General features: G+C 38.3%; 5 protein-coding genes and 3 pseudogenes across 34 annotated transcripts in view; 5 read left to right on the top strand and 3 right to left on the bottom strand.

Annotated features, from left to right (window-relative positions):
* The window catches only part of LOC146461175 (uncharacterized), a 24,631-nt gene extending 6,203 nt beyond the window's left edge, over nt 1-18,428 (top strand). The window contains exons 5-6 of the mRNA XM_085087148.1: nt 9,412-9,699; nt 16,442-18,428. Coding sequence (XP_084943274.1) covers nt 9,412-9,699; nt 16,442-17,469 — 1,316 coding nt within the window. The 3' untranslated portion in view covers nt 17,470-18,428. The remainder of the gene's footprint in view (nt 1-9,411; nt 9,700-16,441) is intronic.
* Nucleotides 1,646-3,249, top strand: LOC146461178 (uncharacterized; annotated as a pseudogene).
* On the top strand, nt 4,685-6,289 carry LOC146461177 (uncharacterized; annotated as a pseudogene).
* LOC146461176 (uncharacterized) lies at nt 10,233-12,631 on the bottom strand (annotated as a pseudogene). Its single transcript, XR_014857477.1, has 3 exons — nt 12,586-12,631; nt 10,808-11,819; nt 10,233-10,717 (listed from the first exon to the last, which is right to left on the bottom strand). The product of XR_014857477.1 is annotated as an uncharacterized LOC146461176 (transcript).
* Nucleotides 18,429-35,634: 17,206 nt separating the features above from the next.
* LOC146461174 (uncharacterized) lies at nt 35,635-54,320 on the top strand. Of its 3 annotated transcripts, none has more exons than XM_085087237.1 (19): nt 35,635-35,807; nt 39,752-39,828; nt 40,097-40,492; nt 40,974-41,170; nt 42,637-42,757; nt 43,728-43,943; nt 44,734-44,961; nt 45,699-45,923; nt 46,371-46,536; nt 46,843-47,060; nt 47,688-47,872; nt 48,528-48,584; nt 48,800-48,925; nt 49,039-49,164; nt 49,386-49,565; nt 50,421-50,632; nt 51,206-51,246; nt 51,929-52,025; nt 52,672-54,320. In XM_085087237.1, the coding sequence occupies exons 2-19, from the start codon at nt 39,771-39,773 to the stop codon at nt 52,859-52,861; spliced, it is 3,039 nt and encodes a 1,012-aa protein (XP_084943363.1). In that variant the 5' UTR covers nt 35,635-35,807; nt 39,752-39,770; the 3' UTR covers nt 52,862-54,320. The 3 variants fall into 3 exon arrangements, with proteins under 3 accessions (XP_084943363.1, XP_084943364.1, XP_084943362.1); XM_085087238.1 differs by lacking the exon at nt 35,635-35,807 and adding an exon at nt 37,548-37,719 and having other exon boundaries at nt 46,371-46,527; XM_085087236.1 differs by lacking the exon at nt 35,635-35,807 and adding an exon at nt 37,548-37,719.
* A 510-nt stretch (nt 54,321-54,830) lies between these two features.
* LOC146461173 (uncharacterized) lies at nt 54,831-104,055 on the bottom strand. Of its 27 annotated transcripts, XM_085087206.1 has the most exons (45): nt 103,860-104,055; nt 99,507-99,617; nt 97,715-98,071; nt 96,414-96,647; nt 94,665-94,782; nt 94,165-94,233; nt 93,580-93,651; nt 92,639-92,710; nt 91,579-91,650; nt 90,718-90,789; nt 89,739-89,810; nt 89,045-89,116; nt 88,300-88,371; nt 87,492-87,563; nt 87,064-87,135; nt 86,050-86,121; nt 85,578-85,649; nt 84,626-84,697; nt 84,197-84,268; nt 83,555-83,626; nt 81,722-81,793; nt 80,790-80,861; nt 80,303-80,374; nt 79,662-79,733; nt 79,188-79,259; nt 78,472-78,543; nt 77,295-77,366; nt 76,576-76,647; nt 76,002-76,073; nt 74,178-74,249; nt 73,225-73,296; nt 71,973-72,044; nt 71,052-71,123; nt 69,757-69,828; nt 69,417-69,488; nt 68,095-68,166; nt 67,560-67,631; nt 67,050-67,121; nt 66,373-66,444; nt 65,628-65,702; nt 65,220-65,294; nt 64,192-64,421; nt 63,054-63,179; nt 58,970-60,577; nt 54,831-58,229 (listed from the first exon to the last, which is right to left on the bottom strand). In XM_085087206.1, exons 2-45 carry the CDS (start codon nt 99,565-99,567, stop codon nt 57,742-57,744), a joined length of 5,817 nt encoding a protein of 1,938 aa, XP_084943332.1. In that variant the 5' UTR covers nt 99,568-99,617; nt 103,860-104,055; the 3' UTR covers nt 54,831-57,741. The 27 variants fall into 27 exon arrangements, with proteins under 27 accessions (XP_084943332.1, XP_084943337.1, XP_084943333.1 ...); XM_085087211.1 differs by lacking the exon at nt 76,576-76,647; XM_085087207.1 differs by lacking the exon at nt 79,662-79,733.
* Nucleotides 104,056-108,109: 4,054 nt separating this feature from the next.
* Nucleotides 108,110-118,234, bottom strand: LOC146461172 (TM2 domain-containing protein 3-like). The gene is made up of 5 exons (XM_085087060.1): nt 117,852-118,234; nt 117,586-117,678; nt 113,570-113,636; nt 111,143-111,218; nt 108,110-109,965 (listed from the first exon to the last, which is right to left on the bottom strand). Exons 1-5 carry the CDS (start codon nt 118,197-118,199, stop codon nt 109,797-109,799), a joined length of 753 nt encoding a protein of 250 aa, XP_084943186.1. The 5' UTR covers nt 118,200-118,234; the 3' UTR covers nt 108,110-109,796.
* A 49-nt stretch (nt 118,235-118,283) lies between these two features.
* Nucleotides 118,284-141,065, top strand: LOC146461171 (V-type proton ATPase catalytic subunit A). Its single transcript, XM_085087040.1, has 18 exons — nt 118,284-118,301; nt 118,398-118,491; nt 118,602-118,645; nt 120,613-120,697; nt 122,250-122,315; nt 123,706-123,749; nt 124,843-124,944; nt 125,918-126,055; nt 126,939-126,995; nt 128,600-128,694; nt 128,967-129,129; nt 130,887-130,995; nt 132,107-132,229; nt 133,385-133,563; nt 134,599-134,742; nt 136,176-136,235; nt 137,150-137,416; nt 138,181-141,065. Exons 1-18 carry the CDS (start codon nt 118,299-118,301, stop codon nt 138,271-138,273), a joined length of 1,866 nt encoding a protein of 621 aa, XP_084943166.1. The 5' UTR covers nt 118,284-118,298; the 3' UTR covers nt 138,274-141,065.
* Nucleotides 141,066-144,179: the final 3,114 nt, after the last annotated feature.

Here is a 144,179-nt window from a genome sequence, read left to right as displayed (position 1 = left end):
ATCTTCTTCTTCCTCTTCTTCTTCTTCATCCTCATCATCATCATCATCATCATCATCATCATCATCATCATCTTCTTCTTCTTCCTCTTCTTCTTCTTCATCCTCATCATCATCATCATCATCATCATCATCATCATCATCATCTTCTTCTTCTTCTTCTTCTTCTTCATCATCATCATCATCATCTTCTTCTTCTTCTTCTTCTTCTTCTTCTTCTTCTTCTTCTTCTTCTTCTTCTTCATCTTCATCATCATCATCTTCTTCTTCTTCTTCTTCTTCTTCTTCTTCTTCTTCTTCTTCTTCTTCTTCTTCTTCTTCTTCTTCTTCTTCTTCATCATGTAAGAGAATTACTAGACCACAGCAAAGAAAAACGAATAGCGAGCTATTTCAGCTGCATAAATGCTGTTCCTATAATACTTCATTATACAAGAATGAGACCTCACAACTCCAAAAAAAAGCAAAAAAAACCTTCAAAGGAAACACAACTCTGTGTGGATCAAAGTGTCATACTAGCTATTGGTCAACCAAAAGAACAAATAGCAAGCCAGAATTTTCGATCCTCACAACGCCTATAAAAACGGCCAGAACAAGATCAACCACGGAAGGGCACCAGTTGAAATACTGTCATTCCACAGACACTAACAAAGCAACAACGGAAGAGATTCGCTTTAGAATCGAAACTGCAGTATTGTTTTAAAACGTGAAAATGAGCAACCACAGACTAACTGAAGAGGGCATGCTTGAATCCGGCCCATCAACATCAGGCGAGGCCGAGCTACCTGACACTAACGACATAAACGCCGAAGAGGAAAAGTCGCTGTTAGCCGACTCCGATGAAGATTCTAAGAGCGGACAAAGTTGGCCGACTGTCAAGCGTCGCCACGAAGAACAGCAAGGAAGCGAACGAAGAAAACGGCCAAGACAAGATGACAGCGCTAAAGCTTTGGAAAGCAAATTAAAAAAAGAATCGAAAGAATCTATCACCAAATTGGAGGCGCACGCCGAGAAGTGAACATGTCCCTAGTCGCTACGCTACAACGTTCGCGCGAACTTCACGCCGGACGAAGATTTTAAAATGGAAGTGAGGCGCATCCGAAGGGACGCAGAACAAGGGCGCGTCCACCAACGAAGAGTAGAACGTAATACGATTAAGCTTAGAAAAACAGAGCAGAGAGCAAACGTTTCCAAAGGCAGAAAGACAAACGATTCCAGACTCATCAAGAATTATTCACGTCCGGCCAGGGACACCAAGAAGGCACATGAGAACATTAAAAAGCTTACCAAGACGTTAACCCAAAAACTAGAGAAAGTAAATGGAACGATAAAAGCATTAGAGAGCAGTTCTAATAAAGAATATGAATCTTACACTTGCCTCTTCTCTGACTCAGGTAAGGGGAGTGATATAAAAAACTGAAAATTTAGAAACAAAAAACATAGCGAGAGAAGAAAACACGTTAGACGAGATCAAATTAGAAAATCAACAGACGCTAATCAGAAGCACATCAAAAACTTTTCAGAGTACAAAATGACAACTGATCAGACAAATCTACTAGCAAAGGGACTGAAATTCATCTCTACGCCGATTATAGAAGAAAAACGCGTAAAGCAACAACTGCTACTAGATTTTAAGCAATTCGCGAGAAGAATGCGTCTTCAGTACATATTTCACGGCAGAGATAGTGAACCACATCTGTTCTACGTTCAATCCAACTGGGAACCGTCAGTTTAAAGATCAATTGCCCTAGAAACTTTCCTATAAGAAGTTAAAACAGAACTCGCTGAGATTAAACTTATAAAGCCAAGCCTAACCTGTCGTACAACGAGCGTAAAGATATTAGAGAGTTGAGAACGAACTCTGAAATAAACATTAAGAAGGCAGACAAAGGCACAACAACGGTCATTATGAACAAACAAGATAAGATACAACAGGGACTTATACAACTCGATGACAGAAATACCTATTTGCCACTAGAAGCACCAATGGTCAAAGACACATTCCAAAGACTACAAAATATTATCAAAGACCTACATCGTGGAGATCATATAGACCAAATGACCACAAAATGGCTTTCTCAGACACCTTACCAACCTCGCATACCAGTGTTTTACACACTAACAAAGATTCACAAGAAAAACCCGGTCGGTAGACCGATAATCTCGGGATGTGATGGCCCTAAAGAACGATTATCATCATTTATAGACAACATTCTTCAGCCTATAGCAAAAACACAGAAATCGCACATTAAAGATACGACAGACTTCATTAATTTTATAGAGAGGACTAAAGTCCCAGAGATTACAATTCTAGTGTCAATGGATGTCACTAGGCTGTACACCAACATCCCACAGGAAGAAGGAATAGACACTGTATGTAAGGCATACGAAACATTCTATAAAAAAGACACCCCGATACCAACACACTCTCTTAGAGAACTACTTAGACTTATACTTCAGGAGAACTCCTTCCAATTTAATGGGAGGAACTATCTCCAAACACATGGAGCCGCAATGGGCACGAAAATGGCGGTTGCCTTCGCAAACATCTTTATGTCTGCAGTAGAGACAGAAATAATCAACAAGAGCAGTAAGAAACCACTCGAGTGGAAAAGATACATCGATGACGTGTTCTCTTTGTGGGACACTAAAAGAGAGGAGATAGATCTTTTCATTTTAGACGCAAACAGGCACCAAACAACCATCAAGTTCACAGCTGAAGTATCATAGAAATAAATAAACTTTCTAGACACAACAGTATTCAAAGGCGAAAGATTCAACAAAGACTACGTCTTTGACATTAAAACGCATTTCAAACCAACTGAGACGTTCCAATACACGCATTTTTCTTCCTGCCACGCCCTTAGCATCAGGAAAGGTTTTATCAAGCGCGAAGCCCTCAGACTTTTAAAAAACAACTCTTCTAAAAGTCTTTTTGAAGAAAATATAAAAGATTTTAAATCACGTTTGCGTGCACGAGGCTACCTAGATCTTTTGGTCAATAAAGTCCTCGCATATGTTCAATTTAAAGACAGAAAATCGGCTCTTCGTCAGAAACCGAAAATGCGCAAGAAAATATTGCCCTTTGTCACACAATACAATCCATCAGTGCCAAACTTAAAAAAAATCTTAATGAGCAAATGGCATTTAATCGAGAATCAACCTCTGCTGAAAGAAATTTATCAGAATCCACCGATTGTATCCTACAAGAGAGGAAAATCTTTAAAACGCATTCTCGTAAGAGCCAAACTCTAAAGGTCAAGTACTCAACATGGGCGACACCAGCAGGAGTGGTGTTAGGCCTGTCAACAATTTAAAACATCTTTGCGATATATTTAGGCAGAGCTCCGTTCTGCTTCGTCCTATAGCACCAATTATCAACATGTACAAGAATTACTAGATCACAGCAAAGAAAAAGGAATAGCGAGCTATTTCAGCTGCATGAATGCTGTTCCTATAATACTTCATTATACGAGACTGAGACCTCACAACTCCAAAAAACAGCAAAAAGAACTTCAGAAGAAACACAACTCTGTGTGGATCAAAGCGTCATACTAGCTATTGGTCAACCAAAAGAACCAATAGCAAGCGAGAATTTTCGATCCTCACAACGCCTATAGAAACGGCAAGAACAAGATCAACCACGGAATGGTACCAGTTGAAATACTGTCATTCCACAGACACTAACAAAGCAACAACGGAAGAGATTCGCTTTAGAATCGAAACTGCAGTATTGTTTTAGAACGTGAAAATGAGCAACCTCAGACTAACTGAAGAAGGCATGCTTGAATCCGGCCCATCAACATCAGGCGAGGCCGAGCTACCTGACACTAACGACATAAACGCCGAAGAGGAAAAGTCGCTGTTAGCCGACTCCGATGAAGATTCTAAGAGCGGACAAAGTCTGCCGATTGTCAAGCGTCGCCACGAAGAACAGCAAGGAAGCGAACGAAGAAAACGGCCAAGACAAGATGACAGCGCTAAAGCTTTGGAAAGCAAATTAAAAAAAGAATCGAAAGAATCTATCACCAAATTGGAGGTGCACGCCGAGAAGTGAACATGTCCCTAGTCGCTACGCTACAACGTTCGCGCAGACATCGCGCCGGATGAAGATTTTAAAATGGAAGTGAGCCGCATCCGAAGGGACGCAGAACAAGGGCGCGTCCACCAACGAAGAGTAGAACGTAATACGATTAAGCTCAGAAAAACAGAGCAGAGAGCAACCATTTCCAAAGGCAGAAAGACAAACGATTCCAGACTCATCAAGAATTATTCACGTCCGGCCAAGGATACCAAGAAGGCACATGAGAACATTAAAAAGCTTACCGAGACGTTAACCCAAAAACTAGAGAAAGTAAATGGAATGATAAAAGCATTAGAGAGCAGTTCTAATAAAGAATATGAATCTTACACTTTTCTCTTCTCTGACTCAGGTAAGGGGAGTGATATAAAAAACTGAAAATTTAGAAACAAAAAACATAGCGAGAGAAGAAAACACGTTAGACGAGATCAAATTAGAAAATCAACAGACGCTAATCAGAAGCACATCAAAAACTTTTCAGAGTACAAAATGACAACTGATCAGACAAATCTACTAGCAAAGGGACTGAAATTCATCTCTACGCCGATTATAGAAGAAAAACGCGTAAAGCAACAACTGCTACTAGATTTTAAGCAATTCGCGAGAAGAATGCGTCTCCAGTACATATTTCACGGCAGAGTAGTGAACCACATCTGTTCTACGTTCAATCCAACTGGGAACCGTCAGTTCAAAGATCAGTTGCCCTAGAAACTTTCCTAGAAGAAGTTAAAACAGAACTCGCTAAGATTAAACTTATAAAGCCAAAGCCTAACCTGTCGTACAACGAGCGTAAAGCTATTAGAGAGTCGAGAACAAACTCTGAAATAAACATTAAGAAGGCAGACAAAGGCACAACAACGGTCATTATCAACAAACAAGATAAGATACAAGAGGGCCTTATAAAACTCGATGGCAGAAATAACTATTTGCCCCTAGAAGCACCAATGGTCAAAGACACATTCCAAAGACTACAAAATATTATCAAAGACCTACAAGGTGGACATCATATAGACGAAATGACCACAAAATGGCTTCCTCAGACACCTTACCAACCTCGCATACCAGTGTTTTACACACTAACAAAGATTCACAAGAAAAACCCGGTCGGTAGACCGATAATCTCGGGATGTGATAGCCCTAAAGAACGAATATCATCATTTATAGACAACATTCTTCAGCCTATAGCAAAAACACAGAAATCGCACATTAAAGATACGACAGACTTCATTAATTTTATAGAGAGGACTAAAGTCCCAGAGAATACAATTCTAGTGTCAATGGATGTCACTAGGCTGTACACCAACATCCCACAGGAAGAAGGAATAGACACTGTATGTAAGGCATACGAAACATTCTATAAAAAAGACACTCCGATACCAACACACTCTCTTAGAGAACTACTTAGACTTATACTTCAGGAGAACTCCTTCCAATTTAATGGGAGGAACTATCTCCAAACACATGGAGCCGCAATGGGCACGAAAATGGCGGTTGCCTTCGCAAACATCTTTATGTCTGCAGTAGAGACAGAAATAATCAACAAGAGCAGTAAGAAACCACTCGAGTGGAAAAGATACATCGATGACGTGTTCTCTTTGTGGGACACTAAAAGAGAGGAGATAGATCTTTTCATTTTAGACGCAAACAGGCACCAAACAACCATCAAGTTCACAGCTGAAGTATCATAGAAATAAATAAACTTTCTAGACACAACAGTATTCAAAGGCGAAAGATTCAACAAAGACTACGTCTTTGACATTAAAACGCATTTCAAACCAACTGAGACGTTCCAATACACGCATTTTTCTTCCTGCCACGCCCTTAGCATCAGGAAAGGTTTTATCAAGCGCGAAGCCCTCAGACTTTTAAGAACCAGTTCTTCCAAAAGTCTTTTTGAAGAAAATATAAAAGATTTTAAATCACGTTTGCGTGTACGAGGCTACGCAGATCTTCTGGTCAATAAAGTCCTCGCAGATGTTCAATTTAAAGACAGGAAATCGGCTCTTCGTCAGAAACAGAAAATGCGCAAGAAAATATTTTCCCTTTGCCACACAATACAATCCATCAGTGCCAAACTTAAAAAAAAACTTAATGAGCAAATGACATTTAATCGAGAATCAACCTCTGCTGAAAGAAATTTATCAGGATCCACCGATTGTATCCTACCAGAGAGGAAAATGTTTAAAAGGCATACTTGTAAGAGCCAAACTCTAAGGGTCAAGTACTCAACATGGGCGACACCAGCAGGAGTGGTGTTAGGCCTGTCAACACTTTAAAACATCTCTGCGATATATTTAGGCAGAGCTCCGTGCTGCTTCGTCCTATAGCACCACTTATCAACATGTACAAGAATTACTAGACCACAGCAAAGAAAAAGGAATAGCGAGCTATTTCAGCTGCATGAATGCTGTTCCTATAATACTTCATTATACGAGACTGAGACCTCACAACTCCAAAAAACAGCAAAAAGAACTTCAGAAGAAACACAACTCTGTGTGGATCAAAGCATCATACTAGCTATTGGTCAACCAAAAGAACCAATAGCAAGCGAGAATTTTCGATCCTCACAACGCCTATAAAAACGGCAAGAACAAGATCAAGCACGGAATGGTACCAGTTGAAATACTGTCATTCCAGAGACACTAACAAAGAGATTCGCTTTAGAATCGAAACTGCAGTATTGTTTTAGAACGTGAAAATGAGCAACCTCAGACTAACTGAAGAAGGCATGCTTGAATCCGGCCCATCAACATTAGCATCACCGACTCCGATGAAGATTCTAAGAGCGGACAAAGTCTGCCGATTGTCAAGCGTCGCCACGAAGAACAGCAAGGAAGCGAACGAAGAAAACGGCCAAGACAAGATGACGGCGCTAAAGCTTTGAAAAGCAAATTATAAAAATAGAATCTATCACCAAATTGGAGGCGCACGCCGCCGCGAAGAGAACATGTCCCAAATCGCTACGCTACAACGTTCGCGCGAACATCACGCCGGACGAAGATTTTAAAATGGATGTGAGCCGCATCCGAAGGGACGCAGAACAAAAACTAGTCGGCGCATTAACGCGCTTCCACCAACGAAGAGTAGAACGTAGCAAACATTTCCAAAGGCAGGAAGACGAACGATTCCAGACTCATCAAGAATTATTCACGTCCGGCCAAGGACACCAAAAAGGCACATGAGAACATTAAAAAAGCTTACCGAGACGTTAACCAAAAAACTAGAGAAAGTAAAAGGAATGATAAAAGCATTAGAGAACAGTTCTAATAAAGAATGTGAATCTTACACTTGCCTCTTCTCTGACTCAGATAAGGGGAGGGATATAAAAAAGCCAATCTCTAAAGGTCAAGTACTCAACATGGGCGACACTAGCAGGAGTCGTGTCAACACTTTAAAACATCTTCTTCTTCGACAAAGAGATTCGATCACGAGGGCGTTTCAGCAAACCTGAAATTTAAGGTAGTCAAGAAAGTACGGAGACTGCAGTCACTAAAGAAAGGTCATTAGACTGATGCTTAGAACCTCGTCGATTTTGGAGGTGGATGCGACTCGCAAGGGAACATGCGTTTGTTTAACGCTTCCTGCATAACTGCTGTTTACCCAAAGCAGAACGAACAGCCGGATAAATTTCTCTAGAAGAAATCAAAGCTGCTCAATCTGAAATTTTACGCATTGTCGGACGCCTCAAATACGCAGAGTTCATTCCGCCACACGAAACACCTTTCCCAATAATTCATCCTTGGGTACATTAATTTACCACTTTGATTGTCAAAAACTATCATTTGAAAGTCCATCGCATTAACGGAACAAATCAAAAGTTAGCCGATTTGACTTCAAGCTTGGCAATTGATGACGCCTCTACCAAGGATAATAGTGAAGGAACCTCTAAAAGCAGCCCGTCGTTACTGAAGATTTTGCTGGCTCATTATTTACGATTCTGGAAAGAGGGAAACCCAGAAAATATTCACCTGCTTATTGTCAAGAGTATGCATTTAGATGTCGCATTTGAGATGGATACTGATTCGTTTCTCAACGCATTTTAATTTGTCGGATGATAAATCGCAAAGGCCTTCCGCAAAGAGCTCTCTCCGACAACGGAGGAAATTTTGTTGGAGCAGACAAAGAGTTGCGCGAACTGACAATATAAATCTGTAAAGGACAAAATTCAGAAGTCAGCGGCGAATCAGCATACGAAATGGAATTTCAACCCCCTTTAGTACCTCATTTCGGGGGAGTATATGAAATAATGATAAAAGAAGCCAAACGAGTGATCTACGCCATCCATCAGCTGACATCAACGATGAAGAACTAATGACGGCTCTTACTGGAGCAGAGGCTTTAATGAACTTAATTTTAGACCATAAACTTATCAAACCATGGATCCAAATGATGATGTGCCGCTGACACTGAATAATTTTCTCCATGGACAGAGGGGAAGGACAGCTCGCTCCAGAGAGCAGCACTGGATTAGAGAATGGTTATTCTCGCCTAACTCAAGAAACAAATAGCTCGACTCTTAGAAAGACCTTAGTTAGTGAAGTTTATCCAGGAGAACGCGGACGTGAATGAGTAGCAAAAGTTCAAGTGCAACCGACCGTTTTATATCGAAACGTGTCGAAAGTGTGCCCTTTAGAACTGGACAAAACAATGAATTAGGGAAACTGTCAGTTAATTAATTATTTGCAAAGAGACTTATTCTTAGCTTACCGACATGCAACTTCGTGCATATCGAGGGAGAGGAGAATGTTCACGAGGGGGTTAAAGCAAGAAGCAAACACCTTTCGGAACAAGCAAGCAAACATTCTCAACTAATTGTCTATTGTTCAATTATTATTCATATCGTTTTTTTTTTTTACGTGTACTTAAATTTATAAGCGGGTCTAAATATTAGTTGCATTTTAGGGTGTGTGGGCATTCGTCTTTTCCGCGTTTCGTTTCGTCTTTATCTTACGAAGTTTTTTGTAATGAAGTTTTTGCCCTTCGCTTTTTCTAGTTTTGTTTCGTACAATATATGTTTAAAGAAGTTTCGATATTCGCTATTTTCACTTTCACTGTTTCATGACGTCGAAATACAGTGTAGAGTTTGAAAGTTCGCGATCAACACCTTTGAAATACAATCGTTACACAAACGATAAATTTGAGCTATCAAAGTATAAATTGAATTAAAGAATTTAAGGATAATGTACAAGTAATTCACAAGTTCAATTGCAATTTGTTTGGAAGTATTCCATAAAAGTATCTTTTTTTATGTTTTAAAGGATCACCAAAATGATCCAGGCATGACTTCATAAAAATTTCCAAACCGCATTAACCATTTATACATTCATTCATCGTAGATTATCGTCCAATCAACACACGTCTGTCGAGTATATCGAACTGTGTTTGTGCGAATGCATCCTTCAGCATCACGTGCAGCAGCATCACGTGCAGTGCACAGGCCAACCCACCTGCAAAATATCGATTCTACAAAGAGCAGGAGAGTATATTTAACACTACAACTGGCAGTAATGCTGAAACGTATACAACGTCAATTGGTGAAAGAGTCAATCAGGTCAGCTACAGATGTACCCCGTTCAATTATTATGGAGATGGACCCACAGAAAGGCTCACTTTAACAGTGAAAGGTGATTACAATACGTATTCATTTGAATGTGAGGCTGTTTCGCTATAGTTTATTCATAATGAGGATTTGTCGTTGGTGGCTTTAGCAGAAAGAAAAATTCTAAGAATTCTACATAACTCAATTGTTTTAAAGTTGTATATAAAGATATCTTTTTGATTAATTAGGTCTTAAGGTCCTTGCATTAACGGCAATGGTATTTAGAAAAATTGAATAATGTACTAATATTGCAACATTTTTATTTACCACAGTGTCTAAGTTTAGCCACAAATTTTCACTTCTCGTGTGTCCGTCTCCTCCTGGCTAGAACCAAGTTAATGGATCTCGGATACCATCACCTGAAATTCGTAATTTTGTCATTTATAATTAAATATTGTAGCAATACGCAGTTGGGGAAGCATAGTTTACATCCTATGACTTTTAATATACTCACATTGTCATGGGATGTGTCCGGCAGGTATGCCTTGCCTTCCACCACTGCCACAGCTGTCCGACATTTCTCGATCCCTTGTTACCCCAGACCCGTAGTAGCAGTTGTCGGAGCCGGTAGCTTATTCTCCTCATTTGAAACGAATAGCTTGAAGTTATGTTGCCTGACCCTTTATGATATACCGCTGGGAGAAGCCACGACAAAGCCTTTCCTGGGCGTTGATGGAGTCAGCATGGTATGAATCAGTCGAGAAGACAAAATTCTTCTTAGCCACCGTCTCATCTAGAACCTTGAGGCATATCGCACCAAAGGTCGGTGGGAGGTTCTTCAGGGCGTGGAAAAGCGCGTTTCCCTCCTGGATGTAGAAGCTATCAGTTGGGTAAGGCACTTTGTCGGGGGCATCTTCCATGAAATAATGAAGCATTGCAGTCTTGTTTGTTTAATTGAAGAAACAGTCAGCTGTGCCAAGGCTGTGAGGGACAGGAGAAAGCGAATACCGAATTAGCTCGTCAAAGTCAATGGGCTCATCAAGGTGTTGAGACTTGATGAGTAGCATGAAAGCAAGGTCACTTTGCTCACGGTACTGGATAACCTGAAAAATTAAGGGAACAGTGGTTTACCCCTCACGTAAGTTCGAAGATCATACAACAGTTCGTTATAGTACCAAGGCAGGGTCACATACCTTTCCCTGTGAGGCAGTGAGCTTGACTGTCTTGTTAGATCCTCCATGGTGTTTAGTTTCTGCCTCATACTTGTCTCTGGACCCCAGCTTATATACGTAGGCTACCACAACTGCAGCGGAGATACTGGCACTGTAGACCAGATTATGGGTAATAGGACTTTAGTGACCTGGAGTGACATTGGCAAAGGCAGTCAATTCATGAATATCATTGTTCTCAAGTCGTGCTCTCAATTGCACACTTCTATACTCTGGATTGGCGAAGCCATTTTTCTGTAACTCTTGAATGTAGAGAAGACGCAGAGATGCGAGTAACACGACTTCGTTCTGCCCAATAACACAGTCTTGAATGAAATCAAGCACAACAGTGAATGCCTTCAGATGCGTATGTGCCTTACGATCCTGAGTTGTATCAGTTTTGTCACAGTTAGTGGCTCTGGCTGTAGCATGCAGGTAATTGATGTACTTCAGATTAAATGATTTGCGACAAGACTGGGGAAACTGGGCCTCTCTTGCAAACAAGTCTTCGCCTTGCACCTTGCGATGTAGACGGCTATTACCTAGTTCAAGGGCTTGAGGCTCAATCTGTTTCGAAGTAGGCCCCTTTAGAGCTCTATCCTCGGTCTTGAACATTGGAAACTTGATGCATCGCTCTGTTTTCCCGACAATTTCAGTTCAAGCTTTCCACAGATAATGCACTCTGCAGGAAACGGCCGAATGGCAGATGACGATGATGATTTACGGGAAGAGCGTATTGTCGAGCCTCTATCACTTGGTATTACGCTACACTTCAACCGATCCTGGTTTGTCGTAAACTTTTGGTAGCAGCCCCGGTGATAGCCAATATCTTCCAAATTTGCACCAGTAAGAATATCTGGAATCTGGTTTCACACATCTTCCATGTGATTGGGTGAATCTCTAGTTTCCATGAGTCGCGTGAACGTGAACGTCTTTGGCGAACTTGAGAAAAACACTCTTCTGAACTGCTTTAAACACTTAACGCAACTTTCACTACCTTATGATTTAAATAGTCTTTGCAAACCTAGAGAACTAATCAATTTAGCACACGACTTGAGAAAATAAGTTTTACAAAATCAACCTAATTAAGATGCTACACGTATACACAAGGCAACTCAAATTCATTGTAGCTAAAACAAAATTTTCACTACACCAGGTTGATTCCATTCTCTTTCCTTTCCTTTAGGTGAATGGTGAGAGTTTACCAAACATATTAGAGCGTTTTATCCCAGAACAACGAGAAAATCGAAGAAAAGATTGCATTGTTGCTCGGGATACTTTCGATGCCAAGCGGACGGGAAACGGGTAATCCCGAACTAGCAAGATAGCTCCGAGAGGGGGGTACACCCTATAGTGGCCTATACAGGGAGGCTCCGCCCGAAAGGGGTACCATTTTCATGCTTCGGGGATATGAAAGAGTAGAGATTTCAAGAGTCGAAGTATATGAAAGGGTAGGGAAATCTGTCATTTAGGTATTAATATTTTGTGCTTTCGGTAATGTTGCATTACTAACGGAAAGGCCGTTTACATAGTGTTACAATATGCACCTGATTTCTATCAATGATCAACTAGACTAAGATCAAGTTGACTCCTCATGTTGGACTGCGCTGTATGCTAATTAATGGTGGATTAAAGGATCTTGAAACATGGTGGCAGCGAAATAGGACAACGAATCCCTCGGCTACCGCTTACGGAGCCGCGCTACAGCTACAATAATCCTGTCAACATTTCTGCGACGGAAACAGCGCCTGAAGCACCGTCACCTGGCACAACAGCCACAACCACAACAAGGACTTGTGCAACACTCATTTGTCGGCGCGATGGCTGAAATAATGCCTCCTGGCAAATTGGTTATAGCATGTGAACAGGCTGCCAATTGGGGTATAGTGCAAAGACAAAAATCGCCAGTTTTTCTCTTTTTCCCCTAAAACCCCACTTGGGAGCCTGTTCACAGGCTAATTAGTTACGACAGGGAACGTGGCAGACAACCAGAAAGTATGGAAACAAATATGGAGCAACTACGTGTTCATTGCTCAAATCGAAATGCAACCGCCACCGTACATGGTGTCCCTAGGTTGTTTCTCCACCGTATTGGTGCCGATGCATTTTTAACGGTTTTTAATACGGCCGCCGTGACGATAGAAATGACCTGGCGAAGATAATACAAAAGTTCGAAGAATTCACCATCGGAGAACTGAACGAAACCTTTTTAGAGATACACTTTGAACTCCAGAAATCAACAGGAAAATTAAAGTACTGATGTTTGTGTCACCGCCCTTCGGGGATGCACAATCTGCAAGCCAGCGAGGCATGCGAGGCATGCGAGGCAGACGTGTGAGGCACTCAGGTTAGCCTAAAAAACACTCCGGTTAGCCTCGCCTCGCACGTCTGCCTCGCATGCCTCTCTGGCTCGCATATTGTATACACTCCCCGCACAACCGCGAAAACATGTAATGTTTGTGACTGCATGAGTGATTCGATCATCCGTAAGGGGATCGTCGTGGGCATTCAAGATCACCGTACTCGCAAACGGCTTCTACAAGAACTGAATCTCCCTCTGTCGAAGTTTATCTATCTTTGCAAGAGCTCTAGAGTAACGAATTTGCAACTGGTGCCTCCAACGAAGATGTAAACGTCGTGAAAGATAAACACCCGCCTTCACACCGCCGCGATGACAATTCCAAGAAGAGCCGCGCGGGGAAACCGAAAACTAGCATGTAAAATCTGTGGTAAAGTGCATCCTTTCGAAAATGGCAAGTGTCCAGCGTGGGGAGCGAAATGCATAAAGTGCGGTGGCAGAAATCGTAGGTTGGCGGAGCACCGTAGAGATGTCATCAATGGGAGAAATGACCTTCCTGTGCCTGCACATTTTAACCAAGCGGATCATACACACGAAGATTTGAAGGTTACGGTTTTGAAGGCTGGTCTACGCAAGCAAGAATACCAGAAAAAGCAGGAGATGCGGTTGATTTTTAAATATGGAATTGTTAGGTTCTAGTGGCCTTAATCAGGCCCCATTTGTTCAAAGGCTGGATAACTTTATCCACTGGATAAGGCAATATATATTTAGGGCCGTCTTAAATATATTTCAAGTTAAACGTTGTGGAAGGTTTTCGTACACTCCCAAACTTAACTGCAGATAGAGTGTGCATATTCAGCCAGAACTTTAGTTTTACGTTTATTTGTTTGCTTGTTTTTCACTTGCCCGCGCGGGCTGCTACGTGCGTTGCGCGCACGCGTGCGATTATGTATTTGGGCATGTGAGCTAATTTAACGAACTTTTTAACGGCAGAGTTTTGTACCCTGAAGAAGGCAGCATTGCCGAAACGTCGGTTGAAATTCTCTTGGCAGCGTCGATTTCATAATCTTTAAATTTTTGTTGATTAACGACGCTGTGCAGTAATTTCAATCTTTATTACACAAACCTTACCAGGTAATCGAATTTCTAATGATCTATGCCCAGATGACTTTAGGAACTCGGCGTTATTAGTCCATTTTTATCCTGTGCACCTCTGTCGTGCCATTTTACTGTTGCAGTTTCGTAACCGAGTCGGTGATTTTTGTGTGAGTGTTCCTTCCACTGATTGTACACTAAGAGGTCACTAAGTCATCAATTGTCATATAAAATGGCGTTTCAGTTATCGTGTTTGGCGTGTATTCTGTTCAACTTGTATTGAACGGTCACTTAGCCATTTCCCGAGGGTGACCTCGTCTGTATTTTGATTTGAAATTGGGTATGATGCCCTTCTCGTCCTCCCCCTACACCCTTTGGAATAGACACACGGGTCACCAACTTTCTACATTTATTGCGAACTGATGTCTACACTTGTTGGCTCAGTGGCTTTTGCCGTTGAAAATTTGATGACTAATTTAAAGCATGTTGGCTATCGCCAGCCTGCGAGAGAAGACGTCATTTACTGATCCTGTTTCACCTCCTGATATATTGAGGACCATGGTCAACCTGTGTCCCTTGCTGTCCTTTGTTATCGTCGTTATCTTTCAATATGATTCGCATGTCGAACTTTCGCACTGGGAAAAATCAATTCCGATTACCTGTTAGAAAGAAGAATGAGGTTTGAACGCCTACACAACTCCTACTACATGTTTGCCGCTTCTATCTCGGTTTTTCGGCCGATTTAGCTTCTGTTATACTTGCAGCGGGTTAACATAATCATTTTGGACGATTTGAATAAAAGTCACCGACCGGAATGGAGCTACGTGCTAACTGTCGCATATTTTTTTTTTTTTTGCGGGGGGGGGGGGGGGGGGGATCGCATGAGGTGGAGTGCGGACTCAACCTCCATGGTGGAAGCTACTTGAACAAAATTAGTAAAGGAGGCCCTTTGAAAAACTTAACCTCTATATATTAGAGCCCGAAAATTGAAACTTGGTACGAAACTGTTTCCTTTAGGATATTTTACATAACAATAGCCGAAACATACGCCTGACAGTCATACAGACTGATTCGACCCCAGCCATTACGATACACTAATTGAAATATAGAGACAGACAGGGGATCAACATGTACTCGTGCAAGAAAGTTCTATCCGGTTAATTTTCGAGACTTCCCAACCCCCCCCCCCCCCCCCCCGCAAAGTCTCCTTAATATAGTATAGATGAAATTATACCAGCGTTATTAGATCACTGTTTTAAGGTACTTGTTTTCTTTGTCTGACAAAGAATGCCTGACAACAATCGTCTCTTACCATTAGATTCACGGATTACACTGCATAACACTTTGATTGGTCCTCTTTTGACTATGCTGATGTTATCTGGGGTGACAAAGATAACACTACACTTACGGGCGATTTGCAGATTCTGCAAAATAAGACAGAAAAGGTATCCTTTATTTGCCTAGCTATGCCGATGCAACCGATGCACTCAAGTCACTTGGCAGGCCAACCTTGTCCCGACGTCGCCTTGTAAACAGATACATGATCACTTTTAAGTATATTCATGGACTCGTAGATTATAATTTTAATATTCTTAAGAACAGCGACATCCATTCCTATAATACCCGGAGAAAGAATGATTTCCGTCTTCCACGCGTACGAACAAACTACGGAAAGAAGAGACTCCTTTACCAGGGTATTAAGGAATGGAACCTTTTAGAACAGTCTTTCAAAGACATAAAATTAATTTTTTTTTAATTTTTAAGCAACGTATCAAAGAGCGTGTTTTTAGCTAGTTTTTAATTCTTGTTTCTAATTTTTACTTCTTATTGATGTCTTTGTATTTCCTACTTTTAAATAATTGCAATTTTTAAATCATTTGTAAGTTTTTAAAACATAACGTAGTTGTTTTTACCTCAATCTACAGGGCCCCACTGAATATCACTTTCGTGATGTGGGCTCCCTGTGTAAAGATTACTATTATTATTATTATTATTATTATTATTATTATTATTATTATTATTATTATTACTGACTAATTGCAAATTGTGCTGAACATGAAGTAAAAAGCTAATGTAGAAAAACGAGGTTCAGAACGTCAACAGAAGAGTTTTTGCTGTCTAGTCCACATTAATATTACATTACGATCACAGTCACTTTGTTGTATTCTTTCGAGGATACATTAATAGTTTTGAAAGTTTAATGATGTGTTTGTTTCTTTACTAAGATTGTTCCAGTAGTCTACACTGGAAACAATATCAGGATCTGTCAACCGGACGTGTTCACGCTGTTGAACAGTTCAGCATTAATGGAAGTCTGTTTCTCGCCTTCGTTAGCTTTCACTACAATTACCTTATTATCTACAAACTGAACGACACAACGGGAAAATTTTCTGTCTATCAAACCATAAACACTACTGGAGGATTGGACATTGAATATTTTATGATTGCTGATAGACATTATCTTGCTCTTGCTAATCGTTATTACGGATCTACAAGCATATTGAATTCCGTCATTTATCAGTGGAATGGACACCAGTTTGCAGTTTGCAGTTTCCAAAAGATTCCGACAAATGGAGGAAGCAGCTTCACTTTCTTCAAGGTATTACAGGAACAGTATCTTGCGGTTGCGAATTATCGCCATGATACCTCGGGGTACAGAATCAATTCAGTGATCTACAAATGGAAGAACAATCAGTTTGAAAAGTTTCAAGAGATAGGAACTGTGGGAGCCGAGGGATGCACTGCATTTGTAATCGACAGTGAAACTTTTATTGCCTTTGCAAACCATTACGATTTCAGCTACAGAATTGATTCCACTGTGTTCAAGTGGTCAGGGGGTAGTTTCGTCAAAATACAAGATCTTCAGACGACTGGCGCCTACGATGTGAAGTCGTTCAATATCAATGATGACACATTCCTGGCCTTTGCAAACTTTCGCAATGGAGAACATGCATTTAACGTCAATTCGTCCATTTACAAGTGGGATGGAAGCAAGTTCATTCTCTACCAGTCTATTCTCACCAATGGAGCCTTCGCCTGGCATCCATTTGTGATCTGTGGTGAAACTTTCCTGGGTGTGGCCAATTGGCGTGGCAACTCAGTTGTGTACCAAACCTCAGGACAAACATTCATCAAATACCGAGAGATTTCAACTCAAGCAGCTTGTGATATGACATCGTTTGAGTACAAGGGTCACACCTACCTTGTAATTGCATACGATGGAAACAACAGCCCCCTGTATAAATGGGTCTAAATTGAACAAAATAGTATCAAATGGACAACGAAGTTATAACGGACATGGCGAAAAAGTTGGAGTCTTTTGTTTGTTAGTTAAAAATTTTAAACAGAGCTTAACAGAATCACACTAAGACATACAGTATTTATAAGGGTCGCAAAACTTAATTATGTACCGAAAAAAGGGTAGAGAGAAGTCAAAGAATAAGAAAAGTAAGCATAAATTGAACAGGAACTTTGACAGAAATTACAGCACAAAAATTTCATTTGTGAATTCTCCTACTGTGGCGTCAACATAGAGGATGTTATTTTACTTCAGGTTGAAGAGCAGTGCACAATGGTTTGTGTTATACATCTCAAGAGACACTTTTTTGATGGTACTTTAAAGGGTAAAATATCGAATTGAGTCTATGGTCAGTGTCTTTCCCTAGAAACTCTATTGTGGCTTAGATTATGCAATGTGGTGACCCCAACTAAGGTAAAATGAAGCAAAAGTTGTAGCATGGGATATGTGTAGTTTTGAGTCAAAGGCTTGTGTGCACAAGCTGAAGGTGACTTAGCAAAAATCGTAAACTGAGATCGGGAACACCTTTAAATCCTTTGTAACATGTTCTGACCGATCGCAATACTAGCATTAGTATTCCTTAATACTCTTGTACTATAAGGCTATGTCAACACTATGCTGGATAGCATTTGATGCCGATGTGAAAAATACTCCGGCCTGGTGTGAACAGAAGTGGTCCAAAACCGCGGCCATCTTTCCACTAGAATCCAATCCACGCTCCTCCTTGCGTGATTTCTGTTTTGGTTCTATTCTCTGTCCACACTACTCAAGAAAGTGCCACGAAAACCTATCCGATGTGTGACGATTCGTTTTCAAGACCAAAGCAGCGCAGCATCGTTCCGGCACAAAAATCGATCCGTAATTGGCGTTTTGTGTGTGAAAGCTTAAGCTCTATCCGATACGTTTTAGTGCTGGCACAAGATCTATCCGTCATAGTGTAGACAAAGCCAAAACATCAGTTGCCACGCCAAACCGTATTTATGTACATAATTTCCGGTGTTAAAAGATTTGCAAGTAATAGAGGCTGAATCCAGCAACCTGTTTGAAACGTTTCTAAATCTTTGTCGGAAATCTTCGGAAATGACAGTCAGCATTTGGGAAGAAAATGTTCAACTGATTAAAGGGGATCAGTAGAGAGCTCTATTCTGGTTTCAACTTAGGGAGCCTTGACAGGATAATAGTAAAAAGAAGAGCTAATTGCTGGCAGCTAAATGATATTTTAGGTTGTATATTGTAGTTATCGCTGCCATAATTAATTGTAATCATGCCCGGCTTATGTCCGAACCCAGTTCACATGTAATAGTGGCGAGTTTAACCAATAGCACTATTCATCGTTTCTCATGGGGTGGTTCACTTTCCATCTTTTGCAAAGTCAAAACCTTTTTAAGGATTAAAAGCCTCACCAGTAGTCAGCATTAAATTTCTTAATTTCATACCAACGCCTATTCAACCCCTGAGGTCATGAGACTTAAAGGGGAAGTATCACGAACATTTGATGTCATTTCAAAACCCAAAAACGTTTGTCTGACAACAGAAGCAAAAACTAATTGTCTAGTTTTGTTATAAATTATCGCTCCAGCACAATAAAACTGTCGATTAGTGCCTCTGGCCAGACACAGAGTAGGCCGGTATGGATTGAAACTTGAAAAATGTTAGGCTAATGTTTTTCAAGTTGTCGCACTTTTGTTTTCAAAATGCGCTAGAACGGAGTACGAGTTGTCCCTGTCAAGAATTGAGTTGATTTCTCTTCTCTTGTGTTCTAGAATTCTTTTGTAGCAAAGTGAAGGTCTTATTTCACCATTTTTAACAAAAAAGGTCAAAAACCCCATGATACTGTCCCTTTAAGTATATGATCACCCAAAGTGAATTTTCTTGATATTTTAATCACTTCTCCCCAGTACTTTTAAGAGAAAAGTATGAGGACAAGATAGGATAATTTGCTTTTCGATATTAGGGATTAAAAAGTTCAATTAACTTTGCGTGCGCTTTCATTTTGAGGTTGCGTTTGCGTACGATTTTCTGACGCTTAGTGCCATTTGAGAGAATGATACGATTGTTAGATTTTACAGGAAAAAAAGTTCTTTTCTCTGGTACGGCCCGGCAACGAGATTGGTGTTCAATTTTATGTAATTTTTATTTTATAAACATGCAAAAGTTGTTTGTAGACTGTTTTATTTTGTAAAAAATACATTTTTCTTTGGGTACTAGGATGGTGATGATCAGTCTACTGATGGAATAGCGTCTGTCTTTTTTTAAGACATTAAGATGCAGCGCAATTTTCTAAAGGCCAGTTAGAATTATGGTACTGTGTTAACCCGTCAATACGACTACCCCCGCACTGTGAAAATGTGGTTGTAATAAGGGGGTGGTCAGATAAAGGAAGTTGCAAAAATAAGGACTGGCATGAGAGACACAAAAAAGTGGTCTTAATAACGAGGTGGTCGTAAAGCGGGGGTTCCACTCAAAGATAATAGGGAGCTTAAGCACAGAAGTTCGTGACCCACGGAAAGCATTCGTAAGTCGAATGTTTCCTTTTCAGTGATGGGGTTTTGGTATTTACCATAAACAAGAAAACCTCCTTCTAGTGACTGTGCCTTGACGTGGCTTGACAAACGCGATGGCGTGAAAACGTTCAAAAAAGGGAAAAATTGGTTGCCGCCCGTGGCTCAAAAACGTCTGTCCCTAATGATGGTAGTATGTGATACTTTTGACGTCTGTCTCACAAAATACTCTTCTTCAAAATGCATGTATCTTATTTATAAAATCGTGATGACGTAGAGTGTATGTATGATTTGCGTATTAACCGTAATATCAATACTTGTATTTGTAGCTTCATACAATTTTACAAATTTGCCTGTAATTATTCAAGTTATTAGTAGTTCCAGATCAGACGTAGGCCATTTTACACATGCTTTGTTAAATTGTAGATATGAGTGATGTTTGCAATGTATATGAAAATGCTTCTTAATTAATGCTCGATGCTACATTGGTTGAAATTATGTTGTGAAACAAATTCCAGTATTATCCCGAAGCGCTCAAGTATACACTGATGCTAGAACTTCAACCAAAATGAACCAGAAAGGATATATAACATCCGCCTTGGTTTATGATGTTTGACTTAAAGATTATATTGTTTATGTTATATATCCCAAAGCACTCAAGCATACAGTAATGCTAGGACTCTAACCTGGATGAACCAGATAGGATATATAACATCCGCCTAGGTTTATAATGTTCAACGAAAAAATTTGATTGTTTATGTTATATATCCCAGAGCACTCAAGTATCCAGTAATGCTAGAACTCTAACCCTGATGAACCAGAAAGGATATGTAACATCCGCCTTGGTTTATATTGTTCGCCTAAAATAAATTCATTGTTTATGTTATATATCCCAGAGCACTCAAGCATACAGTGATGCTAGGACTCTAACCTGGATGAACCAGAAAGGAGATATAACATCCGCCTAGGTTTATAATGCTCACCTAAAAAATTATATTGTTTATGTTATATATCCCACAGCACTCAAGCATACAGTGATGCTAGGACTCAAACCTGGATGAACCAGAAAGGATATACAACATCCGCCTAGGTTTATAATGTTCACCGAAAAAATTATATTGTTTATGTTATACATATCCCAGAGCACTCAAGCATACAGTGATGCTAGGACTCTAACCTGGATGAACTAGAAAGGATATACAACACTCTCCTAGGTTTATAATGTTCACCGAAAAAAAAATATGTTGTTTATGTAATATATTCCAGAGCATTCAAGCATACAGTGATGCTAGGACATCAACCTGGATGAACCAGAAAAGATGTATAACATCCGCCTAGGTTTATAATGTTGGGCTAAAAATATTATATTTTCTGTGTTAATTATATATCTCAGAGCACTCAAGCATACAGTCATACTAGGACTTCAGCTTGGCTGAACCAGAAAGGTTATATTTGACATTTGTCTAAGTTTATAATGTGCTCTAAAAATCAAATCATTTATGTTATTAAGAGTCATTGTCTGAGAAAACCAGGCAGAGGTGAAAGATGGGGGTCGGCTGATTTCCTTCAAACTTTCACCATTTAATGTCTGTCCAAAATGATAATGAATGATGCTATTTAGCAATTCTCTTGCTGTTGCGTTTCGTAGTTTGACCACCCCCCCTGGTTTTGACCCTCACTGACCCTGATGTCACGCAAAATATATGCAGAATTTGAAGCTCAATAAAATATATTTCGCGTTATTTCTGGGGACTCATATCGATTGCTTGTATTGTTTATTGTCTAAAAAACGTTGTTAAAGGAAAATATCCCGACTTAACATAAAATTTAATTTTTTATAGAATTTTGCAATTTCCTTGCGATCGCGAAAATGTCTTGGGCCAAATGTGAGGCAATTTCGAAACTGTTTTTCTCAGAGGTGCGGCGTTCCTTTCCAAAAATTTCTTGATTTTTTTAAAGCCAAACATCTGTTCTTCCAAAATCAACAAACTCTAACTTGAGCCATTAAAATGCGTTTGCATGAGCCACGCTCGAAGTCAAAGATGACTCGGTATTTTTGCTAATAAAGTTCCACAGCGGGTTTATCTTTATTTCATCTTCTTCTTTTTCGTTTTTTTGTTTTTTGTTTTTGGATAAGCTCGATGAAACTATCCTAACTCTTTGAGGTAGAACTTCCCTGGAAGATTTAGTTGAGTGACGCTTTGGGCAGGAATAACATCAAATTGTTGTTAGCTCACACTTGATTTGATTATGCGTGACATGTCACGGTATTTGACAATTGTCAAACGTGATCACAAACAGAACACATTTTCCACTTTTTTTTTACATTTGCATTTTAAACTTGGTAAAAACAGAAACAAAAACAAAACAGATGTGCTAAACTTCGCGTTCGATTCCCACGGCCGGAAAATGGTATGTTGTTTATATTTTTTAAATGAGTCTAGTATGCTGTCAGTCAGTTAAAATAAAACAAACCTGAACCGATGGGAACAACAGCTTTATGCAGCTCAAAAAATGCCTTGTGACATCTTGCCATTTACTCGTCGGGTTTGTGTTTTACCCTTTCGTTGTCCCTTATAACTTGGGTGGAACAAGTCTGTTTTCGGCCGGTCCAGTCTGTTGTAAGGTTCTTGTGATGTCTGGGGCAAACAGTCATTCCTCTCTTCTCATCTTCAGGGACATCAAATTTACCTGCTCTGTTGAGAATCAAATCGGCTTCGGAGATCTTTGAAATCGTCGCGCCACGCTTTCTTCCCAAACCAAGACTGACGAGCCAGTGCGATTCAATATCTCGTGTACAGGATAGCAAGGGACAAATCTTCAAACCAACACCTTCAGCGCCACAAGGCGAACCCATAGACCAGAAAGAGCACTTGAACTTCAGATCGATGGCGGAACCCAACGCATTTAATACAGAAGAAAGATTTGTTGTTCTTTCAATTGTCTGTTATGTAACGAACATACCGGAGGTTCTTTTGCCGTGGCAAGTTTGACAGGTATTTGATGCTGTTTTTATTTTAATTAACAATAATCAACAACAGACTGACTCCAAGACTTAATATAGTACCAGGGAAATGCTTGTTGTTACCAAGTTTAAAATGCAAATGTAAAAAAAAAGTGGAAAATGTGTTCTGTTTGTGATCACGTTTGACAATTGTCAAATACCGTGACATGTCACGCATAATCAAATCAAGTGTGAGCTAACAACAATTTGATGTTATTCCTGCCCAAAGCGTCACTCAACTAAATCTTCCAGGGAAGTTCTACCTCGAAGAGTTAGGATAGTTTCATCGAGCTTATCCAAAAACAAAAAACAAAAAAACGAAAAAGAAGAAGATGAAAGAAAGATAAACCCGCTGTGGAACTTTATTAGCAAAAATACCGAGTCATCTTTGACTTCGAGCGTGGCTCATGCAAACGCATTTTAATGGCTCAAGTTAGAGTTTGTTGATTTTGGAAGAACAGATGTTTGGCTTTAAAAAAATCAAGAAATTTATGGAAAGGAACGCCGCACCTCTGAGAAAAACAGTTTCGAAATTGCCTCACATTTGGCCCAAGACATTTTCGCGATCGCAAGGAAATTGCAAAATTCTATAAAAAATTAAATTTTATGTTAAGTCGGGATATTTTCCTTTAACAACGTTTTTTAGACAATAAACAATACAAGCAATCGATATGAGTCCCCAGAAATAACGCGAAATATATTTTATTGAGCTTCAAATTCTGCATATATTTTGCGTGACATCAGGGTCAGTGAGGGTCAAAACCAGGGGGGGTGGTCAAACTACGAAACGCAACAGCAAGAGAATTGCTAAATAGCATCATTCATTATCATTTTGGACAGACATTAAATGGTGAAAGTTTGAAGGAAATCAGCCGACCCCCATCTTTCACCTCTGCCTGGTTTTCACAGACAATGACTCTTAATCTCAGATGAAGCCCCAGAGCATAGAGCTGAAATTTGCTGGGTGAAACCTACGTCTACATTTGCATGATCGAAGAACAACAAACTCCCTCAAGGGCCCACTTTAACACAATTCAATTCCAAGAAAGTCGAAAGTTGTCATATAGCTACTTTTTCCGAAACAAATTATACGTTATTTACTGTCAGAACAACAAATGAACTAATTTTCTTTTATGCTGACCTCATAACATAAGTTAACATTTTACAATTAATAAGTTCTTCCTTCCTTTTGCTTTTTCATTATTTTTTCTTTTCTGCCTTTTTGCCTTTTTTGCCTGCTATCTAGAGCCTAAATTAGCCAGGGAGCTAACAAGATAACCAAATGGTTTATTTAGCTTCCTTGCTTGCACATTATTTTAACTAATAATTAATTTAATTCTATGTATTACCACTACAAGATTTTAACAATCAATTATGTACATTGGAAAAAAAAGCACAAATAAAGTTTATCATTGTTTTTTTCCGCTCTGCCACTGTGCTTTTGGTAAGATTTATTTCAATATAAAACAATAATTCCATCCTGCTATGTCTTCGTAACCGCAAGCTCCAACAGTGCAGCCGCAAATCGAATACGATGACAGCTGCTAAGCAGATTTGTGACGTCACCCCTTAAAACCAGAATTGGCCATTTTTTTTTTTCACATCCGGTTAACTCTGGCTTGTGATGCCTTCTTTTCAACCTGCTTTTTGGTTTTTGTGGTCACTCAGCAAGGTCCATTAAGTTTAAAGATCGGGCAAAGGCCACCACTCACAATATGCAACAAATTAAGATCTCACAATTAAAGTGTTCATGTAATTGCTGAATTAATTTTGGTGACAAATACTACCTGCAATTTGGTTCAATAATATTAATTGCAGTCACTCAGCATGTTCCATAAAGCTTACAGATCGGGCAAAGGCCGCCACTCACAATATGCACCAAATTAAGATCTCACGATTAATTAGTGTTTAAGTACACTGTAAGTGCTAAATTTTTTTTGTGAAAACTATTAAATCTGGTCACTCAGCATGGTACATTAAGTTTGAAGATCAGGCAAACGTCATCACCCACAAGATAAATGAAATTATTATCACAGCATTGCACATTGCAAAAAAAAAAAAAACATAAGATATAAACATTTAATTTTGTATAACCAATTATAGCCACATCCGGATTCAACAAAAGTGTTAACTGACCATATGTACAGGTATCAGACCATTTAAAAGCTGTCAGTAATACAAAGTAAAAGCTGAACAAGACATGTGCCAACGTAATGTGGCAGGAAATTGTCAAAATAGCCTAAAAAGTGGCAAGCAAAGCTTACACGTACTTGCAAGATCAATGGTCAATCGCGCACAGAATGAACAACAGTACATCGGTTAAATTAAACACAGGTAAATTAATGCCCCAGTGTATCGGTGATAAATTAAAAACAAGCAAATTAATGTCCCAGTGTATCCTTTAAATTAAAGACAGGCAAATTAATGCCCCAGTGTATTGCTTAAATTAAAAACAAGCAAATAAATGTCTCAGTGTATTGGTTTAATAAATTAAATACAGGCAAATTAATTTCCCCGTGTATCGGTTAAATTAAATACAGGCAAATTTATGCCTCAGTGTATCGGTTAAATTAAACGCAGGCAAATTAATTCCCTAATGTATGCATGAAGAGTCGAAGACACAACTTCGACACAAAGTCGACTGGCACAACTTCTACAGATCATGCATGTATCCCTGCTTTGCTTTCGTATATTGTAGGCGTGCACATGTTGGTGTTTATATTTCGTTACTATAATAACGGTAGCGATACCCATGTGTATGTATTTTTGCATATATATGTAGAAACAGAAAAGAACGAACTCACCCAGGAATCATATGAATGACCATACATGTAACACATTGAAGCTTACCTTGCATTGAACAACGACGCTTTAAGACTTGACTGGCTTAAACCTGCACCAATGCTTTGGGAATAAAGTAGGCTTTATGGGAAGGAAACTTTCCTTTTGGCGAGCAGAATATCTCTCGAGCCAGCTTCATAACCGTTTATAAGACGAGCGCCAAAAGTTTCCTGAACCAAATAAAACGCCGGGAAGAACTTCTGTTGCCCATGTGTTCAGACCCAGTGCCACTCAGCCAGACAAGTCAGCCGAAATAATTAGTATAAAGGGCCAAGGCGCGAAGTCGAATCGTTGAACCCCAGACTTTTGCTTTTTTGTAATAGTTCAGGTATTCTGTTTTTAACGATGATAAAATTTATCATTTTTTTGGTCGTAACAGTTGCTAAAAAATAATTTGATTTATAGTTCAACCCCTTAACGCTCTTGGCTTATATGGTCTTAAATGGATATATTTGTCCCTAAGCAAATCTGTGTAAAATCGATGCAACCTCTTAATTTGTGTTTGACACTTCAGTAAATTCACAGCAAATTTGGAGTTTTCCTTCGTTGGCAAATCGAAATAAATTTAACGCAAAGGTACATATTGCTACTATAAGTAAACGTTGTCAAGCATTCGTGCAAACTTGTTATTTTTCACTATTTTTTCCTGAATTTACGCTACAAGTAAATATCTAATTTTGAATGATAAAAAAAAACTTGGCAAATCTACATCAAACGTACAGATTTACCATAGTTACAAAAACGAGATAAACTTAAAGCAAATGTAATATTTGCTATACATTTGCAAATAAATTGTTGAGGAGAAAATATATGTGTTTACATTATCTTTGCCAACCAACGCAAATTCAGTTCAAATTTCGAGCCCAAGATTTGCTACACATTTGCTCTACTGGCAAACCTAAGAAAATCCATTTTTTCCTCCAGTGAAACTGATAATCAAAATTGTAGTTGAATCAAAATGTGCCACTTATTTTGCAAGGGAGTTCACTGGGATTTATTTCCAAGGACTTTGGTGGTCCAAACACAAACGCTTACCTAAAAGTATCTTTTCTGTGGATTTGTAAATTTAACTTTACATTCAAACTTCAATAATTCAAACTCCCTCCCCGTTATCATTATGTTTCCGGATATTACATTACAAATTACAGGATAGATTGTGCATATTTACTGAACCGAAGTACTATTTTAAATGACCAGTTTTCCGAATTCCTAACACTTTTGGAGACTAGTTTTGCAAAAACCTGCTTTGTTTCGGTCAATAGACACGCGCAGTTCTTTCGCATCGCTTTGCGTGTTACTTTCCTGTGAAATTTGTACACGTTCGGGATTTTAATCGCGTTCGGGAAAGGCTCATCTGAGAACAGTGGTTATAAGGTTATTTCCAAATTTGACACCCTTTAAATTTTGAAATATTTTATTCTTTCACGCTCACAAATTGCTCTCATGTATATTCCATTTGACTAAGTAAATGATAATGTGACCTCGTCTTTTCTATTCTAACTTGAATTAATTAAAATAAACGCAGTTATGCACAAATGGGTGACACAAGTTCAACATGTTTGCAAGCATTCTATAAGAGCACTTATTAAACGCTCAGCATGCAAATAACTTCAACGAATGAATTCACAAAAACTACCTAACCGCAGAAACCAAACGTTCATTCATTCATTGTCCAATCAACACACGCCTGTCCAGTGAATTGAACTGTATTGTTGTGAATGCAACCTTTAGCCTAACGTGCAGTGCACAGGCCAACCCACCTGCAAAGTATTGATTCTACAAAGAGCAGGAGAGTTTATTTAACACTACAACTGGCAGTAATGCTGGTACTTATACAACCTCAGTTGGTGAAAGAGTAAGTCAGTTGAACTACAGTTGTACACCATTCAATGAACATGGAGTTGGACCAAAGGAAATGATACAATAACAGTGAGAGGTAACTAAACAACTTGATTGGCTCCCAATCCCCTCTACATCTGTAGTTGTTTTAGGTACGGTTTGTAATGATACTTGGAATTTTTTTCTGAGTGAAACAGGCAAGAAGAAGGAGGTTCCTACTTTCAGCAAACACCCTTCACGGTTTGAGCTAAGTTGAATAGCCTCTGACTCTTACAACTCTCCTATATCTCAGTAATAGAAATAGTAATCGGAAGGTTACAGGTCAGGAAGAACTCGGATTTCTTTCCGCTAAGTACGCTTTATGCTGAACAAAGTGATTAATTTATTCTTGGACAAAAATATTCGCTCCACATTATCTCTATTAATCTAGGTGTAAAAGTGGCCTCTGGCGACAAACTTTAAGGGTCACTTGCGTGTGATGTATTGGCATGCCAACTCAAGCAACTCAAATTGGAGAAGAATCTTCAAAGTTTCTGACTTTTGTTTAGCAGGGGCCTTACGCAACCACGACGGAAACGCTAACTAAAGCGTCAATTAGACAAAACAATTTATTCTAACCTGTTTTACTGGTAAAATGTGGCCAAATTTGCCAGCGGCGTTACAATTAGTAACAACTGGTCACAATTAATAACCAAACGCCGCCCCTAATACGCTTAGCCTAACGCAAAAAAACTGAATCTACCGTTGAGAAATTATTAGTATTATGTTGATACGTTTTCAATGTTTTTAAACATTAAAATGCCACGTTTTTGTTCTATTCCAAGATTTTGACTGTAGGTTACCTACCCTGCAGAAATATCAAGATCTGCTAACGAAAGGTGCTATCGCTGTTGACCAGTTCAATATCAATGGATGCCTGCTTCTCGCCTTCGCTAACTATCATGCTGATGACGTTGGCTACAACACAAAATCTCCTATCTACAAACTGAACGATACAACTGGAAAGTTAACTCTGCATCAGACCATTAACAGGGCTGGTGTACCCGACATCGAATATTTTACAATCGCCGACAAACATTATTTCGCTGTTGCTAATCGCTATAATGGAGGTTCATTTTACATGAATTCTGCTGTTTATCTGTGGAATGGACAACAGTTTGTCGTCTGGCAAGATATTGCCACAGTTGGAGCAACCTCTTTCAACTTCTTTCAAACATTTCCCGACCTGTTTCTTACCGTCACGAACACGAGACATTTAAACTCAGTCATCTACAAGTGGAAGGACAACCAGTTTAAAAAAATTCCAGGAGATAGGAACTGACAACCTTATGGCAAGCACGATGTTTGTTACAAACAATGAAACTTTCATTGTTTTTGCAGACCACGAAAGCTCCAGTAAGGGATTTTCTGTCCATTCCTCTGTATACAAGTGGTCAGTGAACAGGTTTGTCAAGCTGCAGTCTGTCCAGACTTCTGGCGCCTAAGATGAGACGTCCCTCAAACACAATGGTAAAACATTCCTCGCTATTGCTAATTACCACGAGTATAACAAGTATAAAAACGAGTATAAATACAACCTCGACTCACCCATTTACAAATGGGATGGCAGCAACTTGGTTCAGTTCCAGACCATTCCCACTCGTGGAGCCTCAGATTGGTATCGATTTCACATATGCGGTCAAGCGTCCCTTAGTTTTGCTAATGCTCATGCCGACTCTCAAGGTTACGCCACTTCTTCAGCTCTTTATCGGTTCTCTGGATCCCAGTTCATCAAAGACATAGAGTTTTCAACCTATGGAGCGACTGAACTCGTGTCATTTGAGTACAAAGGTCAGACGTACCTGGCAGTTGCAAGTTTCAACGATGGAAATACACACAACATCAACAGTGAGCTGTTTAAATTGCTCCAAATTGGCCTAAGGGTCAATTGGACCTTTTCTGGAATAATTTAAAATACTGTGTGAAGGACTTTCCCAGACTCCTTTTTACTATATTCAATATTAATATAAGCTATGAACTTGAATTCACCTAATGTAAATGTGAATTTGAGATAGAGACAATAGCAATGGCTCGCTAAGCGGGAGAATACACATGCGTCTTTCTCCCGTACCATGAAAAAAATTGAAATGTCCGAAGAGTCCATTGAGCCTCAAAAAACGGTAAACTTGGCACAGTAAACGAAAAACAATAAGAAAAGTCGCAGCAGTGCAGATAAATAAGGCTGTTGCCTTCAAATAAATGGCACTGATCTTCTTGGAAGTCGAACGCATCCATGCGCGAGATCTCTACCACTCGACGGCTGAGAGCACATGGGCCAGAACGAGAACTGCTTCCGTGATGCTTTGCGAACTGCTGTCCAACCTCCTCTGAGTAGTATTGTAATACAAAAACTGTACAGTGATACTTTACAAAGAAAAAGACAAAAAAAGTAGCGCTTTGGGTTTTGTTCAATAGCTTCTCCAAGAGAGTTATACAAGTAAGTATCTCTGGCCGATTTAAGGCTGTGGTGAATACATTTCGTGTTGACCCGAAACTGTTGCCAGTGTATTAGATTTCAGATCTTTTGGCTTTGTTGTTATTTTTAGGGTGAAGTGGACATCTTATGTGGGATGTTAGTGTCCATAATGCCACGTACACCAAGTTCAAATTCATTCCACTTCTCATCAACTTTTTTACTCTCAGAATTCGAAGTGACATTATCAGCCAGATCTTTTAATTCCTCTCTGATTCGGTCAGCATTAGCTTTTTTTTTTTTTTTTTTTTTGCTAAAGTAAAACTTGTGACAAGTTTAGAGCACATTCCACACAGGAAATTATCTTCAATATCACCACTGAGGAATTAGTTCGATATCCCCTCCAAGTAGCAATAGGAAGTAAAATAATGACGGGTAACTAGGAGCGTAGTTGCATCCCGCCTGAGTTGTTCTCCATCAGATGCAATGGGTATATAATTTCGCTACCAATAGCTGTGACTGCTTCCTGGCCAAAACGAGCACAAAATTTGAACTCCTTAACTCATTGACATCCTAAAAAGTGAAATCCAACACTGTTCGTCCATTTCTAGCTGAAAATGAAGACTAAAAGCGCCAGCGGAAGCTGGAGTAAAAGCCGCGTGGCCGCCATATGCTAAAATTATAATGCATTTAAAACCTGACTGCCCACTCAAGGTTCAGTTTTAAATCGCGTGTGTCAATTCGCGGTGATTTTAACTTGATTTGTCGTCGTGATGTCAATTTTGATGATGTATGAGCTTCGAACGTGATCGAAACCTGAAACAAGCCTGAAGAGTTTTTCAGAAAGCGTACAGCGATATCGCGTTTAAATCGCACTGAAAATCGTTAATGGTTTACAGTGGGCGATTTGACTCAGTCGAAGCCTCCCACGCAGTCGTTTTAGGGGACTCTGTATTATCTCAATACGAGTCCCCTAAAAACGACTGGGAGGGAGGCTAACTGAGTCGCGGCCTTGTCTGAGAAAAATGTTATGGTGCAGTGTGACAAAAGTTGCTCCGAACATCAAGTGTGTAAATTGGCCTTTAAGGGGATACAGCTATGAGAATAAATTGACTCTAATAAGTCATGCCATTACTGAGTCAAAGACCAAGTTTATGTTGATTGGATCTAGGTAAAGATTATATTAAATAGAAGCCTATTTCTAGTCACAAATGACAGCTCTGTAAAGCATGTCGCGTCTACTAATCTCTTGGCGTTTATATAGATGAAAATTTACCTTGGCCGGAGTACACGTGCTGATAAGATAGTTGTAACAGCTGTCACACTAGATACCAAACTACAAAAACTGAAAAATTAAAATAAAAAAACAAAAACAAAAACAAAAAAACGTGCTGCACGAATATGGAACTTCTCTAACGATGATATCAATGGGGGTACCAATTATGACGATCTTTTTATCTCTTGCCTGGAAAAACTCGAAACTAGACGAAAAATTCATCCTGCTACCACGTTGTTCAAATCTGCTTTAAATTGTCTTACCACTTGCCTTTTAGCAGTTCACCGACCTTGATATAATCCATGGCGAACCGTGAGCTGTTTCAATGCCCCTGCACCCGCTTTCTTAAAAAAAAAATCTTGTTTCAAATCCACCCACCGCTCTATTTAAACACTGATGTACAGCATTCATGGGAAACACGCATTTTTATTTATTCATTTTTTTTTATATCACACATGGGCATTCAAATCCTGGCAGAAAGTAGGAGGTTCGTCATATGAACCTAGTTCAATGGCCTTAACTCTCATCCGATTCTCACTTGGGGCTATCAAGCACAAACGTTCCCGATTCCTTTCGTGGCGTGAGACAGAAAACGTGAGGTCACAACCGTGTTTACATTATCTTGTCCAAGCACACCTATCGACCAATGAAAGCGCTCGTACTATCACAAATATTGTATAATCCTCGATCAAGGAGTCCTGACACGAGAAAGTTTTCCTTCCTTTTCTTTTGTGCTTGTTTGTGTCTTTATTGTATAAACCCAGTACAAACTGACCGTTTACAAAACTAATTTCTCGTGTTACAGCAAACCGAAGGTAATCGCGTTTTATCCTATGCCACATGGAATACAACCAATCAGAAGCTAGAAACCCGTTGCATATTCTGCGGTGTACAACGGGTATTATTCCACAAGAAATCCTGGCGTTCCTCGCGGCCTACAAATTTTTCCCTCTGAAAAGAAGAACCTGCGACAGGTCAAAATTTTTATTCAGAAAAAAATACTGTCAACAACTAAAACATGGAAGAAGAATACCTCAGTTTTGACCTTAATTTTTAATTCCAGGAACCAGACGTCGAACAGGAAAGGTAATTCAATGTGGGATATATTAGTTATGCAGTGCTTTCTCGTGGTATACTGTGAATATCCCACGGTATACCACTCGAAAGCATTGCATAACTAGTATATACTTAGCCCTTCGTAGGAACCGCCAATACCATTACCAGAGACACTCAAGCAATGTCATAGCAGTGTTCTCCGAGCTCTAATTAACAAGAAGTTAGTATTTGCTGTGAAGAATGGATGACCCTCAGCAGAAGAGGAAATCTCGGGAAGGAAATCTCCTAATGAGCTAGGGTGTAGGCATTCCCTTATTATCCACCCTCAATACTTCCTGGGATGAGATCTCAGATGCCCAACAACTGAGGCAAGAACTACATGCTTTCCATAATCTGTCCTTGAGAAGAAAACGAGATATGGAACGTTTTGGGGAGTCCTCTGAACAAAAATATTCGATTAGAACTCTGACATCATCGATGCGTTGGTTAAAGCTCATAACGATACTGAATCGTGGTGGAAAAAGCGCTATATTTTGTCGCTCTTTGTAAACGATTTTACTCGTGCCTAGCTCCAGAAAGTGATTTCCGGGCTTTCAAAATGGCTTGCTGACCAGGCACGGCAACACTTGATCCACACGGCCCATCCCAGATCAGCCCATCTTCCGCACAATAATTGACGCTGAAAAAGTTTACCCGGGACTTCCTCGATTTTATTGCCCGCCCAGACCTTCTCCAGGATGTGGCATTACGATCGAACCAAGAATCTAAAACTAGATTCTGGTGAGCATATCAACATACCAGCAGTAATAAGAACGCTGATTCCCTGTCTTGTTATTGAGGGGTTGGCTGCTTGCAAACAACAATCTCTCCAGTCGGCTAGTTATAGTTCACTTTTCAGAATACTCGATGTTTGCTCTGCGTCAAAGCAAAAATTAATTACTTCAAGGTCTCAAAAACGTCACTTCAGCCGTTTCCCAGGATTCTAAAATCTGTTAGGTGTGGTTCAAACTCTGGAGGAAGATAGATCGCGAGAAGGATGGGTAGAAAATAAACTCAAGAAGCAAAGAGGAATCTAAAAACGGATTAAAAGTGGACCATCGAGTGTCACGAAGACTGCCGGCATCGCTGCACGCTCTTGGTGATCCTTACCGACAATTAAAACAAACACTATTTTAACTGCATCTAATATGCTAGTATGGCGGTAAAAGTCTTTCCATTTGGCTTAAAGTTACCGTGTACGTTCAGAGAGAAAATTTTTGGATTTTTATTTTTCTAGATAAATTTAAACTTTCCAGTAAGTTCTTACAAACAAAAAAAGAATTTTAGAAAAAAGAGTGAGTATTTGCCGAGAAATTGGGATGTAAGCGATTTCCACCGGAAGGTAAATTTTACTCTGATTGACAGCATATTACTGCAGGTGTAACCACCCGTTGTGATAATCGCGCGAACGGTCTTTCTATAGTCTTAAACCCCTCACGTTACCGCACTTCGAATATCCTGTATTTAGTGAAAGAACTTGCATTTGTTTGAGTACGAAACTGAGATAAAAGAAGACAATAGCTTTAAGCGACACTTTAAAGTAGGTAAAGGTCTTAAAATATTCCAGCCAAGCGAATATTTGGAGATGCGCTTCATGCAATTCGCGAGTCCGTGAATCGCGCTTCACGAGCTGCCTTTTTTTATTATTATTATTGTTATTTGCGGCTGAACGTTATCAGATCACTAAATCGTGTGTTCGGGCACGTAAAACTTACAAGTCTCGGCAAGCGGAAACAGAACGAAAAACAATTGAAAAATAACGCTAAGAATCAAGAGGCATAATTATTCCTATGTCTTGATCTTTTCTCACGTCGGCCGTCTCTATAAGATAACTAGTAAAGAGAAAGTCGCCGCTTTTCCTTGTAGTGTTTTCACAAAGACTTACCGTATTAGTGTAATTTCAAAGCGTTAAATGGAGTAAAACGTTTTCTTCCAAGCGACAAACGGATACTTGTTTCCTGTTTGCAGCATTAACCGTTGGAACGTTTATTTAAGAGCGATTTTCAGCCGAACTTTCGATAAGCAATCTCGAAACTGCGCTATTCTCAACAATATTTCGCTCGAATAGATGTATTCGCTGGCTTTTCGAAGAGTAACAAGAATTTTCGTTTTGACTGAGATCAATACATGCGGTTACGGTGGTTCCCCGATATTTCCGTAGCGCTTTGTGCTAATAATTTTGCCCGCCTCTGCCGCTTCTGCTTCGGCCCAAGAGCTTTGCTTCATGAGGACGGCTTCAGTCCTCGTTTTGTTTTTCTCATAACGATTACGGATTACAAAATCGACGTACAACAAACACCGCAGATATCCAACAAAATGGTGAAGGAGTTGATTACCCTGGAACGCGAGTACGTGTAAAACTACAAGAAAATTTTCACGGGAGGTGACCGGAAGAAAAAGTAGCTTGCAAAATGATTGGCTGATTTTCCATAAAGGCGTTAGGGGGCGGTACTTGTTTGTGTAGCGAATTTTTTTTTCAAGTCCTGTTTTCTCGAACTTTAATTTTCGCTTGGAGCGGACACTTTTAAGAGTTACAACGATTTGGCCGATTTCAGTGAAATTTGGCCAGATTCTAGAAAAATATATAATCAACAAAAGACGCGTCGGGGAATTCGATAATTCTGAAAATTCTTTCCTTGAGAGGCATTCATGTGCGTTCACTCCGCATGGTTTTAAAAATGTTCTGTAACTTTTGAACACAATCAAATTAAGGAAAACCTTGACACGCGTGTTTTAAGCTTTTGGGATTCTGACCTGAAAAAAAAAAACTTCCAAAATATAAAAATCGCATTGAGTTGGAACTCTTGAACGACGATCTGGACGTTCAAGTTTCGACTTCACGGAAAACCTGGAAATTTATTTTCTTGGAAAAGTAATGAAATATTTGAATACCCAGTTCTATAAGCTTTAATTTGATATAGGATTTTGGGTATCTGTGATGTAACTGAGAGGCGCTATATCCGTTTAACTGAAGCCACCCCTGAAAGGTACACGGTAATCTTAAGCGGAAAACCCTAATATTTCAACTGTCAACTTGAAATGACGGTCTAAGTGAAGTTATCCAGGTGGACACGATTGACTTAAAAGATAACCTGTCACAGAAACACAGCAGTTATCAATTAACTTAATGTAAATTCAGAAAAACATCGAGAGAGATGACGAAAAACCTTTAGCTAATTTCTTTTTTTAAGAAGTACTCTGGCTGTGTTTGGAACTTCAGTGCTGTCTAACAAGGCAACCAAGACAAAGCAGATGTTCTTACGCCTAGCCGTTTACGCAATGCAGGTTAGCTTAAATCTTTAACGTGTTATGATAATATTTTTTCAAAGAAATTTCTCAGAGAAAACCTATGTCTCTGCTGTATGAACTATTTCACCTTTTTAATCTAGAATTTGAGTCTGTTTAATATAAATTTAATGTCTGCATTATCTTTTCTCTTCGTGAAATTAGTCTTTTTTTTTATAGCTACGTCGCTTCTTGTAAATGTTAGACCTCGACAACTTAAGCAGTGGCAAAACGAAAGCCTGAAAAAAACAAAAAACAAAAAAACAAAAACAGGCTTGAACGGGATTCGAACCCAAGACCTCTGCGATACCGGCGCAGTGCTTTACCAGAGCTATCAAACCGACTTAGGGCTGATCATATTGGCTTTGTTATTTTCCCATGCAGGGTGAATAAATTAATATGAACATATGAAACATATGTTTGAACTGCGGGTAAAAGAATAAATAAAAGAACGTTTCTTGCTGTTATTAACGTAACTAAAGGAGTTGCGAAAATAAAACCTGAGGAAATTTTTTTTCGAAGGCTTTGTTTTCGAAACAGCCGTCGCAAGTTATTAAGTTATGCTGTTTCTTCTATTTCATGATTGCTTTCTATTGGGCAACATAAATTGTGAGCAAAAAACGCACGCATTAAAAGGCAAAGAATCGACAGCAAGATTTGCGGCTAGTTAAAAAAAATGTACATGGCAGCTTTCGTTTTCCTGATATCAAAAATAACTCATGAGTAACATCATGAAATCTTAATCAGTAGACATTCCGCGGTAGAAGGAATTTTCGCGATATAAAGACATTGCTGTATAACTTCGTTGGAAGTAATAAATAGTCATAAATAGTCAAGAATAATATTAATAATAAGAGAAAGAAATTTAAATACATAATAGTAAAAAATATAACAAAAAATAAACAAAGCGAGCATAAATCATTTGTGTCAAAGTTTATACTTTGGTGTTGAACGCATTCTCGTCTAATTTTTATTCATTTACTTGTTTGATTCCGTCCTTCTCGTTAAAATAAACTGTTTGAATTATTTATCAGCTACCGTCTGATATCTTGTTGGGCACGTTTCTTGTTAGAAGCAAACCTGTTCTTCGAGTGAAGTTTTAAGTGTTATTGTGTTAGGCGGAGAAAAAACAGCATTGTGAGGAAAAAATGGAAGTAACGGCACCAACCTTCCTTAGCTTTTTATTAAATGAACAAGCTGAAAAAATAATCCAAAAAAAAAAATGAAGAAGCTGGAACTGGCTATCAAATTGCGTGATTACTCGACGAAGATGAATTCAACTTCTGGAAACCCTTATCTACCGATTGCCTTCAACGGGGGAAAGTTGTTAGAACGAGGATGAGAGACACATCCTTAAATGAAGCTGAAATTCAGTCTAAAAGTACACTCTGAAAAGTTAAAATATAAGGACGTGTTCATTCTCTATAAATAGAAATCATTTTTTCCGTATATTCTGCTGTTTCATTGCTATTTTTGTCTTTTAAAATATCATTTTAATTAAAATTCGAAAACGCATAATCGTCGAGTGCAGAACCTTTGCAATTAGAAGTCACGGGAGAGCTTATTTCCATACGTTAAGATAATGATAACCTGTCATATTATAATGATGCGTCATGCATCGCTAAGAATACAAGAATGATTGCTTTATCAGGCGAACTATTGGCAGTCGCTATTAGAGACCTAATTAGAAAAGAAACAATCAAAACGAAAACAGGCCATTTGTCCGTCTGATCATACATGCATACGACAATTAACCTGGAAGAACATTGCTGGCATACTTAAATATTCCATTTCTGTCCTTTAATACCGGCTGGCGTGCACCGTGTTTACCAGTGATAAGAAAGCTACGGACAACGAGGGAACTATTTTAGCGCCCTAAATATCATGGCTTAGCATGAAATTTCACTTGAAGGTATGTTGAAGAGTATCAAATTGTGATAGTTTTTATTTTGGATAGGTCGTTTTTGAGAAGCAAACTGGGTTGACAGTAGCTTGAAAATAGAGACTTGGTGAAAAACGTTAATTAATACACCATTTTCGATCGCTTTATCAGTTGTAAAATAAACCGATGATAGCGATAACTTTTTAGCACACATTATTGTGGACGTACCCTACTAAACAGTAGTCGGTTGAAGTATGTTAGCAAGTTACAAGAAAAGTTTTAAAAGCTGAGAAAAATGCTTGGCAGAAAACGTCTGCCGTTTATCCAGCTGTATTCAACGTGAATTATGGACATTATTAGCTTGGTAGGTTTTACTCCTTTCGATGACGCTGATGAATAGATAAGAATTGACCGTTATCCTTTAAATTACGTGATGCTTTCTAAGCTAAGCAAATGCAATGTCCTTGCGTCGTTCTGTACGCTTGAGTTCAAGAATATCATGCAGCCGGCAAAGACTTAACGAAATTTGCTTCTTTTAGAGTAAAAAATGGGTGAATTGTAGTTACAATATTTCTTTAATTTGTTTTTATTTTTACTCCCCGTGTACATGTATTTTCCGCCAAAAGTTGTTCACAGGGACTAAGGAGATCTCCTCTGATCAGAAACAATGATAAAGAGGAGCCAATCGTATTGAATTCATAAAATTTGAAGGGGGCGAAATACCACATAAAAATCATATCATGCAGCTGGATGGGCCCGTGATTGTTCGCTTTGCTGTATTTAGCTTTTTAACGGCCAGAAAAGAAAGAACTCGTTAAAACTGTTGTAATTTCTTTTATTCACTGTTGAATTGTTTTGGGATGGCTATTCGCCCAGGTTTCAAGGTGTATAGTATTTTAAAATGTTCCCAAATGTAAACGATTCTAAATTTCTTTTCGGTTAGGAGTTATTTATTTAATTGCATCTATAGCTGGAGGGGAAGACGCCTATTACACTGATCAAACAGTCAGCCGATGTAATAAGCAACGCAAAACAAATTATGGTTTTAACTTAACCTCGATCGTTTTGCAGTTTTCAAAAAAAAAAAAAAACTTTTACTAAACCAGTCTTCGTACCTATGATGCTGTAAGTGAGATCGCTCAGGTTTGTTTATGAGGAAGCAGTCATGTTGTATTACCAGATGGTAAAAACATATCGATAATGCGAAATTAACCTTAAGGAAGAAGCAGACAGCTTTGGCTCACCAATTATCACAGAGCCACCTACTGAAGGAAAATATTCACTTTCATTTTCTGGCAGATTGTGAGGACTGTAGGCCAATTTGAAAAATGCGTTTTTCTATCCTAAAACACATTTCAAGTCAGTCATTTTTGTCAGGAAACAAATTAAAGATCACATTTTTCGTCCGCTTTAAATTCGAACCTTCTTCATCTCGTCCGCAAGTACATTGAATCCTGTTTTGCCGTCTTCAACAAATTCCCAATCGTATGATTAGTTCTTATTATCCTAGGCCTCTTTCATCAGTATGCTGCATACAACAAAGTCCTCCCGTTCACTGAAACTGTAGTGAACATTTCGCATTTACTACGAGTACACATGCTCGAAAGTCGACCGATACCATTTTTCAAATCTAACTTGAATGGGATGACATTTGGCATTATATCTACCTATCATAGTTGAGGCATCATTTTCTTAACTGAACGGTTAAGGTAAAGGTGTCGAGATCAGTTGAACTCTGGTAAGCTAAGAGCTCTTTGAAGTACCTCTCCCCTGTGCTCCCCTGAATAATGCGCATTAAAACAATGGCTTTTGAAAATATAGTTAAGTTTAGCCAGAACTACAGGAAGTTTTTCTTACTAGAGGTCCATGATTATGTACAGCCGGGAAGGAGTACGCAAGATGTACATTATTTGCTTCATTGTAGTAAATGAGAATATTCATGCATCCCCAACAGAAATTTACATAACTTACCTAAAACCTAACATTTAGGTTGGAATTTTAAAAATTATATATTTCATTTGTTATTTTATTTTTATTATTGTTATCCTTCTTGTGTTTCTAGGTTCATTTTCATTGACACAATGGTCAAGATGCATTCACTTGTTATACTTCTTCTGTGCGTATCAATGGCTGAAGCTGGTAAATAATTATTGTGTGATAAAATGAGCCAGAACTCTTGAATCCCTTTTGTAGATTAAGCTTAAGACTTGGTTGAGAAAAATTTTGCTGTTTTCTATATGTGCATGTATTTTTGGTTATTGCATTGACTATCTTAAATTGTCAACCCGTTTATGGGCTTATTGTTTGGTCAAAAACGTTTCTGCAGCTTGAGTTTCATTTTTTTCATAACAGATATAAAAAAAAAAATTGACACAGAGATATTATCGATTCTTCGTCTATTTCGTAGCCTTAGTTTGCCCAGATGCTTGGAAAGAGTTTAATAACTCTTGCTACAAGGTGGAGAATAATTACGTACACTCAAGCAGATTTGACTGGCTGAAAGCTTTAAGAGTGTGTCTTGGGTTAGGAGCAAATCTCGTCAGCATAGCGAATGAAAAGGAAATGGAATTTGTGAAGGACCTGTCTTCACAGCATAACGCCTGGATTGGCTTGGTTTACTGGTCTCAGGGAGGATATCTATGGAGTGATGGTTCACCTTTCAATAGTTCAGTTTTCGCTGACTGGATCGACGGCAATTCAAGTTACAGAAAAATCCATTGCGCTGAACTGTCAAGAAATGGTTGGAATTTTACTAAATGCAGTTGCAAGGAAAACGAGCATTTCATCTGTGAAAGACCTAAAGGTATACTGCTCTAAAGAAAGCATTAGAAAAAGATAGGCAGTTTAAACGTGATAACCTGATCAAAACTTATTTCATAAAACAAAGCAAACACCTGCAGGACATAAATTTTTGCAGAAGATACATACATACAATGCATGTAGGGGGAGCAACCTTTCGTTTTCTTGAAGGCGAGATGCGGTTTTAAACCTAAAATATAATTAGCCATTAAACAGTTTCAAAGTTCAGTATCAAATGGAAAGGCTATTTTCTGGTTCGTTCTAAATTAAAGTTACGATATCATTGGTAGATCCAAAAACTTAAGTGTTGGCGCAATGATGGCACAAGATGACAACAAAGTGGAAATAAAACGTTGGGGCAAAAATTACAGTAATCGTCGTCCATTTGTTTTAGGAAATTTCTGTTTGAACCAAACATTTTGGAAAGTAACCTTTAATATTGACTGAGGTGCCTCGGAAGTTAACTGCGTCCACTTTCCATTTAGGTCCAATAGCTTGTCCCGATAAATGGTTTCTAAATGGTTCGTCCTGCTACAAATCAAGTGAAGAAGTGAAAAAATGGGATGTAGCACGGGAGCAGTGCATTAAATCTAACAGCAGCATGGTGAAAATAGATGACGCAAACGAGAAGCGTTTTCTGGAGGTGTACATGGGTGTTACAGACATTAAGAAAACAACAACAGTAAGTGAGAATAGCTGACAGATATCAATTATAAGAAGCTTACAAGGAATTAGCAGTTCATACGTATTAAAATTGATAGGGAAACGACCGACAAAGACACCTAAGAAGGTAACAAAATATTCACCGATTTCAAACAACGTCATTTCTACATTTATTGCATCACTAAAGACCATTGGTGGACGGGAAATCATTCAGTTTTGGTATTTTGACAATCGCTCTTCTGTGTACAATTTGTTTGCCCATTTCGCCACCAGACTTGGCTTAGTTAATGGGCTTTTTAGTGAGGGGACGTTGATAAACTTTAAGATAAAGATATTTCGGGGAGAGTTAACGACCATAGAGTTGAGAATACCTCTTCGGCCCGACACAGGCTTATTTTAAGATGAGTTTTGAGAAGGGCCAAAAATACATTTACTCGAAAGAACATCAACTGTATTACTATTATAATAATTTCAGAGGCCATTCTGAAAAGGAATCAAATACAGTATAGTAAGCGATATCTTTAACGCTGCCGGCGTCGCGTCGGAGTTTATTTTATTCAGTACAAAAGGTTTCACTGTCACATAAGCTTAAAACTTTGGCAGAACACCACATAATTTGTCAAAAGAATCCTTGCTTCCAAGTTTCCAAAAGGAAAATAACAAAATTTAGCAAATAGCAAGGAAATAGTCACTTACAAGTGTTAAAATTAATTGTGCAATTGCTAAACTGAGAGCGTTTCGCTCGACGAAAAGAAATTTACATTCACTTTGCCTCCGGCCATGGAACTACAACTGGAATTATTTCCACCATCGTCTCCAAGTTTCTGTAAGGCTTCTGCATCTAGATGAGACGAATTAGAATTTGCCTCTTCGTTTGGTTTTTCAGCCATTTTGTAGCTCAAAACAATTTCCTTGTAGATCGCAGCACTTCCAGTTAAACAAGCAAGAAAACGGCACGAACAGTTGAATGGTTTTCAGTTCTGATTGGTTGGCTACTTTATTTCCTTCTTTGTTATTGGCTTAGAGCAGGTGGCTAAGTATATTTTAGCCCTCTAAATTCTCCATTTCAGAAAGTTAACGGCTACTGTTACTTACGTGTCACAAACATACATTAAGAGCAATGTTTTTAATTTCACTTTCAGAATCACTGAAGTGACTGCAATTGGACTAGAACATAACTAGCGATTATGGTGACAAATTTCTGTAGTAATTTAAAGCTATCCAAGAACATTACTTTGGGCGACCTGCACCGTTTGCAACGTCTCGCATTATTGGTTGAGAGAACAAAAGAAACTCACCGTGATAGCATTAAGAAGTTAATTTCACTGTTTGAGCTCAAATAAATTTTATTAAAAATGGTGTGCCTTTACCTAGGTAATGAACGAGTTGAAGATTGCTTTAAGGTTTGAAAACTTGAATTTAAGTTTGAATCAATGACAATATTATCCAGGTTCCTTAAATAATAAACTTTTTCTCTGTTAATAGCATGTGTGGATCGACGAAAAAAACAATGGTAACTGTATGAAAATGAAAACTGGTGATGGTCAGACGGATAAAGAGAGCTGCACAACACGAAGTTTTTATATATGTGAAAAGCAAGCTCCAGGTACTAGTTCGTAACATTACTAAATATCCTCGCAATTACACTTTAATAGAGGAAATGTTACCGGAATCTAGACTGAGTATTTGAATTAATGATGCCTTCACTTTCATAAAACCCATATAACGTGATCGGCCGCCATTTCACTGAGTAGACAAAACACTATGGTGTAATAGTAATTGAACTACTAATAGTAACAAAGGTTCTTTGCTAACTTTCAGCCTTGGTAACGCCATGCAAAACTGGCAAATTTCCAACACCTAAAATTCGGAGCTTCATACTTCCAGGATATAGATGTCCACCCAAGTCGATTTTGGTGGTGAAGAACGCCTCGTCCACAGAAACCGGGTTGCACACAATCTCATGTAAAAGAACTAGAGAGTGCCTCCTTGATTGAATTCAAATAGACGACTCTCAATCAACTCTCAGCCCGGAAACAAGGGATATTTTTTTTTCAGTAGATAGCAGCCTCAGGCCCAGGTAGAGGCATTATGTAAACAAATAGATGCGTCTTTGCCAAACAAAAGACATGAGAACGTGACGTCGTTTGGTTATTGATTAACCAGTTCTACCAAGCTAGGTTGTTCGAAAGTCGATTAACGCCTATCTCCGATTAACAGTTAACCGAGGTTTTCATCTTGCTTGTCAAAAACTATTTTTTTAAGCTGTCCAAGCTCATGGAAGTTAAAAATGAGGAACATAAATCTTTTTGACCAATCATTGATAATTTGTAGTTAAACTCGAATCAAACTTCACATTAACTCTGGATTACCTCAATCGGGAGTTGAACGACTGGGTCAAGGTTCAAAACCTCTTTCAACATCACGAAGTGCCCCTAGAAAAGCGTTTTGATTTTGTTCTTATTGCCAATAACTAAAACATAACCCTTATTTACATTTTGGTAACGTGTTTGTCCTTCCTTGACATGTGCTATTGAATTTAAAGAAATAACCGTACGTCTGCCTGTTCTTTTCAGATAACTACTGTTATCAACGGCCAAGCAATGTGTCTTCCAATGCGTCATCTTCTGACTGGTCAGTCAACTGTCCATTTCCAGAAAATATTTGTTTCAAACACAGTCACAAAACAGAGAATGGCACAGTCACAGTTCAAGGCTGTATGTCAGCTTACCAGTGCAGACGGAATGAAAACAATAATTTGAAATGTTGTGAGGGTAAACTGTGCAATAAAGGTAAGTTTAACAAAGTACACGATAGCACAAACAGGCAAGAATGATGTAGGTTCTCATAACCCAACGTGGCTTCCATTGAGTTCAGTTATCTTACAAATCTGGCAAATGAATTGCAGAACATATTGAAACGTGAGTGCAGCATTTTGCTTAAGTACCTGTAGTTCAAAACGTCTTTAAGGCCCACATTTACAAACCTATCAGAAGTTTGTTGATGAGGGTCGAGAAGTTATGGTTTTAGAAATGGCGTTATTGTTAACGCCAGGCGCGCTTTGAAAGCCCTTCATTTTCCCCTTGGAAATTTGATGTTCTTAAAACTAGCATATGCGCTCTCGAAGCTTCGCTTCTCGGGCTTATATTTGTTTTAAGAACATCAATTTCCGCGGGTAACTGTTTGGCAAATAGTCTCTCGAAAGAAGCACTCCAGCATTAAACTAGTAAGCACGTCCAGGTTTAAGGGCAATATCAAACAAGTGGTATTGTGTGGCAGAGGAAGTTTCCTTCCCATCTCATTGTGGATGTTTTTGTGTTTGCTTTCAAGAGCCTTGCTTCTCTAAAAAGTCCTTCACTGTACCTGAGAAACTACTTTATTTTGTAATGCAGTATGAACTGAATACACTATACCTGTTTGCTGATGTAAAGTGGTATCGAGAAGACATATTTTCATGTCATGTCACCATTACCTCAGTCAGTGACTTTTTTTTCAGATTTGTTTTTTTTTTTGTTTTGTTTTGTTTTGTTTTTGTTTTCTCAGTTAGTATTCCACTTCTTAATGAATACCTTTTTTCTTTAGAAATCTCCTGTTATCAGTGTTCAAGCAACATATCGTTTGATGACTGCATTGAAAAACAAACAACAGTTAACTGCCCAATACCCGTGCACCAATGTGCCAAAATGGAACATAAAAAAATAACCCGTGGAACTCCGTCAACTTATTACAAAGGATGCACTACAAGTGACAAGTGCAAGCAAACCAATGAAAGGACTGTAGACTGCTGTAGTGATGACCTATGCAATACAGGTAACAAACATTTCCTTTTCCTTATATTACGGTAAACATCCCTAAATCCTAAGGATGTTTAATATATTTTAATGCCTAAAATGCAAAAGCAATTAAAAACGAAGTTTTCTTGTTTTGGCCTTGTATCTTAATTTTTATTTATTATTATTATTATTATTATTTTTATTTTAACCAATATTTGGACATTTGCTCTGAGAGCAAAAAGGTGCTCATCAAGAAAACTAGCGCCGTTTACGAATTTTTATTTAGAGTTTGCTCAAATTTTTTGAATAAACGAAGATTATCACCTGTCCGATTTCAGGGTTTTCCATCTTAAACCCCGTATTCGGCTTTGTTTATTCCATTCCGTTTTTTTTTTTTCTTTTCTTTTCTTTCTTTTTTTAACCATGAGAATTTGGCTCAAATAATTGACAGTCAAAATAATTAGTCCACAGGCTGACACTAGCTGGAAACTTGCTGCAGCACGATGACCCTGTCACAAATTATGTAAGCTATTGTTATGGGAACCAATGATCAGACGACGAAATCTCACGTTCAGGACAGCGGCTTTCATCCGTGGACAAGTGACTGGCGTTTTACTCGATGTCGATCGGTATATTTTGCTGAAAACGACCCTCTTCATATGGATACATTGTTTACATAATCACTTTACCTTTTTCTATTTCCAAATGGTGTCCCTAAAAGCGCATTTTGACTACAAACTGTTTACCTTTATCTTGATTTCCTTATTCATTTAGATTCAGGACTCAGATGTTACGAATGTGACAATCCCAAGACCTCTGCAGAATGCTCAGACCGTCGGTGTATTTTCAACGATGGCCAATGCTATTATGGGTGGAAACAACAAAGTTCAAACGCTGAAAAACTTTTCAAATATGGATGCACAAAACAAAATCTCTGCAATAGGACTGACACGGACGGTTATTTGAGGCACTGCTGTGATGGGAAGTTGTGTAATAAAGGTTCGTCAGAGTAATATTACAATTTTATCTTCCCTAATAATATTCTATTATTTTTAAGGCCCAGTTTGGACATCGACCTTTATTTCACGGGCGTTGAATAAGTAGATGAAGCGTTCGAAATCGAATGAATCAGGAACCTTTTTTAAAGTAGCAATTTCACTTGTTATTAATGCATCTTTCAAAAGACAGAAAACCGATATTTGTATGAATTCAAATATTGAAATAATTGTCGAGTTTTGTTAACAGTTACCAGCTGAGAGTGCTCAGATTAAAAATGTAATTAACTTTGACTGCGGATGGCTAATACGCGGATGGATTGAAACTTGAAAAATAGGGGCAAATGAAATTCCAACCTATCATCGGTGACTTTTGAATGATTTTCCTAACATTAACGGTGTGGTCACTTTCTGTTAATAACCCATCATTTTTATTCCATTCCGGGAACAGCACAGAGCAACAATGACGTCCCTCCACAAACAGACTTGCCTTTCATGAATACAGTCGCCTACATATCGATTGGTGTTGCCTCCACAGTTCTGCTGTCGGCTTCTGTTGTTGTTGGCATCTGGTGCTACAGGAAATCTCATCCCAAGAATATTGAAAGGTTTAAATTGTTTGTCCTGCGTAATCTCTGTTTTGCACGAAACTTGATTAATTGCACTAAATGGAGCATTACACACAGACGATGCAAGGGATAGACCTGAAATAGCTAATGGAACAGCCAGCCGGTTATTCTATGGAACGAGGATTTGCATTATCAGCATCCAATAGGCAGAAAAACTCTCGTATCCGGTATCGGAGTGTTCAAGGGTTTGAAAGAAGTAACCAAATACAGCACAGAAAAATACGTTTATAGTCATCGCATTGTTTGCTTGACCTTGTTCGAATCAATCAATTATTTGCTGCTTTTTTTCTTCAGATTACCTAGTTCCCTGGGTGAAATCGTTCCCCTTGACAAGTGGGAGATTCTTGCTGAGCAAATTGAGTACGACGAAGAGCTCGGGAGAGGGGCGTTCGGCGTGGTTTACAAAGCAACTCTCAAAAGAAGAGTAGGAATTGAGTTGTTTCAAAATGGAAAGCAGAAGGCTGAGGACCCGAAGAAAGCATGCCGGGTAGTTGCTGTCAAAGTTTTGAAAGGTAATTTGAAATTAATATTGAAAACAAATAAAGAACAACAACAACGGAGAAAAATAAAAGAAAGACAGTTTCAGATAACGCCCTGACATCGCCGCATATGAGTGTGAAGATTTAAACGAATTTCTTGGAAAGGGAACAAGTGATTATATACGAAAAGTTCTATTTAAAAAGGGGATTTAATGGTAATTCATTTGTATGGATCAGATCGGTGTGTGAGAGTTTGGTTAGGTTCGTCATTATCCTTTTGGTGTAGGAGCGATAAACTGTTTATTTGATACTTTGCCCATCTTCGCGATAACGGTTTGTGCAGGGTACCTTTGGGCAATCCCTCTCCTGGTTTAAGGGAAAAAACTGTACAGTTAGTGTCTTTAAGAAAACGCTTCGCCAAACTGGAATGGCCATTGACGTTCAGGTTAATTAATTAGCTTTCTCTATGTCAGTGTAATAAGTTTTAAAGTCGATTTTGATCGCATGCACATCGCTTGCAATCAACATGCAAAATTAAATTTATACTGCGCATTTTTATTGCCTTTCTTTTGTGCAAGCAGGGAAGGGGGAAGGTAATAAGAGAATATGATCCCGCCTTGGACAGGGATACGTCAAGTTGTGATATTTACTTGTATTTAGATGATGCAACTGAAGCGCAGAAGGAAGAGTTCAAGGCTGAGATTGACCAGATGAAGCTGTTGGGCTTTCACCAGAATATTGTGTCCCTTGTTGGCTGCTGTACTCATCAGGAACATATGTTCCTGGTGATAGAGTACGTTCCTTTTGGTGACATGTTGCAGTGGTTGCGTCGTCGGAGAAGAATGGTAGGAAATATCGAAAATTAGTGACAGTTTTCCTTGACTTTTTTTTAAATTTATTTTAATTGTTTATTTTTTTCTGGGAGGGGGGGGGGGGGTGTTCTCAAGACCATCTTGAAATTGGAGATCAGTTGTCTAACAATTTGGTTCTTTTCGCGGCTTCCACACTTGATTGGACATATCATGTAAATTCGTTTTTATTTTTCCTAACAGATAGAAAGTTCTGTAAACATATGTAAATCAAATGAGATATTTATTTATTTATCAATTGATTAATTGATTGATTGATCGATTGATTGATTGATTGATTGATTGATTGCTCGATTGATCGATTGATTGATTGATTGCTTGATTGTTTGATTGATTGATTGATTGATTGATTGATTGATTGCTCGATTGATCGATTGATTGATTGATTGATTGATTGATTGTTTGATTAATTGATTGATTGATTGATTGATTGATTGATTGATTGATTGATTGATTGATTGATTTCTCTCATTTAATTTAGTATGCCATTTGCTTTGATTATTGTGTTTAGATTACGGCTCAACCTTTTCTCAAAACACTTGACATTGATGAATCCCACATGATATCTCGTTACAACACAATTGTTTTAACTGACTTACATGTAACTTTGCTAATCATAATCGCTTTCTAGATCAATGAACAGAACCATGAGAATTATGATGACAAAGATGTTTTGGAAAAAGGAGAAGTAAGTATACCTTTTCTTTTAAACTTGCACCTTTAACTTTATTTCGATTTAGTGTCTTAAGTTTTTCGCGGCGTGTAACTGAATGACTGACCTTTGCTTACACTTCACCCTCCCCCGCTGGCCAGGAGGAATCGTCACTTGGTTGATGTAAAGTTTCACTCCTACTTTTATTTGTTTCTTATTGTATTATTCTTTCACTTAATTATTTTGCACAGGGAAGCCAAGCTCCCCCTAAGCAGGCTGAGAAAGATCAGATTCCAGCGAAGGCGGAATTGACTCCAGTGCGAGAAAGTAGTGACGTTATTGTCGACATCCCTTTGTCATCAGAAAATCTCTCCGAGGTACGAATATATTGTACATTGAAATTTACCTGAATGTAGATTTTGATTCAATATACAGTAAAGGCGAAAAAAATAGTGTTAGATTGTAAGAAAGTTACTTTTGTTTTATACAGGAAAGCAAAGCTTCCCCAAAACAGGCTGAGGAAGATCAAATTCCAGAGAAGGTGGAATTGACTCCAATGCAAGATGAAAGTGACGCTATTGTCGGCATCCCTTTGCCTTCAGAAAATCTCCCCGAGGTACTCGTTGGACTTATATTGATCATATTGGGTCACAGCATTTATTTATTTTTTTATTTATTTATTTATTTATTTATTTTGGAAAACATAATTTGGATCGTATGTGGACTATCTTAGTCTATAAACAAGCATCTTTGAGCACCATGTGCTATTGTCTTGTCGCTTAAATATCTTAATTACCACGATGGTTGACACAGTCTTTTTTTGTTTGCAAATTTCAGAATGGTGAATGTGCACATCTCCCTAAAAAAGAGTTGCCTTCAATTCCATCAGGATCTCAGGAAAGTATCCCTTCTGTGAATACGTTGCTTTCAGCTCTTGAGGAGGTTCCTGATGAAGATACAGGCCTTTTTACCACGCAACAGCTGTTTTCCTTTGCCTGGCAAATCGCAAGGGGAATGGTAATTATTCCCTTCCTTTGCCAAAGGGAATCTATGTGATCTATAGTCCAGAGCCAGAAACTCTTTGAGTTTATTGCACAAGACCAAATGTTTCTTAGGAAAAAACAAGTCACTGAAACTGACATTTTGACTTTTCGGCCAAAGAGTGATATTAAATGACAATAGGAATAAACAAACAAGTCTTATATTCTGTGAACTCAAGCTGGTTCCTAATTAATTAATAAAATAAATAAGGAGGCTTCTTGGTGGGAGGGTAGTGTCTTCCCAGGAGGCTTAAATGCCGGATGCACTTTGTTGCCTGATAGTGTCTAAACGCGTATGAACACCATCGCATAACGTAATCAAATTTAACCGATCACAGTAGCTATTCAATAAGTATGGAGGTGCGACATTTACGTATACTAAACATTAACCACTACTTCGAAGGCATATACAAGCGTAATATGCAATATATTGGGCTGTGGGCATTACTGTGGACACACCTGCGAACTTCGCAGAACAGTCCAACGTGAACTAATTCCATGCATCTTTTTTCGTGCGAAATAAAAGTTACTAAAACTTTCCATAGTTTCCCTCAAAAAGCGTACTGGATGTTGACGGAAAGAACGACTTGGATGTTGCTGTCCAGGACCGCTTTTTGAGAACAACGCTGATTTGTCCGTCTGTTTGAACAGGAAAACACTCTTCCATTTTGAAGTTTCCAAAATCATTTGCAAACTATATGTCACTTGAGAAATATATCTTTGACTATTATTAGACAAGTTAAAACATTTAACAGGTAGGATTACATATAATTTGGTTTTGCAGTCATTTAGGCTGTAAAATTAATGTCCATATTTTTCTTGATTTTGCCAGAATCACCTTGCCGAAAAAGGTTTCGTTCATCGTGACCTTGCAGCTCGCAATGTCCTTGTTGGCTGTGATAACAAAGTGAAAGTTTCAGATTTTGGGCTGATGCGCCAAATTTATGAGGATGTCTACAGTTCTGAAAACACAAAGAAGCTGCCAGTGAAATGGATGGCACCAGAGGCACTGTATGAAGGCACTTTCACTATTAAGAGCGATGTGTAAGTGGACTTTCCAATGAAGTCATTTCAAATTTACCTTGTTATCACCTATGCATTATGGTTCTCTTGCAAATTTACTGTTCACCAATCGGAAATTGCACCCTGAGCAGTTTTAAATGAGCTCCTAGTTATTTGCATTTCCCTGGCATCTACCAATCAGAGAAAACAGGATTTCATCGTACCTTTAAGGTCGGATCATTCGTCGAATAACAAATTGAACAATAATGGATTGGTATTGAAAGTATTGAGGGCAGGTGCTCTTTGTGGAAGTTGAGACTTACAACGGAGTAGCCTTCGACCCTGGAAGCTTTAACTTCTTTAGCATTTGAGCTGATAGAAATCTTCACCCTCTTTCATAAATGGTAACGGCTTCCCCACTTAAGGTGGCTTGCAATTTCAGGACTTTCACGCACTTACACTTTGATGAATCAATACTAATGTTTTTTATCGATTGATAGCATAATAATAGTGTCAAACAAATCCCTGATAATTAGCAAACAAGGCATGATAATTTTCTTGACATAACAGATTACCATAGCGACAATATAACTTCTGCTTCCTTTATCTTCATAGGTGGGCCTTTGGTGTTCTTCTGTGGGAAATGGCCACCTTGGGTACGTAAGCCAATCATGTTTTGTAAATATAAGATCACATTCCGGCGGGGGCGAGTTTCAAGAAGCCCTCTTAAGTTGAGATATATCTTAAGTGTTGTTTTTAACAATAGGCTACAGGCGGAGTGTCAGTTCAATAATAGGCTTTACTTTGAAAACATCTTAACTAAGCAGGGCGAATCTAGCCACAGGTTATCAGAAATAACCTTCCTTAAAGGTATTTGTTTCTTCTTAAAGCTTTTAATTAACCCTGCGCGTTTGCACGTACACAGGAAGAGGGCGGAGACGAGGAGGGAGGAGGGAATACCAACCCCTTTCAACCTGTCTGGGGATATCTGAAGTTACCTGTGACCTCACTGGATTATTGCGGTTCTCGGTGCATATTTGGATGGCTTTTGCTTTTGTCAGAGTTGTCAATGTTCATCCATAAATGTTCTTACAATGGGAGTGATGTCAGTTGTGTCCCTGTAACAAATAAATGATGGGAGATTTTAGCAAGGGCTCAATGAACCTACAAATGCTAATTTGGGGGAAAAGGGTCTGAGAAAACGGCCAGAGGGCGGAAGATATACATTCTAAGCAGTGACTTCCAAACAAAATAACTGTTCCCCTCCCACTGGCGGTCGCAGAACTTGTAGCCAACTCTAATAATCCGATGACTTACATAATTTCTCGTGCAATTTAGGAGGTGCACCATACCCCCTGTTGACCAATACAGAGCTGTATCAAATACTGAGCACTGGTTATCGAATGCAAAGGCCTGAAATGTGCTGTGATGAAGTGTAAGTAAATCTTAACCTCGGTCAATCTAGAATCAAAATTTAACTCTCCAAGCCATGAGATGCCATGGCAAGGGGGAGACATACTGCATGCATTGCACATTTGCTCTATAATTCCACTTTCGTTTATTGCATCAGATTTCTGTTGATAAGGTTTTCTTGCACGTTGAGGGCAACATGTGTTCAATTAGTTCACATACTTTGCAGAAAAACTGCACCCTGGCCAGCTTTGCCTATACCGGGCTTGCATGTACAGATCTAGATAGGGTATAACTTCAAGCATGATATATGTATTTTTTCAGTCTGTGATACAGGTATACTCGGAAAAGAAAATGCGAGTTCTTCAAACAGTAGTCGAACCTATTACATTCCGATTAATAGTTCGGTTTTTTTTCCCACTGGGCTACAAAAGACACCTTGGAGCTAGGCGATTAAACTACGTTAAAGTGACAAAAATCTTGCATACACCGAGCATCGATATCAAATCCTAACTGAATGAAGGATGTCCAAGCATGCCTGCGTCACTCACTGAAGAAAAATACATCTTATCATTCGCATTGTTCACCAGGCTTAAATCATAACATCTTATTTCTTTCACAATTTAAATCACTATCGTAAAAACTTCATTATTTTTTTTTATCCACAACAGATATGAACTGATGACCGAATGTTGGAGGCAAAATCCATCTACTCGCCCCAGTTTCTTTCAGCTGATTGAAAAACTGGAAATGATAATGCAGAAGGATGTGCCTTACTTGGATGTCAGCAAGCACGATGAAACCAGTCCTTACTACAATGTGCCCCCTGCAGTTACTGCTGCTGAGGAGAGTACATTGTAACATGTAAAACTGCTACCTTAAATAACTCAGGAATGCCTTATAAATTAAACATGCAAATGGATATTGGAAAATCACGTAGACCGTACGTAATAGTAGTAATAATCATATAAAACATACTGGACAAGAATACATTCGTGGATTATGAATTCGCATTGTACTAGGAAAGACAAGCTTTTAGTATTATTAAGTTTAAGTATGGGTTATTGTCAGCCGCATTCGGAAGGTCGCTGTGCCCCTCACAAAAACATACTGAATAAATAAATTAATTAATTAATCAATAAATCAATAAATTTTTGTAAGATAATAATTTTATTTCTAGATACATTGTAGTTGTGAGTCCGGCAATTTTCCATACACACACTTCCAGTGCAGTCTGTCGAGAATGAGAAGCCTTTTGTAGTTAAAATGCTTTTTGGTTATATAATTATTATTTCATTTCTATACCCATGTATCTTCCAGAAACAGGAATCCTTTCTTCCCACCCTAGTGGTTTTATAGCGTTTTTTTTTTAACATGCACGTGTTGATTGGTAGTATTGCAGTAGTCATTTCACATTTATTGAACTTGATTTTGTAGATTTCAAAGGTTGCTCAAGTGAACCACGTCTTGCCTGATAGTTTTTGATATGCCACTTTTTGTTTTTGAAAGTGATGACTGTTTGAGTTTTAACTGAGTCTGTGAGACTGAAGTACTCTGGTTGACAAGCAACTTGTGCTAGGAGAACGTTAGCCCTTATAACTAATGTTATCTAGGTGATCATATATATATATAGATTGCCCAAAGATGTACATGTAAGTTAACTGTTAGTGGCCTGAGTATCGTTATAATCAGGAACCCGAGGCGCTACGAGTGTTTACGCCATATAACCTTTGTATTCTGCCAGCATTTGTCACGTAACTTGCTTCACTATATTTGCATAATAGCAAGATTACAGTGTTTTTCTGAGAAAAAGGTTTCCCATTTGAAAGTAGAATTGCGATAGTTTTAGTAGAATGGCTCATCTGAACTCCTTTTAAATTCTGGCGGATAATTCTGCGTCGTAGTGTTTTCGAGCTCTTCCATAGAGCTGAGATTGAGAGGAGTTTTCAGTATATAGCTCCTAGCCAAGGCAAGCATCTTTGGATTACGCTGTACAGTGGTAAACTCTTCGAGGAAGAGTTTGGTGGAGATAAAAACCCCTTGAAATTGCTTCGTGTATACGAAATAAGCACACAAGGCACACATAGAATCTAAAATAGAGTTCGGGTGAGCAATTTTTAATAACGAATCGTTCGTAAAGGAATTAAATATAAAAACTAATTTTACTATTAAAATTAATATAATTAAAATAAAACGAAAAATTAAGTTGAGATAGTAATCCTACAAGGAATGAAATAATCATCAATTTTACAACTTTATATTATATCTTAATCGAAAGGCAGTTCCTAAATAAAAGCGACTTAAAATTGCATTACATAAATGTGAATAATTTTCTGCTTCTTGCTGTCGGATAAAGCGTTCCATAGTGATGACGCACCAAAAACGAATGCCCATCACAAGGCGTATATTTGTTGGTTGCTCTAGATTATAGCCTAAACTCTGGTGCATTACCACTTTGCAGAACTGAGCTTGTTTGAAGTTTTCTAAATTATACAGTGCGAGGAAATGGGTCAATTTTCTAACCATATTGTACGTAAGTCCCAACTGTGGCTGTGTGGGAAACGCTTATCTTCAATTTTGTGAGGAAACCATGATTGTGCATATCTCTAGCCCACTACACTATATCGGGTTAATCTAGACAGGCTTCATAGACGTTTTTCTACTCTATCGGTTCCCTATCACACACATCTTCTGGTGGTAAAGGTAATAATGTTGGGTGGTACCCTCAGCCGAGGCCAGATTTTGATGATAAAGGGGCCAATGGGTCAAGGATGTCCTTCTGTCTGACCCCCTTATGGATAAAAAAAGAAAAAGAACAAAACACGCAAAATTTGTAGCTTCAGGTCTTGAGGCTTTATTAAAGGCTTTTGTCTATTAATCAACTGAATCAATCAATCAATTTTTACGGATCATCTTAATCTTTTCCCTTTTAACTGTCTTATTGTAAAGCTTAGTAACATAATTGGATTTTTTTTTAAACATTAAAGCCTTGCCTTTTCTCCCCGAGTAAAACAGTCGAACCTCCCTTGGCGACCACCTCTCGTAAGCGACCACATCTCATTAGCAACCACTTTTCCAAAATACCAAACGTTTCCAACTCAAATCACTTTGTAAAAAAAAACTCTGTTATCTCGTAAATAGGATGCGTAGGTTTCGATAACCACTGGCTAAAGGGTTAGGTCTCGCAATTATCATATGAAGATTACCCCAAATTTAGACGACCTGTGGTCTGATCTCTGGTAAGCGACCACCTCCCGTAAGCGACCACATATCCTTGAGATTATGGGTGGTCGCTTACGGGAGGTTCGACTGTATTTTTGATGTTGATAATGCAGATTCTCCTGGCAGCATGACATCCATCCAAACAGGAAAATACTGACTGGACCTAATATGGCTGTCAAGAGTGCAAATCACTCGTAAGCGGGAGTCTAGAGACCTGAGCAGTTAACAAAATAAATTAAAGTACAGCGTCCAATAAATAACGAGAAAAATACTGCGCCTTTCAATAACTTGCAAATTCTGAACTTCAATATCCAACTAAAGATGCATGTTTTCTGCCGTCAATCATGATTGTGGTGACAACCAACAGAACGCAAAATACAGAAACCGACATAGTGGATCGAAATCAGCCAATCACGGCGTATGAAAGTGACCTTTGGACTCAGTTGAGCCATATGCCTTCGTTTTGCAAGAGGTCCACTGTACTGATAGAGTCATAGTCCACATGTCATTGAAAGGTACAATAAGCAATGTCTCATGGTCTTCTTTAAGATAAAATTGCAATTAACTGTTACTGCAGTGGAACCCCACCTTACCAAAAAGCCCATAATATATACGGATACATATTGCCGACAATTCACCAGGCTCTGATGAGACTGACAAATGTCATGAGACTTGAAATTCCTCTATGCGATATAGACTCCTTCAGAAATCTTATTTACAAGCAGTTGACCTGGGCCCTTAGCAAGGACAACTTCTATAATAAGGACAACTCCGTTAAAGACCTCTTATAGTAATTCGAGTATAGTGTGTATCACTGAGCTAAACTCGGCAGTCACAACTACAGAATACAAAATGAGTCACTGCGCTCGGAACTTCAACCCCAACTAACGATTTGCATGTTTTATTGCCGTCAATCATAATTACGGCGACAGCCGACTGCCGCAAAACTAAACAAAACGATAAAGCAGATCGAAATCCGCCAATCACAGCGCACGAACATGACCTTTTGACCCTGTTGAGTCAAATGTTATTGCTTACTAAGATGTCCGCTGCGGTGATTGACGGAAGTTAAAAGCCAAACAGTTGGTTGAATCTTCAAAGTCAGAGTCCGTCAGTCTTACTACTGAGTAAATTCCCCAGTTTTCTTTCTTACAAACCGGTACTACTGAATTTGCACACTCTCTTCGATGCCGGAAACCCTTATCCGAAACTTCCTTCACAGTGATTCAATTCGTTGATTAAACTAAATTTAAATCAAGAGAATGATATGAATTGAATCCGAACAAGTTTCTTCGTTATATGTTTTTGTTAACATTTTTGGCCTTTACCGTGCACATTTAACTACAATAGATTTTGAAATATGCTGGCTAATATAAATTTTCCTGTTAAAATATTCAGCTGTGGTGTAAACATTAATGCACGGCCGCGACCCTTCCAACATAAATTGCAGCACTATTGTTATCAACTTTAAACATGGCAAGGTTTCATAACCACTCCCTTAATTAACTATGATTAAACAACCTCACTCTTTACTAAGAAACTCAACTTCAGTTACGATGTGTACTTTTATGTCCTCGTAGTCTACAAATCAAACGGCAAAGAAATCCATCTTTTGTTGCAAATTTAAGGCTTAGTAAATCAAAAGTTAACTACAAAATTAAAAAAAACTATGCAACCTAAGACGGATTCCTAATAAGTACGTACTTGTAAAGTATTAATAACTGCTTTCTTTCGTCTCACATCTGTGCTTAAATATACTTTGCGGGATACAGCCTCAAGTATGTTTCAAAGAATTAAGACTACTTATATTGTAAGAATACGAAAACAAAGCCTTATGAAAACTTTTTTGGTTTATAAATGAGGTTATCTGCATAAATATTTTATACGTGATCCATCTTTGAGCCAATGGTTCATCCACTTATTAAATCAGTAGATAGCACGCCCAAGTACATTTATAATTTGCTGTAAGTAAGCCCTTCTTTTTGCGTTATTAAAAGTTAACGGTATATAATTCACTTCTTTAAAAAAATCATACTCTTTATCAGAAGTAACTGGCATACGTTAAATCTGTACATGTACGTCTTTATGTGTTTTTTAAGAATTTTAAAAAAAAGTATTGTTAGGACCTCTTCCATTGAGAGCCACAAAAATGGTGCTGACGGTGATTAGTATTACAAAATTATTAGCATTATTGTTATCATGATCATGATCATCATCATCATCATCATCATCACCATCATCATCACCATCTACGTCATTACTATCATTAATAAACTGCTTTGTCAATGGTTGTGATGTAAAATGGGTAAGTAGTTTATCATGTGTAATTTATAAGCGCCTCGTCTGATATTATTAGAAGACAACTAGAAGAAAAGGTTCTAGAAAATATTTTTTGAAAAGGTAGTTATCAGACGAGGAGGCCTGCCTTAATTCGAATTCAGGCTCTTTTGAAATGGAAAAAGTGTGAATTTCTCGTTTCATATTAAAGAGCTTAAAGAATTACCGAATTGACTCGCTCATCAAATCAGGGGACAAAGTAGTATGGTTTCCTCTTGGTCTCCTCTTTCTTTTCCTTTGTCTTCATCGTCATCGTTGTCATCATCATCATTATCAGCAGCAGTGGCGGAAGGAGCAGGAGCAGGAACAGAAACAAATCCTTGTTTTTCTTCTTCAGCCTTGTTGTTTTCCTTTTCTTCTCTTTCTTCTTCCACTGTTCTCTCTTTTCGTAACAGCTTTTGTTTTTCTCCCTCTTCTTCTTTTTCTTCCTCTTCTTCTTCTTCCATCGAAATGTTCAGTGTTACAGTCTCTCTCAATGTTTTAGTTATTGACGGCATTTCAATATCACCTGATTGGAATTGTTGCGTAAGGATGTTCCGTACAGCCATGCCACTTAGTTCCCCCTGTAGTTCGTTCAAAGGGAGTAGCAGGGCCAGAAGACACGAGAAGGACCATTTGCGGTTCTTTCGCCACTGCCTGATGCAGTTGAAAACGTACGTAATGTACTGGGCTGAAAAGATAGACAATAGACGACGTGAATAAATTACATTGTAAACCTTGAATCATTTTCTTTTCTACATCAATTGATGCGGGAAGGAATAAAGGCAGAACCCTTGCTCTCACTCAGTGACTGTTTTATCTTTATTCGCTCAGATTTGCTTGTTCACATTTCTATTGCAACTAATTGTGGAGGTATCAACTACCCAGCTCTAGAAGAGAGTCTCCCCAGATCCTGAAAAGGTCCTATTCACAACGGACTCTATTGAACGCAACATTTTGCTTGTTGCAATACTTAGTAACATCTTTTCTTTTAACTTAAGATAGTTCAACTGTCATGTTCAAGTCAGCAAATTATTGATTATAATTTCAAAACAATGACTTTAAGGTTTGAGACGAAAATTATATTTGTATGACATTTTGCCCGAGAGAGAGAGAAAGTGAGAGAGAGAGAGAGAGAGAGAGAGAGAGAGAGAGAGAGAGAGAGAGAGAGAGAGAGAGAGAGAGAGAGAGAGAGAGAGAGAGAGAGAGAGAGAGAGAGAGAGAGAGAGAGAGAGAGAGAGAGAGAGAGAGAGAGAGAGAGAGAGAGAGAGAGAGAGAGAGAAAGAGACAGAGACAGAGACCTTGCAATTTTTGCTTTATCTATGCGTATCTTTCTATGCCTAGTTTACAAATTTAAGTGATTCACACCAACCCTTAAAAAGGGAGGCTAAAACCACTTCTTTTAGAAATGGTCTTCAACATCATACTTACCACCAAGGAGGGCGATGACTAAAGTGTTAGCTCCAAACACAAATATCTTGAACATCATGGTGTCCGTGTACTGGTCAATAGCGACTGGGGAGTTTTCGCTGGGAATTCTACTCACAGCCCCTATTCCCAAGTTCACGAAGGTGACAACCAGAGATATCAGCATTAATGTGTTCTCGAAGGGATCCACTATTGGTTGTTCGAGGGCAAAGAAGACTGCATATATGCTTGATATTATGCACGCAAGCCCCACATAGACCCTACTCTCTCCTCCCATAAGGATCAAACCAGATGTCAGAACTATCTTGCGCATGGTATCAATAAATTCCCAATACCAAGTACGAGGGTTGTAGTTTTCAAACAGGAATCGTAATCCTGTAAGAATTTCCGTGCTCTCCTTTTCTTTGTGGTTTTCAGAATCTTCATTTTCGTATTCATTCTTGTTTGGAACAAACAGCTTTCGTTGTCTCAAAAGGGCTACCAGCGATACCGTGGGAAGGAATAACACGTAACCAACGGCAACGTACGTCAAGATAACTCTCCGATAGTATTCTTTACTATGACTATCACAGCTGACACTGAAATCTGTTTTGAGGAATGTCAGACAATCTTCTTTCTTTTGGTCAAAGCAAAGCGTGCGACAAGCAAGTGGGAGTACGCTCGCTGTTTTAGAGCAGGTACTGAGGTAAGTAACGTAAAGGAGGAAAAACAAGTTCCTGTAGATTAGTTCTTTGGTTCGTGATGCTTTCATGGCTTTTTGTTGGTCATCTAATGTTGAACGCATTAGACATAACTTTCTGATACCGTAAATGGCGAGTGCGAAAATTATGGCAGCAGCATTCAATGCGAGTGTGGCAAAGAGGTTTGTAAATGCATTGACTTTCAAACCTGGGAAGAGGCAGTGAATAGGGGCAATATGAAGGACATTTAACTGCAGGATCTCAGAGTATTTTCCAATGAGAGCTAGACAGTCTGGCCACTGTATGTATGAGAATGCTTCCAGAAGTCCAAATGTCACTTGATAAAATCCAATAACAATTTTTAGCCTTCCAAGAATGATATCTACCGACGAACGTTCTTTAATCTTCTTGCTTTTTTTCTTACTAGTCCACACGACAATTGCGATAATTATTGTTATTATTGTCACCAAGACAGAAAGTTGGCCGACCATCCATATCTTCGTTGGACACAGTTTGCACGTTTGAAGTTGTTTGTAGTATCCATCGCTGCACACTTCACACAGCGGACCTTCGTACCCCGAGTGACATTTAGAATCTATGCCTCCAATACAAGATTCGTTCCTTGGGCATTGATGTGGTTTTGGTAGACTGTAATCAAACTTCGTGAACGAATGATTGGGTGGCAAGACATGGTTTTGATTATTAAGTTCAACAGTGGCATTCAGATAGTTTTCTGTAAATTCCTTGTATTTTTTCTTATAATCTTCTTTTTTCCATCTCCACCAGAACCCAGCCTTTAGAGTTGCAATGTCATCGGCACATTTTAGCCCATCATCTTTGCATGGTATGCACGCATTAAACAAACCAGTCCGGTAAAACTTTTTCAAACATTTGCATGCTCGCAGTCCAGCAAAAGAGTCGGTGTCAGTCCCTGTGAAGAGATAGACAGTATCATTAATAGAGAAACAAACGAATGGAATAAATGAATTATAGGATGGGTGAATGAATGGATGGATGGATGGATGGATGGATGGATGGATGGATGGATGGATGAATGGATTGATGGACGTTTTTGAAGTTTTTAAAGACTTTTAATTTGGGTCTCACCTATAGAGTCCCAAACAATACAACAATAAGTAAAGTAAGATTCAATTAATGACCTGTAAATAATAATTAAGTTAAGCCTGTTTAAGACAGGTCTAACCTCTTTTAGTATAAATCTACTAGTGTTCTATCACGAATGCCGTTCTCTGATTGGCTACGCTACTCGCTATCTATTCTGTGATAGATAGTGAGTAGCAGTTTTCAACAAAATGGCGGCCGCTTTGTCACGTTTTCGAAGTGTCTGCGATGAGGATATAATTAATTTACTTGTTTAGTTTTGAACGACTAGTAGATTTATACTAAAACAATTAGATTATTCGCTCTCGATTTCTATGCATGATAGCTGATTCGGGCTGCGCCCTCATCAGCTATCACGCGATAGAAATCTCGAGCTCATAATCTAATTGTTACTGATTAGAATACCTACGTTGCGAGTTACGTTTTTCCTAATACTAGCAAAATGGGAATCAAAGTTAAATTTTGATCAATATTTACACCAGGCATTTTAAGGAATGCACCTGTTGCAAGACTGCATCATTCAAACGCAGTGCCACTACTCTCTGTCTTGATCCTATTAAAGTCCGTTTTTAAAACATTTAATGTAAGCTTAGTAGCAGAAAGCCAAGACGTAATTTCCGTTTAATCTTTGGTCGTTTCATCCTGTAAAGCCGCCGAACTGCATCCCGAGAAAGTCAAATTAGTGCCATCAGCAAATAATCTAACTATTCCGTAATGTAGAGAATTTGGAAAGTCGTTAACGTATACAAGAAAGAGTAGCGGTCCCAAAATGGAGCCTTGTGGATCTCCGCATGCTGTATCTGCCATCATTTACGTAATACACTTGGATGGATGGCTAGCTGGCACAATTGGTTGCAGCTTTCCTTACTTGGACTGTTTAATTCTGATAATTTTTTGTCAATAAACACCGTGGTGCCTGTTCAAGCTTTTGATTGTAACAAGAGAGTGTATTTCAGTGAATGATGTAAAGCATTTTTGTAGATTAGCTGAAGCGGAAGATTCTTCAGACTCTCTTCACTGAACGCAACGCTCCGAATGATCTCTCACGGGATCTCGAATATGCAAATGAGGGGTTTCCGTTGTCTTCGATTGAACAAGTTCCTGACCTAATCCTTGATTTACTTTTGAAGTACAGTCATTGAATTAAGGGCTGCCCAAATGCAGTGAAAATTAGTTGTCAAAACTTAATAACGGTATTAATAATGACATTCTATCCTGCTAATACTATACTAGTCGTAGTTTTTGATTTGTGGGATAATACCTGTGAGGAACCATATAACTATGTTCCCTTTTGTAACATTTGGAACCTCTTCCTTTCCCATCGAGCCAACAAAAAAATATTTAATGAAACTCAGTTGTACATGGATAAAAAAGGCTCGAAGACCTTTCTCACAGTATCAGTATCAGAATGTCGGGATTACCCAAAAATCAGAGACTACATGTGAAAAGTTAAAGAATAGTACAAAGGACCCAGAGTTGGAGATATGGTATAGGTGAGGAGGGAGAGCACTGTGCTTGCATTTAGTTCCATTACAAAGGTCACCTATATTCAAATCTAAATTGATTTCTTGCCTAACATTTATGTAATCTTTTGTTGTTGTTGTTGTTGTTGTTGTTGTTGTTGTTGTTGTTACATGCACCTTACTTTAATTAAACAAATGTGTTTGGTTATGCATGGTTGCCGTTTGTTGTTAGTGAACTACTATTATCAAGTATTTGGTTTTGTTAGCTGAGCGAGCCCTTCGAAAGTGATTCTAGAGCTGACGATTGAGCGCTAGCTCACCGTCAGAACAAATCAAAGAATTATGAGCTGTGTGGTTTATACATTTAGCCGTGTTGCCACGCTATTGTTGAATATGATAACCTGAAAAACAAGACTAGTTAGTCGGATTCGAAAAGTGTTTGAGCGTTGATTACTTTGATATTAAGAGTGCCGTTTTTGAAAATGAACAATTTGCAGCTTTCTGAATTATCTTAATATAGAGAAAAACCATATCAAGGTAACACAGAAAGCCGCAAAGTGCAAAACAATGTGAAGTGCAACTCTGTGTTACTATGAATAAAACATTAAAAGGTAAGCGAAAATAAACGTAAGCACCATGATTTCCCTCATTCTCATATTCACCCGTTGTCAGTATTTGACAAAAAAACTGTATTTTCCCCTTAAACGTACGAGATAAAGCTTATGACTTAAGTGAAAACCAGGCTCAAAGTAGCAGTAATTGAAATAAATTTAGAGCAGCAACCTGCATTTCAAAATATTCTGCCATGTTCGATAATTATACCTTGTGGGCAAGCGATGCAATCTCCTTTCTTCTTTCCAGGCGCTTTTTCATACGGGACAAAGGTACCATTGGGGCATCTTAGGCAACTGCCATTAACAAACGCTTCAGTGTCCGAATAAAAGCCTCCTAAAACGGTAAAGGAGTATACATGCATCAGGTATGTATGGTTGTATTTAATTGCGGATTGTATCAACGGCAAAACAATCTGAGCTTAAAGGGAAAATCAATTCATAATGAAGACACTTTATTTAGGTGTCGGGGTATTTAGCCTGTACAGTTAATTGTGGACACCGTTTAAGTGAGCATTCGATAAAGAAAATTACGGTAGTAAAAATTAAAGTCAACAATCAAGGGATGATTGAACATTATTAGGACCTAAACATGGAAGTTTAAAGGCTTTGAATCTGAAGAAGTGTATCACTAAGTGGAGCACTTGGGACGGTAAGTGATTATCCAAAGATATGTGTTAGAACGATTTGAACACCAGTGCAGTCGTTATTCATTGCTTTTCTTCAAAAAGCTTGTTCGTTGGTCAAAGCAGAGGACTTGCGAAGACCCTAGCCACCTAAGGCTTAGGGATATAGCTTGATGATTTAAAGCCAATAAGTATACCAACGTATGTTATGAAACATTGACATAATAAATATCCTCATGTGTCAAAGTATCTCGTACAAATTTAATTTCCCATAAAAATTAAACAGTAGTGAGGGAATATCTCACAAATAAAACCAAAAAGTAACACGTCTCAGTATTGTATATTCGTTCGTTATATATTTGCAAAGAATGTATTTCTTGAAAAGGCCTGAACCTTACTTTAATCAGAGGGTCATTGTTTATCGCGATGTATAACAATCAATAATAATTAAATGTTCAAGGAAGCAACCGTGAGCTATAATCCTGCTGGGATACGTTGGATCAAGCCCGTGATCTAATCGGATATAAAGACAGAGAGCAATACAACGTAGAATGTTTTTAAATGGTTGTGTACTATTTCTCGGATGGCCAAAATATACATAGTACAAAACCATTTAAACCCTTCTTCGTTACAACGGTCTTTGCCCTTATGTTCTTACGATTAGGCCGAGACAGTGCCAAGTGAGCCATATTAAAAATAAAGAAAAGCTAAGGAGAGGCTTACCTGCCGAGCAATTCATACACTTAGGGTAACGAATGTCGAGATCAAGTGCAGCATAAACAGAAGGAGGGCTTAAAAATTTGCCAATAGGACATGGATTCAACTTGTTTTCGTCTTGACGTAATGTTTCAAAGCCTGCTACCCTGAAAGCCCACAGCAAAAGTGCATTGAAGATGCCCGCTCGAGATTTTCCTGCAAGGTCGATGCTTTTGGAGTCGTCTTTGGCAAAACCGCTGTATCCGAAGGCATTAAGAAACAAGAAAAACATTATTATTTCAAGTAGATTAAGTCAAGAGCTCGAGATCCCCAACTCAAGCATGATGAGGCATTCCACATTCTTTACTAAGATTCCCGCGGAGTTGAAACTGCTTATCTTTGAACTAACTGTTTCTTTTTTTAAACGCCGGAGTGGTTGCAAATTTATAATTGGACAATTAAAGCAAACTTAAGTTCTTTTATGTTTATACATATAGAAGTCACGTGTTTTTTGACGTCACAGCTTTGCTGAAAAAAATTTTTCAGAAAGGCCAAGAATGGTTCAATAATTGTGACTCTCAACTTAGTGGGTGTGTTTGTAGCCTTTGTCGCATAGTCATCAAATCTGCCCTTAACGGAATAAGTTTGAAAATTATTAAAAAGCTATCAAGACTTTTAGTAGGTCACGTTACCCATTTTGTTAAACAATCCGTCAACTATATATTAAAGTAAAACATTCAGGACAGATGTATGTTAGGTAAAACCATACATGTAATAAGGGAAGTGTTTTAATTGATGTTCATCAGTTGTAAACTCGATGACCCATTTTCGATGCTTACGTTCTCTTTTGGTAAAGAAACAATAATAACAGGTCACGTGATATATATATATCTTCAAGATTGGAAGTTAGTACTGAGTTAAGGTCATCAACTACTGTTTCATTACTTAGTTTATCCAGAGTTATAATTGTTTTTAGATTTTTCTTAGATTTGCCTTAGTAATTTGAGAATTAGTAGTTTCAGAATTGTGTATTCAAGTAACAAAGAGAAACTCACAGCTGGATCTTGCAACGTTCTCTGTTGTCTATGTCGGTGAATTTTATGGTGCCGATTTCCTTTTGCTCCAAGCTTCTACAAATGGAAGAAAAGTAATAATAAATAAAGAATAATATTATTCGCAAACAGCAACGTTGGGCAAATTCACGGGAGTCGAATCCATCTTTCATTTGTTCACAAAGTTTTCACACATACCCCTTGCTCATCGACATTGAAATCCTATCATTATGCGGTATGTTTCTCACATGAACCTAGTTTAATGGCCTAAGCTCCCACGAGTCTCCTGTAGCTCAGTGATAGAGCAGCCGAACTAGTAATCGGACGTTCATAGCTAGAAATTCCACTCCTCTGGGTTAAACTAAACTCCGATCAACAGTACAAATTGGCCCTAATTTTCGGAGTACTTACATCGTGGCTGTCAAATTAGATATGCCGTTGACAGAACTAAAGGTCAAGTATTTTAACTTCGTCCTGATCATGAATCTAAAGAAGAACAAAGAGAGCTCATTAATCTGCCCAAAACCAACATTTGTAGCAGTCCTTCAGCCAACATTTTTAATAACCACAGCAAATGCAAGAAAATCACAAATATATGCATGCAACCTGACTACGAAAGAATTTATACGGATTGCGTTTCCGCATTCTTAGTAATTCTGTGGCACTTAACTTTTATTGCTTGAATTATAAGCTCTATTTTAATTTCACTACATTCAGGGAATATCAGCGGAATATACCATAAAACTTCAAAACTAGATAATTGTAAGTAACACAGCCAAATACCGTGTCAGTACATGAAAACAGACAAGGTACGCTGGCTTTCTATCAACTTAAGTTTTCGTTTGAATAAAACCCAATTCTTAGATTGCGTCATACATGTGGAAAAAATAAACTGACCTTTAATACTACGTTCCGTTAGGAATCTTTTCCTTGTTGATTTAAAAACAATGAAATGAATCCTAAAAGGCTGAAGTCAGATATCTCCATTTTGCCACCAAAACATAGTTAAATAATAATTTCCGTCGGAGTATTCTTCAATGTTCACGTCATTTTGCTGCCCAGTTTATTTATTTGTTTGCTTCCACCAGACTTAAACAAATAAAGAGAAAGAAAGATGCAGGCAAAGTTAAAGCAATAACGCCTTTGATTTACTCACATTAAGAGTTTTCCTTTTGGTACAGAGAACGCTCCAGATCCAATGGTCCGAATAGGATTATCTGAGAGCAGTCTGTAGGGAAGATAAACAACTGATCGTGAGCTGTTGCTTTCATCCTGTCGCAACATCTTGCGTATTAATAACTGCTGCATGCTTAAACGTGCGTTTATGGAGTCGATCACCTACGCACGCGGATACTACTGAATGCACGAGAGAAGTGTATGTTTGACTCCATACCAGAGCCGTTAAACTCGTGGTCGAGCGCTCCCTCCAAGGGGCGGTAAGAAGAGAGACCCTGGGAACTAGGTTGTGCAGAGCTTTGCAATATACCCATAACTGCATTGAAAGACAGCTTCAGCACGGCTAAGTTCTTTTGAAACATAGCATAAACACGAAATATACGTATATAGTTTTACCACACCCTAAAATATTAATTGTGTCCGGAAAAAAGGAGCCAGCTTCTAGTTGTAGAAGAGAGTGCTATCGGTTGAACGGGAGCAAGTTTTATTTACCACTCCTCTATCGCAATAAAAAAAAAAAACTTCCTGATAACGCTTTTATCTCAACCAATCAGCAATCAATAATGTTTGTATTTCTTTATTGATGGTTATAATTGCAACAGTAGGTGTTAATGCAGTTCTTCCCTGAAAAACGCCGTCACTCTCTGTAATACTTACAGATAATGAAGATTTGTGAGATTAACGAATGCCTCCTTCGGTATATTGTTAATAGAGTTGTTTTGCAAGAACCTAACAAAAAAAGAAAAACAAACAAACAAAGAAAAATTAATAATGTTTAGAATGACTTGAAAATATGTGGCCCTTTAGAAGGTAGACGAGCCTAAGGCGGCTTTCCTTTTATGTAAGATTGATTAACTTTCGGGATTCGAAAAACTGCTCGTTTGTTTTATGCCAAACACTTTCAATGAACGTATCGTATTTTTGTTGCAAGATGGAAATTTGAAGAAGTATCTTGATCCTATTTAAACCAGGGCTGCGTGGTGGGGGAGAAAGAATTGAAAAAAAAAATCGTCAACCGCCAACCAGTATTAAGGAACCAGTTGAAATTAGCTAACCTGTCTCGAGTGTTATTGGAAATTGAAAGGGCCGTAGATAAATAATAGTTTCAATTCATCTGATATCCATGTCTTTATGGTACAGAATACAGTATGTAAAGTTACTACTTACAGATATTTTAAAGAGCTCTGATTTGAAAACAGGTCCGCTGTGATGCTCGTAATATTGTTATTTGCCAAGTCGCTGCATGAGTGAAATACAGTAATATAAATAGCAAGAAGGACGAGGACGCCATTAGTGCATGATATAATCATAACTATGATATCAATAGCTTTAGAAATATAGCTGTTGCTCTCGATATTTTTTTTTCTCACTGCGCTGAAAATGATAATGAATTATGTCTGACAAGACTAACGACAATTAAATTATAATTATCTCTCGGTTTATGGTTTCAAGACATTTTCAGTCTTGTCTAATATATACTTCCAAGAGCAGTACAGAACATTTTTATAAGATTTTGGTTTCAGAATTTTCCTGTTAATTCTGGCGGAAATATTGTTGGATTTTAGTGTGCAATAATTTACAGAATATTCCGTGATGCTCGACAAATCAGGACTTTTTTCTCGAAGCCAAATTGGAATATATATCATGCAAAAAATCATTTTACTCTCTCATGGGTTAGGGTGAGAAATAGACCAAAACTTACAGGGAATCCAGTTCAGACAATTTGGAAAATACGCCTTGGGGTAAATGACTGATTTCATTCTTTTCGTTTATCCTAAAATAAAATTATAGTTTCAAATTAATTCCAGGTAAATATGGTTATATTTGAAATAATAACATAGATAAATAACAAGTCAAATTCTTAGGAGGTTTGACATTAAGTCCATGACCTTTCAGATAACCGATTGGAGTGCTCTGCCACCGAGCTATGGGAGAAACGTATGGCGTCTCCTGTGTTTACAGCTCTGTTGTCATTGTTCCTGTCTGCGTAATACGGGCCTTACGACACATGAATAATAAAAAAACTGCATCACTTTACCATACTGTTCTCCCACAGCTCAGTGATAGAGCATCCCAATCGGTTTTCTGGAAGGTCATGGGTTCGATTCCCGTTGGGGACTCGCTACTTCCTGTTTCTGAGTAAGGTCTTGACATTTAGAATTGCTAGGTCTGGATAGCACAGAACTGAACCAATATAAAATACGTCCTGCACAGTCCCAAATGATTGTTCCATAGAAATCAAATAAATTATGCTAATGCCAGCAAACAGGTTGATGTACCGATCGACACCACGACATTTGCGGAGGAGTGGGCTTCTGGATAAATCAACTATTTAAATACAGAAAATATTCTTTCTGTCTTTTCATTAAGGAAGTATATTATCCTTGCTGTTTTAAGATGCAACATTAATCGAAAGTCTAACTTATTTTTGTGGTAACATCTGGGCCTTGTTAGAAAGGCTTTTTCAATGTACCTTAGGAAAACAAACAAGTAAACTTTTAAATACACGCATACACACAAGACATTCCTTTTTCAAGGGAAATAACTACATGTGTCGTATAATAGCCCTTAACAAGCGCGTGACATGCACAATATACCGGTTGTATGCGAGCGTGAAGACTTTTTTGCCATATTTGAAGGGAAGGCCCCCAGGAAACCATTCGCCTTCATAAAAACAGTAACTGTGAACGTTAGAATAGAATTTGTACAAGCAAGCTGGTGGAAAATCTCGTGATTGGTTACTATAGTGGTCCGTGAGTAATCGTAAAATTACTTTAACTTATATTCAAATTAATGAAATTCACCTACAAAAGTATAGTCATACCCTATTCTACCTTCAAGAACTACTATAAAATCAAAAGGGATCATGATGAAATGGTAATATAAGCTACCGAAGTACTGTGAATCTAGAAATCTGGAATTCGATGGGTGGAACTGTGACTTTATAAGAGTGTTGTTGCTATATTCTGTTACTATAAAAAGTATATGAAATGCAATATTAACAACTGACAGAAGTATACTTACAGAATAAGCAATTTCGTTAAGTTTGAGAATATATCTTCAGGCAAAGTTTGTATTTGGTTCCAAGCAATGTTTCTGTAAAACAGAAAAACGTTTAAGGAGGCTCTAGGCTTTTAGGTGTCTGAGCGCGCGTACACGCCAGCTAAGGAGCACACGTCAGCTGAATGAATAAAACCAATAAATAACTAATTTTGTGAGTGCTATCACGTTAAAAGGTGGACACGCTTTTCAAACCCTAAATTGTTTTACTTCAAATTATCTTTGTTGAATCATTTACTATTGAGGACAATAAAAGGTGTCTCGGAATCTATAACGTAACGTGTATAAAGGTGGACAGACATACAATGCAAGTAACGATGAAAGGTTGGAGAATATTCTTGAAGAGAGGTTGCGTATTTCATTTGAATACAAATATCTGCAAGGAAATAAGATTGTTTAGTGTTATAGCACATTTGAATGCGATTACATTGAAAACATAACGTGTTTGATAATAAATTAGGGACATTTTCTTGAACGCTTGAAAACATTTCCATGGGAGAAATAATAATAATAATAATAATAATAATAATAATAATAATAATAATAATAATAATAATAATAATAATAAGACCACATGTTTGTGAAAAACTTACTACAACCTAACACTAAAACTCACAATACAAGTGCGTTCAACCTCATGCCGTCATGTTTAAATTACCGTTTAATTCCTGAAACTTGCAATGGTCAACGAATGACGGTAAATCAGAGATATTTAACTATTATTCTCTGAAACTGAGGTGAATTGGTGGCATAAAGCCATTATTCATTCAGATTGAAAATACTAATTGCTTTTCTATATCTAAAACGCCAACAGAAAAATCCATCACAACAATAGAAAAACAATCCAAGAACATGTCAGGCCCTTTTCAAATTCCTACTAGGAAAACTTACAATGTTTGGTTTTTCAACAGATTTTGGCCACCGTAAAGAGATTCGAGTGCCAATGTGATTTGGTTTGATTTGTGTTTCCCGCATACGTACTACATATTATAATTATCCAAATAGAATGCATTCCTAAAGCCAGATCTTCCCTTTTAACCTAATAGGTAGATTTTTACCTTGAATCGTGTAATTTCTGATAAAAAACGATTTAGAGAAACATTTCATCAAGAAAATTAACTATAATAAAACAGCATGACGTTTCGACGACTTCATATCGTCATTGTCAAATGAGTAAAATGGAAATAACGGAAAGGCATATTTATAGGTATTGAAAGTGAGAAAAATTTGAATGTTTGGTCCATGAAATGCTGTAGATCACATTTCTCACTTTCAATACCTATAAATATGCCTTTCTATTATTTCCATTTTACTCATTTGACAATGACGATATGAATTATTCGAAACATCATGCTGTTTTATTATCGTTAATTTTCTTGATGAAATCATGTAATTGCTCTCCACTGAGGTGGGCCCACCTCAACGGTTGGCATAGGGAATTAAAGGCTTCCACCACATTTTCGCCCTGAAAAACTATTCCCGGAAGGCCCATATCTCATATCCACCGTCACCTTGACTACCACTTTTCCAATATGCTTTTCCTGGTGTGGTATTGGGTATCACAGTCTATTAGCTAACTTTCTAATTGTTAATACTTACAAATGCTTCAGTTGAGATAAGTTTGAAAACAGGTTTTCAGGGAGCTGCTGTAGTTTGTTGTTCCCAAGGAATCTGCCAAAGAAAGAAACTTTCAATTCACCCTGGATTTACTGATAGAAATTAACAAACGTACACAGGAAACACGGTATCGTAAGAGCTGCTACTGAATATGAAGAAGTGAAAGCTCCGATTCATAGGCCATCAAGTTAGGATCATGTTTTATATAATGTACGGTGTAAAACTCGCGTTTTGATTGGTGTAGTGGAGTTTGTGATTAGAGTATAGACGCACGAAAGACGTCTACGAGTGCCGGGTGTGACCGGCGTCAGTGTACGTGATCAGAGTCTAGAGTCCAGCCAAAGTGACTGGTCAACAAAGTTTGGCAAACTGTTTTGGCCAGTAGCGCAGAAACAAAGGCAAATTTTTCCAATTTTCGCCAGGAAGTAAAACTTTCCGATGAAAAAGTGGGCAAAGACCGTTGCAAGTAACCTCAGTCAGGTAAAATAAGGATGGAACTTTGTTGTGATGCACGTTTAAAGGGAAGAAATATTTGTCTAATTATGTCGCCCATAGACATCCGATAATGGCGAACAATCCCTCACAAATCGCAGTAAAGCGACTGACATCGAAGAGGTATTTCTTCCCCCCCTTCCCCCACCACCACAACTACGACGTTTCGTCATCGTCTCTTCTAAGGATGAAAATTTTAGAGACACTCAGACCTGAGATGTATCAGAGCGAAGTATATTTCGGGGAGCTCTATTGAAACAACTTAAACTTTTTAAGACAAGTTAGTAGTTTCATTCGATACTTTTGTATGGTAGCCAATGCTAAGTGCTGCTATAGTCTACCATGGAAATTCAATCTTCAAATATAACAACAGTAATAGCAATGTTAACTGTTAGATATAAGCTCACGTACAAAAGTGTCAAGCTTGATAGGTGTGAAAATGTATCCACCGACAACTGCTTAATGCCATTGCTGCTGATGTCCCTGTGAAGGAAAAAAAGAGTTTAACTTGTTTGGGGCTCTAATAGTTTACGCAGTTCTTGCCTGATTAAAAATACGTTAAAGGTGTTAAGTTGGTTACTTTAGTATTGGAACAACGCTTTCAGGAATATAGTGTGCAAATTAAGATATGAAACTTAATGTAGGAGGACTCTATCTTCAGTGTCGACGCAGTAAATAATGCCGGTCTCTGAGTTGTAAAATTTTTGTTTGAAATATTCCTGAATTCGTTGGTGACCTTGCGATGTTAAGCTCCTACTGTAGCCGATTTTTGTTATTGTAGCAAAATCACTCAGAAAGCGGTTACTGCTCATTTCAGTAACATGGGAACTCTGAGCTTTAAGACTCAGGTAACCGCCACATTTTTGACTGCTATCCCTCATTGCGTTAAACCTGTCAGAAAGCAACAAAGTCAGGAATTTTACATTGTTTACTGTGATTGGTGGATTTCGAAGCTGACTTTATTGGTTTCTGTCAGTCAGTGTATGCTGCAATTTTATTATATCTCTCAGTTAGTACGCGCGGTGTGATAGGTCAATTTTTCAACTTCAACTAGGGTGCGCTTCTTTTGGGAGAATCCAAAAACGGATTTGTTATCTCAGATCATTCGGATCATGGTGCATAAAAGGTATGGACGAATCCTTGTCCAGAGTGGATTGATCGGTTCCTTTGATGAACCATGGTCCGAATGATCTGAGATCACAAATCCGTTTTTGGATTTTTCCAAAAAAACCAGCACCCTTAGTTTTCTTTCCCGCGCGCCCGATTAACCGCAGAGATATAATATATATCTTACTAACTTCGTTTTCGCGGTCCGTACTGTGAGTTACGGATAATCATTTTTTCCCGTTGATTCATGACCCGCGGAAAATCTCTATCCGTAACTTACAGTCCGGACTCGGTTAGTAACTGACAATAGTGAAAAACGCAAATTACTTGTCGGATTTTGAATTTCAGAGTTGAAAGCTGCGTTAAAGGGTTGGATATTGTAAAATTAGTTCTTGTGTAATTTTCACTTTGAAGTTCTAGCAAAATAATACTGAAGTCAATGGCCTGAACGTTCTAGAAGCTCATACATTTTCAAGACGTTTGAACGTTTGTGACATAAGACCAGGGAATCTATGGTTTGCAATTAGCAATTATTCAAATAAAATTGTTCACGTACAATCTCGTCAACTTTGAAGAGTTTGAAAATATCCCTGATGATAAATTTTGAATTTTATTCCTGTAGAGGTACCTGTAAATGGAAGAAAATTTCTGGTTAATTATAGGCTATAGGAGAAATGCAGTTCAACTAAATTAAGATTAACTTCCAGTAGGTAAGATTACTGACACTCATAGGACAAGGAGATCTTGAATGTTAATTTATTGTGGCAAACGAGTCCTTGGGCAAAAGCCCATTTTACAGTTGTGTGCTTAGTGTCCTGGCCTAGCATTGGACCCGAGGTTGGGGGTGACCTGGTTTTGATACAAACTTCACTGCTTTTCATATGTAGATCATGCTGTTCTTATGCTAACTAGTTTGCAGTTACATATGAAAAACAGTGAGGTTTGTATCCAAACAAGGTCATCTCCAGCGTTGCTTCCAATCCAAGGCCATTTCACAAAGGACATGACTCCTAACCATAATCCTCCATATAGTCACCTTTACCTTACCATGAATTATATGCCGTAAAATGGCCTATTCGTTCTCTGCGAACGTTGAACATGCCTGGTCATGCAATGTGTCCCATTATATTCATGACACAGTAGGACATAACTAAAATTAATTTTAAGAGATGTTCTCTTCCCAAGAGTGAGGATATATGTGTATGAGATTACTTTTCGTGATCTGCAGCCTTCAGATCAGGTCTTCATCCCCACTTCATCCCCGACGTAAAACACCCGCTTTGGAAAAATACCCAGGAGGTGTGGGCGGAGGCATTGTGAATTTGGTTTAAACTGAATTGTTAACGACATGGAAAATTTTGGCTTCTAGAGGTCAGATTTAAGTTGTGTAATTTTTGTATAACTATTTAGTCCAATAAAATGTAATTGTAGTATGTTCTCTTATAATCATGAGAAGGGCCTACTCGTTGGTGAAACAAGTAAAAAAGGATAAGAGTAAACAAAACATACAATTCCTCCAGCGTTGGCAACACATGAAATATGTTCGGCGGTAAACTACAGATCTCGTTTGAGCTCAATTTCCTGCAAAAAATAGTAATAAAAACGTTTATTAACTTCCGCGTAACAAATCCTGGGCATTCGTGTACCTTGGAAAAGTTTTCAACAAACACCCAAAACATATGGTCACGAAGATAATAACAACAACAAAACTTCATTGACACACGGTAGAAATATTACTATTTACAAACTCTATTTACTTGTTTACATATTGCCGTGTGGGAGACCGATAAAGAAAACCCCACACATGGAATTTGCTGACCTTAGATACATTGGGAGGCTATTAGCACTATACGTTCTTGGGTCTGGTACAAACAATTTTCTCCCGGCTTTGCACCAAAGATAGTAAGGCGATATTTTGGCGATCTTATTGACGCATTTGTACTTCATAATTGTCTTCTGTTTCGCTTTCCTGACAGCTAACGTGTCCCAGCCAAGTGAGTAAAGAAGATCTTCAATAATTCGTGTCATAATTTGATCTATTAATGACCTCAACACGATTTTGTTGTTTTTGAAGTTTGTCACCAAGCGGTGGAGTCAGTCAATCCCAAAAACACTGCAGAGATGACGAATGTACATGGGAGAGTACGTCACATAGGAAATTTTCGATGTTCTCTCTTCCTCGATTTATGAAACCAAAGTTCTACTCAGACTGCCTGGTTGTCGTCCCTTGCAGCAGTGCATATTATTTTAAAATAATAATCTGTTAACATGCTATTTATGCCGCCTAATGCACTTATACCTTACTTATATAAGACATTAGGTTATCTAGAATATACTTCTGGATGAAAACGAATAGTGGTGGACAAATACCACTACACAAGATTGTCTGACGCATATGCTACCAGCACCAAACTGTAAAGTCTGCTACTAATGAGCTTTATAATGATTTTATTAATAAGAATTAGATTTCTAGGAAACATTCGTCACGACCAAGGAAGAGAATTCTAAAATATGAGTTTCTAAAAGCTCGAGGAAAGGATTAGAGTCAAGCAGCAACACTTTATCATATCAGGAGAAAAAGCAGGTGATAAAATAATATTAAGAACGGTGCCTACTATTGTTACTGCGCATAAGTTCTGCTCATCTCGTGATAGTCGGGTTTCCTATGGATGGTGGCTACTAATACAGGGATATTTTTGGGCGGTTTAAAACTATTCAGGCAAAGCGGAACTAAGCAAGTTCTTTTGGTATCTAAAAAGAAAATTGGGAGTGACCATACATTTTTCAAAGATAACAAAGCTTTAAGTTGCAAAAAATGCCATACATTACTTTGTATTTTACTGCTTCTTAGACTGAACTGTTGCTTAATTTTCTTCAAAAAATACGTGGTTACCCCAAATTTTCTTTTGGAATTTCCATAGCCCTTGCTAAGATCTGCTTCCCTGCATGGTCATAAATCGCCAAAAAATACGGCATTAGTAGGCACCGTCCTTAAAAGCAGACACCCCTATCGATACTCCGACTGCTTCTTTTGAGAAACTCCCATCCCTTTGGGGTGGCTGTCTGAATAAAAGCAATGTATGCATACAACTCAGCCTGCAATTACTCTTCTGGGTTCCCATCGTTCTACCTAACAGTTGGTAGAACTCCAGGATTTCTCAGACGCAAGAATATGTCAAGAAATGAAGGGAGCGATGAAAGAAGCTTACGAAACGGCGTCCCTCGTCTCGTCTTTTTATCACAAATTTGGAATGAGGTCATTTCTCAGTAGTAGGCTATGCTTGCAAAGAGCAATAACAGTAAATATAGCAATCGTATACTAAGCGTACGTACAAAAGCTTCAAGGTGGACAACTGTGAAAATATCTCTTCAGGTAAACGTTGAATTTTATTCTTGTCGAGATACCTGTAAGAGAAAACATATGTACCCATTTGGAACTTAAAATATTTTACTGCGATTTAATAATAAGTAGAGGAGTTGGGTGGTCACTGTCGTGTTTAGAAAGATGGTTGTGAAACGTTATGAAACTGAAGGGTGGCGAGGATTGTAGTTTTCCTACTCTTAACCAGTTGGAAACTATTATTGGGCATACATTTTCAATTCAGGTTAGCCCTAAATACAGGCAACAAATATGAGGTTTTGGTATTTTAGAGATTACACCATCTGTGTCATTTTGTGAATTTTAATCAATCAATCAAAGAATTGCAAATTCACATGAAAAAAAAATCGTGAGTGTGCCTCATACGCTGTAGGAGTTTTGGCGCTACTTTGTGGATGATGGAAACTGTTGTAAACTTTTCAACAATAGTGAAAATGTTCTTGGCAAATCTATGTAAAAGAAATGACGCTATCGTTATAAAATGGCCCTTGTGTAAAGAGTAGCAAAGAAAAACGTAAACAGACGTACAGCTTCTTCAACTGCGTTAGGTTAAAAAATATTCCTGGCGGTAAACTATGGATTCTGTTTCCAGACAACGACCTGTAAAAATAAAACAAGAATACGCGTGTTAAAATACTAAAAACTGAAAACATACTATCCACCATAACAAATATAAAATCTCACGAAAGTCCGAACAAAGGAGGATCTCAACTTTAAGATATTAATTACTATCAGTTGATTTCCATCATTAACTATAATCTTACTTTTACCTACCAAGTTTCCTACTCTTATCCTGTCGGATTCTATTCTTAGGCACACATTAATCACTTAAAGCTGTTGAGTCAATCAATCTCAGACAACACTGCAGAGTTGAAGTATGTGCATGGGAGAGTAGGTCACTTAGAATATTTTTGATGCTCTCCCCCTCGATTTATGTAACCAATGTTCTCAGAGTGCCTCGGTTGCAATCCCTCGCAGCAGCGCATGTAAATTTAAAGCAATAATCTGTTGTCATGCTATTTATGCCGTCTAATACATCACTTATGTTGGCATTGTGAATTTGGCCCTGAATTCGCTTTTAGCGCCATGGAAACTTCTGGCTCCTAGAGTCCGTCTTTAAGTTGTTTAATTTTTGTATAAATATTTAGTCCAATAAAATGTAATTGTAGTATCTTCTCTTATAATCATAAGAAGGACCTACTCGTTCGTAAAAACAGGTAGAAAAGGATAAGAGTAAACAAACATACAATTCCTCCAGCGTTGGCAACACATGAAATATGTTCGGCGGTAAACTACCCATCTCGTTTGAGCTCACATTCCTGCAAAAAAAAATAAAATAATAATAATAATAATAATAATAATAATAATAATAATAATAATAATAATAATAACAATAATAATAATAATAATAATAAAAACGTTTATTAAATATATACTCCGAGTGCTTCTTGAGCTCACATCCCGTTGGGGTGGTTGTCTTAATAAAAGCAATGTGTTCATACAACTCGACTTGCAATTGCTCTTCTGGGTTCAAACCGTTCTACCCAGCAGTTGGTGGAACTTCAGGATTTCTCATCGACATCATGTTTAGCGTTTCAGACCCAAGAAGTATATCAACATATCATGAACAACTGTGTCAGGAAATGAAGAGGAGCGATGAAAGAAGCTTACGAAAAGGCGTCTCTCGTCTCGTCATTTTATCACAAATTTGGAATGAGGTCATTTGTCAATTGTAGGCTATGCTTGCAAACAGCAATAACAGTAAATATTGCAATCGTATAGTAAGCATACGTACAAAATCTTCAAGGTGGACAACTGTGAAAATATCTTTTCAGGTAATTGTTGAATTTTATTCTTGTCGAGATACTTGTAAGAGAAAACATATGCAGCCCATTTGGAACTTAAAATCTTTTACAACGATTTAACAATAGGTAGAGGAGTTGGGTGGTCACTGTCGTGTTTGGAAAGTCGGTGGTGAAACGTTATGCAACTGAAGCGAGTAAGTGTGGCGAGGATTGTAGTTTTCCTACTCTTATCCAGTTGCAATCTATTATTGGGCATACATTTTCAATTCAGGTTAACCTTAAATCCAGGCAACCAGTATGAGGTAGTGGCATTTTAGAGATTATGAACATCAGGTGAAGCTTTGCACTAAAGTTTTTCTCTTAATTTCTTATCCTGTACACCATCTGTGTCGTTTTACATCAAATAAAGAATTACAATTCACGTGAAAAACCAAAAAAAATCGCGAGTGTGCCTCATACACTGTGCAATTTTTGATGTTACTTTTGGATGATGAAACTGTTGTAGACTTTTCTACAATAGTGAAAATGTTCTTGGCAAATCTATGTAAAAGAAATGACGCTATCGTTATAAAATGGCCCTTGTGTAAAGAGTAGCAAAGAAAAACGTAAACAGACGTACAGCTTCTTCAACTTCGTTAGGTTGAAAAATATTCCTGGCGGTAAACTATGGATTCTGTTTCCAGACAACGACCTGTAAAAATAAAACAAGAATACGCGTGTTAAAATATTAAAAACTGATAACATACTATCCACCATAACAAGTATAAAATCTCACGAAAGTCCGAACAAAGGAGGATCTCAACTTTAAGATATTAATTACTATCAGTTGATTTCCATCATTAACTATCTTACTTTTACCTACCAAGTTTCCTACTCTTATCCCGTTGGAAACTATTCTTAGGCACACATTAATCACTTAAAGCTGTTGAGTCAATCAATCTCAGACAACACTGCAGAGTTGAAGGATGTACATGGGAGAGTAGGTCACTTAGAACATTTTTGATGCTCTCCCCCTCGATCTATGAAACCAATGTTCTCAGACTGCCTCGTTTGCAATCCCTCGCAGCAGCGCATGTTAATTTAAAGCAATAATCTGTTATCATGCTATTTATGCCGTCTAAGGCATCACTTATGTTGGCATTGTGAATTTGGCCCTGAAATCGCTTTTAACGACATGGAAACTTCTGGCTCCTCCAGTCCATCTTTAGGTTGTTTAATTTTTGTATAAATATTTAGTCCAATAAAACGTAATTGTAGAAGTTTCTCTTATAATCATAAGAAGGACCTAGTTGTTCGTAAAAACAGGTAAAAAAGGATAAGAGTAAACAAACATACAATTCCTCCAGTGTTGGCAACACGTGAAATATGTTCGGCGGTAAACTACGGATCTCGTTTAAGCTCAATTTCCTGCAAAAAAAAATAATAATAATAATTGAAAAAAACCGTTTATTAAATATATACTCCGAGTGGTTCTTGAGCTCACATCCCGTTGGGGTGGTTGTCTTAATAAAAGCAATGTCTGCATACAACTCGACTCGCGATTACTCTTCTGGGTTCCCACCGTTGTACCTAACAGTTGGTAGAACTCCAGGATTTCTCATCGACATCATGTTCAGCGTTTCAGACCCAAGAAGTATATTCAACATATCATGAATCACTGTGTCAGGAAATGAAGAGGACCGATGAAAGAAGCTTACGAAAAGGCCTCTCTGGTCTCGTCATTTGGAATGAGGTCATTTTTCAATTGTAGGCTATGCTTGCAAACAGCAATAACAGTAAATATGGCAATCTTATACTAAGCATATGTACAAAATCTTTAAGGTGTGCAACTGAGAAAATATCTTTTCAGGTAATTGTTGCATTTTATTCTTGTCGAGATACCTGTAAGAGAAAACATATGCAGCCCATTTGGAACTTAAAATCTTTTACAACAATTTAATAAGTAGAGGAGTTAGGTGGTCACTGTCGTGTTTGGAAAGTCGGTGCTGAAACGTTATGCAACTGAAGGGAGCAAGTATGGCGAGGATTGTAGTTTTCCTACTCTTATCCAGTTGGAAACTATTATTGGACATACATTTTCAATTCAGGTTAATCTTAAATCCAGGCAACCAGTATGAGGTAGTGGCATTTTAGAGATTATGAACATGAGGTAAAGCTTTGCACTAAAGTTTTATCTTAATTTCTTATCCTGTACACCATCTGTGTCGTTTTGAATAAAATAAAGAATCGCAATTCACGTGAAAAACCAAAAAAAAAAAAAAAAATTGCGAGTGTGCCTCATACACTGTGCGATTTTTTATGTTACTTTGTGGATGATTGAAACTGTTGTAGGTTTTTCCACAGTAGTGAAAATGTTCTTGGCAAAACTATGTAAAAGAAATGACGCTATCGTTGTAAAATGGCCCTTGTGTAATAAAAAGAGTAGCAAAGAAAAACGTAAACAGACGTACAGCTCCTTCAACTGCTTTAGGTTACCAAATATTCCTGGTGGTAAACTATGGATTTTGTTTTCGGACAGCGACCTGTCAAAATAAAACAAGAATACGCGTGTTAAAATATTAAAAAACTGAAACCATACTATCCATCAAAACAAGTATAACATCTCGCGAAAGTTCGAATAAAGGAAGATCTCAACTTTGAGATATTAATTACTATCAGTTAATTTCCATCATTAACTATCTTACTTTTACCTACCGAGTTTCCTACCCTTATCGAGTTGGAAGAGTTGAAAGGTACGTAGAAGAGTTGAATATTGTAAAATTAGTTCTTATGTGCTTTTCACTTTAAAGTTTTAGCAACGTTTTAGCAAAGCAATACTGAGGTCGATGGCCTGAACGTTCTAAAGGTTAACTTTTAAGACGTTTTGACCTTTATGACCAGGGAATCCATGGTTAACTATTGCAATTATCAGTTATTCAAATCAAATTGTTCACGTACAATTTCTTCAACTTTGAAGAGTTTGAAAATATCCCTGATGATAAATTTTGGATTTTATTCTTGTTGAGGTACCTGTAGATGGAAGAAAATTTGAGGTTAATAACAGGCTACAGGAGAAATGCAGTTCAACTAAATTAAGATTAAGTTACAGTAGGTAAGATTACTGACACATATAGGGACAAAGGGATCTTGAATGTTAATTTATCGTGGTAAACGAAGTTTTTGTCTTTTTTGTTAAGCGAACGGTCCTTGAGCAATAGCCTATTTTACAGTTGAGTGCTTAGTGTCCTGGCCTAGCATTGGACGCGAGGTTGGGGGTGGCCTGGTTCTAATACAAACTTCACTGCTTTTCATATGTAGATCATGATGTTCTTATGCTAACCAGTTTGTAGTTACACATGAAGAACAGTGAGGTTTGTGTCAACACAAGGTCACCCCCAGCCTCGCTTTCTACTGTAAAAATACCTATTCGTGTTCTGCAAACGTTGAACATGCTTGGTCATGAAAAGTGTCCCATTATAATCCTGTCACAGTAGGACGTCACCAAATTTGATTTTACCAGATCTTCTCTTTCGAAGAGTGAGGATATATGTGTATGAAATTACTTTTCGTGATCTGTAGACGAAGGTCTTCAGATTAGGTCTTCATCCCCACTCCAAACGATCTCTAGGTCACGACTAAAAAAAACCCGCTTTGGAAAAATACCCAACGGGGGCTGGGAGGGGGGGGGGGGGGGGCATGGTGAATTTAGCTCTGAAATCGCTTTTAACGACATGGAAAATTCTGGCTCCTCGAGTCCATCTTTAAGTTGTTTAATTTTTGTATAAATATTAAGTCCAATAAAAAGTAATTATAGTAGCTTCTCTTAATCATGAGAAGGGCCTACTCGTTCGTAAAAACAGGTAAAAAAGGATAAGAGTAAACAAACATACAATTTCTCCAGCGTTGGCAACACATGAAATATGTTCGGCGGTAAACTACAGATCTCGTTTAAGCTCAAATTCCTGCAAAAAAAATAAATAAATAAATAAAAAAACGTTTATTAAATATATACTCCGAGTGCTTCTTGAGCTCACATCCCGTTGGGGTGGCTGCCTGAATAAAAACAATGTATGCATACAACTCGACTTGCAATTACTCTTCTGGGTTCAAACCGTTCTACCTAGCAGTTGGTAGAACTCCAGGATTTCTCATCGACGTCATGTTTAGCCTTTCAGACCCAAGAAGTATATTCAAAATATCATGAACGTGTCAGGAAATGAAGAGGAGCGATCAACGAAGCTTACGAAAAGACGCCCCTCGTCTCGTCATTTTATCACAAAATTAGACTGTTCACAGCCCCCCTATTTTTCCGTGGGATTCTCGAGACCGGTACGCTTCGGTATAAACGAGCGCGATCTGGGGAGAGTGTCTAAACTACCGAGGGGAGGGGAGCAGAGTTGGGAGGCGGCGGGAAAAATAGGGAGACTGTAACAGCTTCTCACTGTCTCGTGTTCGAGGGGCGTGCCGAAACTTTGCCGCCTCGACTAATTGAATCAACTAAAAAATATGCTCCCCAGAGATAAACATGTCAAATTGAAGGAAATACGATAGTCCTTGTTACAGTACAGTTTCTGTACCATTTTGAAACAAAGTACAGTTGTGAAATAAAATAAAGTTGCGAAAGTCTTTCGAGTGAGGATAGGCATGAAAATAAAGTACAGTACATCAGCTATTTGCAAAGTGAATTTCAATAGTTATACAAGCGGAACACATAGAGTGAAGCTTACAGCGAAACCTCTTTAGATACATGCCGCATTTGTAACATTTATTTTCAAATATCAGTCGGCGATTTCGGGAAGCAAAACAAGTACATTTCCACATAAAATTTGTTTAAGATCCCGAAAAGAGCTGGAGTTGCTAGCATTCCTCTAGCCAATCTTTGAAAAGCACGTCTTGGAGTTGAAGTTGATCCACAAGATGGGAAATCTTCACGTGTTTGCAATAGCGCTTGCGACGAAAGCCACGATCAGCAACGTTTCAACCGCTTTGTGTGTGTTGTTTCGCCCCAGAGAATTGTTAAAAAAAAGTCGCCCCTACAGTTCGCCATCAACTTCAAAGCAGTCGAAAGAGACGGAAAACTGCAGTCTGCCGCCTGCCAAGCGTCCGCTGATTTTCAACCGTCCTGAACCAGTTCCGTCCACCGTATCGACCCGTACCGAGACGCGAATTTTACACAGAACGTTTTGTTGGAAGATGCGAGCGGCGATGAGGATGTTTGTTTACCAATAAACCTCCAATTCCAAGCCGACGAGACAAAAGATAATAATCAAAACACGATCTTCACAACATTACACGCCAGCCCTATCCACTTTTAGAACTGGCGGTGAAAGATACGTCAGTCATGCTGTCAACGCTTCAGAACTACTATTGTCTAATTGACCAATGAGGTGTTGCGGTTGCTGGTGCAACGGACCTTTGGAACGCGAGACAGTGAGAAGCTGTTACGGTCCCTCTATTTTTTCGCTTCCCCTCCCCCACTATACTAACACCCACTCCCGCTCCCCTCGGTAGTTTAGACACTCTCCCCAGATCGCGCTCGCTTATATAAAAAAAAGATGGCGGCGGTTCCATCGAAGCCTACCGGTCTCGAAAATCCCACGGAAAAATAGGAGGGCTGCGAACAGTCTATCACAAAATTGGAATGAGGTCATTTGTCAATTGTAGGCTATGCTTGAAAACAGCAATAACAGTAAATATGGCAATCGTATACTAAGCATACGTACAAACTCTTCAAGGTTGACAACTGTGAAAATATCTCTGCAGGTAATTGTTGAATTTTATTATTGTCGAGATACCTGTAAGAGAAAACACATGCAGCCCATTTGGAACTTAAAATCTTTTACAATGATTTAATAATAAGTAGAAGAGTTGGGTGGTCACTGTCGTGTTTGGAAAGTCGGTGGTGAAACGTTATGCAACTGAAGGGAGCAAGTGTGGCGAGGATTGTAGTTCAAGTTCCTACTCTAATCCAGTTGAAAACTATTATTGGGCATACATTTTCAATTCAGGTTAACCTTAAATCCAGGCAACCAGTATGAGGTAGTGGCATTTTAGAGATTATGAACATCAGGTAAAGCTTTGCACTTTTAAAGTTTCATCTTAATTTCTTATCCTGTACACCATCTGTGTCGTTTTACATCAAATAAAGAATCGCAATTCACGTGAAAAACCAAAAAAAATCGCGAATGTGCCTCATACACTGTGCGATTTTTGATGTTACTTTGTGGATGATGGAAACTGTTGTAGACTATTCTACAATAGTGAAAATGTTCTTGGCAAATCTATGTAAACGAAATGACGCTGTCGTTGTAAAATGGCCCTTGTGTAAGGAAAAGGGTAGCAGAGAAAAACGTAAACAGACGTACAGCTCCTTCAACTGCGTTAGGTTACCAAATATTCCTGGTGGTAAACTATGGATTTTGTTTTCAGACAACGACCTGTAAAAGTAAAACAAGAATACGCGTGTTAAAATATTAAAAACTGAAACTAAACTATCCATCACAACAAGTGTAACATCTCGCGAAAGTCCGAATAAAAGAAGATCTCAACTTTGAGATATTAATTACTATCAGTTGATTTCCATCATTAACTATCTCACTTTTACCTACCAAGTTTCCTTCTCTTATCGAGTTGGAAGAGTTGAAAGGTACGTTAAAGAGTTGGATATTGTAAAGTTAGTACTTATGTGCTTTTCACTTTAAAGTTTTAGCAAACTTTAAGAAAACAAAGCTGACCAGGGAATCTATGGTTAACAATTGCAATTATCAATTATTCAAATCAAATCATTCACGTACAATTTCTTTAACTTTGAAGAGTTTGAAAAAATCCCTAATGATAAATTTTGGATTTTATTCTTGTTGAGGTACCTGTAAATGGAAGAAAATTTGAGGTTAATTTATAGGCTATAGGAGAAATGCAGTTCAATTAAATTAGGATTAATATATTAAGTTACAGTAGGTAAGATTACTAACATTTATAGCGACAAAGGGATCTTGAATGTTAATTTATCGTGGTAAACGAGGTTTTTGTCTTTTTTGTTAAGCGAACGGTCCTTGAGCAATAGCCCATTTTACAGTTGAGTGCTTACTGTCCTGGCTTAGCATTGGACTCGTGGTTGAGGGTGACCTGGTTTTGATACAAACTTCACTGCTTTAATTTTCATATGTAGATCATGATGTTCTTATGCTAACTAGTTTGTAGTTACACACGAAAAGCAGTGCGGTTTGTGTCAACACAAGGTCACCCCCAGCCTCGCTTTCTACTGTAAAAAGGCCTATTCGTGTTCTGCGAACGTTGAACATGCTTGGTCATGCAAAGTGTCCCATTATAATCCTGACACAGTAGGACGTCACTAAATTTGATTTTACCAGATGTTCTCTTTCGAAGAGTGAGGATATATGTGTATGAGATTACTTTTCGTGATCTGTAGACAAAGGTCTTCAGATAAGGTCTTCATCCCCACTCCGAATGATCTCTAGGTCACGACTAAAAAAACCCGCTTTGGAAAAATACCCAACGGGGGTTGGGGGGGGGGGGGGGGAGGGGGCGGCATCGTGAATTTAGCTCTGAAATCGCTTTTAACGACATGGAAAATTCTGGCTCCTCGAGTCCATCTTTAAGTTGTTTAATTTTTGTATAAATATTAACTCCAATGAAATGTAATTGTAGTATGTTCTCTTATAATCATGAGAAGGACCTACTCGTTCGTAAAAACAGGTAAAAAAGGATAAGAGTAAACAAACATACAATTTCTCCAGCGTTGGCAACACATGAAATATGTTCGGCGGTAAACTACTGATCTCGTTTAAGCTCAATTTCCTGCAAAAGAAAACAAATAATAAAAACGTTTATTAAATATATACTCCGAGTGCTTCTTGAACTCACATCCCGTTGGGGTGGTTGTCTTAATAAAAGCAGTGTACGCATACAACTCGACTTGCAATTTCTCTTCTCGGTTCCAACCGTTCTACCTAGTAGTTGGTAGAACTCCAGGATTTCTCACCGACATCATGTTTAGCCTTTCAGACCCAAGAAGTATATTCAACTTATCATGAATATGTCAGGAAATGAAGAGGAGCGATGAAAGAAGATTACGAAACGGCGTCTCTCGTCCCGTAATTTTATCACAAATTTGGAATAAAGTCATTTCTCAATTGTAGGCTATGCTTGCAAACAACAATAACAGTAAATATGGCAATCGTATACTAAGCATACGTACAAAATCTTCAAGGTGGACAACTGTGAAAATATCTCTTCAGGTAAATGTTGAATTTCATTCTTGTCGAGATACCTGTAAGAGAAAACATACATGTATGCAACCCATTTGGAACTTAAAATCTTTTACAACGATTTAATAATAAGTAGAGGAGTTGGCTGGTCGCTCTTGAGTTTGAAAAGTTGGTGGTGAAATATTATGAAACTGAAGCGAGCAAGTGTGGCGAGGATTGTAGTTTTCCCACTTTTATCTAGTTGGAAACTATTATTGGGTATACATTTTCAATTCAGATCAGCCCTAAATCCAGGCAACCAATATGAGGTTGTGGTATTTTAGGATTATGGACAGTAAACTATTAAAAACGCGAACATAAGTTCTCAAACTCATTAATAATTCATGCAGTCAAAAGCCAATAAATGACCTCCATTTCGGTCAGGTGGATGAATCTTGATACCCCAATGAAACACCAGATGAAACACCACCAGGTTTTCATCTGAGATGAAACATGTTTTTCATCTGAGATCAAACATTTGCATTTTAATGAGATTAATTTCTTATTGTTTCATTTGAGAAGACATGTCAAAAACTCGGGCTTCGTGCTTTATCACGGGTTCCAAATACCTCGAAACAGATGAAAGCACTCGGCCTGCGGCCTCGTGCTTTCATCTGTTTCTCAGTATTTGGAACCCGTGATAAAGCACTCGCCCTCGTTTTTGACATATTACGTAAAGCATTGCTCTAAAATTTCATCTTAATTTCTTATCCTGTACACCATCTGTATCATTTGGTGAATTTTAATGCATCAAATAAAGAATTGCAATTTAAAAAAAATTGCGTGTGTGCCTCATACCCTGAAGGATTTTTTGTGCTACTTTGTGGATGATGGAAACTGTTGTAGACTTTTCAACAATAGTGAAAATGTTCTTGGCAAAACTATGTAAAAGAAATGACGCTATCGTTGTGAAATGGCCCTTGTGTAATAAAAAGGGTAGCAAAGAAAAACGTAAACAGACTTACAGCTCCTTCAACTGCCTTAAGTTAGAAAATATTCCTGGCGGTAAACTATGGATTCTGTTTTTAGACAAGGACCTGTAAAAATAAAACAAGAATACGCGTGTTAAAATATTAAAAACTGAAACCATACTATCCACCATGACAAATATAAAATCTCACCAAAGTCCGAAATTTTCTTTTAAAATTTCAATGGAGCGCGACACACCCTAATAGTAAGGATTTTATCTTGTCACCTATTCTTGGTTATCGTTTAAATAACATCTTTAAGATTTTTCAGTTGTGATTGAATGTATTCTTCAAAGTAAAGGAAATTCATCATGTGTCGTACAAATTGCACCAAAGTGCCACGGCGGACCGTATTGTGAACTTATTCATTTACTCAACACGAAAAATAACAACAACATAAACACTGACTCAGTAAAATCACTTACAAAATCGTCAGATTCGTTAGGTGTAAAAACATCTCAGCTGTTAAATTCTGAATTTTGTTTTTGGATAAAAACCTGTAAAGGGAAGAAGAGTTTAAAACAAAAGTCTCACGATCATTCATTCATACTAAAGAATAAGAGGTGTTGGGTGGTTCCCGTCGACTAAATCTGTGACCAGCACTTTTTAAAAAAAGCAACGGTCTGTGTCATTTCGTGCACGAAATATAAATGTATTACACGCAAGTACGATAATTTAAGGAACATGGAATAACGTTAGATTTAGTCTTGAGGAATACGGTGATTTAACCTGATTCTGAGAATGATATATTATGCCAGAAAGTGACACAGGCATACTCGGAAATAAGAAATCCGAGTGCTCCTATCAGGAGTCGAACCTAAGACCTTCCGATTACTAGTTCGGATGCTCTACCACTGAGCTACAGGAGACTCGCGGGAGCTAAGGTCATTAAACTAGGTTCATGAGACAAATATCATTCATTAATACATCAAACTATTAAAAACTGGAACATCAGGTTCATTTAATTTCTTATCCTGCACACCATCTGTATCATTTCATGAATTTTAATGCATGAAATAGAAAATTGCAATTTACATGGGAAAAAAATCGCGAGTGTGCCTCATACGCTGTAGAATTTTTGGTGATACTTTGTGGTTTATGGAAACTGTCGTAGACTTTTCAACAATAGTGAAAATGTTCTTGGCAAAACTATGTAAAAGAAATGACGCTATCGTTGTGAAATGGCCCTTGTGTAATAAAAATGGTAGCAAAGAAAAACGTAAACAGACGTACAGCTCCTTCAACTGCCTTAAGTTAGAAAATATTCCTGGCGGTAAACTATGGATTCTGTTTTTAGACAACGACCTGTAAAAATAAAACAAGAATACGCGTGTTAAAACATTAAAAACTGAAAACATACTATCCATCATGACAAATATGAAATCTCACGAAAGTCCGAATAAAAGAAGATCTCAACTTTAAGACATTAATTACTATCAGTTGATTTCCATTATTAACTATCTTACTTTTACCGAAACAATACTTGTAGTAGAAATGCGTTGACAAATAACTAAGCAAAGATAATAATAATAATAATAATAATAATAATAATAATAATAATAATAATAATAATAATAATAATAAAGCAAAGAAAGTTAAATGTGAAGTAGATAAGTGTCTTTTAACACATTGTATAGTAGTATTGATCGATCGTTATGTATTTTTTTATAATGTAAAGTGGTTAGGTGTCCCCAATTAGCGTATATTGTAGTACGCCAGGAGCTATGACACATTAATAAACTTTTATTTAATTTCATTTCAAATGAAGAAATACGGACAACCTTTAGTGATACCCCTTCACATCAAGGGTTTAAACTAAATTCCAGTTAACATATTCCTTTTTCTAAAGGTGTAGTTACTTCAATTCAACTTCATTACTGTAATTGAATGTGTCATGTTCTTTGTTGTAAAGAAAGCACTTTTCTGTAATATAAAACACTACAAAGGAAAGGTACAGAATAAACGTAAACAGGCGTACAATTCCTCCAAAACCGATAGGTTAACGAATATTGTAGGCGGCAGACTGCGGATTAAGTTTGTACGCAACACCCTGAAACAAAACAGAAACTGGTGTTTAGCATTCAATGGGATTTCAATGGCACTACACGAAAATAAATCATGAACATTGTACATGCGCATGCTCCCATGAAACATTCAGTCTTAAAACTAGTAGAAACAAGTTGACGATGTTCTCAACACATAGCAAGTAAGACTTTTGAGCAACTTCTGAGCAACAACGCTGCAACTTTTGAGCTACAACCAGTTTCCAACTTGAATAAAACGCAATAGCTGGGACTTGTTTCTACTAGACAAATGTCTGCAGAGTAATTGTTTGATTGATCAGCTAATTTTTACCAAAAAGTATTCCAGAAAACAAGGAGAGACATGTTTGTGTGATAATGAAAATCAGGAAGTGGAGGAAAACATTGCTCCCTTACCGATAAAACCTTCAGCGTGAGGTAATCTTTTCAACTGTTTGCGTAAACAGGTTTTGCCCAATGATGATGATGATGATGATGGTGGTGGTGGTAGTGGTGGTGGTGGTGGTGGTGGTGGTGGTGGTTGTAGCAGTGTTGGTGATGGTGATGCTGATAATGATGTAAGGGTCAAAGTTGCCCCATATAAAAGCAGCTACAATAACAATATAATATTAACTGTCTAAAGCAACTTACAATTTCTTCAGTTTTGATAGGCTTGAAAAAATGCCTGCTGGTAAGTCTTCAATTGTGTTTTCTTCGAGTTTTCTGTAAATAAAATAACCATACGCTCATTTGGGACTTTTCTTGTTGAAGACATCCGGAGTACCCTAACTGCACCTGGTGGAAAACAAATCTTTGCATCAAAGCATGGTGTACAGAGACCAAGTGTTAGGAGATGTGCACTTTCTGTAGTGTTGACAACCACATGCAGTGTGGGACTGGTGGGGCCTAAATTATAGTTTAAGGAGTACAATTAAAACCAGGTTCTAGTTTGAAAGTGGTACTATGAGCAAAACTGTGCCTTTCCATTTCACCGTTGTAAGCCCTTACTTTTGTTGCGAATTTCTGAATTAATAGGAAATGTAGTACGTTAGTCGAGATCAATAACTACCAGACGTGCTTATGCGCAGGTCGCTTGCTTAAACACTGATGTCTCGTCGTCTCTCATCTGAGGAGTGAAGGAGACTTAAATCGGTTAAAATGATGCCAGCCATGAAGCGTCATTTTGGCCGATTTCTGAGTGTTTGTGTAACCAATGGTGTTCTCGATTCCGCTAATGGTTCTGGCTTGAAGTTTCGAAAAATTTTAGGTGCCGAATGGAACATTACTTTCCCCTTAACCACAACCAACTTGAAAACATACCTGTTCCAATCACGACGGTTTTCTACCTAAATCAACCGATATTCCAAGAAATTGAGCCAGAGTTAGAATGGCCGAATAAACCGGCATTTTCCAGTTGTTCCGATTTCGGGAAAGTTGGCACAACCTCGTAAGGTGAACCAAATTTTTTTTCCCAAAATTTTATTCCGGAAAATTTCTGTCCAATTCAACTTCTCGTCCGGAATTTTTGGTTGAATGAAAAGCACACTGCGAGAAAAACAAAACTGAGAAAAGGGATTCTATAGTTTGATCCTAGTACCACGTTAACGAATACTGACATTCCGTTACGTACAAACGCTTCAGCTCTGGTGAGTTTGAAAATATCCCTGCTGGTAAATGCTGAATTTTGTTTCCGCTCAGGAACCTGAAAAAAAAAATCAACAACAAGAACGGGAGGAAGTTACTTGGAGCTTTAAATCATTCACTAAAATGTAGAATTTTTCAGATCTGAGTTTAGCAGGTGTTGGAGGGAGTTGAAAAGTTTGTGCTTTAAGAGAACGTAATCAAAATAAAAGAAAGAAACACTACATTTTGTGAGTATTTTCCACTTTTCGCTTACCGAGGTTAACTAAGGACCCATCCTTCGGTGCAGATCATAAATCTGAGTCGTTTAGTAAGCTACAATCCATGGCCCAGTTATTCAAAAGCCGATTAACGATAATCCGGGATTAAAAGTTAACTGGCCAAGGTTTTCATATCGCTCGTGAAATATCTCAGCCTACTAATCTCCCCTGCATTTAGTTTGTCTTTACTCTTGTAAGTTATCAAGTGATTCCTTGCTTTTAGCTTGATTTTGTATTTGTATCTTGTTCAATAAAATCTATTATCAATAAAAATAACCTCGCTCATTAAAAGGGTTTTAAAGGCCAATTTTAAGCTTAAGGCAAAGAAAAGTCTAACTCAAAGCCGAGGGAATTTTTTTTTTGAATGGAATAATCTTTATTGATTAGTAGCTTAGCTTAATCAGGCTTTGAACAAGTGAGCTTTGAGACGGTGTAGTTGGATCAATCCAAGACGTAATAACATAATAAGAGTATAAATATTAAGTATGACGGGAGGTGAAAATATTATGTTCTCTGATGAAAAAAAGGGAACTGGTTTGTAATAAAACATGCAGGACGGAAAAGGAATCAGTAAATGTGGACAGACGTACAATTCCTGCAGAAGTGGTAAGTTGAAAAATATTCCTGGCGGTAGACCGCGTAATTCGTTATTGTGCAAACTCCTGCAACAAAATAAAATTGCTTAGTATCTGAAGTGCTCTCGATGCAAAAACAATGAAACATTGACTACATGATAAACAAACACGGACAACCTCGTTCCCAGACCTAAAAGCGAGGATGACGTCACATTTGCTTACGCGTCACGGTAAAAGTATGTAGTATATGCATCCTATGAACGACTTTCGACAGACGCGTTCAAAACTAGTAGAAACCACTGTACAATGAGGGTAACACAAGTACGCTATTTTTGCATTAATAACCCTTGAATGGCTTCAATTTTGACATTCTACCAAGTCTTTAATGAGTGCATGACAGGACGGGGTTATGCTTGTCATTGGTGTTGTTAGTGAATTAAACGATTTCAGCTTCTTTTCTTTTTTTTTTTTTTCATTCATTGGTCGTAACCAGTGTATTTCCTAAAGACAGAAACAAGTTGTACAAATTAGTACTGAGGAGACGGATCCTAATGCTAATCCGCAGTCTATCTTTTAAATTACAACACCATCAAAAGCATCGTATAGTGGAACCTTTCGTTACGGACACCTCTCTATTACGGACAGTTCACTTGGTCCCTGCAAGAGCGAAATCCATATAAAGCTCACTTCTCTAAAACGGACACCTCTATAATACGGACACTTTTTCCTGCCCCCTTGGTGTCCGTAATAAAGAGGTTCAACTGTACATAAATTATTTTCCGCTAATAAAACAATTTATGTCAATATCTATAAGGTATGTGCTGTGTGATGCTCTCTTGTCGTGCAAAACCATGGGATGAACAGTTCAATTAATAGTATTGTGTTTACGAGGGACGTGTATCTGGCTAACGATTATATTTTCCTTTGCTTTGAGACAGGCAACATGAAATTTGGTCGTCTTTTGCTATTCTAGCCCTCTTCCCCATATCCCTGTTATTGTTATCCTAGAAAAGATGTTTGTTGTAGTCTAAGAGTGAACTAACATACAAAATTACTTCCAACAGCTTATACTCACAGAACCATCAACGAGGTGAGGTTAGCAAATATTCTTGTTGGTAGATATTCGATCTTGTTGAATGATATTTCTCTGAAAGGCAATAAGAATAGAATGAAGTTTTCACATTTTCAATCTAAAACTTTAACTCTATAACTAAGAAAGGTAGCGGTATTTTTAAAGACATCGAATTTAAGAATATGAGGAGAATCTAGATGGGGTTTACTGTTGAGTGCTATGACTGCGATCATTAAGACCGAAATTTTAATTGTTTTAACTGCTACCAGAAAAAACAGTTAAAGTTACAACGCTCGTGGACGTAAAATAAAATAAGACTAAGATTTTAGATAACCACTCTTGTAAAACTTTGTAAAAAGAGCTACTTTTCTTGGTGTCCCTAATGATTCCAATTGGTATCAAGATGTATGTAGGACCATTTGGAGTTGATTGAGGGCAAGGACGTGTAAATGTTATTAAAATGTTAGGTTTTATATAGGGGGGAGGGGGGGGGAGGTAGACGTGATTTTCGTTTGAGCGAAGCTTTCCTATTAGATGTTAAATGACCTGACAATTCAACGTTAGTTATTATTCTGTAGAACTCTCTGACGCCAAGCACTCTATCCCACACAACATGGACTACGAAGAATTTGTTGGACACTGAGAGGCTCTTCAAGCAAACGAATGAAGGCACTTGCGGATCATCAGTAAGTCAAGACAGGCTATTGCTACCTCTCGTTAAAATAACAAATTGAAAAATTCCTCGAAATAAAGCTTAAGAAGCAGTGATTAATTTTATAATAGTGTAGGCAAGATAATAAAAACATAAAAATACGAATTTCTTGAAAATGTGACAACTTAATGTTGTTGTTAGTTGCCCTTTATAAACTGCCGCCTTTCCAAACACAGTTGTTCTTAGCATGCAAAATTTAGTTGTTGTATGACAAAGGTTGTCAGATACTTACAGATACTGCAAGGTCAACAGGGAAGAGAAGGTGTCCTCGGTTAAATTTTGAAGTTCGTTTCTTGTCAATTCTCTGTTTTAAACCAAAAAGCAACACATCCATTCATCAATCCATAAAAATAAATGAATAAACAAATAAATCCCTTTTTTCCTACTTCCAACTTGATTAACGTTTATCAGTCAATTGTTGAACCATGGTCTTGGATGACAGCAGTGATCAAATCAAGATAAACAATTTGCAAACATGACAATTTCAGTATTTTGGCCAGGTAATAAGATAATGTAAGAAGAAAGGCAAAGTTTACCCATTCCGAAGGATAATTTTCAAAAACCGTAGGAGTAAAATTAGCTTTCCTTCTCAGCAAACAAGTGCATTTTACAATTTAAGTTGTCTTTTACAGTATATTACGGTGTCTCTGATCCATAAGTATCCACTACTTTTACGCATCATTTCAACTCATGGGACATTCAGTAACTGTTGAAAAGGCTTCGGGATAAGAAGCGCCGTAAATTTACCTTGAGCACACCGATATCATAGTGTAAAATATGAAAAGGATTTTGTGCAATCCCGTTTCCAGCTACTCACAGGGATTTAAGTACTGCCATATGACGAAATGTTCCTGTGGTTAGGTTCCTGATCTTGGTCTGCAAGATCCTGTTTACAATTTAGGAAACAATATAAGAATTTTAGAAAATAGCAATGTTGAATATTAATGTTTAAAATGAAAACACTATATCTGGAATTTCTTAATGGAAAATAAAAGTATTCCAAGAATAATAGGCCTTTTTACAGTTTTGTGCTTAGTGACCAGGCCTTGGATTGGAAGCAAGGCTGAGGGTGACCTTGTTTTGATACAAACCTCACTGCTTTTTCCTATGTAAATGCGAACTAATTTGCATGATCTATGTGTGAAAAGCAGTGAGCTTTGTGTGCAAACAAGGTCACCCCCAGCCTCGCTTCCAATCCAAGGTCAAGTTACTAAGCACACAACTGTAAAATGGGTTATTATGGACATAAATATTTTACAACTTATCTATTTATATGTGAGCAAGGACGATGCTTAGAGAAGAAGCAAAAAATCTCACAGCTTTGTAGCAGTTGTTGGAATGCATTTGGACAGGTCCGTAGACAAAGCTTCATTGCAGATACATTTGTTCTCAACTTGGCTGTTTGCCTGCTCTCTCTTGCATGAATTGTTACAAGCTGGAAGAGTGAATTTAAAGTGTAAATAAATAAAATAAACAGCCAACTTGGCTGTTTGTCGGCTTTCTCTTGCATAAATTGTTATAAGCTGGAAGAGTGGATTTAAAGATTTAATTTTATCCTTATAAAGTAAACAATGACATGTCAAGAGACATGAGGTTCAAAATAGCAAAAAGGAGTTTGTAGCCTGGACATAATTTAGCTGATTTAGGCCCTTGACCAACCTTTTTTTTCCTGAGTTTCAATTCCTGAATACCATAGACATATTCTGAGTTATGCATTCCTGCTTTTTGGTACTAAAATCTAGCGCTGTACCTTAGAACCTTTTGTGCCAGGATCTGAGCACCAATTAGCCAGTTTTGTGGCAGATAATTTTTAACGGAATAAGATAAAGTCGTTTCGAATCAATTTTTCTACGAATCCGTATCAATATCAAAGTCGTTTGGAATCAATGACATTTCATATTCATTTTTCCACGAATTCGTATCAATATTACTTTTTGCCTAATGAATGAATTAAGGTAAAATGTATTTAAATACACTTAAAAAGTTGCTGGAATTCGAATTCGTATCAATATTACTTTTTGCCTAATGAATGAATTAAGGTAAAATGTATTTAAATACACTTAAAAAGTTGTTGGAATTCGAATTCGTATCAATATTACTTTTTGCCTAATGAATGAATTAAGGTAAAATGTATTTCAATACACTTAAAAAGTTGTTGGTATAAATGTATACCAATTCAGTGTCCTTGGCATTTTACACAATCTGGTTGGCTTTTATCAAATGAATACAGCAGTGGTAATATAGCGGCTACCTGGCTTCATTGTCACCTTAAAGGAGCTACAACGACCTCCTTCTTGAACGTTAAATTTGCTTAACGCTTGTAGGTGACCATTCATTCCGGAACTGTCGAAGGATTTTATGGGTATTCAACAGTACAAAACGCCGAGCCGAACTACAGGTTTTTCGAGATTAAAAACACGTAGGCGAATTTAGTAATGGGTCGGTTGGTCATACAGAAAAGCACTGCCTTTTGTTTTTCATTTTCCTGGCGTTGGATTTTGTATGTTTGTGTGATAGGAGTGAGGTCGATTCACTGGTATATTCTCTTTTCAATCTCAGTTGATACTGAATTTAACAATATTTAGCTCGCTTCTTCGAAGCTCGGTAAATACCCTACCAGTTTTTACCTCGATTTCAGTGAATGATTTCCCGTTTCGAAGTTCAAATGGAGAATGGCCACGAGTTTTTAAAATTTAATTAGAAATTGGAGTCAAACTCCAAGAAAGATCACATTAACATTAGTCGGTTTTCCAAGTTTTAGGTTCTGTCGTTAGATTTCCGCCATGAAGAACGCTTTCAAAAAACGGAAAAATTGGAGACTTTGTATGGATTTAAGGGACAGGTCACACCCTGGTTGTATTACACAATGAAACATAACCAAACTTGGTAAACTTTCTAATTTTTATGTTATCTTTCTGGCGAATTCATTTCTTCATATGACGAAATTTTAACGATGTATAAACTAGGGACCAGTCTCGTTATGAACTTCGGAACGGGCAATTGAAACTTACACTAGCTACGATTTAGCATGAGGCATTACTAACAAAAACGAAATAGAAGAATGACCTAGGAAAGTGACTGAGAAATTTTTCGCCTGTGATCCAACTTCATTACGAGCCGTGCAAGTGTAGTTTCCATCCTCTTTGATTCGTACCGCTATCATCCCTTTTCCGTGAGCCAAGGTTGTGTTGTCTTTGAATACTGACACGTTGATAGGAGGGGTCCCTTCCGCTAAACACCATACAAAGTGACCTGGAACTGTGCCTACAACTGGTATGGGAATCATTACCCTCGGTTTATCTGTAAAGAGAGAAAAGATAAAAATCAAACTAATACCAAGCTATACTTTTTATCAAAATATACTACATGAAGACGTTAAAGGGCCACCGTCGACCACCTCCTCCTTCGGGCAGGCCCTATATCTGGGCTATTTACATAAATTACCATTCTCGGAAGTGAAATCGTTTATCTAATTAAATGGCTTCAATCACAGCTAATTAATTAACAGCTATATTTAAATGTTTCATTTCCCTTGATGTTTGTCAGGGTTTCTTGTGTTTAGTGTGGAAGTTTTCAAACGTACACCCTTAACGTACGCTGTCTACCAAGTAACCAGTTATGTTCTTTGGCCTCCTTATATAACTCCAACATCACCAGCACAAACCACACAATGGACAGTTAATATTGCTCAGTAGATTACCAAAACCAATCACCTTTAATTTGGGTTTTGCCATAATCACTGCTATGCATAAGCAATAACTGTTATAATGCTTCAGATAGACAAACAGGGGTAGTTTGTTACGAATAATGATAATAATAATAATAATAATAATAATAATAATAATAATAATAATAATAATAATAATAATAATAACAATAATAATAATAATAATAATAATAATAATAAAGACGACGATGATGATGATGATGATGATGATGATGATGATGATGATGATGATGATGATGATGATGATGCTAACAATAACAATAACAATAACAATAACAAAACCATGGTTCTGTGTGGGTAGGGGAGTAGAACGTGTAGGGAAGGGGACGGGTGATTGGTGATAGCAAATGTTTGGTGTGAAGTAAGTAAGCCATCGTAAAGAGGTACAAAAGCTGACGTTTTGAACGTTGGCCCTTTGTCAGAGCTATCAATGAATTGTGTGTTGTGTGTGGTTTATATATTGGACAGTGGAGCTGCGCTTTTGTTGGAAGCGAGTTTTTTTTTTTTAAGAACAATAATTAATTAGTTAATTACTTTTACTACAGAAATGCATTTCTCTTCAATACCAAAAACTCAAAAGAGGAAAGATACCTCCAGCTCATAATTTTACTGTTTAGTATAAACAAACAAAAAAACTCACCTTTTTTAGTCGAAAAATTGTAGGCCCCCTTAAAATTATGAACGGCCTTTGCACTTCCTGTTAGCTCCAGCAGCATGTAGCGACCACTTGACTGTACTTCAAAAGGTTTCCTTGTTCCATTGAAAACCCCTATCAAGAAGCTTTCGTTTGCGCTCAGAGCATCATAGATGTGGATTTGGCTTTGCATTTGCCATGTTGGTATATTGGAAAGCTGAAAAGTGTTGAATTTCAATCGGACATTGTAGCCACGTGGTGCTGTGATGCTCCATTTGCAGTCTTTGTAGCTTTCAGCTGAACTAGAACTGATGATACCACTAAGGGCCGTGACATTATAGGCACATGGGGTGGAATGCACAACTACAAAAGATATAATTGCTTCATAAATATCCTCAGCGAATAAGTATGGCTAATATTGCCACTCAAGAGTGTTCCTGCTACGTAAATACGGTTCCCTGTTAAAGGCTTTTCCGGTAATCGAGTTACTCTGTGCTTAACACAAGGGAACTTAAGCAACGACGACGGCAAAGGCAACGAGAACGCCACAAAACAATAGGTTTAATGAGAAAAAACAATCGCTCTGCACGTGCGTTATATGTTTTTGTACATTTCTTTGCCGTCATCAGCAAAACGACAGCGTGAAATGACCAAATTCAAGGTTTTGTGGAGAACGTGAGCACACGACTGTGAATTTTTCAGTTTCCTTCCTTACTTGAACGCTGTTCCTATCAATTTAGTTCCAGGATACTTCGGTCACATTGTAGAAGGTGAATCAATTGGAATAATCACGCAGTAATAGAAATTACGCGAAGTTATATTTTCAAGTGACGTTTTCGTTGCCGTTGCCGTCGTCGTTACTTAAGTTCCCTACTATTCAGCTTGGCGACGGGAACAGAAAGTATCCCTGCTGATTTTGAACATTCGTAATACCTGATACATGATAGTGAGGAAGCCATCACCAAGTCTTACACATTTTCGTAAATTTAGTATAACAATTTATTTTTTAAGTGGCGCGTCCCGAATTATATCTTAACCTTTTCACCCGCAGAGTCTACGCTCGAATGTCGGCTTTGGCGAAATGTTGTAAAATTCACGATTTTCGCCAAATTCACCATATTCGTCGAATTCGCCACCTCGCCGGTACCCTTCTTTTGATCACGAGCTTATTCGCTGAAATCTTCGCCCTTTTCGAAATGTCGTCAAATTTGCCCTTTTTGAAAATTCCCTTACTTATGCTTTTTATCGAAAATGATGGACAAATTTTGACAAATTTCCCATTTTATTATTGCATGCATTTCTGGACATGTCTCCTTAATGTGGTACTTTTGAAAACAAATGAAATTCTTTTCGTATTCCTTCGTCTATGGAACACGTCTCCATGACCGCCATTTTGTTGCCAAAGAAAAGACCCGAAAACAAAAGCAACACCTCTTCTGCAGCCTACATACCTTGATTCAAGGTAGGTCAATTTATGAAGCCTATAACTTGGTGCTGTTTTTCATAAACGATCAATGTACTCTAGTGTAAGGAGTGGTCGTAGTATTGGTTTTCAAATATCGTTTTACAAGTCAAATGGCAGTCTCGGCAAACCCCAAGTTCGCTTTGTTTGAATTTTCATTATAATGCCCAAATGATGGGCAAAAGTACTTAAGAACAATTTTCACTTAATATAAAGAAGAAACCTTACGTAATTACCAGTAGGGTTACGACAAAAAAACCGGCTCATTCTTGCTTTAAAAAGAAATGTTTTGTACTCTTATTTTCTCACTAGAGAAAAAAAAATACAATATCTTACCTTTTGAAACCCTCAATAAAACTATTCCCAAGAAAATTACTGTGAATGTCCAACCGTTCATCTCTGACACATCGATGATCACAATCTGCCTGTAAGCAGAACTGGAATCAGCTGCAAAGAAAAGAAATGAAATTATTCTAAAATTTTTAAAATTGTTGCTAAACCAAAGTTAAGCCAAGCTTGTTCTTTGCTCTTGTGAACACTTACATGAGCAAGATAAATTAAGTTTTATATTCGGGTTAAACATGTTACAATAGAATTCACTTCCTTTGAGATAAGTTTGACATGAAGTTCACCTTCGAGGCAGTGAATTCCACTTCCAAACTTTTCGTTACCCTCAGTAACCAATAGAAAGTGTGACTTTGCCATGTGTTTTCCCGAGAAATAACTAATGGGAAGACCAGGTTTTCATGGAATACGTGTATCTCAGAATATCCATTAAACAAATCTAAAAGCCAGAAAATATTGCTGTCTTCCTGCCTACCTTGGTGACAGCTTGAAAGTTTCAGAACCTAGAACAATTCCAGGTTGATAGTTAGCCAGCGAGACCGTAGGCCGAGTTGGCTAATTCCGTAAGATTGAGCGGGATAATTGTGTTATTATGCAACACATAGATAACGAAGCACACTTTTTATTACAGAAAAACTGGAGAAGATGTTTACTTTCCCACTTTTTTCCCCCAACACACGAAATTACGCAAATCGCAAGATATTTGTGGCGGCTTTAAGCAGAGACGACGACGCCGACGAAAACGAAACTTAAAAAAGTACCTTCGCGTCTTCTGATGATTTATACTCTCTCGGTTTGTGCAATATAGCCGAACTATCGAGGAGCTAACGTCGTAGGGGCGCCTTTAAAGTTCAGAGAGAAAAAGAAAAATTAATCATCATGCGTTCACGTTCTCCATAAAAGATTAAATTTGGTCATTTCGCGTTGTTGTTTTGCAGAGGACGACAAAGAAATGTACCAAAGTGTATAACGCACGTGCAGAGCCAGTGTTTTGCTAATTAAAACTATTTTTTTCTGAGGTTCTCGTTGACGTCGTCGTCGTCGCTGCTTAAGGTCCCTACACATTTGATCAATAGATGCTACAATGTGTTTAATGATAATCAAAACTAGATACATGCGCGCTAAACATGAACCAATTCTTAAACATGTGCGATCTTCTGATTTATCTCGCGTAAACGCTTTCCTCTTTTCCACGATGAAGGAAAATCAGACTTGCGATCGCAAAGTGACAGAACTACTTCCGCTTGTTTCCTTGGCAAATAAAGGACACAGCTGTCGGTCTTTTTCCGTGATAATTGCCTTACTCTGGTACTAATAGCTTTCCGCTCCGTTCTTTTACGTAAATAGACTTCCTTGCCTTCCTTCCCGTCTGCTATACATAATTTTAATCAATTCATGAAGTTAAACAATTCGGCGATATCATGAAAGTTTTATTTTTCTGATACATTTTCAGTTCATAATTGAAGACGCGGTCTATACAATACAGCACCGATACCTATTCGAATTTCCTTAACCCCTGTAGCGGAAATAAAATACTTTAAAAGCTGTTTGTAAGTTAAATAATTTGGCGTTGACTTTTCTGATACATTTGCAGTTCATAATTGAATCGCGGTCTATACAATACGGCGCCGATCTGTTTAATTTGCTGTAATTATTCGAATTTCCTCAACCCCTGGAGCGGAAATAAAATACTTTAAAAGCTGTTCGTAAGTTAAATAATTCGGCGTTGACTTTTCTGATACATTTGCAGTTCATAATTGAATCTCGGTCTGTATGATACAGCGCCCATCTGTTTAATTTGCTGTAATTATTCGAATTTTCTCAACCCCTGGAACGGAAATAAAATACTTTAAAAGCTGTTTGTAAAGTTTTACCTAATGTTGACTTTTCTCGCTAATTTTAACAGTGGGTGTTATATAAACGTTTATTTCGACATTTGTGCCTCACTATAAACGTTTCTCTCGATTTTCGTGTTCTCTGAGGAAATTTTTGTTTCTCAGTACTTCAGTATATATTTACTTGAACAAGCTTCATTCAATTATTTCTGCTACCTGCATACTATACCGCCATAAAACACATTACTTCTGAGACTTTAAAGGCCGATTTATATATACGCTTCAATTTTTCGGCCCCATTTGTTGGAGCACTTTATCGGTCATGTATTTTGACACCCCATATACGACCGATATCTCTGATCGTGAAATAAAAGTCGTTCGATTTCAGAAAACAGGTTGCAGTGCAACTGATTTGAATTAAATTTGAAACTCTCAAAGAAACCGCCATAGCAATCAAACTTCAAACGTAACATTCGTTCTCCGATTCCGTCAGGCTAGAATTGTGGTCCACAGTTTTTGAAATGGCTGTAGCAAGACATTTGACGGCCAACACACTAAATTTAACTGAGTTTTCGATGTGTGAGGCGATTGGGAACTGGTTAATCGTATCTAGCGAATTCGAGTCAGTATTCCAAAGCAAACTATAGTTTGAGTTGAAAGAAAAATTGAAAAATATTCCTTTATAAAGACATTTTCTTGTAAAATATTTAAAACCGAGGACTTTGGCTCTCGTTTCTTACACTTTATACATCTTCATTACAACAAACTTACCCGTTCCAGACGTCTATCGGAGTGTTGTGTTTAATGAGGCAAATCAAAGAAAGTTTAATCCCTTACTGAACATATAAACAAAGCACAACAGCGGACTCACTGGGAGACAAAGAACAGTTTTCTCCCGCAAAGGAAGTTTGTGAAGTGCCAAGCATTTGCGTAATATTGTGAAGATTTCCTAACAACCAGAAACCGTTGTCACGTTCGACAATCCAATTATTGGTCCATTGAGCAAATACATATAATTTAAAGGGAATCAGTGGATTCTGGTGTTTGTACGCACTTTAGGTACTCGCTTTCTCCAGAGAGATTAAAGGTAACAAGTTTACCTTAGATCTATGACTTATTCATTTTAATAGAAGCTTACTACCGCGACAACAATACTATTCTCGTCTACCAGTGACTCTTCAGTTAGACAATCCATACATATTGGAAAAAACTTGGCTATTAATCTTACACAAAAATTGCCCGAACCCTTAAATCTGTGATCGAAGCCATGCCAATTTCCTTTTTGGTTGTGAATAGAACGACCCTTTAAATGATTATTAAAAAGCAGGCTAAGTACTGTGCGCTCGGTTGATCAGCTTTGCGGACTGCACTCGTTTGAACACTTTTTCCTGTTTTAATGAACTTCGTCCTGTTTTTGTTCATTCTTGAGCCATAATGAAACTGTGCATTTATAATAATCAGTCAGCTAGAAACTATATCCACAAGTCTCCGTTATTGTAGTACAATTAAAGTCCTAAAAAAGCAGGGCTGTCTAACCCCAGTGCTAGCCTTTTCTCCACTTTTTGGGAGGTATATATTTTGTAGCGTTAATTTGGGGAAGACAAAAAAGCTTTCAGCAGCTGTTTATGATTTTCCTCCTACACATTTTCACGCGCAACATCTAAAACCCAGTCTTGATAGCCCGCGTCAACCAAAATGTTGAGATTTTTCATATAAAAATAGATTCACTGTTTTGTGAATTTTCTTCGGTATTGCAGTTTTTAAGCCCTGCTATTTTAACAATTTCTTTTTCAACTGATTTCAATCAATTTTGGTTCGAGTAGGGTGATTTTCTGGAGGTCAAAAAATCCAAGATAGCCGATACAATTTGGCGGTTATGCAAAATATTAACGATCACACGAAAACACGACGACAACGGCAACGAGAACTTCAAGAAAACGAAAACAATCATTCTGTACGCGATTTAAAACATAAGAAAATTTCTTTCACGTCCTCTGCAAGACAACAAAGAGAAATGAACAAATTCAATGTTTTAACGAGAACATAGCACACAACGGTAAATTTTTCTTTAACTTTCCGCAATCATTCTGCTGATTGTATTTCCTTCCTTTAATATGTTCCTGGATAAATTCGGCCACATTGTGCAAGTTGAACGAAGACGTTTTCTTTGCCGTGCTTTCGTGAGGTTCCTGATATCAACACCTGACTATCACATGTCTTGTAGTGGACACAATGGGTTGTTAAAATATGAACATTAGACAAGTTAATGTCTTCGATATGTGACCGAGCTAATGTAAAGGAAATTAATCTCCTTTCCTTTGTGTACCAGTATCACCAGAAAAAGTGTTATTTCTTGTTTTATAACAATCTTTAACAAATATTTTTTTGGTAAAATAGACATGAATTGTGATTATGTCAGCTAATGTACTTTCAAACATTTTCTTTACTCAATTTCGCCTGTAAATCGTTTGCTAAAACTAAACAATGGATGAGCTTTATTGTAACGTACCTTTTAAGTGCGTTTGTTGCTGCAAACCAGGCAAATATATTCTTTAATGGGTAGCCGGTATCGCCTCTAGTACGAAGTACTTTTGCATCTGTCTCCTGTCTGTGAGCAAATGGCCAGTCGTTGTATTTAGCCGGTTCACTTAATATCTTTTTCGGCTGTAGATTTCTCTTGATGCTTCCATAACAACGAGAAATTAGGCTGTCGAAGCCTCACATCAAACATTGTTTAAAGTAGGAAGGTTGTCCTAATTAAAAAAAAAAGAGTTTCCTATAAATTGAGAACTGAAATGGAGCCTTCCAAATTCTAAGGTTTCCATAAGGCATAAAAGGATCAACCCGGTATCTTTATTTGCATATATAATTTTTCGAATTTTGGGTTAGCCAACGCAAATGGAACCAAAATTACTTAATAAACGTTTTTTTTGTTAGACTTTATTACGTGGGGAGTTGCGCTCATTCGTTCATAAATGGGTAATTTTAGTAGTTGGCGTCAGTAACCTGAGAAAAACCTTCACATGAGACTTTTTTATACTCGCGGAAAAAGGCAGTTTTACAACGAGAAATTAGGCTGTCGAAGCCTCACGTGAAACATTGTTTAAAGTAGGAAGGTTGCCCTAATTAAAATAAAAGAGCATCATAATTGAGAACTGAAATGGAGCCTTCCAAAGGTTTCCAGAAGGCATAAAAGGATCAACCCGGTATCTTTATTTGCATAATTTTTCGAATTTTGGTTTAACCAACGCAAATGGAAACAAAATTACTTAATAAACGTTTTTTTGTTAGACTTTATTACGTGTGGAGTTGCGCGCATACGTTCATAAATTGGGTAATTTTAACAGTTGGCGACAGTAACCTGAGAAAAACCTTCACATGAGACTTTTTTATACTCGCGGAAAAAGGCAGTTTACGACATAAGCTTTTTTTAAAGGAGGAACTTTATTTAATGACGTCTTCATCCGCATGTAGAGCAAGAATTCTACGCAATATCAACTTCCGCACCATGTCTGATAGTTCAAATGGTGGGTGTAATCAACTTTTTCCCCCAAAAATAGTCGTACACCAACAGAACATGCACATTCAGCTTTACCACTGTGTTCGTGGGCGAATAGGCCAAACATGGTATAAATCAATCGTGAAAAACAAAATGCCGTACTAGGGCAAAATTTTCATCTGCAGAAAATTTTGAAAAATACGCAATACAAATTAAACGAGGAAATTTAAAGATATCAAATTTCTGTTTATTTCAAAGCGGCCATGATGTTCAGCTGGCATGCTAATAAATGTGATATTTCCCTTTCGTTTAGCAGATAAGTTTTGTTTGCTCCAAACGCTATATTAATTGAATTTTGCTCGAATAAAGTTTCAACTGAACTTCGGTCGTTCAAATTAAGGGGCTCCCAATCGTTGTGGTTACTGCGTTTCCCTGGAGACTACACAACTTAAGTGTTTCGGACCAAACTAAGAGGAGAGAAAGACGAAGCCCGATCATTCGGGAACAAGGATTGTGGAAAATAAATGCAGATGGTGTCGTTCGCGTTGATTTTCCGACTACTCTATTTTAAATCCAGGTTAGGTCTAGTAGAAAATACACCGAATAACAACTGACGAATTCGAAAAAAACCTTGCAAACGTAGACATTAGTGTAAGCAAGAAAACAGTACAGAAAAAGTAAAGTAATATTTTGGTGCTGACTGGAGAACAATTACGAAACGATCATTGTGGAGAACAAACAATGCGCTAAACATAACGAGCGCAATGGGCGACTTTACACCACTCTCGATGCTAAGTAAACTTTAGAAAAGGGCAAGTCAAGTTATACTCTAATTGCTTTCTTAGCCAATCCGACGAAGGCAAGTCTGAAATCGATGTGACAACTCGCGATCATCGAACGCGCTACCTACTCTTTGAATATTACTAGTTTTTTTTTTTTTTTTTTAAACTAGGATCAAGGGTTGTTCCTTGGAGTAACTGCGCATTTGGACTCACCGGAACGAGATCGCACCTCACTTTGCGATTATTTTCAATCGAGGAGAACAGCAGAGTTAAAATGCGCAAAAAAGAATGGGACGTGCAACATTGGCGAATCAGAGAACGACGATGTTTTTGAAGTATTATTTGTCGCGAAATTCTTGTTCTTCGGGAAAACGATGGTCGCACTTAGTAGCTAACTTATTTATTTTGATATATCTAGTTCTTTGCAAGAACAACCGAAGACAATTTAATGGTCGCAGTTCATTGGGCCGGAATGGTTCATATACTATGGCTGCTAAGCCAATCAAATCTCTGGAATTGCTATGTACAATGATCCAGTTTTAAATAAGTCGCCGTTATAGCGAGGTGTTTGTATTAGCCCATGGCTCCAATGTACAAGACTTCCAGCCCATTTCATTGACGTGTGTAAACTTGGGCTTCCCCCAGCAAGATTCATCAGCTGTAATTTCCTATGAACAAAGAAAATTCACAGATCTTGTTTTCTCTGTGGATGTTTTTATAATCCATGATATTTCACGAAGCTCTAGCCTAACCAAACTATTCTTGGCAACAACTTAGTCGCTAAACCCAAATAACAGCATTCCATACCCATCCATTCAGTGATAGTTTTCTTTTTGCTAATCCAACCGGTAGAGCTCACTTTGTTAACAGAAATATAATTACGCCAAGGTGGCTGATTCATGTGGTACTTCACTTGATCACACTGAACTGTCACCGGTTAGAAAATAGATTGCTTAATTCACTCGGACTGAAAGTCTGGTACTCAAGTAGACCCCAAGCAATCGTACATTTTCCCTCAGATTACGTGAGCAAAGTGACAGTAAAATTATAAATTAGAAAAGTGAACGAGGAGCGATTGGGAAGAGGGAGGAAAAAGTACGACTATTTCTTCCTCCCCTCCATGCCCGCGTTTCTCGCGGCCTCACCGCTCGCTAGATCCATCGCGCGCTACAGAACTTAGGAGAACACGGAGACTGCTCGCAGTCTGGTACCCAAGTTGACCGCTGAGTAACTGCCAAAAAGAGTAACATGATTGATCCCAAGTCAATGTATTTTGTGACCTGTTTTACTAACATGCCTCGACAAATTCTTACCGACATTATCAACATGATATTAGGAAGACAACACTTGCATATGACGGGCAGTGTGCTCGCGTTAGCTCACTCATAATTATAAAGGAAGCTGATTTGGATTTAACGTTGACTTCAAACTATTTCAAATTTAGATGATTGAAAGAGCAGTATTCAACCTTGTATAGACACATTCATAGCACACATACCGCGCTCTCTATGAACTGTCAGCATGTTATTTCGCTGGTCTTGTGTGATCTCCAATAAGTGCATGTTTTAATTTGACGCTAGGGAGTTTAAGCAGCGACGACGGCAACGGCAACGAAAACGTCACCTGAAAATACAACTTTGTTTCATTTGTGCTACTTCGCGACTATTTCAACTCGCTCAACTTCTAAAGAAACGGCGAACTATCCAAGAACCAAATTGGTAGGAGTGGCGTTCAAGTTAAAAAAGAAAATGAAAAATTCACCGTCGTGTGCTCAAGTTCTCCAAAAAACCTAGAATTTGGTCATTTCACGTTGTTGTTTTGCAGAGGACGGCAAAGAAATGTTCCAAAATATAAAACGCACGTGCAGAGAGATTGTTTTTCCTTATTAAACCTATTGTTTTGTGGCGCTGTCGTTGTTGTCGCCGTCGTCGTTGCTTAAGCTCCCTAGTTGTCAGTCTCTTCACCCTCTGGCGAGGATACAGTTGTATGTGCGGAAGCTGGAACTGCTCTTGATAAGCTCTCAGATCTGATTTGTCAAACAGAAGCGAAGAGAACTCTGTAATTGGTCCAACTCTGTATACTTTTGTCTGGGAACACTAATGTTTATTATGTACAGAGTAATATGTCAAAGACGAGGAAGAGTATTCCATCCGATTTCCAAAAACCGAGAAATGGGTTGGAAAGACGTGGCCCAGCAGAGTGGAAGAGTATTTCAACAGATTTCCAAAAAACCGAGAAGTGGTTTGAAAAATCGAGGTGCAGCCAAGATTTTTAAACCAACTTCGAGCTGTTTGTAAATCGGATAAAACACTCTTTCAAGTGTGTGATATACACGTACTGTAGCTTCCCAAACAATGTTTTTAAAAAAAAACATGGTTCCGTACACTGGGATGAAACTGCCTGTTAAATGTTTTCATAAAAATACGTAATGAAACAGGGCACTTACCAGCACATGAAAAAGTTACTTGTCACCAAAACTCTTAGAAATGCCATTTTATTTGTAGCCTCTAGGATACATCTGATTTAGTCTATAATTTATTTCTTTGCTGTCCACATCAGATAGGATTAAATGTAAATGTCCATATATACAGTGTAGTTGCATCAGCTGCAGGTAAATGTAAGGGAAAAGTAGCACGACTGGAAGGACTTCACTGTACAAACACGGGACGGCTCCATAGCAGAAGTGCCGGCCAAATAAAAATGTCTGCTGTGCACGCACTAGCAGTATTGAGCTGTTTTCAATTCAGTGTCGAAAGTTATTACGCATTTGCTTTGGTTTTGTTTTATTGCGATCTGTGTTTGCTTAAGCCTGGTTTACACGTACGACGCAAGCATAAGCATAAGCACAAGGATGTTTACACGTACGATAAGCATAAGGTGACATACGCAAGCACAGAAGCATAAAAATTTGGCGCAATCGCACGGCCGGGCTGCATTTTGGCGCGAGATTTGATTCCAACATGGCGGAAAATGGCAACGCATGAGTAACTAGAATGTACGCTGACAACTTGTCACTGTTTTTCAGTTTCCTTTTCTTGCGCTTGTGCTTATGTTTGTGTTGTACCGGTTTACTGGATTTAGACGTACGACGCAACAACGCAAGCGCAAGCACAAGCAAACGAGAATGGAAATCGTTCCATTCTCTATCTTGTGCTTGTGCTTATGTTTGCGTCGTTGCGTCGTACGTGTTAACCGGAACGACGCAAGCATCAACACAAGCGCAAGCACAAAGCGTTTATGCTTGCGTCGCACCGGTATACACGTAGGTTTCTTGTGCTTATGCTTGCGTCGTACGTGTAAACCAGGCTTTAGCAAAACTCGCCCCATTTTCTCAACCAATAAGAAACAGAACCAAAACCAATCGTGATTTAGTCGCACGCGTTTTCCCGCGCTTTACGGCTGTTACATCCGGGCATTTGTCCTGAGTTCTGAGTGGTTCGTTGTACACAGTAATAACTTTGGTTTTGGTTTTACGATACTAAATTGAAAACCGTTCTATCACATGATAATTACGTCCATCCAGTGCTATCCATGATCTTTAATCCTTGGTGCAGATAGCAGTGCTAATCTGGCACTGGGCTGAGTGGCATTGATAAGTCAATCCAAGTCTGCTCTTCTCAGTCTTTTGTTTATGGAAGACCAACAGCACATTGCCAGTACAAGGTATCTCAATATATGCGAATGTTTCACAAATAAGCCATCGTTATTGATTTTATATTCTGCTGATTGGCAACTGTGCAAAAAACAGTTGATGTACAGGTGTAGAATATTTTGTCAGATCACTCAAAATGTCTCTTGTTAGTTATTAACAAAAAACAGTCAACTCCCTTTCTTTCGGACAACCTCGGGACCGCGAGTTAGTGTCCTTAATAGCGAGAGTCCGCAATAGCGGGAATTTATTTCAGTCAAACGTCTGTACTTTACTTTTAACGGGGATTTAGCTGCTGTCCGTATTATCGGGGTGTCCATAATAGCGAGATGTCCTCAAGGCGAGAGCTAGTTGACTGTAATCCTTGTGAAGTACCAAGCCAGTAGTCTTTGATTCCACACCACCTTGAAACACTCCACGGTTAACATACATGTAAGCAGTGGTCTAATTCCGGGAGTTGAAGGTCATTACCATATATTAATTCATAGCCCTGTAGCTTCAAGTCATGAAGGACTTCTAGAATATGTACAGTGAGCCATCCTCAGGTCCAACATATCCAATAATGATAAGAATGAGGTCCACAAGGGTCCACACTCCTAGGCCCCCAAAACTGAAGAGCTTTCCAAGGCCCTCTCTCCAGTGTCCCAAGTAAAAACGATCCACACCAAAACCTCCAAGCGTCAAGCTGCAGATTGACAAAGAGAGGAACGGATGTTGAGGACAATAAAAAAACAAAAAGAAAAACAACAAAAAGAAAACAACAACAACAATAACAACAAAACAGAACATTACTTCCAGAACTGATAAAAAAAGCTTATGGTTTTACAAAACTGTGATTTCAATATGGCATTCCTTACAGTGTAACTACAATAAAGAATTATGGGCCCAGTCAAAGCCCAATTAAGCTAATCCTGGATTAACGTGAACTTTGATTGGAGTTTAATAACTAATTTCATAAAAAATTTTCCAAAAGATTTTTGCCATCAGTTTTGACGTAAACTTTTCTTTAACATTAGCTTGAAATATTAGCAATTAAAAACATTTTTAGTGAGCGAGCAGAAAACTTCGATTAACATTTAATCATGGATAAGCCTTAATCGGCTTTTGAACAACCGAATCCTGGAGAACAAAGATTTATCCGTTGGAGTTATTGTTCTTATAAAGCACTCACCAACACTCCCAGTTTCTAAATGGTCGGAGCAAATGGTAAATGAGATAATTAACTCTGGTAGTGTATGTTAAAGTGCTGAGTTGAAGTCATGAATCTAAAACCGAGCATTGAAGGGGAAGTGTCATGCGAATTTGATGTCATTTCAAAACCCAAAAATGTTTGCTTGTCAACCGAAACAACAAAAAACCTAATTTTCTAGTTTTATTATAAATTATCACCCCAGTGCAATAAAACTATCGATAAGTGCCTCTGGTCAGAGACAGAGTAAGCCGGTATGGATTGAAACTTGAAAAATGTTAGGCTAACGTTTTCGCATTTTTGTTTCCAGAATGCGCTAGAGCAGATCACGAGTTGTTCCTTTCAAGAATTGAGTTGATTTCTTTCCTCTTGTTGTTCTAGAATTATTTTGTAGCTATGTGAAGGTCTTTACTTCACCATTTTTAACAAAAGTAGTCAAAAACCCCATGACACGTCCCCATTAACCCCAGGAAGGAAACAGGAAACCTCACGAGGCAAAGAAAAAAAAAAAAAAAGAAAGAAAGAAAAAAAAATTTTACACCTCAGTGGCTGGGAATCAGACCCAGGACTTTTGGATTCAATCAACTACTGTGCTCTACTGACCGAGCTACAAGGCCAGACAGGAGCAAGTCGTGAATGATAAAGATGGTTATTCACATGGCAATGTACATACCTTAGTAAAACTGCAGTTGACCATCGATATCCTGATGTCCAATTACATAACAGCAACTTTGGAAATGTACGGTTACCTTTAGTTGGTAAAATGAACACAATAACTTAAACCATCATGGCTGTAATAGGTGCTTTTGTGTTTAAAAAAGAACGCTAAAAGAGTTTCTAGTGTTAGTTAGATCTCAGTTATCAATGTTAATTTCCTTCATTATAACTTTTTAAAAGTTTCTGAAGCAGCACTGACCCTATTTAACAAAATCTAGTTTGTTGGTCACCTATTCCTGATTTTTGTTTCAAAGCCATTAATTTGGTACATGTTTCAGTCTACTTGTATATATCAATAATAATCCATCAAATAATTTTGCTTGTCAGTGTTTGATCAGAATGCATTCGGTGACACCATGCTACATGTACATGTACAGTGTATCTTCCAACTAAAACTGAGACTTAAATATGTATCATTACTAAAATGCAAAAACAATGCAAGACTCTATCACTAGATTTGAACCAAACCCTGGGTTCGTGTAAAGTTTCAGAGTAGATAATGGCTACCAAATCTAGATATACGTACATGTACCAGTCATGAATGTAGGTGGCTAATAGGCCCTGTTTAGATGCCAAACTTTCCCTGAGCTGAACTAAACTGTTTACAGTCCTACATGTACATTCCTGTGCGATTGTTGGGATCATAATTATGCTTCAATAGAAATATGGCCATCTTGGTTTTCAATGGCGAATGCAACCTGGGGAGAGCACCAAAACTACTCACTCCTCTTCCCACCAAGCTATACAGCCACCCCACCCCCCCCCCCCTCCTTGGTTCTTTTGGCGCTCCCTCCAAGTTATGCGCTAGCCTTTCCAAATGAAGATGGTGCAGTTTCATTAAAACATACAGCTCTACATGTACGATCTTCATCATCATCATTTATTTCCCTTAATAAAAAAAAAAAAAAGAAAAAAAAGAAATCATTCAATTTACAAGTCAAGGAAATGGCAAGGAGACCTCAAGAAACCATCAGGCTTATAAGAGATGCCACCTCGGCCGTCATTAATAAATAGAAAATATGGTGCTGCATAAGTGCGGCTTGGTCAATTCATGATTTTACAGATACATGTAGATATAAAAACTGCAACTTATGGGTACATTTTTTCCTTAAAGGTGAAAAAACTAGATGAAGAGGTAATTCACATTGGGAGAGAGTTCCAGATTTGAAACAACTTTCATCTTGACAATCACATGAGAAAATGGGGATTGGAAACAATCTAGAGCTGAATCTAAATTACCTTAAATTACATAGTTTACATGAAATGTTTGTCATCTGAATCAAAATGTGAATGATTGATTATTTGAACTTGGTAATGGCTCAGCTAGTACCCTGCGAGTATCTAGGAAGATCGAAGGGCCTCTGCTCGCAGGGTACTTAGCTAGGAATTTCGGCTGTGGAATGGCTTTGAAACAACTTTGATTCAGATGTCAAATTTTTTATAAGCCTAATGCATGAATTATTCTAATGAATTTCTGAACAATATGATAATAGCACTGCTGATTGGCAAAAAGTCCTAGCATGATGGGCCATGCATACTTGTTATAATTTTGTTTATTTTGTTATTTTTTATAAATTACATTTGGCACATGAAAAGTTTGGCATCTGAATCAACACAGGGCCTTAGCAAATGAGTGCTTCATATACAGGTTTAATTATTAAACACTTAAAACAAGCCTTTTACAAAACTACGTGGCTCTGAAACTCTGAAGAAGCTGTTTTTTAGCCAACTATCAGCAGCTTGTAATTATGAGAAACCTGAAAACCCTTTTTTCCGTTTTTATGCCCGCTGTATGCTGTCATAGGTTGCACTACTTTACTTCTTTAGAACGGTGCCTATTAATAAAGAAGTATTTTTGTTTTGTTTATGACTATGCGGGGAAAGCAGATCTTAGCATACTGGACTGTTGAAATCCAAAAAGAAAACTGGGGGTAACCAAGCCTTTTTTAGAGATAATGAAGCACTAATAATAACTCTAAAAAACAGTACATGAAATACAAAGCAATGTATGGCATTTTATTTTCCATATTGAAGCTAATTAGTTATCTCTGAAAAATGCATGGTCACCCCAAAGTTTCTTTTTGGATATCAAGCAAGAGCTCTTGCTACATGTAAGTTCTGCTTTCTCAAATAGTTGTAAACCGTGCAAAATATCCCTGTATTAGTAGGCACCACCCATAGGAAACCCGAGTATCTCGAGATACGCAGAACAATTAGCTCTAATGACTGCATGTAATCTGAGGGTGGGACAATAGTGATAGTAATGAATGTCGTCAACACTCTCATACAGTGTATTGAAAAAACTTTCATGAATCATTGGACATGTAGCTGTGTTGATGGAATTCTACTACATTAAAAAACAAACAAGTTGCATAGTACTCACCTAAGCAAAGAATATTATCCTTTACAGTGCAGTTAGTTTGGTATCTCTGTCTTGGACTAGTCACCACCTATGTCCATTAATAATAAAGTGGGTGAGTCAGCAATTAAAGTTTCACAGCTTTCAATTTTCTTTCAATGCAAATCTTTGGTGACCAATGCATCAATCAATGGCTTCCACCTAGGGGCCACCCCTCGGGACCCACGGAAACCTGGGGGCATTTGTCGAGATTGCCAGATATTTTTCGCCAAAGGGTGTGGGGGAAAATATCACTATTGTATAGAGATTGCATACCAGGGGGCAGACCCTGGGGATTCGCTGGTCAGCAGGGACCACTGTGCTTTTTGTGGCACCATGGCCCCTGTGTCAAGATCTCCAAAGAGAAGACAAAGAAGCTCCATTCCTTTATTTGCTTCAAGTACAAGGATCTGTAGTTAATTATACCATTTGATAACAGTCCTGTAGAGTTCCTACTACTGTAATTTTAAAACTTAGGGGTCCATGGGAACTCCAGCCACCTAAAATTGAGGGCCCTTTTCTATTTTGAGGAGTCCAATCCTGGGTAGTACCCAATTCACCAAATTTCATGTGCATCCCAGGAACTCACAGCACTCAAAAACCATAGTTTTTGCATAATTTGTATGTCTTTTCTCCATTTTTAGAAAGAAAAAGAAAAGAAAGTAAAAAACTTTATTTACCGAGGGTAAAATACATTATTACCGATAACCCAGTACAGTCAACTCTCTTAAAGCGACCACTTCTCGTAAGCGACCACCTCCTGTAAGCGACCACTTCGTAAACAACTGTTTTGTTTCTCAGTTAAATACTGTTTCAGGAGCTCTCTCGTAAGCGACCACCACTCAAATTTCTAAGGGACCGCGACTACTTTTTATGCCAAAAATTTGACATATTCTTTTGTTTTCTGTTTCTGGTAAGCGACCACCCAACATATTCGCATATGATCTGAGTAAAAAATTACTCAGAAGTAACAAAAGTTCAATTTTTAATGACGCTACCCCGGACAACTGACAGTTTATAGACAGAGAAGATTACTATAATTAGATTTGTAGGTAAATGGGAATTGTTTCAGTGATCTCTTCTAAAATGTTACACAAAGATTCGTCAGAAGAATGAATAGATGTGAAAAATCAAATAAATTAGTTTCTATTTGCCTAACTTTAGCTGCTAGGGTAATATTTTTAATTCATCAGTCTAGCATTAGGCTTATTTTGTTGATCTTTCTTGTAAGCGACCACCTCCCGTAAGCGACCACTTTGTCGTGCACCAAGGGTGGTCGCTTACGAGAGAGTTGACTGTATTTTACATAACGGCCCTCAAAACCTTAAAAGAAAGTTAAAAAAATATACAATACAACTAGTTATTAATTTTGGTCAAGTGGAACGGCAACTGCCTTGAAACTTTAAATGAGGGTCTAAGCACAGCAAATAGCTGGTCTGGTGCATTAACAAGAACACTGGTCCTTATTGTTGCATCCTGTGGGCAGGTGATTTGTCAGAATTCCTCTGCCCTATACCTGAGGGGATTTGATAAGGTTTGAAAGGGCGTTTAGATAAATCTCCCAGGGTCCCCGGGGATGGGTCCCAAGGGGAGCCGCTGATTGATGCACAATACCCATTTACATTTCTATAAACTTCTGACAACCATGACTGAAAGAAAGAAATTGTGCTGGTCTGAAAAAGTTTTTTCCGAATTGATTGGTGATATTGGAATTCTGTGAAAAATTAGAAATATTTTCAATTTTCTTGAATATCAAGCATAAAAATGCAAAAACTTGGTTTGTCTTTCATTTTGTTTTGCTAGAAAACATAAAACAAACATTCTGGATCACGGAAAAATTTGTTTTAAAAGAGAGTAGTATGCAATACTAAATAATGTACAATGTATGTGACTGTAAGGAAAACAATAATTAATATAATTCTCAAAAATTTTCTACTGTAAGATCTAGACGTAAGCTCTTATGCACAAAGCATGTAAATTTGTTCATGTAAATTATGCATGCACACCAAAATTATGGGGAAAACTGCCTAAAAATATAAGATAGGCCAAAAGTTTGAACAACTTAAAAATCCCTATAAGAAAGTTTGATGCCTGAGCTCTCTGTTGGACAACGAATGCATGCGTTGTTCTTGCCACTCATCTATCTAGTTAATTGTCAAATAAATAATTTTTAGTGTTAATTAATGATAATTGATTATTAGGTTTCCTTAACTTGACTTACTGCAATCTTAATTGAATAGATTTTACCTTATATTTTTTTTAGAGATAAACTAACAACCGAGTTAGGAACCAAGTTGGGAACCGAGTTAGGAGTTGGCAAGCGAGTTAAACAAACTTGAGACTATTTGGTTATTGATTTGAGACAAGTTTTTGGCTGTTTGTTGTTGTTGTTGTTGTTTTTCAAGGTAAATCGTGTTTGTATTAGCCTAGCATCAGTTCCGATCAGCACTTTACCTCTAAACTATGGGCTTCGCCTGGTTAGAAATAGAATGCCCTATTTGAAGTTGAACCAAGAATTTTGAAGTCAGTCAGGTTATAGTCGGGATGACCACTCATTGCTCAACAACTTCCTTGTAATAACTTTGTTTTAATCGATTTAACAATGAATCAATGAAGCACTTTACAACCAATCTTAAACCATGTTTTTCTAAGACTAAAGTTCAAATGTGAACGAGAGGGGCACGAGAAAGAGCGGAAAAGATATTGCGAGCCCCGAAAAGAAAAAGACCGCTACGCAGCCTAATTGTGTAGCCTCTGTTGGCGTTTTTATCCACTCCCGCTCCTCTCTCCTCTCCTTTAGTCCTTTTCGAACCCCCATTAGGTTTCGCGTGCCCCACATGCACTGTCGCGGAAAGAAAGGTTTGCTGAATTCAAAGGAAACAAGCAAGTCATTAAGCGATTTTAGGCTATTAATATGTACTTGAAATCTGGATCGTGGCAAATCTCAGAAATCGAAATTAATTTTAAGTCATGCAATGGTCTCAACCTCAGGTTTTCACAGGCTCATGATGTCAGGAAAACTCGAGTGGTCAAATACATAGTTGTTTATCGCCACTTTTAATAGAGCCGCTGATCAAAAGAAGTATTGCCAATACGAACAATTCGAACACAATTTGGATGATTTTTGTCCGAGATATTGTTGAGCGAAGGTCTTTAATTTTAGCCGTGAATAATTTATTGTATTTTATCGTGTTTTGGACCCCAAGTCAAGAAAACGCAACAGCTACAAACCCTTGAGAGAGATCCTGTGGTGTGCCTTTAAAAGCTTGACTTCGATAGATTGAAAATCGCAGTGAACAAATATGAAGGCGAGATACGGGCCCGAGGCGTTCCTGGAAAGTTGGTTATGCTGTTTTCAGCCTTCGGCCATACTGTCCTGTCGGCGATGAAATACATGAATCCGTTTTTATCTCCAAAACGTACGGTGTTAATGGGTTTCGATCTACCTGAAAATTGCTGTGTTTCTGAACCACTATGGTGACTTTCAGGAATGAACCTGGTAAAATCAAACATGATCGCGTGGAAGTGTGGCCAGCTGAGGTGAAAGACGGCGACTTAAGAAATTTACTACATAAAATAGAAGGTTTAGTGAGCTACAGGAGAGCTAAAATCACAGTCTAAAAATGTACGGTGTTTACGTTCTGGTGTAGATATAATATTCATACAGTGGGATTATGGACACTTTCTACTGATGCATTCCGACCTGGCAACTATTACAGGTACGCAAGAAGTTTTTCTCTCCCCAGATGAAAGAAAAAGCCAATCGGTACATATATATCTAATCGATACATGGGTTCCTAACTCGGTTCCCAACTTGGTTCCTAACTCGGTTCTTAACTCGAAAGATAGGTATCCTCATTTTTTTAGTCTCCCAAATTAGTAGGGCACTTGACTGCTCGGCTATTAAGATTTGAGACTCAAATAAAGTTGTTATTATTATGTTATTAAGCTTATTAAATTACTGTATACACAATGTATGTTTACTGAAAGTTGTTCCTTACCTCGCAGCCAGATTGTTCCTTGCAAGTGTAATCCTTTGGATCCGTTTGATAGCAGTATCTACAATTCATAGTTCTACTAAAATTGTGAGGTCCCTATATTGGAATAAAAAGGAGCACAAGGTTCAGTTGAAATCAAACATTCAATCCAAAGGAACACAGAAGAATGTCTACTAGACTTCGAATTCATAATGATGTGTTAAATGATTCGTAATTAATGATTCGATTCATAATGATTCGTTCAAAACTGACATTGTAAATATTCTTACCAAGCAATTGACAGAGGTACTAATTGGACTGCATTTTACTTCAACATCTTCCCCGTAAGTGCACGATGTACTGAAATTACACTTAATACAAGAGGCGCCGAGATCGCTGCATTTCACTCCGTCAGGGCATTGAAAATCTGACGAGTCGACAGTATTCACTGGTGAACTGCTGGTTGGTGTTGCTTTTGTGGGTGCTAAAGATGACGAAACTTTCACAGACTGAGAGCTCGAGGCTGTAATTTGAATAGTTGAAGTAGCTTTGGTGTTCGATTGTGCTGTACATCTGTCACGAAAAGCAAAAATAACCACAAAAGCGATTGTATACATACAACGTAGAAGTTCCGCCATGTTTTTTTGTTTTTCGTGTGAAACTGAAAAGGTCTGGGCACCAGCTACTAGTCTTCGATCGCGCGACACCCACGTGACGTTTATTATATCATTTTCAAGATGGTGGGTGAACCTTTGCGAACTTGTGTCTCATTTTAAATGTTATATTTAGAAAAAATAATAGGAAATCATTGAAAAATTCGCTGTTATTTTACGTAGGCCGGAGGGATGGATCTCGCAAATAAGTTGCCGAAAATCAAAGATCAAGAGAAAGAGAGCCAATTTGGCTATGTGTTCGCTGTCTCTGGTCCCGGTAGGTTATCAAATTCCCAAGCTCATTTAAAATGCATCGCAATTCATCAGTAGTTTCTTTCCTATATTTTGCTATATATAAATCAATCTTATTTGTTTTCTATTCTATAGTTGTGACGGCAGAAAATATGAGTGGGGCTGCTATGTACGAACTGGTAAGCGTACGTTAATGATCAACTCACAAGGCTTGAAATTCGAGGGAGATGTGGTAGACCGATAATTGGCGTTTGATTTGTACTCTATACACTTTTAATTCGTCCCTCTTTATCACCATAACTGTGGCTTGATGTTGGGAAATTTTATTGCTATGGAATCACCCCAATCGGTAAAAGAATGCGAATCCATGGCCCCAACCTATTATTTGCCTGAATAATTTTATCCCCACCCTCCACCCCTTGTTCTCATTAATTTATGCATCAGTTCCGTAGTGCACTGAATTTAGAATGAATGCATCACATAATACATTGTTACCCCAATGTAAAGAGCCCCTGTATAACGAAGTTTCTGCTATAATGAACAATGCTCATCAGCCTGGCCAAAGTTACTATAAATGTAGGGATATAGGCGAAGCATTGCCCAAAGACGCACCGGCAACATCACAGGAAGACGGATGATTCGCATGGGCTTCAACCTCGGCGAGTGGCGTCGCTTCACTATTTTGCGTAGAACGAGGCATGACGGAAAAATGCTAATGAATCCGCAAAGATTCGCTCACAGAAGCAGTGATTGCAACCATCGCTAGCAAGCAAGGCTGTACGTAGTTTGCCCCTGCGAACTCAAAAGGGGCACCCCCACGGATCATGTGCAAACTGGGCGAGACCGCTGGCAGCATTAGCTCGAGATTAACCTTGCCTAAATTACATTTAACCACATCAAAAGTAAGTTACCAGTCTCGTCTCGTTTCTCGCGAGACAAGAGTCGCATCTCTTGATATGAGATTCTTGTATTGAGAGACAGACCTGACTCTTGTCTCTCGATACGAGCATCTCGTCTCGCGAGAATCACTGAGGTGGAAATTTTGGCATATTACTGAACGTACAATGTAAACTTCTTGCGAGAAGAAAAACACTTGTCTCGTGATGTGTTTATCTGTGCCATTTTTAAAACGGCTTGTGCCAACAGTGGATGATTCCGTCGTAGATGTATGTTCACATCGTAAGAGCTGATGTGATTCCTTCATTCAGTGCCAAGGTTTTGATTCACGCACAATGTGAGGGATGATTTGTTTTACAAAAATCTTGTCTTCAGTCCTTCAAAGGTTTTGTTTAGCTAAAATTAATGTTTGTAACAAATGTGAGGATAAAGGAATATCATTATAGCAGACACATTCCAAAAGCCCAAATGCAAATCTACTGAACTTAAATCTGAAACAAATCAACAGAGATGGGAATGCTTCAATCCAACATGTACATTGTTCTGGCCACACCTTACTATAAAAAACTATATTATATATAGAGAGAGGGAGAGGATATTACACGGCAGCATGAATGTATGAATTTTGTTTTCAAGAGGTAAAAACAATATTTCATGAACAAGTACATCAGATAGCACTAGAATGAGATCTTTGCCACTTAGTCAGGCTTTTTGTCTTATCAGTTCTATCAACTTCCAAATTTACGAAGTTATCAATAGCCAAACTGATTATTATTAATAGTGAAGAATTTGATTGTTGTTGTTTTTTTAACTTCGTTTGGATCCTCCCTCAACCCTCTGAAAATTCCAATTTCCTTTTTTACATGTAATTTCCTTTATAAACTTCAACTTTTGAGATCTCCCTTTCCCTCTGAATTTCAGGCAACCTTCCATTGGGGGCAGGGGTTGGGGAAGGTTGGTGATGGTGGGCAATTTGTCAATAATGCCTTCTGCTTCCAGAACCATAAGTTGGCTTTAACTGGTGAAGCCAACTTATCAACCCAACAGACTGGGCTTGCTTACTAAGCTACCTCCTTCATTGGTTTCAGCATCTTATTAATTTAATTTTACAACTGTAAAAGGCACTTAGACTTTGAAATTATCTTAGTTTAGTCCATCCATCCTACTCCAAATCCATTCACTCTTAAAGATGAGTGCGTGGCTTGTTCAAGTTTGTAATAATGGACACTTATTTTATTGTATTTATCAGGTTCGTGTTGGCCATAGTGAACTAGTTGGAGAGATCATTCGTCTGGAAGGCGACATGGCAACAATTCAAGTTTATGAAGAAACCTGTATCCAAAACATATCTATTTAGTCTTTAAATAAATGATTTGCAGTTAAATTATTTCGCAGATGCAGGTGGTATTCTGTGGTACTCTATAATGGGAAAAGTACATGTGGGTTGTACCTACAGTGTACAGTCAAACCTGTATATAACGGCCCTGTATTAAGCGGCCAACCCCTATTAAGCGGCCAGTTTTTAAAGTCCCTATTGTTTGCTCATACAAACGCTGTATTTGTTACCTGTATTATAGCCTGCGAACGCAGACGTATTTCCGGCTGTCAAGATTCTCTCCGCCGAAAAATGTTGAGAATCTCGACAGCCGGAAATACGTCTGCATTCGCAGGCTACCTGTATTAGGGGGCCACCTCCATTAAGCGGCCGCGGCCACCCTGTGGCAGTCCTATTTTTGTCTTTCTTTGTTATTTTTACCTGTATTAGGCGGCCACCGTTGAATGGCAACTAAGCCATATGTTATTCATGCGATATTTTATTGTGTTTAAAATGCGATCCAGCATCATTATAAAGAAATAACATGTGGAAAGCTACTGTAAGCTGATACTCGGCCGTTTAATGTAGTTAACGCTTTTCAGATGTCCGCAATGTGCTGAAGTACAGTACCATATCACGAACGCTAAAAAAAAGTTTGTTTTGAATATGCTTCACTCTTTAGCAAGAAATTCCTCTTTAATTAACTTGTTCTTCAGCCATGTGACATTGAACATTGAGCGTAACAACTATGAAATGACCGAATGGGATATTTTGTTGTGAACTGTAAGTCATAGAAATAGAGCACTGTACACCGTAGAAGAGTAGAGGACAATTTATTGTATAGTACTTTTACACAATGCCACGTATATTATACCGTTAAGTTACAAGTTGACACTGAACTTTGTTTAAAGTATTGATCACTTGAAAGAGTGCTGATTGTCCTATTGTTTCCTTGCATGAAGTTTTTTTTGTATGATACGGCATTAAAATTGACATTAGACCACGCCCAGCGAGTATTTTTAATGATCCTGTATTAAGCGGCCAGTTACTCAAGTCCCGAGGCTGGCCGTTATATACAGGTTCGACCGTACGTAGGATCAATAGTTTTAGCTGAATATTATACAAGTGAACATTGCAATAATTATGTACTATGCCACTTAAATACAGTCATGGGTTTGAATATGGTTCAAGCAAGAACTACATGAGCTGCATACAACTGTGATGATCATTCACTTAAATTCATTCTTCCACTTGCAGTTCAAATGTATGAATTTCATACATGTATAGTTCACTTTCGGTTTTGAAATTGTTTAATTGTTTGTGGTTCTAGTAACATGGATAAGACGCACCCTCGAATTTTGTTGTATTTTTTGTTTTTATAAAATGAAAAGAACAGACTACACTGCAGCCTACATGTAGCTACACTGCAGTACATGCATATCAAATTGGTGCAAGCATTGGCCACAGCTGAGGGTTTTACTTATTGAAGGACTTTCCTACACTGCCTCTCATGGTAGAGTAAACTAGTACATTGTAAGCACAGTATATTCCTTGACAACTGATGTTTTCAGCTGGTGTGACTGTTGGTGATCCTGTGCTAAGAACTGGAAAGCCCCTCTCTGTTGAACTTGGTCCAGGTAAGGTTGGATTACCTGTGGCTCTTAGACACAAATTGCTACATGTACTTCTTCATACTGTATATGCATGTACAGTCATGCTTTATATAAGATAGCTTTATATTATTTTCAGCACATCCTTTTAGACTGGCAAATATATACATTAATTTTGTACATGTAGACCTTTTTAATTATCATATCTCTACAAAGCACATACAGTGTACAACTGCATTGTATTGTTTGCTACTAATGATACCAGATTTCAACAAGCTCTTCTTTACTTCATACTTGTGCATTGTACATCCTTTATTTGGTCTCAGACTTCTTGATCATCATTGGTTTTCAGACAAGCATTTTCTATGACTTACATTTGTCTTATGATTAGTAATAATTATACAGTATATACTGGTAGGAGAAGTTGATCCAGATGTGTAGACATCATTATTATGCCTTCAAAATGACTTGCCACAGTACCTGTACTATACTTTCAATTGGCAAATCTTCATTCATGCTTGCACTAGTCTGAATGCAGCTTTTCTTCAAGTGGAAATGAGTTGTCTGGTTGTAGAAGCTCGGCACAATGAACAACATTATGACATTTTGAAGAAGAGTTCTCCATGCAAAATTAATGCTTTCCTTTGTGAAGCAAAGGAGATAGGGATGTCTCTATGCAGGCTTCACTCACACTAAACTTGGTCTCCCAAGGTTGCAATAATATTTGATTTGCATGCACAAATGAGTATAGATAATGATTATAATTTCCCAATGTACATGTACTTAATTGCTATATAGTTCTTATATTTTAATTTGATGATTTGAATGCAGTGTACAGTATACATACAATGCATGTACCTAGCGATTTACAGATCATCAAAAAATATTTAAGTAATAAAAATGTTAGTATGTAATTATAAGATTATTTTTAACTGATGCTGTTCCCCTTGTTACACTGTAGTATGATGCTGATGAAAATGCTGATACATGTGTATAATAACTTATAAATAATATATATGTTGTGGTTCAATATTATTTTTTGGGGGTTAAAAAATTTTCGAACCAGTTCATTAATGTTTGTTGAACAAATGGGTACGCACATCGTTATTGCTTCCATTTTACTTTTAAACAACATTGCTTGGGAGGGAGAGGGAGAGGAAAGGAGATGCTTTGAACAAACAGTTTTCCAACATTTTCAAGTCAATTGTAGCCTAGACAATAAATTATACATGAACATGTACTTTTTTTGTAGATCACCATTTTTTGTCATGTTAATTTAATGTACAGTGTACACGTAATATTCTAAAGCCCTGTTGAGAAACAGTTTCTGATAGATGTAGCAATGATCAACATGCAAGTAAAAAAGGTAAAATAATATGCAGTACAGTTTGAACTGTTGATTTTTATCTCTAAACAGGAATTTTGGGGAGTATCTTTGATGGAATCCAAAGACCACTGAAGGTTAGACTGTGTGAAGGAATTAGATAAAATAATGTCATGCTTTATCTTATGAAACTCTTTCTCCCTGCATCATGAATATAGTGCCCTGGTGCTCAGCTGGTGGATGGATAGCCTTCCATATGCAGTCATTTTTTATAGTAGAGTCATACAGTGTATTTATTTATTCTCTTCCCTACAAACACCTACTTGCCAGAGGATGGTATTCCCTCACTACTCCTAAAGTCTAGATAACTAACCTTTGCACATTTTTTATGTTAAGCTGCCTTCTTGCAAAAGCGTGTCACAATATTTATTGGGAATTGAACTGTTTACATTATTTGTTTTGGCTTAATACCCCAAACGTTGGGCTTAGACAGAAAAGCTTTTTTTCAAACCTGAGAGATTTGAGTGTAATTCCAGAGTTATGCAAAACAGCAAAACAAAAATTTAATCATAACTGGAAGATGTGTTAGCATGGGAAAACCAAACCAGATAACTGAGGTAAAGTGTCTCAGAGAAAACATCAAGTGAATGGCATTTAAATCTTTGGAGTTTCATCTGTATATTTGGTGTGTGTTCCATTTTAATACAAAGCATTGATTGATTGGAACTAATTTTTGGTGGGAAGTTCAGAAGTGTACTCTAACCAATGATTTGATTGGTCGCAGGTAGACAACAGGCCCCAGTTGTTCAAACAACGGATAACTTTATCCACTGGATAAGTCGCTATCCAGTGGAGCAAATGTACTCCAACTAACGGCAAGTTGTCCACACAATCCCATTCTTAAATTTGACATATGCTTCTACTCTATTCACAAACTATAGGACTATCGTGAAAATCGTGCACACATTTTATCTGCCAGATAGCAAACTATCCAGTGAATAAAATTATCCACCCTTTGAACAACTGGGGCCAGGTAAATAACGATTGGCTAGAGTGCTACTTGAGGAGAACAATAGAAAAGGAATGCCGATATCTGGCAACCAGGCATTCAAGTTTGTGGTTAGGACAGTAATACGACTCCTCTAAACACGATTGCGTGGGAGGCTAGAAGTTGGGTGAGAGATCATCCATCAATCCATCCATTCATTAAATATATTTTTCTCCTTCCAGGATATCAATGAATTGACACAGAGCATCTACATTCCCCGTGGCGTCAACACTGAGGCCCTCAGTCGGAGTGCATCATGGGATTATCAGCCAGAAGGATTCAAGGTTATAATAAATTACAAGCTGTCAGTAATGTTATATTATATATCAATAATTATTTATTTTTGTAACAATCTGTAGGTTCCAAATACAAGATCATCCCTTCATCCAGTGATTATACTACTAACAGTACCGGACAGAAGTAACCTAACAGAGATCTTACAGCTGTAAAATGGAACGCTTAATTTCTTGCATTCTCTTAGCATTCCCTAAGTATTTCTCTTTACATTCCCTAAGCATTCCTGACCAGTAACGCGTTCGCTGTTAGGTTACTTCTGACCGGTAATGTACATGAATGAACTAGAGCCGTAACTAACAAACCAATTAATCTAACGGTCAGTCAATGAGTCAGTCGTTCCTTTGTTTGTTTCTTTTTTGCTGGGAATTCATAATTTCTACTGCAGTCAGTTGGTGAGTCCATCTGCCAGTCAGTCAGCCAGTTGGTCAGTCAATCAATTACTATAGTCAATCAGTCAACAGGCGGCAGATAAAAAGTCAGTCAGTCAATTGGTCAATTATTTGAGCACTTATTATACATGTACTGTATACTGGTACATGGTGTAGTTATTCATGCATTAGTCCATTTACAGAGCTGCCATTAACCCTTTAAGCCGAAACGGTGATCAGCATCAAATTTCTCCTTGTAATATCCATGCCTATTCAACCCATAAAGTCATGAGAATTAAGGATATGATCACCCAAGGTGAATTTTCTTGATATTTTAATAACTTCTCCACAGTACTTTTATAAGAAAAGTAACGGGACAAGATAGGAGAATTTGTTCTTTGATATTAGAAGTTAAAGGGTTAAGGGCCATAACCTGTAACACCTGGATATCGTTGAAATTAAGAACCTTGATGTTACAAGTGATCTAGACTTTCGCATGTTTATTTTACTCACAAGACAACAGCAAGATTAAAAATGCTGGAAAATAAATAATAAAAAAAATATAATTGCTACTCTGAATGATGTTGATTAGATTGGAGACCATGTGACGGGAGGGGACATATATGGTATTGTACATGAGAATACGCTACTGAAGCACAGACTGGCCCTTCACCCCAAGGCCCGGGGTACGGTCACATATATTGCACCCCCAGGAAACTACAATGTTACTGTAAGTATCCTTAATGCCATTGTTGAATTAATTTTGTATACTAGAAAGACACGCAAATTAGGATTTCTGGCATTATTCAAGCTTCAATAGTTTGATACCAACAACAACAACAACAACAAATACTGTACAACCATACTTAGATGGAATGTTTGGTTTATTAGACATGTCAAAAACTTATGAGTTATTGGTACCAAAGGAAAATGTGCCCTGGTTGGTCCTACTTATTGATTTAACTGATGCTGGTTACATTGTACAATCTATGTTCTACCTGTGTATACAGGTTTCTCTGCTCTTGGTTAATATCATTGACTTCAGGCTGTTATACAGAGTTGAGGTCTCATTCAGTTGGAAGCCTTTCAGAGAATTATGCCAAGCTAACGACATGGTGGCACTGAGAGTTATCACAGCCAAAGCTTTTTTCGTCCTCAGCGGTTGTTTTACATCCCCGAAAAAGTTCCATGACAGTCTAACCAATTGACGTGTATGTCAAAGCAATCTTCGTGGTTTTTTTACGTCCACAAATTGGAGACACGACCTCCATCTCTAAGTTGTCAGACAAGCCATGTGATGGTCTAGGAAATTGCACATGTCAAAGCAAAGACAGCACGTTCTCCTAAATTATTTTAAGACCCTGAGTGTTGGTCTAGCTGGGGTTCAAACCTGTGACCTGACTTCCTGCTCAGCTGTTTGATGTTCTACCAACTGAGCTAACGAAGAGGCAGTCGTTTTTACTGATTACTGATGTTAGTGTAAAATGTAACTGCTAGAGTGTTTGACATAGAAACAACATGTATCTCTGTGGAGAATTCTTGTGAATAAATGCCCTGTAACTGATTTTAATTAAATGTTTAAAAATGTTGTTGAAATTATTGTATTTCTGCAGGATGTTGTCTTGGAAACTGAGTTTGATGGAGAGAAGACCCAACATACCATGTTACAGGTGTGTTTACGTAAATAGGGAAGAGATTACCTGCGTGGCAGGTGCATGAAAAAATTAATTCTTTTGTCTTCCACCCTCACGCGCCCTACATTTTTCATGTGCCAGCCTTGCAGACTAGTGAAGAGCCCTTCCTGTTGTGAATAGCACTATGCACTTATCTCAACTGTGCCAACCATTACAGTCAACCCAGGTCACGCGTGAACGATATCTTTGAAATTTGAACGGAGTTTTGAAATTTACATGTCAGTTTTCAAAATTGCCAACAAGATTTCACGGTTCCCGTATAAATTTCCCTAGCTTATTGACGGTATAAAGCTATGAATTTTTCTTTACATTGCAAAATTGAATATTTCAAGAATAGCAATTGTTTCCCAAGTATTTTGAATCTTTTTTTCAGTTAATGCGTCTTTTTCGGAACGACTTCCAGAGAGATGTCCAACATTTCATCCACACGTCGGACATTACAAAGAGAAATTCGAATGTTCATTTCATTCTTGGAATTACTGCTCACGTGTGACCTGGATTGACTGTAATAGTACACTGAACATTGCAGCCATTGTCTGCCTTCATCCAGGTGTATAACTGGCAACGTACTGCAGCAGATAAACTTGTGATGAATGAGCATTACCTGTTGGGACAGTTATCAATTACTCTTAGTTGCTTCATGCTACTGTAACTGTTAAGTTTTACCCATGTTGGCCATCCATACACGCAACTCAGTTTATCTGTGTATACAGCTGTTTCGACAAAGGTTGTCCAATAAAAGGGTAAAAGCGTACGCAACAATGCCGAAAGGTAGTCTGTGAAATACCCAATAAATTTCTATAAAAGCTCAGAATCCATAATGCCTCGACCGTACAGCGAAGACTTGAGGTGGCCTGCAATATGGATTCGGAGCTTTAATTGAAATTTATTGGGTATTTCCAAACTACCTTTCGGCTTTGTCGCGTACGCTTTTACGCTTTTTTTGGACAACCTTTGTCAAAACAGCTGTATCAATACTGACTTGGGTGTCATTGGATACTTGGCACCTGTTATGCAGAGGCCCTGTTATCTTCAATTATCACAGCAGGTAATTATTTCACATGGAGGACAAAATCCCATTTATTCTGAATTACTGGGTAACTCAGACTTTGACATCCCTAGACTCAACACTGCAAAAATATCGCAGGCAGTCCTCATGATATCTAGGCCCACTAGTCTAAGCTGACTAGCTAAGAAAGAAACACACCCACCTTAAAGAAGTTCAAGAAAGTGATAAGCTTTAGAAACATATCATTACTGGATGACAGTAGTTGTGACTCTTGCTATTTATGCAACACCTGGCGTGACATAATTTTGACCCGATATTTGAATCATTTTAATTTAATTATTGTAATTGGCAAATCTTTTCGGGTAATTTGTAGATTATAGCCTTTAGAATTTTGAGATGATTATGTATATATACATGTCACCTTTTTCAATTTTATAATAGTTTGTATAGTGTCCTCAATTAGCGCTTGGTATGCACTAAAATGAATCTTGACACTTTTAATTAAAGGTTACTACTACGGTTAATATACTACAGATTTTCCATTTAAGCAGGATTTCTGTTTTAATTGTAGATTTGGCCTGTGCGACAAATGAGGCCTGTAGCAGAAAAGTTAGCCGCCAACTATCCACTGTTAACAGGACAAAGGGTATTAGATGCTCTTTTCCCGTAAGTAACACCTTTGCTGGTCGTGATTTACGCTGTACATCAGATAAAGCATTATTGCTATTATTATTGTAATTTCTTTAGCATTTATATTTCACTGAAATTTGTTGTTCATTTCACACTGAAGATGGCAGAGGCAACTGCCGAAACATGTCTCTTGTAAAACTCAGGAGTGTCGTGTTTTTCTTAAACTTAATTTCCTCACTGCTTTTATCCAGACCATAAAGCATTCAGCAATTGATTTTCCTTCTTTCAATATTGTATCTTACATTTAGTTGTGTTCAAGGAGGAACCACCGCTATCCCAGGAGCCTTTGGGTGTGGTAAAACTGTCATCTCCCAGTCTTTGTCTAAGTTTTCCAACTCTGATGTCATCATCTATGTAGGATGCGGCGAGAGAGGAAATGAAATGTCGGAAGTATTAAGAGATTTCCCTGAGGTAAACACGGCTTTTGTTTGTTTTGTAAATAATTATGTAGAATTTAAAGGGATACTGTTTGCTGTCACGGCGATTTGCTATACTCCAGCCAAAACTGGTCAAATATTTGACAAAAAACCCTTTTACTCAATACAGTGCGACGCGCCTTACCGTGGCCACGGCAACAAACTTTTTTTTTACAAATTAGCCAATCAGGACACGCGAATTTGATTAACAGTCACGCCTCCTTGCAAAGCCCAACAGGCAAGTGACGCAATGTGACATGTCGTTTTGTATTTTATGGCTAACTTGTAAAAAAAAAAGTTTGTTCGGTGGGCACGGTAAAGCCTGGTTTACACGTACGACGCAGGCATAAGAATAAGCACAAGCACAAGGATGTTTACACGTGCGATAAGCATAAGCATAACGTGACACACTCAAGCGCAGAAGCAGCCACGATTTGATTCCAACATGGCGGAAAATGGCAACGCATGAGTAACTAGATTGTACGCTGACAACTTGTCTCTGTTTTTCAGTTTCCTTTCCTTGCGCTTATGCTTATGCTTGCGTCATCCCGGTTTACACGTACGACGCAACGACGCAAGCATAAGCACAAGCACAAGAGAATGGAAATCGTTCCATTCTCTTGTGCTCCTGCTTGCGTCGTACGTGTAAACTGGGACGACGCAAGCATAAGCACAAGCGCAAGCACAAGGCGCTCAAAGTTATGCTTGCGTCGCACATGTTTACACGTAGCTTTCTTGTGCTTATGCTTGTGCTTATGCTTATGCTTGCGTCGTACGTGTAAACCAGGCTTAAGGCAGGCCGCACTGTAAGATTTCCTAACATGAAATTGCAGTTAGAGCGCCGGGAAGAAAATATTAAGTGATTTTACGTGGAAGAACTCACTATAATCAGATTTTAGCGACTACATTACAATACACAGAAAGAACTTAAAACAACTGTTTTGCAGACGAATTTACAAAGTAAAGCTACCTCTGATTTGTTGAAAAGCTTTCAAATCAACTCACGCCGGGGATGCGCTTTCCATGTAGCCAAATTTTCCGGTTTGACAGGAAACTTCCTGTGTCAAATGGAACAGTTTTCTCTGTTTGCGCTCAGATTCGTTTTTAGTTCCAAAATTTCAACTTCATTACTACATCAAAAGACTTATGTGTTGGTACTCGAACCCAACGGAATGGAGATGACAATTTTAAGCAAATGATACGGTAATATTTTGGTTCCAGCCGGTTGGAATGCAGAATAGTGGAGTACCTCTGAACGTATTTCCTTTGTTCCGGAAATTTGCCAGTAAAAACGCGCGTTCCATTGCATTCAATCCAGTTGAACTAGAAATTTTGATTTTGGCAAAATGGAAAGCTCTCCTGATTTACCAATAAATACAAGTAATGTTTAGAAACCGTTCGTGTGTACCCCATATAAGAAGCCTTTTTTTTTAATCTAGTGTTACAAAACCAAAACCTAGATAATCAATAATTTAGAACTCATCGAAAACTTATAGGTGTAAAAATTAATAGGAATTATGGTTTTCATTTTAGTTGTTGAGAAACTGGTGCTAGAATTTTCTTGCCTTGTTTATCTATTGTCCGTTGCGTTTTAGAAAAGAAAGTGCTCTTTATCCTTTTTATTTTTAAAGGAACTTTCACTATGTCAACAGATTGGCGTTAAATTGTTGACAATAATGTCTAAACTCTAAATTGTATTGTGAAAAGTGGAAACAATATTCAAGTGTGCTAATTTTGTTGTTGTTATTGCAGCTGACAGTTGACGTTGGCGGAGTAACCGAGTCAATCATGAAGCGTACTGCCCTGGTAGCAAATACCTCAAACATGCCTGTGGCCGCCAGAGAAGCTTCAATTTACACTGGTATATTTGTATTTCAGTAGACTACACGCAATCCCTTACATGTATTTATTTTAAGCTGGTGACACACTAGGTGATAATAGGGAGCTTAGCAACGACGGCGGCAACGGCAACGAAAACATCACTTGAAAATATATCTTGACTTCATTTGTGCCACTCCGCGATTATTTCAACTCGCTTAACTTTTACAAAAATGGCGAACTATCCAGGAACCAAATTGGTAGGAGTGGCGTACAAGCTAAGAAAGAAAATGAAAAAAAATTCACCGTAGTGCGTTCACGTTCTCACAAAACCTTAAATGTGGTCATTTCACGTTGTTGTTTTGCAGAGGACGGCAAAGAAATGTGCCAAAATGTAAAACGCACGTGCAGAGCGATTGTTTTTGCTCATTAAACCTATCGTTTTGCGGCGTTGTCGTTGCCGTCGCCGTCGTCGTTGCTTAAGCTCCCTTTTATACGCCGATCGCCGCGGTCGGCGTTTAAAATCGCCGATCTGGCATGTCAGATGTCGGCGATTAAATTCGCCGGCATTCGCCTAGTGTGCCCGTTCCCTCGATTTTCTACGCTCATCGCTACGAATCGCCAGTAAAGTCAATCAATCGGGATGGACTATTTTGTCACCTGACTTTTCAAAATAGCGGACAGCAGCGATACGATAGAGCCGGGGAACAAGGTTGAAGTGCCACATTTCCGCGATCGGCGAAAAAAAATCGCGAAGTGTGTCCGCATCAATCGGGGGCGAAAATCGCGCGTAATGTGTAAGTTCTCTTAAAGCCAGCGACACACCTGGCGATTTTATACGCTGATCGCGGCGAATTTGATCGCCAGCGATTTTCGCCACTGACTGATGCGGACACACCTGGCGATTTTTTTCGCCGATTGTGGCGATGTGGAAAATTTGAAAACTCATGTGATAAAATCGCCAAGATACATCTGCTCACGGGGTAAAAATCTGTTTACCAATAGAACTGAGTGGCTGTTTACTATTGTTGGTGTGACAAACAAAGAGTTCGGTTGAGGCAACTGACCATACATGCTCTAAGCTGCTTCCCATGCAATATTTCCTATGCAGTGCTGATCACCTTTTTCATTCATTAACTTCTCTTGTCTTCCAGGTATTACGTTATCTGAATATTTCCGTGATATGGGATACCACGTCAGTATGATGGCCGACTCCACCTCACGTTGGGCCGAGGCTCTTCGTGAAATTTCTGGACGATTGGCTGAAATGCCTGCAGGTATGGCCAGCATGCGTTGCTATTTTCTGATTTGTTTTCTTTTTTACTGGTTTCATTAGCCGGCGTCCTGCATGTAGTTATTTTTTATAGGGAGCTTAAGCAACTACGACGGCGACGGCAACGACAACGCCGCGAAACAATAGGTTTAATGAGCAAAAACAATCGCTCTACACGTGCGTTTTACATTTTGGTACATTTCTTTGCCGTCCTCTGCAAAACAACAACGTGAAATGGCCACATTCAAGGTTTTGTGGAGAACGTGAACGCACGACGGTGAATTTTTCTTTCTTTTTTTTTTCTTAACTTGTACGCCACTCCTACCAATTTTGGTTCCTGGATAGTTCGCCATTTTTTTGTAAAAGTTGAGCGAGTTGAAATAATCGCGAAGTAGCACAAATGAAATAAAGATACATTTTTAGGTGACGCTTTCGTTGCCGTTGCCGTCGTCGTTGCTTAAGCTCCCTATAAGGGACCTTACGAATGCGCCACCGCAACGCCAATGAAAGCGTCACTTTAAAATATAGCTTTATTTCATTCGTGCCACTTCACGATTATTTTAACTTGTTCAACTTCTACTGACAAACGACGAACTACCCAGGAATCAAATAGGTAGGAGTGGCGTTCAAGTAATGAAAGAGAATGAAAAATTCACCGTCTTGTGTTCACGGTCTCCCCAAAACTTCAGTTAAATTTGGTCATTTCACGTTGTTGTTTTTCAGAGGACAGCAGAGAAATGTACTAAAGTGTAAAACGCACGTGCAAAGCGATTGGTTTTGCTCATTAAGCTTATGGAAATAACTGTGACCATAGCAGTATTTAAGCGATATTTTCATGTCTAAATAGAAGACAGATCCTTGCAGATCCTTCTATTTGATCTTTCATCCGCAGTTCAAAATATATGTTTCGTATATTTACATCCATTTATTTTCTTGTTTATTGAATATTGTCGACTAATTCATGACGCTATTCTGAGATTAAAGTAACAGTTTGCGAACCTGGCTTGTTAATTGCAGATTGTAATTTGCTGTTAAAAGGCCTGTTAAGTTTACTATGCTGCAACAACAGAGAAAATAAACCCACAAAATAAATTAGTTATTCATCGTGCACAAAGAAAAGTTCGTTAGATTTAACATGTGTGCCATCTTTTATTCACAGACAGTGGTTACCCAGCATACCTTGGTGCCCGATTGGCTTCATTCTATGAGCGCGCGGGTCGTGTTCAGTGTCTTGGTAACCCACCGAGGGAGGGTAGTGTGTCAATTGTCGGAGCAGTATCTCCCCCTGGTGGAGACTTCTCGGATCCTGTAACCTCTGCTACACTGGGTATTGTTCAGGTTTGTAAAAGTGAAAGTATTTTTGCTGGTAACTTGAATCGATCCATCAGACCCTTATCACACGGCGGCCATGTTGAGTCTCAGGAGAATAAAAAGCTTTGTTTTTGCACGGCAAGCCTCGCACTGAATTCGCATCTGGCCGAGGCTTGCCGTGCGAAAACAAAGCTTTTCATTCCCCCGAAACTCAACATGGCTGCCGAGTGATAAGGGTCTATTGTTACTTGTAGAATATACAGTGTATACAGGCGCTTATTTTAGGAACGGAGAATTAATAGTGAGAGGACGTCCGCTTGATTGAGGAAATAGCACATGTAATGCTGGTCCATGTATTGCGATCATCCCATAGAGAATAATAAAGAGCTATAAAGAACCTGAATAGTTTCATGATCTACAAACACGTAGGCAGCCGGTTATTTTAGAGAATTAGGGAGCAGAGATGGCGCAGTGGTGAGAGCACTCGCCTCCCACCAGAGTGGCTCGGGTTCGATTCCCGGACTCTACGTCATAAGCGGGTTGAGTTTATGTCGGTTCCACCTTTGCTCCGAGAGGTTTTTTTCCGGGTTCTCCGATTTTCCGTTTTCCTCAAAAACCCAACGGTTCTAAATTCCAATTCGATGACGTGTGGAAAGTGTCCCTGAATTAGTGGTCTGCGCTAAATACATTTGTACATTGAAGCTTGGAGTTGTTTTCAGATGAGTGTCGAAAGTAATGTCGCGTTTGCTTTGGGTTTGCCTAACTGCGCTCTGTGATTGGTTAGCAAAGCTCGCGCCATTTTCTCAACCAATCAGAAGCGAAACCAAAACCAATCGTGACTTGCTCGCACGCGTTTTCCCGCGCTTTGCGCCGGTTGCGTGCATTTTCTTCGAGTTCTGATTGGTTCACTGCGCTGTTTACGTCTGTTGTGATTGGCCAGAGTAATTCCTTTGGTTTTGGTTTTACGACACTCAATTGAAAAACGATCTTAATAAAGTGATTTATTTTTATTAGTAGTAATTGATTTAGCTTGCCACTGAAAGCCGCGTATTTGTGCTGTAGGTATTCTGGGGTTTGGACAAGAAGCTGGCACAGAGAAAGCACTTCCCCTCCATCAACTGGCTGATAAGTCACAGTAAATACATGAGAGCTTTGGATGATTTTTATGAGAAAAATTATCCTGAATTTGTGGCGCTCAGAACAAAGGTTAGTGCGTGTATTTCTTATTCTTTTAAGGTGGCCGAACACAGTTTGCGCGCGCTTGATGGCTTCATTCTTTAATGATAATAGTAAGCGTGCGCTAGGGTTGTGGTAAGCAAAATATGGCGTCGATAAAGTGATCCCTTAATTTTATATCAGATTGATCACAAAGTTAAGTTTTGCGCTTAAAATAATCCAGTGTATCGTTTGTGACCCTTTTTCTTTCATCACCGAACAAAGAAAGCGATTTCACGAAGAGCTAAGCCTTTTTGCACGCTTTAAATCTTTGCTGTGAATGCGCATTTGACCAAAAAATTGTGACTGGTTGTGTTAATGGAATTAAACTGTTTTCTCAGGAACCGCTCGTTAGAATTTCGTGAAATTTAGCAATATAGTAGTTCTCTAAGAGCCTAACTCGCCTGCAAACAAAAATCCAAATCTGACAGAGGGTATCTTTACAAAACATTAAAGTGCAAAACGGATATTAACAGAAGATCCCTCTGTTAAAGTTACATGAAAGTAGTGTCATTATGTCAGTATTTTGTGAGTTTTTCTAGAGACAAAAAATGGAAAAAATCTAACGAATGCATTTTCTAAAAATTAAGGAAAACTATTGTTTGTAGACGGTCAATAGTTCGCTGCGTTGCCATGGCAACGAGACCTAGCTCAACAACAAGTATCAAAATTCATTTCTTTTTAGTTGATCTTGCAACACACCAATTTCGGGCACCCAGAAGAACGTAGTTTCCAAATAACGCTTACTAACACTTGTATACTTTAAAACTGTGTTCGGCCACCTTAAATAAGTGCATGAGTATATGTTGTAAAATGACGATCGTCACCACAGCACCGAGCATCCGGTTTATGAAATTCCTGTGTTACTGGAGTAAACAAGGAATACTTTACTCTGTTTTTGTAAAATATTGTTAGTAGTATTAAAGGCTTCCGTGTTTTGTTTCTTAAAAAGCGAATGCCCCATGAGTTTAAGCAAATGTATTATATCTAATAAAAGCTTTTATGCTATTTCGACGTATATTACCGTGCTGTTTCAAATCAAAGATTGACTACAAGACAGCCGATTACTTTTGTTCCTTGAAAGGAAAATATCTCACGAGTTGTGAAGAGAATGTATTTTATCGAAAAAGCCATTACGATATTTTTTAGGTATATTGCTGTTCTGTTTTAAATAGAGATTGACGTTGACTAGTTCACGTAGTATAAAATTGCGGCATCCCCTAGCCAGAACAGCCAATGTGTACTCTTGGAAGTAATGTTCTACCTTTGTCCGATAACGATATCCAGAGTGCGCGAATTTGTTCGGCAGTCATCAAAATTCTTTCCGGAGACATAAAGGTCATGGAAAATAGAAAAGAGTGATATTTTAGGTATCCAGTATGTACTGCTGCGTTCAATATTGTTGATTTTTTTCATGTCATTAGGTCAAAGAAATCTTGCAAGAAGAGGAAGATTTATCCGAGATTGTGCAACTTGTTGGAAAGGCAAGTGAAACTTTTGCCTGATGTTAGCATTCCAAGAGCACGCGATCACGCACTGAAAATACTCACACTTAAGAATTTCATCCGCAGACTCAAAAGTTACAACCACCTTGTACAGAAAAAATAAGCAGCACTACAGCAAAGAACTGCTCAGTAGCTTTTCTTTGAATTATTACACTTTAGGATTTCATCCATTGACTCAAAAGTTAGAACCACCTTGTACAGCATCATAAACAGTATCACAGGAAAGTACTGATCAGTAGCTTTCATTTGAATGGTCACACTTTAGGATTTCATCCACTGACTCAAAATTAAGAACCACCTTGCACAGCATAATAAACAGTACCACAGAAAGGTACTACTCAGTAGCTTTCATACGAATGGTCATTCTTTAGGATTTCATCCACTGACTCAAACTTAAGAACCACGTTGTACAGCATAATAAAAAGCACCACAGGAAAGTACTGCTCAGTAGCTTTCATACGAATGGTCATTCTTTAGAATTTCATCCACTGACTCAAAATTAAGAACCACGTTGTACAGCATAATAAGCAGCACCACAGGATTGCACTGTTCTGTACAGGACCGGTCAAATGTAAGTTGAGAGTCACTCGAAATTCGAATGACGCGACTCAATTCTCGATCCTCAAAACTCGAAAACTTCGAGTATCGAGTCTCGAGTCGTTAGCTCTGATTTTCGAGTCGGGCGCTTCAAGTTGCGAGTCGAGAAAACAAAGGCCTTCATGACTCATGCTACTCATTAGCTTTCATTTGAGTGGCAAAAGTTAAAACCACTTTGTTCAGCGAAACAAGCGACACCACTTTAAAATACTGCCTTGTTGCTGTCATATAAGAACATGATAATCTTTTCTCTCTTTTCGCTTTAATTTATTGTATTCTGGTCTCCTTTCTATTAGGGTTCACTGGCCGAAGCGGATAAGATCACTCTTGAGGTAGCCAAACTGATCAAAGATGACTTCCTACAACAAAACGGCTATTCAGCATACGATCGGTACTGTCCGTTTTACAAGACCGTGGGCATGCTGTCCAATATTGTCGCCTTCTATGACATGGCGCGGCACGCCGTGGAAACGACCGCGCAGTCAGATAACAAGATCACGTGGGCAGTTATTAAAGAGAATATGGGGCAAATTATCTACCAGCTGTCTAGTATGAAGTTTAAGGTCAGTGAATAACGACGAACACTGTACTTGTGTTGTCAGTTCAGTTTTACCTTACAGGACGTTTTGGGGTGTTTGACAGGACGAGATTTCCTAACAACGAGCCTCATGGCGTTGGAGAATTTGTTCAATGTCGCTTGTAACAAATATGGAGGCGTGGTTAGGCTGCAGTTGTTAGCGCGTCGGATAATCGATCGGACTGTCGGACGAAAGACTATCTTGCGAGCAAGCTCTTCTGGTATGGGGGGCGGAAGGGGGAAAGAGGAGAGAGCTCTTTCCTCTTCCCCCCTCCCGCCCCCCAACCCCAAGAGAGCTTGCTCGCAGGCTAACGAAAGACCGGTGCTGGATGGTTGGTGATTTGAGGCTGGGTTGGTGTGTTGTTTACTTAGAGAAGAAACTTTGTTCCACTTTTTTCTCTTTACCCTGGGGGTGACCTAGTGTTGGCCCAGCATCCCATCCAGGGGGTAGGGGGTAGGGGGCAAGCAATAGTCCCAGAGGAACACATGGTCTACTTTAAAATGTAGGACGGAAGGCGTAAACAGTACTTTGATTTGTAAGCTCGACTGTATGCCCTAGCTCCGCCGAGTGTTCATAGCTCATTGGAAGGGCGCCTGAAACAAAGTGATCGGAAGGCCACCGGTTCCAGTCGACTCTTTTTCGAAAAGCTCCGATTTTTTCCGAGTTTGCCGGTGCCACTGGCAGAAAAAGATCCATCTTTCTCACGAAAAAGACTTGCAGCGCTCCCTCATTCATTTTTTGTTTCACAGGATCCTAACAAAGATGGCGAAACCAAGATAAAAGCCGACTTTGCAGAACTTAATGAACAAATGCAGCAGGCTTTCCGGTCCCTGGAGGATTAATCAACAAATCAATGCTATCTGGTGTACACTTCCAGTATGGACAAACTAATATAAAAGGCAAATTGAAGTAATTACATAAAAAAGTGAATGCGCAGTGTCTTTGGCATGCATCGTGTACAAACATTTGAAGATATGTGTGATCGAAATATTTTGTCATTTTTAAATGATTCTGAGTTAAGCCGCCTTTACGCGTTGAAACAAATTTCAGCAGGCGTTGCACCGTGTAACATGGTCGGTTTCGTGAAACTTTTTCGAACTTCCGTTGCCAGACAAGTTTCACGAAACGTAGAACCGCTTTCTACTTCTGCAACGGCTCGCAACGGTCGCAGTGGTGAAAAACAAGAGTTTCATCGTGTAACACCACTTCGTGAATCTTGTTTCGCGGCGCCGTTGCACATAAGTATCGGCTAAAAGTGTCGACGTGTAACGGCGGCTTTAACGTGAGTCTCGCGAATAAGTTGTCATAGAAACATATTTGGAACAAACCCGTAAAGAGCAAGCAAAGTTAATGCTTTTGCTTCCAACAATACTTAGCGTATCGAATGGTTTAACGCCGACTGGTCATCCTAAGAAAACCTCAGGAGCGTTTTCCATTTGTATGGAAAAACCGGTGGGAATTCTCCCCAAAATTGAACAGTACAGTTCTCGAATGTGTCCCAATGCGTGGAAAGATCGGTTGTTCCCTTTGGAAATCAAACGGAACGGTCCTCTTTTCTCGCAATTTGCGCATTCCGTCAAGCAACATGGTACCTGTATGATGAAGCAAATGATACAGTGAAAGGAATACCTTTAAGGACGATGCGTACTTTTGTTACTGCGCATACGTTCTGCGCATCTCGAGAAACTCGGATTTCCAATGGGTGGTGCCTACTAGTACAGGGATATTTTTGCGCGGTTTAAAACTATGCGGAGAAAGAAGAACTAAGCAAGTGCTCTTGGTATCCAAAAAGAAAATTGGGAGTAACCATGCATTTTTCAGAGATAATAAAGCTTAAATATGAAAAGAAAAAAAAAAAACCGCCGTACATTGCTTTGTAGGTTACAACTTTTTTGAATTATTGTTGCTTAATTATCTATGGAAAATGTGTCGTTCCCTCAATCTTCTTTTTTGGATTCCAATAGCCCTTGCTAAATTCTGATGTTCCCGCATAGCCATAAACTGCGCAAGAATACCTCTGTATTGGTAGGTAACGTTCTAAAATCCCCTCCCCCTCCCCCCCCCCCAAAAAAAAAAAAATCCGGTGGAAAGGTTCCAGTTTATTGTCCATCAAACAGCTAGTTTTTCCAAGCAAATTAAAGGCGCTCCATGTTGCTGAGAAGCGCGCCGACATGAATACCGTGGAATTAACTGTTAGGGAAGGCGAATCTCCCAAAACAAATGGCCCTCGATGACTCGACTTGGAAAGTACAAATTTCCTCAGTTAAGGCCGGTCATTTTTCTGTTTTAAATTCTTTTAACATCACACAAGTCGAATAATTAACTAAGCTGATGAATTTCTTCAAAAATTTTATACGGATTGTATTTAAACTTTTTTTCTTAATGACTTTGACCAATACTGCATGACCAATTTAAGTGGCGTCAGTCTATTTTCGAGAGATACCGTCTGCCTTGGAGAGATTTCCATCTCAAGAGGAAAATGCCAAGACAAATAACCTAGGATAGGGATTAAAACTACGTTCACTCAAGAAAGGTGGCGCTCTTTGTAATTGTTTTCTATATTCAGTTGTGAACAAATAGATCGCCCTAGATATTGATCATAAATGACGCAATGCCAAGCACAAACGTATCTGTGTTTGCGGTATAGCCTAGTTGTTTTAAGATGCAATTTAAGAATATATCAAGTTACAAAGGATAATTATTGTTTTATAATCATTTGCCTTAGAGCGGTTTTCATTTCACTGTCAAAGAAACTCACGTTTGCTTGGAATTTGCCACTCTGAGCTCTGTGACCTCCACTCTTGAAATAAATTAACGATAGCTTGTTGAAAATACATTCTTAAATTCGCATTTCGTTGGAAAACATGGAAAATGTATATCCTTCTCGGACAAACCAGTATTTTTGATTATCGCTTATTTTCTCTTTTAAATGTCCCAGGCGTCGCCATTTTGAATTTTATGACGTCATACGGTGGTTCAAATTGTTTAACATCAGAACTAGCGGCAACTGTAGGACGGCTTAAATTCCAAAATGGACGCGCGCGGGAAATTTAAAAGCAAAAATATGCGATTATCATACCCAATTTACAGCACATTTGAATGTTGTTTCCACTTTTTAAAATACAATTTAGAATTTAGACATTGTTTCCAACAATTTAACGCCAATCTGTTGACAGAGTGGAGGTTCGTTTAAAAATAAAAAGGATATTAAAAAGCACCGTTTTTTCTAAAACGAAACAAACAAGACAAAAACAAGCCAAAAAGATTCCCACGCCAGTTTCTCAACAACTAAAATGAAAACCATAGTCCTATTTGCATCTATTAGTTTTCGATGAGATCTTAATTATTGATTATCCAGGTTTTGGTTTTGTGACACTAGAGCTTAATGGTTCAGTTCTTGTTACTGGGACGCAAAACCTCTTAATGTTAATATTAAAATAATATCAAGCAAAGTGTTGACGTTTGCAATGATCTTGAAACACTCTACCGAGGTAATTTAGCAGTAATTTGTATTATCCGCCGATTAATTATAGCTATAGCTATTCACTGAGCACATAGGATCTTTGAATTGTGATGACCTACTGTGTCGTACATGTCTGTGTATTTAATTGAATTAAATTTTATTTAAAAATTATGCAAAGCGCGGCGAGTATCTTGACTTTGCTGGCTTGAACACAAGACATGAATGATTTCAACCCATGGAAAATTGCCATACTCCAAATGTAATTAGCTGTGGGAACAGGTGCAAGATTGTATACACGTTCTCCAAAGCTTTAGTCTAACACGCGCGAATAGCATAAGCATAAGGTGACATACGCAAGCGCCGAAACATAAAAATTTGGCTCAATCGCGCGGCCGGGCTGTCTTTTGGCGCGAGATTTGATTCCAACATGGCGGGAAATGGCAACGCATGAGTAACTAGAATGTAGGGTGACAACTTGTCACTGTTTTTCAGTTTCCTTTCTTTGCGCTTGTGCTTATGTTTGTGTCGTCCTTTTTACACGTACGGCGCAAGCACAAGCACAAGAGAATGGAAATCGTTCCATTCTCTTGTGCCGGTGCTTATGCTTGCGTCGTTGCTCAACATGTCGTAGGTGTAAACCGGAACGAGACAAGCACAAACAAGCACGAGGCGCTTATGCTTGCGTTGAACCGAAGAAATAAGTAAGGCTTAACTTTTCTTGTTTGTTAACTCTTTACTCCCTTCGTCTACTTACCTGTATTCCCTATCTGTTGATACAATCACTTCCAGGTTCTGATCAGAGTAGTTGAGCAACTTGAGAATTAGCAGTGTTCGCTCACCTTTGTTACCTCTAGCGTCATGGATGTTAACAGTTATTTTATAAATATTACAAAATAGTGAATGATCACTACTGGCCTCAATAAGGTATTTTCTCGATTCAACTTCGTATAAACGCCGGGTCAAAACTGCCGATTTTTAAATAAACGCCGGGTGCGTTTAATTGGGGCCCCGGCGTTTGTTCGGGGTCTCGGTGTGTATTAGCATGTAATTAAAACTTATATCATCACCTGCACACATTGGCTCACACAAACGAGGAGGACGTTGCGACATTACCGTTTATAAACTTAAAACTTTGTATTCATATCATTTACTTCCTCCTACATCATTCATATATTGTTTATGTGCTGTTTGTTAGTGATACAAATCTTGATTGCAACATGGTACGCGTGCCGTATGTACGGTACCATAATACTGTAACTTCGGGTAATCCAGGGGAAAATTGTCCAGCACTGACAAATTTCCCTAGGTTTCCGAGGATCGGTTTCATTTATAAACGCCGGCCTCGAAAAAACGCCGGGGCAAAACTGCCGGTACTCTCTATTTATGATCATGATCTCTCGTTTTCCATTTTCATCTTCTCATTCCCCATTCGTCATCCTTGCGCTTTTGTAGCATCCATGCAAATGTTTTAAACAAAATCTTGAAAGGTATCGCGCACACGTCGCGGTTGAAAAACGTAAACAATTTGTGAACTGCAAGCTTTTAATACTATGCAATAACTTTTCCGGCAAACTTAAGAAACTAAGTTAAGCATTGAAATTTAAGGTGGCTCTGAACATTTTTCATAGATTATTATTATTATTATTATTATTATTATTATTATTATTATTATTATTATTATTATTATTATTATTATTATTATTATTATTATTATTATTATTATTTTATTTTTTATTTTTTTTTTTCAAAAAATCAATCGCAATGGATATCTTTAAATAGGTTATACTGTGGATGTGGTAACCCATCACGCCGACAAAAAGACCATAACTTGTTCACTAACGTTTAGGCATATTTTTCATACTATTATTGCTGTACAACTGATAAAAAATGGCTGTATTGATTCGTCAAAGTATAAGGGCTAGAAAGTGATGGAAGCCGATGCCATCCCGCTTACAGTAAATAAATGTAGTGAGTGTTTCCACAGGGTGAAATAAGGCGTTTCTGTAATTTGGTCATGTTTCGCGTTTCCGCAGAGTTTCCGTTGGCTGAAACGTGTAATATCGTTTCCGTCGCATTTCCGCAAAACGGATTCGAATGGCAACTTAAGATTTTTCGTTTCAGGCCTACTCTGGGACCCAAAGTCGCCAAAAATCGCCTTAAGTCGCTTAAAGGACCCTAGTCAGCCTCCGCCATTTTCGATGCCATCGAAATTATTGATATTGCATGGTGAAGCGAAATCTTATTGCTTTACTGTAAGTTGTGTTCCTGAAAGTATGTTTCATTATCTTTAGTAGCTTCACAGTGATTTCGTTCATTTCGACATGCTCCGAATAAAATATAATAGCCAAACTCTCGCATATAAGCAAAAACAAAGGTGTGGCTGACTAGGGCCCTTCAAGGTTCAACACCCTTAAATAACCTAATATGATAAACTTTGCTATTACTGGACTGACTTTGTTACAATGTGTCCTCATGGTGTTGTTCCAAACCTTCCATTGTAATAGCGACCTTCAGATCAGAGTACGAGTACAAGATCGAGTATGACTGACTTTCGCATTTCAAACCGGTCATGTTCCCAGACCCCTTGCTCCTCCCTGTTGCTGACCAGTAGAGAAGGAGGCTCTAGGAACAAGATTGGTTTGACATGCGATAATCTGAAGCATTAGTACTAGGTCTTAAAAAGTCGTACTTGTACTCACTCAATCTCATACTCATACTACGATCTGAAGGTCCCTAATGTGAAAAGTAATGCAAGTGGCAAATCTATATTACAGGGAGTTACCTCCCAATCAAGGCTGTGCTCTAAGATAAATTTTAGGAGTCAACTAGGAAGCCCACCCCTCAAAGTTACAGTCCATCTGGGCTACCAGTAATTTTTCTCAGATGCCCGAAGGGAATTATTAATCAGGCGACCGGGCACTGCTAGCGCACAGCCTTGGCCCAATTCTCTTTTCTACAAAACAATTTCCCCATCCCACTAGCCTGCGTAGCTGGCGGTTGTGGTGGGCGGGTCGGCCGGGCCAAAACGAGTGGTGCAGCTGCGGGTGAAATGAGAAGAGAACCGCGACAGTCTCGCCACTCGTTTTGGCCCTCGTGCCCGGCTTTCCGGTGAGCCCACCTATAAAAACCGCCAGCATCCCACCCACTCACCACTCCCTTAACCCCCAAGAGTTACATGTAATAGCATCAAACATCTGCATTAATTACGGCTCATAAGAGATCACAAGAATAAAAGACGTATAATCACTAATAATAACCTAATAGTGTTACATTCAGAAATACATG

This window comes from Pavona decussata, unplaced genomic scaffold (assembly GCF_977016875.1).
Source record: "Pavona decussata unplaced genomic scaffold, jaPavDecu1.1 SCAFFOLD_201, whole genome shotgun sequence".
Lineage (NCBI taxonomy): Eukaryota > Metazoa > Cnidaria > Anthozoa > Scleractinia > Agariciidae > Pavona > Pavona decussata.
The sequence above is the reverse complement of the archived record's forward strand: the minus strand, read 5'-3'. Positions and strand labels throughout refer to the sequence as shown.

What these genes read in the sequence shown, in the direction of transcription:
- LOC146461174 (XM_085087237.1), top strand. Translation starts at nt 39,771, where the DNA reads ATGGTCAAGATGCATTCACTTGTTATACTTCTTCTGTGCGTATCAATG. An exon ending in TGCGTCGTCGGAGAAGAATG is followed by an intron (nt 47,873 to 48,527) that starts GTAGGAAATATC and finishes ATCGCTTTCTAG; the next exon opens with ATCAATGAACAGAACCATGA. An exon ending in TTCACTATTAAGAGCGATGT is followed by an intron (nt 50,633 to 51,205) that starts GTAAGTGGACTT and finishes TTATCTTCATAG; the next exon opens with GTGGGCCTTTGGTGTTCTTC.
- LOC146461173 (XM_085087206.1), bottom strand. Translation starts at nt 99,567, where the DNA reads ATGAACGGTTGGACATTCACAGTAATTTTCTTGGGAATAGTTTTATTG. An exon ending in TCTTCAAAGTTGACGAGATT is followed by an intron (nt 72,045 to 73,224) that starts GTACGTGAACAA and finishes TTTCCTTCACAG; the next exon opens with GGACATCAGCAGCAATGGCA. An exon ending in CTTTCATCGTTACTTGCATT is followed by an intron (nt 69,489 to 69,756) that starts GTATGTCTGTCC and finishes TCTGTTTTACAG; the next exon opens with AAACATTGCTTGGAACCAAA.
- LOC146461172 (XM_085087060.1), bottom strand. Translation starts at nt 118,199, where the DNA reads ATGGCGGAACTTCTACGTTGTATGTATACAATCGCTTTTGTGGTTATT. An exon ending in GGATAATATTCTTTGCTTAG is followed by an intron (nt 111,219 to 113,569) that starts GTGAGTACTATG and finishes TACCAACTAAAG; the next exon opens with GTAACCGTACATTTCCAAAG. An exon ending in TCAACTGCAGTTTTACTAAG is followed by an intron (nt 109,966 to 111,142) that starts GTATGTACATTG and finishes GTCAATCTGCAG; the next exon opens with CTTGACGCTTGGAGGTTTTG.
- LOC146461171 (XM_085087040.1), top strand. An exon ending in CTCTGTTGAACTTGGTCCAG is followed by an intron (nt 122,316 to 123,705) that starts GTAAGGTTGGAT and finishes ATCTCTAAACAG; the next exon opens with GAATTTTGGGGAGTATCTTT. An exon ending in TTGTGGCGCTCAGAACAAAG is followed by an intron (nt 134,743 to 136,175) that starts GTTAGTGCGTGT and finishes TCATGTCATTAG; the next exon opens with GTCAAAGAAATCTTGCAAGA.